The 141,443-nt window shown below is 35.5% G+C and overlaps 7 protein-coding genes and 1 long non-coding RNA gene across 11 annotated transcripts; 4 read left to right on the forward strand and 4 right to left on the reverse strand.

Annotated features, from left to right (window-relative positions):
• The first annotated feature begins 1,546 nt into the window (after positions 1-1,546).
• Positions 1,547-29,763, forward strand: LOC117325455 (midnolin-A-like). The gene is given in 8 exon segments (XM_033881670.1): positions 1,547-1,920; positions 22,898-22,985; positions 23,218-23,274; positions 23,522-23,779; positions 24,025-24,145; positions 24,147-24,206; positions 24,578-24,739; positions 25,120-29,763. Coding segments are annotated over 8 exon segments (1,266 nt in total). The 5' UTR covers positions 1,547-1,711; the 3' UTR covers positions 25,431-29,763.
• Positions 29,246-37,327, reverse strand: LOC117325454 (target of EGR1 protein 1-like). Of its 2 annotated transcripts, none has more exons than XM_033881668.1 (7): positions 37,176-37,327; positions 34,843-34,978; positions 34,057-34,097; positions 33,350-33,674; positions 32,514-32,776; positions 32,082-32,268; positions 29,246-31,422 (listed from the first exon to the last, which is right to left on the reverse strand). In XM_033881668.1, exons 2-7 carry the CDS (start codon positions 34,954-34,956, stop codon positions 30,868-30,870), a joined length of 1,485 nt encoding a protein of 494 aa, XP_033737559.1. In that variant the 5' UTR covers positions 34,957-34,978; positions 37,176-37,327; the 3' UTR covers positions 29,246-30,867. The 2 variants fall into 2 exon arrangements, with proteins under 2 accessions (XP_033737559.1, XP_033737560.1); XM_033881669.1 differs by lacking the exon at positions 37,176-37,327 and adding an exon at positions 36,697-36,715.
• Positions 37,328-37,906: 579 nt separating this feature from the next.
• On the reverse strand, positions 37,907-49,783 carry LOC117325457 (lipoamide acyltransferase component of branched-chain alpha-keto acid dehydrogenase complex, mitochondrial-like). The gene is made up of 10 exons (XM_033881672.1): positions 49,621-49,783; positions 46,624-46,750; positions 46,121-46,196; positions 45,563-45,744; positions 44,853-44,983; positions 43,859-44,248; positions 43,439-43,516; positions 42,534-42,725; positions 41,508-41,579; positions 37,907-40,911 (listed from the first exon to the last, which is right to left on the reverse strand). The coding sequence occupies exons 1-10, from the start codon at positions 49,681-49,683 to the stop codon at positions 40,744-40,746; spliced, it is 1,479 nt and encodes a 492-aa protein (XP_033737563.1). The 5' UTR covers positions 49,684-49,783; the 3' UTR covers positions 37,907-40,743.
• Positions 49,784-49,817: 34 nt separating this feature from the next.
• LOC117325456 (serine/threonine-protein kinase Nek8-like) lies at positions 49,818-65,933 on the forward strand. Its single transcript, XM_033881671.1, has 17 exons — positions 49,818-49,974; positions 51,313-51,518; positions 52,358-52,413; positions 52,879-53,055; positions 54,288-54,337; positions 54,712-54,793; positions 54,981-55,189; positions 55,585-55,649; positions 55,914-56,086; positions 56,704-56,845; positions 57,326-57,402; positions 57,765-57,882; positions 58,473-58,623; positions 59,037-59,194; positions 62,480-62,635; positions 62,903-63,058; positions 63,226-65,933. Exons 1-17 carry the CDS (start codon positions 49,928-49,930, stop codon positions 63,261-63,263), a joined length of 2,061 nt encoding a protein of 686 aa, XP_033737562.1. The 5' UTR covers positions 49,818-49,927; the 3' UTR covers positions 63,264-65,933.
• Positions 65,934-66,653: 720 nt separating this feature from the next.
• LOC117325458 (mediator of RNA polymerase II transcription subunit 23-like) lies at positions 66,654-111,042 on the reverse strand. Its single transcript, XM_033881673.1, has 34 exons — positions 110,879-111,042; positions 106,923-107,042; positions 104,026-104,150; positions 101,608-101,719; positions 101,091-101,189; positions 100,231-100,335; positions 99,733-99,802; positions 99,324-99,436; positions 98,954-99,049; positions 97,006-97,206; positions 96,505-96,591; positions 95,249-95,451; positions 94,938-95,011; positions 94,075-94,243; positions 92,147-92,289; positions 91,682-91,856; positions 91,063-91,232; positions 90,529-90,726; positions 90,303-90,369; positions 90,017-90,070; positions 88,047-88,158; positions 87,408-87,479; positions 86,704-86,814; positions 85,782-85,841; positions 85,315-85,422; positions 83,936-84,035; positions 83,376-83,474; positions 82,523-82,654; positions 81,923-82,088; positions 81,465-81,537; positions 80,645-80,841; positions 78,405-78,525; positions 68,896-68,981; positions 66,654-68,569 (listed from the first exon to the last, which is right to left on the reverse strand). The coding sequence occupies exons 1-34, from the start codon at positions 110,930-110,932 to the stop codon at positions 68,410-68,412; spliced, it is 4,032 nt and encodes a 1,343-aa protein (XP_033737564.1). The 5' UTR covers positions 110,933-111,042; the 3' UTR covers positions 66,654-68,409.
• A 198-nt stretch (positions 111,043-111,240) lies between these two features.
• On the forward strand, positions 111,241-117,761 carry LOC117325460 (myosin regulatory light chain 2, smooth muscle minor isoform). 3 transcript variants are annotated; one of them, XM_033881674.1, is made up of 5 exons: positions 111,241-111,370; positions 113,127-113,328; positions 114,206-114,367; positions 116,084-116,151; positions 116,688-117,761. In XM_033881674.1, the coding sequence occupies exons 2-5, from the start codon at positions 113,145-113,147 to the stop codon at positions 116,781-116,783; spliced, it is 510 nt and encodes a 169-aa protein (XP_033737565.1). In that variant the 5' UTR covers positions 111,241-111,370; positions 113,127-113,144; the 3' UTR covers positions 116,784-117,761. The 3 variants fall into 3 exon arrangements, with proteins under 3 accessions (XP_033737565.1, XP_033737566.1, XP_033737567.1); XM_033881675.1 differs by having other exon boundaries at positions 111,287-111,370; positions 113,130-113,328; XM_033881676.1 differs by lacking the exon at positions 111,241-111,370 and adding an exon at positions 111,612-111,678.
• A 5,734-nt stretch (positions 117,762-123,495) lies between these two features.
• LOC117325461 lies at positions 123,496-128,364 on the reverse strand. The gene is made up of 2 exons (XM_033881677.1): positions 128,079-128,364; positions 123,496-124,351 (listed from the first exon to the last, which is right to left on the reverse strand). Exon 2 carries the CDS (start codon positions 124,237-124,239, stop codon positions 123,643-123,645), a length of 597 nt encoding a protein of 198 aa, XP_033737568.1. The 5' UTR covers positions 124,240-124,351; positions 128,079-128,364; the 3' UTR covers positions 123,496-123,642.
• Positions 128,365-129,359: 995 nt separating this feature from the next.
• LOC117325462 lies at positions 129,360-130,153 on the forward strand. The gene is made up of 2 exons (XR_004532263.1): positions 129,360-129,442; positions 130,051-130,153. It is a non-coding gene; the product is annotated as an uncharacterized LOC117325462 (long non-coding RNA).
• Positions 130,154-141,443: the final 11,290 nt, after the last annotated feature.

The raw sequence follows: 141,443 nt of genomic DNA on the forward strand, positions 1-141,443 counted from the left end.
ATAGTAGAATAGGGAGTCCAAATATTTTCCACATAAATGGGGAAAAGATCATATTTATAAAATTTTGTGGTCTTCATATCAGTCAGTATCTTTATCGATTATTGGGACTGGCGTCTTGATGAACTCGGAGGTAAATCCAGTTCGCCTATCTATAGCGGGGGAGGTAACTCCGCTACACTTCTGTATCTGGTTCACTAAAGCTAGTAAATACACAACACTTTGAATGTATATAGTCCTGTCATTATCGGAACAAGCCTGTTTATCCAAATTTATAAGTTGACAACAGTACGTCCCCTTGCGCCCAACAAGTGATTATCATAAGTTTATATATAACTTGTTTCGCAATTTAGTATATTGTAATATATTTATTTATAAAGAAGGCTAACTGGAGATAATTCATCCTGTGACACAGATCATAGAATTTTATTAGAATCTAAATGTGATAATATAAACGGAACACTTTTCAGTCTCTAGAAGGCGACCTTCATGTAGTGTTGATTTCGGCACTTTCTAAACTTCTTTACATATTTATATTTTTACATATTATAAATATGAAATGAAACCTCAACATATTAAGTTATCGATATTGAATAGATACAGGATTTCATAGTTTTAATAAACAATTTTGACCCATTGATTTGAATGTCAAAATTTTAAAATACATGAGGTTAGTGTATGATAACTATTTTAAACGTCAGGTTTGTATAAAGTATGTCGTAACAGGTGTTTTATTGAACAAAGATTGTGTTGCACCTTTGCATTTCAGTATGACTGAGAATGACATGTTCGGAAAATATATTTAAAATCAACACGCAAAACAAACAAAACGATAACAAACGGAGCCTAATAGCAACACAACCAACATAAAAACAGAATTTAAAAAAGATCGCTTCATCTCTCAGAATTTAATTGGTATCCCGTATCTCATTTCATTTTCTGACGTCATTCTTCAGCATCACTATTTCATCTCTCCAAGCGGTTGTTGATAGCAACATTGTTTTTTATTTTGTACACAATGAACAAGTTCTGCATAACGACGACCTTGATCTGAATTATTAAAGGTCATATTAGCAATCGATTGTACCAAAAAAATATAAGATAAACAAGCTTCTTAATGCCTGCATCAACCCCGTGACTACTGCACATGTTAAGACTGCTAACAGGCGATATTGATTCTACGCTAAACTTGCTTCCCTTCATATCCATTGAGGAAAACAAACACACACGTGATCTCAGCCCATTGACGTAACTGAGGTTTTTACGGTTAATAGTAACGGACGAGTCCAAATGTAGAGGGGATTTGGTACGTCACTGCTGCGTTATCGACGTTTTGTTCCAAGCAGAAAGGACGTGTTCGCGTGTCTCCCGACATTATTTAACAGTAAGATGGTCAGTGTACAGTTTAGTCATTGTTCCATGGCAGAGAGAGTGTATATCGTTATATTTGTGCAAATTGTATATCAATGACGTTTAGTTGATCCCCACGCGTGACCTCTGCAGTGGATCAGCCCACATCGAAATTGATTGGTTGGCTACATATAATAGCTCTAAGGCAAAGGGATGATATGTAATGACGCTCTTCCGTCTATTCAGGACAGCCACGAATACACTTCGAAAACATCATAAAACTGCATGAACGTCGCGTTCTCTGTACACAGTTATTTTTTACATTCTTAGAACAAGTTGAAAGCATTAACAAAGAAAAATTAACATGGAAAACAAGGAAGCGATGGATTTTAATTTTGCGAAAACTAGCAGAAGTTCATCAGCGAATCGCACTCGTTTGCTTATATGTCCGACTACGGGAGGAAGTTTTGAGCTGAACTTACCTGCTCATGAAACAGTGATTGGACTCAAAAATGCAATTTCCAGAAAGTTGAAAATTCCACAAGCCAAGATCAATTTACTTTATAAAGACAGGTGAGTGACGATCTCTAATTGTCCAGTTTTCTTTGTTTCATTTATGCTTTCATTCACGCTCGTAGCATGCACGCGCTTTCGTTCCATACAGTGATTAGTTCCATTGACGTAGATGCATAACTTAGCTCGGGCAGGTCATGTTCGTAGATCAAAGGGATGTGTTATGCATGCAAGATGGTGTATCCATACAGTTATTGTCTTTATATGAACAGGTTGAATTTTGGAAATATATATATGTATCGTGCATAATTGTTTCGTTTCATTAACCCTCATTATTTTTAAATTATTATATGATTATGATAACCAAAGAAACCGCAAAAGTTCAACAAAGTACACAGCACTACTAAAATTTCGCGAATTGAGTGTCTATATATATTATGATAGGATATATGAAGTATACATCGTCACAAAATCACTGTTGAGCGAGACTTTGTTTTTATTCAATAATATTTATATCACGTGTTTATCACTATTATTCTTCAAGTTCATAACCGTTGTTAAGAAAATTTTCTCGATTTTTTTTTGTGTTGCAAACTTATGGAGAATAGTTTGAAGACGTATATTAATTAATTAGAAAGTGCGTATAACGAATACGTGACGATTTCTAACATGCATTGTGTAATGTTTTTAAAGTAGGTCACTAGAACACTCTCATTTTATACTGTCAGTCACATGTGGTTTAGTTGAATACACAGGCGTTTATATTTCAAATACCCATAGTTCGACCACCTACCTACTGTTTATCATATAACTACAGGTGTAGGGGCCGCCTACGCAATTCAAATATAGATATTGCATGTACATGGTTACTGACTGCAAGACGGGTCACCACCGTGTCACATTACTAGGTACACACAAGTATTCTAGCACCTGAAGGCTGACCTACATACAGGGTAATTACTCCTACTCGCCTTCCAATGGTATGTACTGCGTGGGACTTATGTTGGCAGATTTTAAGAGATACTATTAAATGTGTATATGATACACTGTATTTCACAATAGGTTCTTTTGTGTGTTGACCTGGTGTGGTGTAAATAAGTACCTCAGGTTTAAGGTGTATGACCTGAGCGATAACTGACTGCAGGCTTTAACAATAGACTTGATGAATCTTGTGGTTCCCCACAGTAACAGGTATTATAACACATGGATATTCTGGGCCATTTGTGTTACGGGAGAATTTCAGGCTTTAAGAGAAAGTGGATGGGATTTTAATATTTAATATAGCTCATTCTAAAGGCTTTCAACTAGATTTTCTCTAAATCACTTCACAGTACACAAGTGACCCACCAGTAATATTCAGGATAGTCATTTTTGCTAGCCCCATTATTGGTGATGTTAGGTAGAAAATCTTACCTTAGGGAGTCAAAAAACTCATGAAAGGTCCAACAACTCATGAAAGGTCATGAAAGGTTCAAGAACTCATGAAAGGTTATGAAAGGTCCAAAAACTCATGAAAGGTCCAAAAACTCATGAAAGGTCTATACAACTTCTGAATGTAGTCAATAAAACCACTTCTATAATAATTTTACGTATTATGAAATTTATGTTACCTGAATATAATAATTTCACCTATTACATAATGTATTGTTTGTTACCTGTATAGATTTGATTTTAAAATTGTACATGCACATTGTATTGCTAGGCATAATAATTGCTTTGTATCAAAGCACAGACATATAGATTTTTTTAATATATATGTCTGTGATTAAAACAAGTGCTAAAATTATTATGGTCATGGTTTGTAAAATGTATTAATGATGTAACAAACTGTTTCTATTTAATTTGAAGCCTGGGGATAGTATCATTACATCTTAACCTGTCTGAAGTGGATAAATGGAAATCATTAAAGCTGATACAGATTTTAATATACTGAGCTACTGTTAATATTCTCTGAAACAAATTCCCTTTTTTGTATTAAAGATTTCCAGTTAGATATTAAAATAAATATATTGTCCATTTTTTATATGAAATTCTGTTTAATCTGACCCGTAGAAAATAGTCTCCATACATTAAACTCAACATTTCTTAATTCTAAACCAAAAACAATGCTGTGAAATTTTATGTTTTGAAAAAATATGCCTGTAAATCAGATAGTAATAATATTCTTCATTCAAAAAGTATTATATACTGTATATTTGAAAATCACTTAATTCAATAATTCTGAGTGGAGACTTCTTCATGAATTAGAATTTTCTATGTATAAAGCACAGTAACGACTTTAATACTATTTCTTTAACAATGGTAGGCTAAGGGAGCAGCTGTAACAATGTCAATCAGATAAAGGTCAAAAATATCTAAAATTTTCATCACACAATTATTTTTATTTGCGAACTTCAGATAAAGGTTATTTTCTATTTTGTTTTAGAAAATGTTTTTAATTGAAACTGACACCTCGAGAATTAATGAATTAAATATGTTGCTAGCACAAAAAAAAAAGGAACATAAATAAGAAAACTAACAGTATATGGATGATTCATTAAAAAAACTAACAAATGGTTTAAAATCATTTCATAACACTTTAACTTTAAATATACATACATGTAGATTACAGTTACTTCCTGGTCAACCTGTGTTATACTATATAGCCCTACATATGTAAACTGGATTTTCCACTCTGCCCCATATCATTATTGTAACTACTAAAACATTCAGGAATGTGAACATTAACCATAAAAAACTCATGTACCTGGTCCAATTTAAATATAAATGTTTGTGTTGATTTTAATCACATTCTTTCATTTTTTTTCAAGTGATTTGACACTTGAATTTTGTTAAGCTGATTATGAAATCAAGTAAACATATTAAATTCCAAAATAGTATCTGATGCAATGGGACTCTCTCAATCTGTAGATGTAAATTGTATACATCATTATCTGTTTTCTTTCATATTCAATAAGATTATTCTGTTTCTTCATATTTATATATTCATTCTAATCAAAACTTCATTTTTTCTACTTTTGACTGGGGTTACTAGATAAAGTGATGCAATTGAGATAGATCTAGATCTGACAGGATGCTCTGAAAGGATATAATCTGACCCATTAGCAAGAACAGTTAAAGAGATGAGACGTCACAATGAAAATGTGAGGCGAGATGGGGACCAGGGGAGATAAATCTAGGAGGTAAAGGTTGATGATCTGGAAAGATGGAAGGAACGGTTGATAAGGGTAGGACAATGAAAATTGAGGGGATATGGGGACCAGGGGAGATAAATCTAGGAGGTAAAGGTTGATGATCTGGAAAGATGGAAGGAACGGTTGATAAGGGTAGGACAATGAAAATTGAGGGGATATGGGGACCAGGGGAGATAAATCTAGAAGGTAAAGGTTGGTGAGATGGGGACCAGGGGAGATAAATCTAGAAGGTAAAGGTTGGTGAGATGGGGACCAGGGGAGATAAATCTAGGAGGTAAAGGTTGGTGAGATGGGGACCAGGGGAGATAAATCTAGAAGGTAAAGGTTGGTGAGATGGGGACCAGGGGAGATAAATCTAGATGGTAAAGGTTGGTGAGATGGGGACCAGGGGAGATAAATCTAGAAGGTAAAGGTTGGTGAGATGGGGACCAGGGGACATAAATCTAGAAGGTAAAGGTTGGTGAGATGGGGACCAGGGGAGATAAATCTAGGAGGTAAAGGTTGGTGAGATGGGGACCAGGGGACATAAATCTAGAAGGTAAAGGTTGGTGAGATGGGGACCAGGGGAGATAAATCTAGGAGGTAAAGGTTGGTGAGATGGGGACCAGGGGAGATAAATCTAGAAGGTAAAGGTTGGTGATCTGGAAAGATGGCAGGAACAGTTGATAAGGGTAGGACAATGAAAATTTAGAGGAGATGGGGACCAGGGGAGATAAATCTAGGAGGTAAAGGTTGGTGATCTGGAAAGATGGAAGGAACGGTTGATAAGGGTAGGACAATGAAAATGTGAGGGGAGATGGGGACCAGGGGAGATAAATCTAGGAGGTAAAGGGTGATGATCTGGAAAGATGGAAGGAACGGTTGATAAGGGTAGGACAATGAAAATGTGAGGGGATATGGGGACCAGGGGAGATAAATCTAGAAGGTAAAGGTTGGTGAGATGGGGACCAGGGGAGATAAATCTAGGAGGTAAAGGGTGATGATCTGGAAGGATGGACTCCGACTATAAGAGGGAACAGTCGAGATAGGACAATGAAAATGTGAGGGCTTTTAATTGGATGGATGTAGGAATCCAAGGAATGGGCTATGACCCCAAATGTGGAAGACCTTTACAAATATAGAGGAAGGAAATAGAAAATTAAGTATGTATGATATAGGGGAAGACAAGAGTGGGAGGTATACCAACGCTTGATATCAAAGTATTGATTCATGAAATTTGAAAGCTAATTAAACAAAAATGACATCACTTGTCTTGGTTTCATGCAGGTACAAGTTTATATCAGTGACAAAGACAATGAAGAAACTTACACATCATCTAGGTTTGTCATTTGTGTAAAATCTTCCTGGTGTGGGACGTAGTGGGCATATATGTTCCTTACTTACACTTCACCTGACACAGACAGGATGTTCCTTACCTACACTTCACCTGACACAGAAAGGTCATTATACATCACATGACATAGAATGGTGCCTACACATCACATGACATATGAAGGTCCCTACACATCACATGACATAGAATGGTGCCTACACATCACATGACTTAGGATGGTGCCTACATATCACATGAGATAGGATAGTGCCTACACATCACATGAGATAGGAAAGTGCCTACACATCACATGACATAGGATGGTGCCTACACATCACATGAATTAGGATGGTGCCTACACATCACATGACATAGGATAGTGCCTACACATCACATGAGATAGGAAAGTGCCTACACATCACATGACATAGGATGGTGCCTACACATCACATGACATAGGACAGTGCCTGCACATCACATGACATAGAAAGGTTCCTACACATCACATGACAGGATAGTGCCTACACATCACATGAGATAGGATAGAGCCTGCACATCACATGACATAGGATAGAGCCTGCACATCACATGAAGTAGGATGGTGCCTACACATCACATGACATATGAAGGTCCCTACACATCACATGACATAGAATGGTTCCTACACATCACATGACATAGGATGGTGCATACACATCACATGACATAGGAAGGTCCCTACACATCACATGACATAGAATGGTGCCTACACATCACATGACTTAGGATGGTGCCTACACATCACATGACATAGGATAGTGCCTACACATCACATGACTTAGGATGGTGCCTACACGTCACATGACATAGGATGACCCCTATTCATCACATGACATAGGAGTTGTCGATTTTCAAATATTGGTATTTTTTAAAGGTAGTTGAACATAATATGGCATGTTTATTAAAATTGACACAAGATGAATAAAAATGTTGCATCCTATCGACTCAGTATAAGGTGAGTGCCAAAACGGGTGACCGACATGGTACATGTAGTTAAATGACTTGTCACCTGTTTACAGTTTACTAACAACAGGCTAACGTCTTGGTCAGGGGACAAAACTCCTAACCTTCCTCACAGGGGCAAATGCTGAACTGAAACCAAAGGTGATGCTGCGTAATAGGAAGATGTGATACCAAATTCAGATGCCTTTCAAAACACTTGGAGGGGGCAGCAGGTACAATTCTGATGCCCTAAATGAGTGTTTTTTTTATTTGAGGACTGGACTCCATATCATAGAGGAGTGGAGAGGGTAAAGGACAGATTACTTCCCAAGAGAGTGTCTAGTATGTCAGATTGGACAATTTCTGTTGAAGAAGTAGCCATTATTTTGTTGTGAAGAGTTATATAAGCCTGTGTATGAGCTCTGACGTCATCACGATTAATTGGACTCCTTCCCTGATAAGTATAGTGATATAGACTCTCTTGGGGACAAATTGTTTTGTTGTTTATGTACTTTCTTTGCACTCAATAACACTGAAAACATATGCAAATATGCATTCGCTGTGTTAAAATTAAAGCTATCTTTAAATATTCATGCTTGCAAACTCTTTGAAAGAATGTTCAATCCAGAAATAGTTTTACTGGTTTATCAATAAATGCAGTAATCTTTTTCAAAAGTGGCAAAATAATAATTGCAAATTATCTTTATCCGAACATATCTGACCCAATTTTTCTTTTGATAAAACTATTTTCTGCTCCAGGTTCAGCCACATAATTACATTAAATTGATATCTGCAGGCTAAATACCTGGTAAGCATTATGGACTCATTATGTGGATGATTATTGTCGCTGTACAGTATCTGTTGGTGACAATACTGCTGTAAGAACCAGTTATTTGTCGGTGAAATATTACGCTGCTGAAAGAACTCCTGGATGACAATGTCGCTGTAAGAACCAGTATTTGTGGATGACACTGTTGTTGTAAGGACCAGTATTGGTGGGTGACAGTGTCGCTGTAAAAACCAGTATTGGTAAGTTATATAAATACATCGCTGTTACACCTGTATAACAGGTGATTAATCCAGATCAAACACCTGACACAAGGACACCATATTAGGAATGACAATTATGAATGAGTCATGCAGACACTCTCAAGATCACTCAATCATCATTCTGATTGTAGCCTATATTCTGCCAATCAATTTCTATACTTAACCAAATATGGGCAAATGCCATAACCCTGGCAGGTAAAAATAAAATTGCTTGTAAAGGTAAATAGGGATGGTCTAATATAGTCCATTGTTTATTTGTTTCAGGAGCATAGTAGTTCTTTGTGTCTACTATATAGCAGAGAAATATCTAGTGCTTTCATAGTATTGATCAAAGCAGCCTACCTTGGTTGCCTTTGTTGGGAGACCAGTGTTTGTATTGGCGACATAATTTCTAGTAACCACAATATTTACCTAATGACAGCGATGTGTATTCCCTGTAGAGTTGTCTACAGTTTTGTAATCAAGCCCAAAATAGACCTGAGAGGCTTTTAAATCAATGTTAACTTAACTGTAGTATACTATATACATGCATATAACCAGTATATATATATATATTTAGAGAGAGAGAGAATTACTGGGATTGTTGGCAATGGCTTATAAGAAAATAAAGCAGATGGTTCTGTTTGTGGTTTGAGAGAAAAAACAGAATTGAAACAATCTTGACTGACGTATCCATGGTTCTGTTTGTGGTTTGAGAGAAAAAACAGAATTGAAACAATCTTGACTGATGTATCCATGGAAACAAATAATGAACTATCTGTTACATGCAGAGGTAATGGTCTTTCAAACCTGTTGTTTAAGAATCTTTGATACAGACTCTTTGGTTCTGGGAATGATCAGATTGTCTAGAAATAATACCATATTTATCCTGTAATAAGCTCAAGGGGCCATAACATAGACTGGAACTTAACACAGGGTTTATTGCAAGACAGTGAAATAGTATTAGTTTTGCATTTTTTTTAACTGATTGGTGATTGGATACCTTGTAACTTGATATGGGCATATTGCCTTAAATAAATACGGTATAGGAAGCAGTTACTAATGTAAAATCCCATTTAGATTATGATGTGTATTTATAATATAACCATAAAAAACATCTGGCTAAATGTCCGTGTTATATGTAAATTAATTTTGTCTTGTTTAATACAATACAGTGTTCATACTGATGTTATCATTCAAATCTAGTCCAAAATATAGGTAGTGACATTGTGTAGGAACATTCCCTAGATTATGAACTTTTGTCTCCTATCTGTGTTTACCTACGCCTACCTGCGGTGAGTTTATGTGATGGTATGGGACCAGGAAGTTAGAATTGTTTGGTGACAGTACTTGTCTTTCCCAGTAATAACTGTAGTGGTTCTCGTATTAGGGATTGGGAAGAGTATATACGCATGACCTTTATATCTCAGCCTGTTGTTTCTATAATGAACAAAATACATGTCCTGACTTGAGCGATGTATCTATTTGATTTCATTTAAACCTAGCCCCCCCCCCCCCCCAAAAAGAAGAAAATTGTAATTCACAATGATCAATTCATCCACACAACCCATCCCATTCAAATCTCTACTATGTTTCTGTCCACTGTTCAAGCTGTTTAATCTATTATCTCTGCCCAGTCCAAGCTATTGAATCTATTATCTCTGCCCATAGTCCCAGCTATTGAATCTATTATCTCTGCCCATAGTCCCAGCTGTTGAATCTATTATCTCTGCCCATAGTCCCAGCTGTTGAACTATTATCTCTGCCCATAGTCCCAGCTGTTGAACTATTATCTCTGCCCATAGTCCCAGCTGTTGAATCTATTATCTCTGTCTACTGTCCTAGCTGTTGAATATATTGTAATAGGAGAAAGAGAAAATTTAGCAGCCAGACTGAGGTTCGAACCCAGGACCTCTGAACACTAGCCGAATGCTCTACCAATTGAGCTGCGTGGTCGCCGATGATCGACCCAGTTCAGTCCCGATACACTATTATCTCTGTCCACTCTGTCCCTGTCCACTCTGTCCCAGCTATTGAATCTCACCGTATAGCTGGTTATTTTCATCAAATATGGATTTTCTTTTTAAGAAAGCATTGAATTTTAACAAATTAAAATTTCACAGTTTGGCTGTAAGAGGATATCTATTTTTTGTGAATATTGTGCCCCACCCACTCTCAGGTGGCCATGCCAGCTGATTATTGGACGTGTAAAAATGGAGACAGTCTTATAATTGCAGTTTATTTTGTAGATAATATTTACCCATGTCTTATTTCAAGGATCAAATTTCACTGCCACGTCAACAGCCCATGAAATAGCAAATGCTACTCTGTTGAATCTATATATGTCTCTGCCCTTTGTCCCAACTGTTTACATCTACTATCTCTGCCCACAGTCCCAGCTGTTGAATCTATCATTTCTGCCTATTGTCCCAGTTGGTGAATCTATAACAGTTGCCCATGTCCCATATCTAATCTCTGCCTATTCTGAAAGGTCAGGTCAGAATTTACTACAGCTGCTAGCTGTCCGAAGTGTGGATATTGGCCTTCAGCTCAAATGTCCAGTGGACTGTTAATTCTATAATAAACCCATATTCCATGGTGAGTGGGAAGTGTGGTCAAACCTTGGCCATAATCACATTCCCATACTATTGATTAATCTTATGTATGCCCACTTCAGGACACAACTACCTTGAGGGAGATTTCTAATACTGCCAATATACCAATATGGCTACTGCCAATCACAATAGATCTTTCTGACAAGATATGCATATTAAATATCATCTCCACTGTCCCTTTTCAACAAAGCCCTGTAATGAACTGCCCACTCACTCAATTATGTGAAAATTTAGGGCTGAAATCATTTCTCCCTCGGTCAAACATACCAGCAAGCTTTAAGGGCCCAAGTTGGAAAGAATCAGAATCCTGACTATATCTATACCCATAAACTGGTTGGACTTAACTGCTTCCATTACTGGATAGTGGCTACAATCACATTACCTTTAACAAACCTTACTGGTTGGTGACCCATTATCAGCGATCATTTGTATTTTAATAAGCTTATTGGCACGTCGGATTATTCTTCCAGGACATAAATTGGATGTAACCTATATATGTTCATATGTATCACCTGATTTTGTCTACACGAGACGGAGGTCATTCTTCTATGAGATTATACATGGTATTTAAAGGTTGACAATGGCATGATTCAAGGATTTGATTCAGTTATGTAATTACTCCATCACATTTCATATGAGGCTTGTGTCCTTAAGCCTTCATATAACGAAAAAGGTAAATTGAATTAAGTTTTTTTTACTTATATGGTAATAAGCCCATGCCTGTTAATTAGCCCACCAATGTATATTACACTGGTAGTTCAGTAAAAATACTTAACAATCTGATGATAAAAGAAAGGATTAGGTGATAGGGAGTTCGCCATACGGGAGAAAACAAATACTGTATAAGATATGTAGATGATAGCAAATGGTTTCCTGTTGAACATATATTTCACGAGTATGACAGAATATTTTTGTTTCACAAGTACAAAGCATGAGTAAAAAATATCAGTATATTCTGTAAAACGAGTGAATTATATGTTATATCTACCAGGAAATAATTCCGTTTTCTATTGAATACATTTTTTAAAGACAAAAAAGGAGAGAAAAATCTGTATCGAAAAAGCACAAGAACCACAGATATATCCTTATGATACCATGCTTTACAACAAAACAGCACTATTTTGAATAGGCTGCTCAAAACAATTTCAGCATTTCCTACTCTTAGCTGTTAAGTTTTGCTTACAAAGAAGCATTTAATGAAAAACCGCAATGTGTATTGCTTTTATTCTACATTTGCTTTTTTTGGATTTAAACCAAAAATTTGAAAGCATTATTCTATAATTGGTAAAAAAAAAGTTATATAATTACAGTGATGATATATTTGTTGTTTGTTTGCTGGGTTTATTGCCCCCATGAACAGCCAGGGTGGTTTTGAGGCAGGTCTCTTTGTAGTAGTTGGTGACTACCTCAATGAACAATAATATGGGAGGCCCATTGTATGCCATTCAAAGCAATCCGGTTAAAGTGTCTTTGCCCAAGGACACAACCATGACACCACACACCAGCCCGTATCTCAGCTTCTCCAAAAACAAATCAACACGGGTAGGGAGCGTCGAGCTACAAAACTCGGTTCTTCAACTACAGGTAATGTGACCAGCGCTCGAACCACAAACCTCGGTTCTTCACCTATAGGTAATGTGACCAGCGCTCGAACCACACACCTCAGTTCTAAACCTACAGGTAATGTGACCAGCGCTCTGAGCTATCGCAGCCCCCTCAAAGATGATATAATAAGTGACGATATATATCCTGATTATAAAGCCTGCCAAGTTTCAAAAGAAATTGGTTGAAATGATGAGAGAGGAGATCTCCAGACAAACAAGAGTTTGTACTAGACTGTCAGGACCGATGGATGTCCTTCCGCAATACTAGGGTATAATTTTGATGGCCATATAAAAAAATCTCAACTATTGATAGCCGTTTAAAAAAACCCACAAAATTAAAAAAAAAAATGAATAAAAATATTTTGTTAATTAGGTTCTGTTGATAAATCCATTCCCTATTAATTATAGTTAAATGTAGAAAAGCTTGTAGGAATATATATTTATATATGTGAGGTATGCTCTGTACCAACTGTCACACCAGCAACTGCTACCACATACCTTTTATGACCTTCTGACATTATCCACAGATTAAGACAGAGTGGCTGAGATAAATGTCAAGCATTGGAACAGCAAATATGTAAGTGATGGTTAGTAACTGGTCTAACTACAGAACGTATTGCATGCTTCGTCCTTAATTCTGAAGTTAAATGTCAGTTCTTGATGATATTCGTAGCTGAGTGACTAATAAATAGTTCGAAATAAAACAAAAAATAGGTTACAGAGTGTAACAAATGACGCAAGGTTTTAACACCCGACTAAACATAAAACTCACTAGTTTCGGAATCCATGGAGATGGTTTCTAAATAAAACGAGGTGAAATTAAATGTCAACTTCAACTTTATGTAGGAATGTCCTGAACTCAGGGACAGACAGAGGTTTAATTGGTAACTTCGCTTCTTCTCAGGAGGAATTACTTCTATAAATACAGGATTGGATTGACTCGGCTTACATAGGGAATGGATGTCTCCCCCACACTTCTGACAGACCAACAGGTGCATATTTCATGTTCTGTATCTGGATTGATAGTAAAAGTATAGACGTGTACCTATCCAACCAGATCATATCATGTATACTGGTACTCTATAAAGGGTTAGCCAGTACAGCTGGAATCACATGTACTTGTTACTCAGGTTTCGAGGATTCACTGAAATCTCATATATCCCCTAAACTATAGACAACAAAATTGTAAGTTAACAAATACAGACTACCATAACTCAGTCAGTGTATAGGTACATGTATATTATAATTTTCTATTGTTAATTATTAAGCAGAAAATTTAATAACTTACCTGTCCACAAGACATCCTAGTTTTTCCCTTTGTGTTGAGAGGTTGCTAACTCTGTTGCAAAGTTATCTCCCCTTTTATAAAAACATACAGATCACCCATTTATATGTCACAAGATACAAGCATTCACATCATACATATTGGTGAAACATTTACATGTATATTTACCTTCCGTCAATATACTACATTACAGGTTTGTAGATTAGTATTAACAAATATTACCAGACTAACGGTTCATCAATATTCTTAAGGAAATTGCTTAACTAAAATTTTCCACAAGAAAGCTTTTATTGGATTAAGGGAGTAAATCTTAATCAGGAATTTGCTGTTGTAAAATGGGCCAATCAACTGCTCATAATGGCTCTATGTACTGTAACTTTTCAAGCACCTGCTAGGCTAATTGGATCTACATATATAAAGCTTTCTAGACTGACCTCTGACTCTAAAATATCAAAATTGCGAAAAAATGAGACCTACAGTTATGATTTACTGGATATATATCTGATCCTTGTGTTTAGAATTCAGCCGGAGATTTTGAAATTGAAATATATACATATGTGTAGGATATCTATACATGTGTAATGAAAATAATGTATGAAACTTTACATGAGAAATGAGATTTTTTTTGAAAATTGGTAGTTATCAGTCCAATAATGAGTGGGCAGAAATCAGATGTAAAGACCTCCTTAATTGCGATCATGAGAGTGAAAACAAATTAAGTGGTTTCCAGTGGGATCTTCAGGCTTAAGACGTTTGATGTATTATTGTTTTTTCTGATCTGAAACTTACCCACAAGATTGTGTTTTCTCAGAAATCTGACACCTGGCTGATTTTCTCTTCCTGAATGGGTTTATCTGTCTTTGGCATGTTTGGTGTGACCACAACACATGGCACGATAATCAGATACCCAGTTCAAACTTAAATGATAATGAAACCCCTGCCAGTAGGAATATTTATACCGATAAGACAACTCCAGGTGTTACAGGTGAATACAGTCGCATCTTTTATGAGTGGAAAGTTAACATTATACAAATGTCAACAATGGGGAAGAAATCAAAGAAAATAAACAACAAAAAGAACATATTTTGTTAATTGTAACGAGAAAAAATATTTTTCTATCTTCTGGTTCTTGTTGGAATCAAAACAGTTCAATAGTATTAGATATATATAAAAATATTTTAAACTTTCTGAATCAGAATAATCTATATTGCTTCATTATACATGTTTTACCATGTTACTGAATAGTTGAACTGAACAGCCCAATATTTTCTATGGGTACTGCTTCCATCAGGCTACAGAAATCATTAGGAAACTATTCTCGAAATTTGATTAAAAATATGTTTATTGTCTCTGTAATTTCAACACCCAGGCAAAATTTCATACACCCAGGCAAAATTTCATCTGGAAAACAATTTACTGTGGTGAAGATTTTATGACATTTTGTGAATTCATAGGTTGATAACTCCAATGCTGTACACACAAGGAATATATATAACTATTTATAGAGGAACTACATGGTTATGAAGTTCAGCAAATATTTCCGGTAAAGATAATAAAAACTCTATCCTGAAAATACAGAAGTATACTGTTGGCAGTTTGTGGTTTTGGTTGTACTTCATGACCTCTTTAACAGTAGCATAGCACATCACATCTCCGAAAATAAACTGTTTATTTGTGGTTTGTGGTTTGTGGTTTCCAGGCTAACCACAAATGTATACTTAAATCTCATATACTCCCCTTTACACAGCTGTACGTAGAAGTTAGGTATGACTGAAATGAAACCTTGTTTTCCAGAGTCTTGTGATGTGGATCATTAATTCTATACATGATTTATTGATAGATACAAAATTGGTGGCCAAAATGCTATTTAATTCAAGGAGCAAAGCTGCAGAAGGCTGTATAAAGTTTGATGAATCTGTTCTAGAATGGATGTTATATAATGGTAATGTTCACAACTAAAACACTATACCTGTTGTACGAAATCTGTTACGCACCACATATACCTGGTGTACAAAATCTACTACATGTACTTACAATGATTTTGATATGCATATATGGTGTCAATATATTGCAACAACAACAGAATACAAGGCTATCTTTTTGGGGAAGGGCAAGATGGTGAGGGAGGTGAAGGATGAGGGGGCTACCAGTTAAAAGGCGAGTGATCTCATTCTAGGAAACGTGGTTTGGCCTGACATTTGTTTAGATTTCTTCTCCCAATGGGGAGATTGACTGTTATTAAAGTATGATAACTGCTGAATTTTTTTTAATGAAACTGGAATTGTCTGTAAAGCCAAGATTCTAAATCTAGACAGCACGTTTATAAGGCAGTTGTTCAGGAGACGCCTTACTTACACCCACTGGTGAATGGAGGTCAAAGCAGAAATACAAACAACAGCAATACACAGGCCATTATAATATAGGATATTGATGTGTATACACGCCCACGCTCTACTGGAGGAGGTGAATAGGAGTTCAACAGCCCCAGATAAGGGACATGCACCAAGGATTCCCCAGTTACTCATGCAAGCTTTCATCCCCTCATCTGTGTGAGTTACAAATCAAAGTTGATCATTGTTGTAGTTCATTATTAAACATATTGTTTTTTGTAAATACTTGGAAATTTAACTTAAATATTTGTCAAATGTAGTGACCTTTTACTGATAATTACATGTAATAAAGTTACTTTTCATTTGAGCTGGTCTGTGTAGTGCCTAACACATTCAATACTAGGACATTACTTCTAACAGTTACTAGGAATGGTTACTAGGAATCATAAGAGGGCCAGTGTGTATTCACTGTTGTACGTTGCACTGACGTAAGAGGTATACCATTATGCTTGCCAGCCTACGTCAGCAAGTCAAAGTCATGAATGTAAACATTAGTGATAAGGTATTTGTACTAACGTAATGCTACCTCGTGTAGGAATAATTATGTTTTGTGACGACTTACCCTCAGTTTGGTTCAGAAGGATTTATCAAGGGCTAAACAGAGAAAGTCTGGATTTAGAAACAGTTATATATATATATTGCTATCACTAAAATAGAATTCCATTGTTGTTACTTTGAGGTACTGGAGTAACCTTAATTTACTTTCACTTGTTTTACATCTGTTTAGATATGATAACGTTTCTGGATATTTGGGTTTCTTCTGATAAAATGTTATAAAGCAAATTCTTATCTACAGGGAATGTATTAATTAATAATTGCATCATCAAAGACAGTGCTATCCTTCATATCTTATTTTTATTAGAATTCAGCTAAGTATTGTCGTCACTTACTTTTTTTAGTAACCCGTTAAATGTGATTATACATGGTGTCATTATATCATAAGCAAGCTCAGTCATTTTAGAGAGATTTACAGATTTGTGATCCTCTCACAGTGAAAGAAAGGTCAGTATAGGGATTATACATGCTCATGTTCAACATTCTTCCACACTTGTCTTCATTTACAATATAAATATCATACTTCACACTTGCTACGTTTCTGATTAGCTCCCGACACCTGGGGATTACCGAGCAGCATTATCAGCTATGCCATGTTTATCTTCAGATAGGAAAATTAAGTCGGTCAATTATAGAGAGGTATGGTCTTCAGTTTTGCTATTTTAAACAGTTGGCATCTCTCAAAATATGAATTGATAGAAATGCTATATTTCATGACATTTGGGTTAGAATTTAAAAAAAAATGTTTAAGCTAAGCTAAAATAATCACAGTTAAATCTTGAAGCATAGCACTTTCACCCTTGATTTTGAGGGGCTATAGCTACATGTAAATGCCTACATATTTGATTAATGGAGGTTGGCAACACAAAGATATCAAGTGAGGATTTCTGATCTTATGATCACTCCAGTTGTAGCAATGTTTGAGTACGGTTAATAGATTGTAGTAATGTAGATGTCCTGTGTGTGGCTTTCTCTGATCCATACACTATAAGACACCATCTGACCCTGTGGACTTGAAGGTGGATGCTTGCTGTAAGCCCTGCGGGAGGAAACCTCTCAAGTCAATTACATCTCAACAATGCAATAATGGTGGGCTATGACGTCAATGGTGGATAAAAACCATGTACAACAAAAAGTCGATCAATGCACATCACTGGTTGATTACGTAGCTACATTTGAATGTCCTCAGATTCCTCACTCTATGGATGGGTAGTGGCATAATTTCATCTTCTTAGCCTAATATCTTAATGGAAGTTAAGTTGTATGGCAGTAAACACGTTTGACATGGTTGCATGTGTCACACTTTCAGATTTGCCAGTACATCAACATTCATCAAGAGTACATACATACATACACAAGATTGTTTCCTGATTTTTGAAAATATTGTTTCCATTGAAATCAACCTATTTTTGTACACAATTGTTTAACTTTGTTCACTTACATAAAGAGTAGAATTTCCTTAGTATCTCATTGTAGAATTATTCACCATATCAATGACAAGTAAGAAATGAAGAAACTATCTGCAGTTAGAAGATCCTAGTATTGGGGCCGCGGTGGCCGAGTGGTTAAGGTGTCCCGACACTTTATCACTAGCCCTCCACCTCTGGGTTGCGAGTTCGAAACTTACGTGGGGCAGTTGCCAGGTACTGACCGTAGGCCGGTGGTTTTTCTCCGGGCACTTCGGCTTTCCTCCACCTCCAAAACCTGGCACGTCCTTAAATGACCCTGGCTGTTAATAGGACGTTAAACAAAATAAACCAAACCTAATCCTAGTATTGAGTATCAGTCTATTGGTTGCATTTTCCTTTCTAAGTTTCATTAAGCACGGAATATTCTATCTCAACAACCTAAGGTCTGAATTATCTTCTGTGAGAAAAAGACATGTAAGAATCAATTCATTTATAGGTTAGTGTATCTTTCAGTGTTAAAAACAAAAGCATGCAAACAAAAACCAAACGTCAAGAAAGAATCAAGTCTTTCTCTGGCATAATTTCCAAAATAAGGAGCAGTCTCAGTGTTGTTGTTATCGGGACAAATATATATATATCAGAGCTAGATTCTTGGCATTTCTATTCTATCAAAGATTATTTGACATTTAATGCCTATCCCGATACTGCTTACCTGCTACTTAATGGCTGGTTTCCACTACCATAGGTCAAATCAAAATGACATTTCAAACGATATTGACATTTACTGGTATAAGCGTTTGGTTACTGCAGCTTTGAAAAGGTCATTAGGTCAACAGGTGAGCAAGTCCTTAATGTTACGACATTAGTGACCAAGCAGCTGTTTTTCAAAGCTAATGATATAGTCTATTTTAAGTAACACTAGTCTCAAAGTGACTATATCACTAACGTAAAAACTAATATTTTAAAACAGAAAATCTTGTGTATAGTCCAAAACATCCCTTGTATTTTAAAGTACATTTACAATTAAGACATCCTTTATATTTGAAATACATTTGCAAATTATCCCTCAAATTACATTTACAAGACATCCCATATATATAGAATTCCTATTATATATACTCTTATCAATCATACTGAGTTATTATCCTTGCTGATTATACAGCCAGTCTTACGACACACCTTTGTTTCTATATATACAACTCATTCAGTTTAATTGGACCACTCTTATGAACCCAAACATGCCCCAAGGACCAGTGATGCTGATTTGTTTATCCTGAACTGGATCACCAGGTCTTTCACATCTGAATACTTGTGGTTTATGTAAGGGTTTTCATAACACAACCAATGAATGTTTAATAATATGTGATGTTTCGATGACTAGTACGGTATGTACACTGTCACCTTTATCAGACAAATGACCAGGGTAGCATGTGTACTTAAAGGTGTAATGGTGTACAAGTTGTCGACATCATGTCACATATAAACATTCATTAGTTGTGTTTACAAAAATCCTTGCAAACTATACTTTCCAACCCGAAGAAAATGTTTAGAAATATCTCAGACAGATATATCTGATGTCTCTCAACTGATAATGAAGTTGTGTTATGTCCGTGTCTCAACTGATAATGAAGTTGTGTTATGTCCGTGTCCGTTATACTTTGGACTGACTATGGTTCAGTGCAGAGTGTTTTAGTGCTAGTACTTTGGCCTGGTAACGGTTCAATGCTGTTGTTTATGTGGGTAAGAGATCAGTACTGATGTTAGTGGGTACAGGAGTCGCACCCTAGTTGTCACCTGACATGGTTTGGGTTAAGATAGTATGATGACATACTAGTGTGTCTGACTCAGTACCACCCCCACCTGGTGATGAGACTGGCTATTGTTCTCCAGGCCTCGTTACAGAGGCTGATTCACACTGCAGTAACAGATGTATCTGTCAAGGATTTATATCCACACATTCTAAACAGACTCCATCTAAATCATGAAAATATACCAAAACTGTATTATTTATTACAGCTGAAGCAAAAATACTTAATATATATATTTTTAATTCAAATATAGTCAAACAAAATATAAATAATTTAATGAACATTGAAAATATGTCACATAACACGCTTTGAAATCACGTTATTAGAAACAGATGCTAAATAATGCAAATCTTACTTCATAAACTTTAAAATGAACTTTAAAGAAAGACATTAACTGCTGCTAAGAGATAGAATATTTCCTGACATTTTGGCAAAGTTGTTGCTGTTTGACATTTCCAAAGACATTTAAGAAACAGGTGAGTCAATTCTAAGACTACAGTATATTGCCCTTTGATGAATTTGGAAGCATGCCACCACCATCATCATATACACAACATGATATGTCTTCTATAACGTCTTCTCTGTTGTGACGAGTGTCAAGGCTGAATATTTACCAGTAGCTATAAAATGTTCATATTTTAAAGGTTGAAGCTCTACCAGATAGAAAAAAATCTTTTCATGTCTGTATCCTATTACTTGGTTATTTTCAGCAAGTTAAACTAGCAATGTGCATATACAATTCAGATAATTACTTCTTAAAGGTCATGCTTTTTCTGGTTGGAAACTCCAGTGAAAATTCTGTGTATTATTAATATGTCTGAATCTAATGAGTTTTAATTCAGATTCCTCTTATCAACTGTGGTCATTTTACCAAAGCTGACGAAAAAACCAGAGATAACCGAATTTTGCTTCAGTTGTTTACATTGCTAACACAATGAAGGAAAGGCTATTTGTGGGTAATCCAGCTGTGTCGCGAGTTTGTATTGGACAACCCAGTTGTGTCGTGAGTTTGTATTAGACGACCCAGTTGTGTCGCGAGTTTGTATTGGACAACCCAGTTGTGTCGTGAGTTTGTATTGGACGACCCAGTTGTGTCGTGAGTTTGTATTGGACGACCCAGTTATGTCGTGAGTTTGTATTGGACGCCTCATGCAGTTATGTCGTGAGTTTGTATTGGACAACCCAGTTGTGTCGTGAGTTTAGTATTAGATGACCCAGTTGTGTCGTGAGTTTGTATTGGACGCCCCAGCTGTATCATGAGTTTGTATTGGATGACCCAGCTGGTGGACGATGGAAATGTTAATGTCTTGTGTGTAGGGGTCAGCCAGTAGGGGTATCAACTGCGATGTGGGAAACTTATACTATCTTGAATCATTTTCGGCCCAAGTATTACACCCAATCCTTGCTGTAGCTGACGATGCTACATTGAAATCAGTCCATAGTAAACATAGATAACACACATTATTTCTATCACTAAATGTTACCGATGAGATCTTTACATGTCAGTCTAGAGCAGTTGCTTCAGTGGGCATATGCTAGAGTAACAGAGTGCGTCATTCTACGTCAGAGTGATGTCAACAGGAGGTAGACTCAAGTACTACAAAACCCACATCACCAATATTGATCTAACCACAGACAAATGCTGAAGATCCTAAACACCTCATACAATTGTTATCAATAAACCACTAGGTCTTAATTTGGACGACCCAGCTGTGTCGTTGTTTATATTTCTTAGTTAAATTAAGTTTTTCATAAAATTTCATTTGATCGTTTGTGTGATAAGCAATTTAATATCATGGAATGAGGATTTGCTATTTTGGAGGGACGATCATTTCCACCCTCCACCCAATATTTGTAAGACAATATAAAGCAGTATAAAGCTATAAGAAATTTCAGGGAGAGGGGGGTACTTATTCAATATTGCTGCTTACCCAGGTATGTAGTAACAGTATTAACTGGGGGAGGGGGAGGGGGAGGGGGAGGGGGTAGCAAATGCAAATCTGTATACTGATGTGTTATAATCGCAAATATAAAGGGTGAACCAAGATTTTATGCCCTAGCTGGGCTTTATTGCAAACCTCAGAAAACTGTTGTGTTTTTCTTAGATAAATTGACTTTTGTTACTCTAACCCAGATGTCCATGATTGATTACTCATCCTGGAATGCAGGTGTTCTTATAGTCATAAACAAAAACATGAAGTTTACGATACAGATTGATTGGTTTTTTCTATACCGGACGCTTTCCTGTAATAAAATATCACCTAAGGCGAATACTATATTGGAGTTATTATCCCATTACAATACTGAACTGGATATACAATACAACAACAGTATTATATTTTATATGAATGTTTTGCCGGAGTCCATGTATTTTGGACTAGGTAAATAACTTGCTAGAATATGTATTTCTGCCTTGGTAAATGTTTTCTAGAGTACATGTACATGTATTTCAGCCTAGGTAAATATTTTGCCGGAGTATATGTATTTCAGACTAGGTTAATGTTTAACTGGAGTACATGTATTTCGGACTGGGTAAATGTTTTGCCGGAGTACATGTATTTCAGCCTAGGTAAATGTTTTGCCGGAGTACGTGTATTTTGGCAGAAGTAAATGTTTAACTGGAGTACCTACAAGTGTACATGTATTTTGGACTAGGTAAATTGTTATAAATGACAGACAGGCAAACATCATATTGCCCACCTGTCTCCATGGTTATGATTATGTCATCATCATGTGATAGAAATCATTATTAGTCAATATATCTCACTTCTTGCTGTATGAAATATGGCATTGGGAATTATAGCCATAATTCATTTTTTTTTCTTTGATGATGATGTAACATTTCTGTTTTGTAGGCTGTTAAAGTTTGGGACTTTGAAGGACAACAGTATAACAGACTGTAGCCAAGTAACACTGCTACCTACCCTGGAAAGTGGATTCTCTGTAAGTCCATCTATACCTGTTTTAATATGAACATTTTCTAATGTTGTCTAAGATTAAACAATTTACATGCTAACTTTTTAAGAACCTTAAATACACATTTGTATAAGTGAGATGCGTCAACCACTGAAAAAGGTTTTAATTAGTAATGGCAAGACAAAAATTATTGTTGACACATTTTTTGTTTATGGTGAGTGTAAGGGAGATAATCTATGTTTTTTTTTTTCCATTTTAGTACCCACGTGAGGATTCAAGTGTTGTTCAGGCACTGGAAAGTTTATCAGATTCTCAGGTAAGTTTTAATTTTAAAGATAAAGGTGTTCATCATATAATTACTTATTTATTAACTTAATGTATTTCTATCATAAAATAAAAGCCTAGATGAAAAAAATCCAACTTTGTACAAAATCTAAACTTAAATTTTTTTTCACATTTACTGATGTATATATCATTTTTTTTTTTTTTTTTGTTTGTTATTTCTGTCACATGTTTCTCCAAACATAATCATAGTGAAAAATGTTTTTCTAATTATGCTACAGGTGAATGATTTCCTGTCTGGTCGCGCCCCGCTGGTGCTTGCGATGCGGGTTGGAGACCACATGATGTTTATACAGCTGCAGTTATCAACCTCCCAATGCAGTGGCCGTCGGGCTCGCCCCACCCCAGTGGTGGTACCATCCCCTGGACAGGTCTCCGACCACCAGGAGATTCCCTCCCCAACTGTTCCTCACAGTAGTCACACCCTGTCTCGGAACATGAGCCAGTTTTCAAACTTCCCAGCTTCTGCTCCACAACAGGTGTGTATCTCATTTAGTTACCCACTTATAAACTATTCTTTCAAAACCTCTATCAGAAACCTAAATGGTATATCATAAAAAAATGATTTGAAAAAAAAAAAAAAAAATTCTTTTAAAATCTTTGTTAGTAAAATAAGTTTTCTTGTATTAAAGAAGGATAACTGTCAAGTTGATAATTGTACCTATGCTGTAGTAAAGCAATATAATCATGATCGAATATTCATGTGAATCACTTATACCTTCAGCATACCACCAAACCTGGAGCTTCTGAAGTTCTGTCCTCGAGAACCAGCCCTGTAGGACCGTTCTTCTCTTCACCCCCTCAACCTAGCTCCACATCCCCTCTCTCTCCAGCCCCAGCCCCTGGGAGCCATCATTGAGAGCATGCACCATCTCGGTGGTGGAGTCTATTCTGGGAAATTCTCTGGTAAGTAGGCTACAATATATGTTTCATATGGAATTACGACTGATCTAGTTAAGTTTTCTCCTGAGTAAAGTAGCTTAAAATCAAAATCTGGCCGGTAGTATAGTGGGGAACTTTAAACACAAGATTTTTTTGTGAACCACTTTTAACTTGCATTGTATTTTAAAATTGATGAATCTGCAAAAATAAAGAAAGGGGTTTATTTGTGGACAGGGGCTTATTTGTGGGATGGGCTTACTTGCAGATAGATATGGTAATCGAATAATTTCCATTACTATGAAATGATTAATGATTGTTTGTGTTCACCCCTGACATTCAAATGTGAATTAATAATTTCCATGCTAAAATTTTCAATGTGTAATATGTTTTTATAGGTACTCTGGACCCGACCCTGCAGGATCAGGGAGGACGTCCAAGAAGAGACATTAGTACCATCATCCACATCCTCAACGATCTGCTTGGAGCCACCCCACAGTATCGTCAGGGATTGATGGCCCAGAACCCCCAAACATCCCGTCTCCATACCCATAGTAAAGGTAAGTCACATGATCTGCTTTACACTGATCAGTAATGTTGAATTGTTTAACAAGACCCCTGTATGAAGCATTGTCTCTAATTGTATTTTTGCTTTCTTTAATTCAATTTCTTTTAATATGAAAAAATTTCTTTTGACAATTTTCACCTGAAATATCTTAATTCAAAGGTACAGTGTACTATAAAAAACATGAAAGAGTGATTTATTTGGCTTTATGTGCAATACTGTAGGGACATATTGCATGTATTCTGTAATTGATGAACAAATAACATGATACAAATTCAGAGATGACTTGATTAGGTTGTGTATGGTTTATTGTCCTAACAACAGCCATAAGCATCTAAGATCATCTTTGATCATATTGAATGTTGTACTTTTTAGGAAGCCATAGACAAGATCTACGCAACAGCGAGAAGCCAGATGACTCAAAGCTGAGAGAGAAAGTTCAACAATTAAAAAGAATGATGGAGGAGCGCAAATTCCGTCGCAGAGAGCGACGGGATGTACGAGCACCATACCATTGGCATAATCGCAATTTCAGCTGTGGTCAAAGTCATGTATGTATCCATGATAATAACAAAATTCAAGATCCAGGTCATAATGACCAAGAGGTCACAGAGGATGGAGTCTCTGTTAACTCTGGTTACCAAGGTAATGGCAGCAGTATTGAGCAAGACACACTAGCTGTATGAAGAGGATCATAGAATTTGGCCTAAGGTCGGTTTTCCCCATAAAACTGACATACTTATTTGTCAGTTTGGTTGAGTGCCATGTTCAGTTGGTGCTTGGTAACTTTTTTACACCAATTTGTGCCATAGAAGTCTAGCTGAAGCTGTTTTATCACAGAAGAAACGGATACTCGTGACCACAATGGAGGTTGTTCACAGTGTGGAGCTTTCCCAAGAGTCGAAGCTTCACCTCAGCATTGCGCACATCCCTAGCTTGCCCCGCACCAATGGGGCATAGGGTTCTCCAGGACACGAAGCTCAGCGGGCTTGGTGGGTTTTGTTGATTGTTGGCTCCAGCCTTGTACAGGCGACATGGAGTAGACTTATTTGTATGGGTTCGGGATATGTTAGGAGTCGCTACTGTGACCCACTACCTACATCAATGACAGATTGGATACTGCAGCATTGTGCCAGTATAGGAATACAACATTGACATCTGCAGCTCTCAGTGCAGCAACATTCATGGACTGTAAGCTATAATTGTAAGGCAGAATCTCACAAATCTTGAAACAGAGCATTTTCTAAATAATTTCTGAAACAATTACCGGTATTCAGCATAAAAATTTACTTTTACCACCTGTGCTTAATTCATGCATGCAATAGTACATTCTATTTATTGAACAAAAATAAAGCCTCTCCTGATTGAGATCAAATTTATATTCATTTTAATAAATAATGCTGTTCTGTAACAAATTATTTGTTTCATAAATTTGTTAAATGTTTGGGATATACAAGTTTTTTACATATGATCTACGACAGTAGAGCAAGTTTATACTGACATTTTCTAAAAAAGAATTTATATTTGATAATGTGATTTTGTTCAGATATTGTGAAGATTTGATTGATGGGGTTTCATGATAGATCTGTATCTTAATGAATGGTGCGAGGATCGCATCATCCTCGCATCATCCTCGCATCTTGTAGTTATGCTAGTCATGAACTAGAGTTTGTAAAGTTACCAGTAACAAGAAGTTTTTGTACCTTTAAAAAATATCTGCCTCGGCACATTGCAGTACAATGTGTGTGAGCAACATAACGGGACAGTACTGGTATGTGGTACACTAACGTACCAGTCAACATACACAGGAAAACTGGTGGATGGATCTGTAAATACATATTCTTGTAACAAATTAACTTATACTCTACGATATGGAGTTGTATTAAATACATACACTAATTGAAGTTGTATATAGTGTATACCTATAACATTTTTCATTACTCTTTTTAACTCCAAATGCTTAAACCCTTCCATACATGTTGATAATTGTTTTTACCCAATATGCAAAGTCTGAGAGCAAGATTTGAACGTTTTGCCCAGTTATCTCCCCTTCCCGTTGATTGTTTAAGTGTTGGAACACTTGCACAAACACAAAATATGAACCTGTTTGTATTTTTATTGATCATGTACATTTTGCCATTTTTATCACCTTTATACTATCATAATGGTCTGTGCACAAGATGTATCCTGTATACAGAGTTTCCTATTATGGGTAGATTTTATTTTTTTCTCCTTAAAAAATCAATCAACTGTATATTCATAATATCTTCGGCAATAATATTGTTTTATAGATGTGATAATGGACTCTTACGGGGTCTAAATACCTGTGGTAAATGTTTACATCCATGACTTTCTCTACTTTTTTGTGTACCATCTGAATATTGTTTTCCTTGCCTTTAGTCCATGCATGTGTATTGCCCTAGTTAATGTCCAAACAAAAACAGAGAAAAAATATGTAAATGGCATGCAGATAGTTTTATGTAAGTAATGTGTAAACTTATTTTTTATGGATAAATATGGCAACAATCGAAATAATCAGGTTTTACAATTAAATATATTATTAAATTCCCTGTTTGTATGTTAATATGTCCTGTTTTATGACCTATGGTCTATATACCTGGTATGTGGTCCAGATTTTGAATGACAAGAATATATTTATATCGGTTTATTTTACAGACAAGTCTACTTAAAATTAGTTTGATGTATTTTATGCCAGGAATATTGGATCAGATTTTCATGTTAAGATAAGAAAGTTGAGAAATCAATTTAACATGATGTCTGAATTTGTGAAATTTTTCATACCAGTATGCACATTTTAGCAAATAGTTTTGTCTGAGTGAAAGACATTTGCACAAAATTGTTTTGATCATATGAATTGTTATGCTTCATTGTTATGTTTCATTCCTGTTAATCTGTCAACAAATGATTTATTACAAAACAGAATATAAAGAACTTTAAATGAAAATTAAAAAAAAAAAAAAAAAAAAAAAATTAAAATTGTAAAAAAAAAGTCATTTTTATGTTTGAAATGTTGAAGATCGCATTACCTCCAGGCATAACAAGGTAAAAACAGAGTTATCCTTACCTTGTAGAGCAGGGTAATATTGACTTATCAATTAAACAACATTACAAGGTAAAAACAGAGTTATCCTTACCTTGTAGAGCAGGGTTATATTGACTTATCAATTAAATAACAATCACCTGTTGGTTGTTGCCAGATTTGTTATTTTTTTTTTTTATACAAGGCCAGTAACTGTGTGTGTCTACCTGTCTGTGAACCATAAACTTGAATATATTTAGTGTTGTCGATACCTTTTTATGTAAATATTTAAGACATGTTTGACTTGGAATTTATTCAGATGAGTCATCCTCTGAAATGTCAGAAAAAATATGCGCACATTAACATGTATTAAGCTACCTTGCCATTATCATATCAAAGTGTTGGAAATGTTTCCCTATGTGTCAATATCATATTTACGTATACCCTTATGATAGTGCTATCTCCTTTTATCACATGTGAGCTGTAGTATTGTAACTTAATGGTGGCTCAATTAATGTAGATACATTGTATTTTTTATGAAGTATATCTCCATCAAGGTAAATGGACTTGCTACTGATTTTGTTAGCAACATTATCATATCTTTAACTAAATAATTATTGATCTTCGTTCAAATAAACCAGGACACAGAAGACTTAAAAATTTTTGTCAATAAAATTATCACTAATCTCTTCAAGTATTAAATGTACTATCATTATATTATATAATATTTCTTTTCAAAGACCCTGATGAAAATGTAAAGTACATTTGCATTAAGAAGTCATTAATAATGTAGTACAGTAATACAGTTTTGCTTCTTCACAATTATGTTTCTTAAAGTTATCTCAAAATCCATAACTGTGTCTTTCTCTTCTGTCACTTAAAATGAAATCATAGTTATGAAATGAAATCTTTTTTGAAAAAGTCTAGATCAAAAAATGTCATTTAAAATTAATAAAATATCTTATCCTCCAACAACAAATATGAAATAGTTTATTTGTATGGGGACAATAATGTTACACATCGTAGTACTCCTTCAATGGTTTACACAGGACCTTGACATTTCCTAATCTGTGCCAATAAATTTGTAAATTAAGATTGTGTCTCATAACCAGTGTTATCAAAGTTTGGGAGAGTCTGTGCAGTTTTATATAAACATGACACATGGTACACATGTGTTATATATACCAGCAGCACAAACAATTAGGAGATTATGTTTGTTATACAAACTGTATTTAAATAATTGTAGTTAAGTTTTGGTGATGTAGATAGCAGGAGTATTTATTTCTTATATTTTTATTTTTTCAACGAGAGAATTAATTACTCACACAGAATATATTTGTTTTCATATCAACAAAATAAATGATATATAAACTTTTTTTGTGTAAAATCTATAATATTTTGCTGGATTTTTGACTTTTATATCTATTTGTGCTGTAAATCACCCATTTCCCCCATTTTTTGTTGTTGTAGTTACAATGGCGACAATCCATTTTTTATCAGAAGTTCATCTCATGTTTTTACATTTTGTCATGATAATTTCGCCTTTTCCTTGATATTTCATATATACTTATTCAGACATCTTTTTTTTTCTTGTCTGAATATGAAAAAAAGCATTTTATTTCTTTGGCTGTTTTAAAGTAAACCTCATATTTAAGACCAATATACTTGAGATGTATTTGGCAGTCACAAGTATTTCAGTTGGCAATTAACTAATGTGGAACAGACCATAAAAAAGGAGCAAAGAAGTACCCCCTCCCCCTCCCTCATCCCTGATCACATACACCTTGCCACTTAAGAGTGAGTAGCTTGCAAACAGGTTGCAGTCTTTCATAGATTTTCTTGTAACATTTACTGTACATGTATGCTTTCCCCCCCCAAAGTACGCCCTACATGGGTTTACATTTTCAATTTTAATCATTGATAAAAACATAATGTACCTATTTCTTTTTAAAATGTTAAAGAAATAGATAAAAAAAAAACAAAAAAAACATAGCGAATGCAAAATTTTACAAAACTGCCATCATACAAAAAAACATAGCGAATGCAAAATTTTACAAAACTGCCATCATACATTGCCTGGGAAATATTGTAGAAGTATGCACATGTACAATGTCATAGCAACATTTTTCCAGGTAAGGTAATATCAAAGCTATGTGTTCCCAAGACCGAGTCATTGAAAAAGAAAATGTAATTGCCCAAAAGATTTTTCAGTAATATTCAGTGCATACACAGGTTGAATCCACAAATTGGATGATAGCTTCCATTATTTTTCCAGTTTACATACTAAATTTTTTCTACGTGTTGGTGTTAATCTCTTCGTATGTTGCCCTTATTACTAAAATCTCAAATGTGTTTCAAAGTTTCTCTCTATTAAGAATAAATTGCTGTATCTTAGAAATTTCGTCCATGACTACAGATATATATAGAAAATGCTAATATCTTGTTTTAGTTTGTTTTATTGTTTTAGATTGTTCACATTTGACAAACAGACATCAGTTAATAAAAATGTTCAAAACATTAATAGATTTTGTCTTGTTAAATCTTGAATATTCAACATAGTTAAAGTTACACATAATGAGCAGACCCCTACACTAAGGCTTCAACACAACATAGTAAAAGTTACACATAGTGAGTCCCCTACACTAAGGTTTCAACACGTGCAAGATTTGGCTACCCTATGTGTGCGAATACTTAGTCAAAGGGATATAACTCTACACAGAATAGGATATTATCAGCAAGAAGAGGTCGAAGTACTTAGCATGTGCAACTATACCATATTACTTAGTTTGCCAGCATCTGCTATTATTATTTTGCTTTAAAATTTAAACTAAGAACTATTTCCATAAAATATCAATCCTAAGGATTTTTAAAAACTAAGCAACACTTACAAATGCCAAAGACAAACTGACATACCTTTGACCCAACAGACAGATGGATGATTTCCAATCCATCAGTTCCACCCATCTCTGTTCTACCATCAACCTGCGTTATAGAGCTACAGATCTAAAACTAATGAGTTACTCAAAATACAAATCACTACTATCAGATTCAATAACAATGGCATTTAAGATTACTTCAAAAATTCAAGATGAAATATGACGAATTTTTGATAACTTTTCTCTATGGTCTTTGGATGTTTTAGCAAAGCCACTTTTGACAACAGATAAAGCTATGTCTTTTCCTGTTAAATACACAAGGTTTCTGATTTGCTCTAAACCCACATTTTCAATATTCAAACTGCCTCTGTAAGTACCGTACTCTGACACATAGCTTGCCATGATGTAGCCAGTCATGAATGCATCAAATCCTGCCCTGTGTTTACCGGACACTACTGGCCCTTTAGTGGTTCCCACAACGCCAGAAAGAATTGCTGCACCAGTGTTCGAGGTTTTTGAAGTGTCATTTTCACACGTTTCAGATGCATCCTTGGCAACAAGTGACATTTCAGCTATATTGGATTCCATTTCTTGCTCTTCTGGCTCCATAAAACCTCCATTCTCTCCATCTGTTTTCTGGTTATCTCTGCGACGCTTTCGTTTACGACTTTTCTTGGACTGAGCAAGGAAGTCAATATCTAGAATGAGGTCGACATCATGTGATTTGACACAAGCGTTACCACGACTACACCATCCATGGCCCTAAAAATACAGTAAATCAAATTAAAGTTTTGTTTAGCAATGATGATGTGGACACAATTGACAATGGATACAAGAGTGACATGAGATACAATGACAGACCTACCGTAAATATATTGCCAACAATATTGCCGAGTCATCTCATCAATATCGCATTCAAAGTGTGTCAATTTATCAGTCACTTCACTACATATAAAAGCAAAGTGAACAGATGCTCAGATAAATATACCCCTCTCATTAATATCGCATTCAAAGTGTGTCAATTTATCAGTCACTTCACTACATATAAAAGCAAAGTGAACAGATGCTCAAATAAATATACCCCTCTCATCTTCATGAGATGGTCTTGTATGCCAGCTTTTTATTTTTAAGTGTGACCTTTGACATTTCACCCTGACCTGGAACTACCAAAATCTAATCAAGCGTAGATTTTCATGCTGTGATGTTATGGTGTTCAGGAGATGTCCTATACAAAAACTTATCACGGATGGACGAACACTTGTACACACTGAAGCAAAGGCACACAAAAATGATTTTATACTGGCATCCCCCCCCCCCCTCTTACTAAGTAAGGGTTACAAATACAAATAGAAATAAGCACCTTGGAATATTTGTTCTTTAAGTTACAATATGCAATCTACAAGTTAACAAGCACTACTTACAGCATAGCTCTCACAAACAGATGACTTTAGTCGTTCTTGAGTGTCCTTATCGATAGTGGAGGGGATGGCTGCCCCTGGACGTACACAGTTACAGCGAGTGATATGGGAAAACCCTGCAGGATATGTCGGAAAATCTGTCCATGCATGTTTTTTACCCGACAATGAAAACTCCTTATTGGTTCTCAAACTGTAAACATAAGGTTCTCAAACTGTAATCAATCATTCTTAAAATCAATGTACATCAGTTAAAATAATCAGGTTAAGTTGTTTTCTTTTAAAACTAAGAATATGTAAGTTGAAGGTAAGGTCATGTTTTTAAGCCAAAACGACACCATGTTATCTTTGGAAAAGTAAAATTGCACCATGCTTATTTCTTATATTGGCTAAAAGAAAACATATTTGAATCTACACTAAGAACAACAGAATTCATACCATTTCCTGAAGACATATTCCAGGTAGGAGGCAGGCATCTTGTGTTGGTAGTCTGTTATGTATTTCGTATCAAAGATACCCGCGGGAAACATTTCTGTGAGATCGGCCAGGAAAGAGGCCATGTTCGGTGGCGTGCTGGCATACAGATTTTCATACAGAAACACCAAGTCCATCAGAGCATTGTGAAAGACGATAGGACATGAAGCACCAAGGACCTCCATAAAAAGCTGACGTAAAGACATTTTGTCTGTCTTACTTTCATCCTAAAGTCATAATACAGGTACATTATGTAAAAACAATAACTTTTGAAGTTGTATCTACAGTACTAACAACAATCTTCTATAAAAGGTTTCTTAATCCATAATCTCCCTGATAAACACAAGGTTGATCTTTTGTTAATTTCTGTTTCATTCTATATCATTATACGTTTGTTTTGTGTGGCTGTGTTAGAGCCCTTATTCCTTCTCTACCCCCAATCAACCTCGAGTTGAGAGAATGTATCAAGTACTCATTCGATTAACATATTGGGTCACTAGTCTGATCTATTGACAGATAAGGTATTTATATACAGCCACTTACAAAGTTAAAATGTAAGTCGGACTCAACATTTCTGATCATTCCCTATTACATAAAGTACATCTTGTATGTAGATGCCAAATGTTAGACGAGATTCTGAGTCATGTTAAACAAGAAACATACATTATCATTCTCACTGTTTAAGGTTTGGTTGTGAAGGTGATATAATAGCAATGTAAAATTAACCTTAACATTCCCACAAAGGTAAGGTATCAACTGTTAGCTGTAGGTACATGATTTTTTTTAAAGCAGAAACTTACCTTATCATTCCCCCTACAGTAAGGCACCCCTTTGGCATATTGTCGGTTGAAGTCAAACCCATGCTCTATGAGAAACTTCAATGACGCAGGCTCCACGGTGTATTCTTCCTCACATAGTGTTGTGATGTTGTATGTCTGTACCAAAAATTTCCATTGACACCCTCCAGATCCTTCCATTCCTTGTGGGACCTCCTGACTAGAATCTGTGGACTGGTCTTTTAATGAGTTTGTCACATTGGTGAGTTTGAAGCACGAGATACCAATGGAGAGTATGGAACGTGACTTTGCACTGTTGGCTATGCCTTTATAGCGGTCCTCTATAGATCTAAAACATACATCATTATTATAATACAAGCATCCTGAGAGTATTGCTAAAGCAATACATGTCCCCTCCACCTCCCCCCCCCCAACCGGCCCCCACTAAAAATCTGAAAATAGTAAGTGACCTAAAGCTACTCATACTTAAGTTACACACAAACTTTCATCAACTTACATTGAAGCATGGCTGAGAAAGGAACAGAAAACTGAGTGGATGGACGAATGTTGAGGAAAACATATATTCCCCGATTTCAACGGAAGGGGACTGCAAACAGCCTTTATAGTTAAATAGGTATATATCATTCCGTTATAAATGTTCTGATGCCTATATATCTAAATACATGTATAGATGCTAAGGGACATAATAACAAGTACATTAGATGACTTACTTGGCAACTAGGGATTTCCGGTTTCCTAACCCACTGAGTTCCTGAAAGCAAGAGAAATTATATAGTCTACCATCAGTTAGTTAAATAAATCATGGCTTAACAGGAGAGTTAAGAAGAAAACTGTACTTGTTATTTAAAAGTGAATGAAGACATGAAGGATAAATATTTTTAGTAATAATAAAATAAGGTATTTCATTCTCACAGCTGTGGCTAATACGGTTGTGGTACACGAGTGGAAACACGAGTGGAGACATGGGGTGAGCAATTCTGACTTGTAGTGGGTATTTGGAGAGCGGGCTTGAGTGAGTTTCAGACTATCAGTATTGGTACTGAAATAGACTTAATTGAGAGGAATATTTTGAACAAAAGGGAAACTGTAGTAGGGACATGGAGAATAAACTTTAATTTTGTTAAAGCTTTGGACTGAAAACCAGAGAGCTGAATCGTGGAGATGGTACTTTGAAATGTAGAGAAGTAGTAATCTCTTGGAGTGACAATGTTTACTTTTAGACCATGCCTAGAAGTTGAGATTTGATATAATGTACCTGGAATAAGATTTGAAGTTCTTATTAGGCCAGAGGCCTTATGATATACAGTATGTATATAGGGACATAGTTAAGATTTGACTACTGAGCTGCATCTAGATCTTGAGATGAGATTGAATTGAAATTGATATTTTGAGATGTCTTGGAGTGGTGAAAATGGGGTAAAGATTTCAGATGACAACTTCATGGAAAAGAGAACTTGATGAGAGAATGGAGTTAAACAGAATTAGGAAATCCTTACTGTGTCCATGGCAATGAATGTTGAAGTTTTTATTGACAGCAACAATGACGGCCATATTTCTTTAAAATTTTCTTTGTGAACATCCACCACCGGAACAGTCTCAAACATGGCCATCTTCAAAATCTGCAGATTTATTCTATAACAGAAAATATATAAGGTTCATGTACAACATTATTTATTAGACACATTCAGCAGGATATGTACCTTATATCTCGGTCATTTTAGTTGTATAATAATTATTCACAAACATGCATATCCCTTACCGGCCCCCACTGAAAATAGTAACAGTAACCTTGACTTTGATCCAAAATCCCTGAATCTTGTAACTTGTCAAAGATATTATGGTCCTTTATCATTGTGTGAAGTTTGAGAAAAATCCCTAAAGAAATGAAGCTGCTTAAGTGCTTAAAACCTTTGGTGTCACATACATAGATATGTACGAGTGTACATACATACAAGACAGACAGAGAGGAAACCTATAGTCCCCACTGGGATACACTGGTAAGGGACCAATTAATAAAACATCAGACAAATATTCTGTGGGGAGAGCAAGTTTGAACTAAATGTTGTCAAACCCTTGCTAGTCGGTCTATACGTTTATAAAGATCAGCTAGAACTACCGGTAAGTAAGGGTGCACCAAATGAGAGACCAGGGAGAAATAAGTGTCCAGGGAGGTATTTTGCATGCCCAACCAGGCGTTTTTTAATGAAGACTTTTTGATACTTTTTCTGTAACATACATATGATACCATTATCTAACACCATGCAGAATTTCAGTTTGATCAGATGATTTGCAATGCAGTATCCACTGGAGTGTACAGGATGGTTTTATTCTTGCCCAGGAATTTGATAATAGGGATTTTTGCTATCAGTATCATATTATTTTTTGCAACATGTAGGTGACAACATTATCTTATGCCATGAAAAAATCACTTTGATCAGATGGTTGCATATTAACGAATTTGTTAATTAAGTCTTATGAAGTTAACTATGTAATACAGACACGGCCAACAATGGAAGCGAAGTATTTCGTAATGAAATTATAGTTCTGACGAAGCATCCAGTTCAAAGGAAGTATAAAACGGTACTATATACTAAGATTATTTAATTAACACCTGTATGTCCATTTCCTAGTACTATATGTGTACATGTGAAACCTGAAATGAAATACAAAGAAAAACTTCTTTATCATCAATTACAGAGCGCTGGATATAGGAACGTAGCTAAGTGTTATTTTGAGTGTCCTGTGGAGCCCGTGCTAGCTTCAATCAGCATGGACACTCATTAGGTATCTAGGCTGCTATCTACCACCTGAGTGTCCAGGGCTTGTAAGGCTTATCTCGCTGGCCAATCATGATCACTAGATAGCATGAAATCAGAGACTATATATATATATTGATATTTGGTACTCCAGTGAAATTGACAACTATATAAAAAAAATATATATTATATGTATTTAATATATTGTTAATTAAACTCCTACATATCTAATATTCGTCAGAGTATTCTGCAGTATGAGTGTTTGAAACCTAAATTAAAATACTGATAAAAACCACAGGTACTTGGGGTAAGAAATTACATTTGTATATATATACTATATAGCCTCGTATCACTATATACTCTATTTATTTTATATAGTAATACGAGGCTATATAGTATATATATACAAATGTAATTTCTTACCCCAAGTACCTGTGATAAAAACTTATTTTTTCATCAGTTACCAATATCAGAGACTTGTATATCCTTGTGATATACAAGTCTCTGCCAATATATAGTAATGCTAAAAAGCGTGAAATGACGATAATTAATTTAAGTAATGGGAGACTTAATACTATTTTTTCTATATATTACATTCATTTTGGATGCTCTGGTCGCTCATTTCCCCTGGTTATTCATTAGGAACACCGGTGAATGTACATGTACATGTATGATGTTAATCCGAAGGGTTCTGGTGTTAATATCGCCTTTCAAGCTGCCTCTACGTAGTAAGATCGTCAGAAAATTCGGACTAGTATGATGTAAGCTGAAGTGCACCTCCTATTTTGGATACTGTCCGTCAGCACATGGCTATTTTTATATACTAAGACAGTCACATGTACCTGTACTGTCAGTGAATATCAAAACGCGGTTTTTATGATAATTCTAAAACAACAACTTTGAAACCAACATGTTCATTAGTTTTTCCCCCGAAATGCGTAAATAGAATGTTTTTTCTCTCAACTGAGGTGATGTCAATGTTGACGTTCCATGTGCGTTCCGTGTCGACCGCAGCAGACCAAGGCACGTGTGCGGGGTTTCATGCGAGATGCCAATTTTATAGAAACACTTACCTCAGTCACTCCGATTGCACAGTCAAATGGGGCGTGTTCTGCTGTATTTAAACGTTAACTTATGACATGATCCATGTATTAGCCATGGAAGCAAGGTAATGCGCGCTTTTCTAAAGCTACATCTCGTGTTTACCTTCCTTCAAGTTAAAAACTCCCATAAGGGAGATAACTAGTTAGCTTTGTCGTAGTAAAATTAGACTGTTAAATCCGGATATTTTGTTTCACTCCGCTGCAAAGTCAACTGTACACTTTATTTATTTCATATTTTAAATTCATTTTTTGTTTAAGGTTATATAATATAGTTAGTCATTATTGCAGAACCCAGAGTAAATAAAAAGGAATCTGAAATATACTTGACAAATGTGATAAAACTATGTATTCTGCAATCAATGTTTAGTTCTCTAAATTCCAATGGAATCCTTTATCACATAGTTATGTGGCTTATGTTTGTAACAGAGCGCATGATTAATTAAATTTAAATCACTGCCTCCGCTATGGATCGAACCCGTGACCTCTGGCTTACTAGTACTAGTCTTACGCTCAACCGATCGAGCTAAAGAGAAGATCTCTCTAGCCGAGCGGTATATTGCGGCTAGTATTTACCAGGGTTACATGTTTGTTTTCCAATAATAAGTCTGCAATTTGGAAGTGTAGTTTTCATTTAATATTAGAATATGAAAAACAAGATATTTCATATCCCCAAAACTTAATCAAACAGAAGAAATATACACTTTGTCATTTTAAGTATTTTTAATTAAATTTTTTTTCACAAATACCTGTGTATGATTTGTATCCGATACCAAATATCTGTGTATGATTTGTATCCGATACCAGACACTATAGAAAGTGATATTAGAGATTCAATACAAACACATAATACATAATCTCACTCAATCAGTCGGATTAAAACACCACCCAATTACTACATACTGCAGCACTATTACATAGTGAAGTGATATTTTCTGTTGCTTGGAAATGTTATCTGACATTTTCGATCACCCAAAATCAAAGGATCCGTTCCTATCCTTCATTTATTAATTCTATGTTCTATCTTCGGACAAACCAAGGTCACGGAAGAATAAATACATGTATGTTGTACATACAATTTGCTAAAATTATCATCCGTTTCACCATTTCTTTGAAAAAAAACCCCTCCTTTTTGCTTCAGGTTTTGTTAAACAAAAATTTGAATTATAGTAAATATTAAAAATTTTCACAGCACCATGACAATACAATGTATTCCCATTAAGCCTGTCAGATTAGCTATGTATAACATCCACCAGAATGTTTCAGCTTTATCTTAAAACACATTTCAGATTTCAACATTCAATTGAAATTTCTAATAAGTGTACATGCACACACTCTCACATGCCTACATACATAAGATACATTTCTCAAAATCACCTCTTTCACAAAGACAATAATAACAGTTGTAGCACTCACTGAGGATATCATCACATCATCTCACAACTTAACAATTAAATGTCCACAGTATTAATGCCAGGACAAAAAATAGTATGCAATGTGAGATTTCTAGACAGTTTCTTTATATACAAGCTACATAAATATTACCTTATTTTCATGAAATTCACAAAAATGTGGTGTGTGCATCACAGCAAACGACAAGAAATTAAGATGTCTACATTCTGTACCAAACACAAATAACAGTGTAATCTAAAATCTAGATTATAAAGTATTATATCTTAAGCAAACTAAAAAATCACAATGATTTCAGTATTTTTTTTACCCCCCCCCCCAAAAAAAAAATCCACCTCCAAATAATTGTATGAAAGTCCCTGTTTATATCAAACACATGTGTAAATATTGATGCATTGCAATTGAAAAACGATATCAAATTTGCAAAATCACCATTTCTCAAAATTCACCAAAATATCTTATTTTTACCCCAAAAAATACTCTTTCTGAATAGTGAAAGAAAAATACATTTGATATATGATAGAATTCAGTTTGGCTATGAAGCAATTTTTTAATCGATAGGAGAAAGGAATGATAAAGATTTTATATCAATTTCTAAAAATCTAAGGTCCCAAAAATATAGCAAAAAATCAAAATTCTTGTAATCTGTACAGCGAGTTGATATGTCCATACTACAATGCTACTATCCAAGTTTTGCGGAAATAACATTGAAACTTTTTTGAGAAACTGAGCTAAACACAAAACTTCAAAAGTTCAGATTCCCAGCATCTCTAATTTCCAGAGTCGCTGGTCCATAAATTTTGGATAATATTCGAAAAATTAATGATATGTTGAGATGTTCACTATGTGATCTAACTATATACCAAGTTGGTCTTATACTTTCTGAGAAACTGATCTAAATGCAAAACTTAAACATGAAATGTTGACGCCGCAGCAGTCACCACCAGGAAAAGTAACACAATCGCCTCGCTTCACAACTTCGTCACAGCCGAAACAAAAACTATTGGAAACTGATATTACAGTTTGATAAAACAAGTTATTATGACATATAAAGGACATATAGCTATATGTTTTATCAGCGATAAGCCCATGCCTTTTTATATCGTTATTTGATTACACATTAAAAATAGTTTTCATATTTATTCTAATATCTATATAGACTGTCCCCCGAGATTTAGATATCAGTTATATACATGTATACATGTATATAGATACATTTTGTGTATGGTCTTTAAGGACCGAGAAGCAACTTGTTACTAGTACAAAGTAGCAGTTGTTGGTTGGCAAAGTGGATATCACACTGACTTGACTCTTAATAGGTTTATTCCCTGATAGAAAGTGATAGTGTATGGGTTGTCTTTGTCTCCTCTGGGTTCCTCTCACAGAAACACCCCTTGGCCAACAAGACTGATTAATAAAGGGTAAAATATAATAAAATAGATACATTAAGTTAATCTTAACTTATTCTGTGTTGCATGTCATTATCATACAGGTAATTAAACAGGGACATAAAAGTGTGGGAGAGAATTACTCTCTAAGACAACCTCTATACACATAACATCTTAATACATTTTTTGTAGGTTGAAAGTACCATTCTGTAAAATCAGAAATGGCATTCTGCATCATTCTACATAAATTATAAAGTGTTTATCAATACAGCTGCATGACTTAGTTTGATACTAACTGAACAATGATTGTACCTTTATACAATATAATATAATGGTATGTTTTGTATCATGTTCAGAACAATGAAGATACTTTCAAGGTGACTTAAACAACAATGTCATTATGTTTTATACACTACTACAAGGTAACCACAGTATTAATCCTGAAATAAGCCCAGGGGGTTGTCGCATAGCCTCTGTCTAAAAGTCGTGACGATGGGCTTTTTACAGGACAATGAGATGAAATTTGTTGGCCGATTCCATTGAACAGCAATATATGCATGACAAAGCTTATTTTTAGGCATGGGCTTATTGCCAGATAAAAACAGTATGATGATGTTAAACTATTTCAGTTTTCCATTCATCATCTTGAAACAATAAGCTCAAACAGGATTGATGCTTTACTGATTAAATGATGGAATGATCAAATTTCCTTATACATGTATAAATAAACTAGAATATCCACTTTATTTTAAGTGTATTGTCATAGTTGCTGGGTTTTCTAGGTAGGCCTTCCACACGTTAGAAAATCGGGCCATAGTTGCGCCCTCTATCACACGATGATCTGCTGACCAGCTGACATTCATAATATGTGTTTTCCTCACATTACCCTCCTCGTCGTATCTCGGCAGCACCTGTACAGAGACAACTTGGGATTATCAACATGCTACTTTCATTGTAGACATTTTCTTTAATACCACATAGCTGTCTTAATACTGAACAGTCGCAAATTAATGTGGTACCACAGAGATAAACAGGTATGGGTTTACTTTTTGAAGGCGACACAAAAACTGATATGTACAATGTTGTCCTCTACTTTGTGTTGAATTTATTGTCTTCCATGTATGATTGAAGTTCATACAGTGTAATGTGGTATTTCATGATGAGAAAAGAGCTTTATTTGTGTAATGTTATTATACAGCTTATATCCACAGATTAACCCAATACATTGTATTAGACATTATAGATAAGCTATAAACTTCTGTTTTAAATGCTCTCTTTGAAACATTTATAGTAAGAAGCTTATTCCATGTAAGTTAACATTGTTACCAGGTACAATGTATATACTTTTGTTTTTGATATTGTTTTTAATCATGTTTAATAAGAACTTGGTATTTCCAGATCAATTTTGAAGTACATATTATCCTCTTCTGTACACACCTTCATCACATATGAATACATAAGAAATCTTCGACAGAAATATATCTACCATACATTGACATATTCTCACCTGAAATTTCCCAAGTGCTCCTATAGCTACCTGTGGTGGAAGTACAACTGGCTTAGCATAAGTGCCACCGATCTGACAAAAAACAAAGGTAAAACTGTAGAAAATTGACAACCCAGCATAAATCTTAATCAAAGTGTGCTGTGCATAAGGGACTGATATAAAGGAGTAAAAGAAGTAGTACATAAATATAGAAAGTCAGGAAATAGGAAGACTACTGTTTTATTTTTCAAGTAATTTTGCATTTCTGGATGGTTACTGTTGATAAACATGTTATTTTCGGGAATGATATCAACTTTGAAAGGGCTGTGGTTTCAATTGGCATACTAGCTATGATTAACTTTAATGTAACACTCCAGATAGGTGAGATAAATAGAGGTTACACAACGAGTGGTTGTTGGATATGGAATTTATTTCACACGAGTAAGTTATTTTTTAAAAGTTACAAAAGACACGAGCTTTAGCGAGTGTTTTTTGCAACTTTTAAAAAATAACTTACTCGTGTGAAATAAATTCCATATCCAACAATTTCGAGTCGTGTGACCTGTTTCTACCACAATAATATCGGCTTGAATGAAAGGGACCAAGTATAATTCCGCGTATGCAAATAAAATGTACCGGTGACGTCCGGGACCCAGTGATGTGACGTCATTAGATTATTGATGAAGTCAATAACAATTGCAGCTTGGGTCAAAGTTCACCGTGTTAGCCAATAAAAATGCGTACAGAGATTATACCACGTGTGGTATAAACAGATTGTTAATTAACAGCTGTAATGATTAACTGATGGTCTGAGAGTTGAATAACACAGGGTATTGTGGTAGAAATAGGGTTAACTTATTGGACTTCCATCACCACTGAAGTTAAATCTTGAAGTAAAGTACCCTGGTAAGTTACACATAACAGTCCACATTTCATTGAGACATTTATTGATTTCATTGTTACTTATAATTTTATCTACACTATACAAAAATACTTCCTTATGCACATGTCAAACTCTAACCTAAACCAAATATTATGATAACTTACTGCTCCAATATTCGACAAAGAAAATGTGCCTCCTGACATATCGGCTGTTGACAGCTTTCCTTCCAGTCCCAATGCATGTAGCCTGTTGAGCTCTGCAGCGATCTCATATACACTCAAAGACTGTACATTCTTTACATTTGGAACGATTAGCCCTTCAATGGTATCCATAGCTATGCCAATGTTATGAGCAGCCTAAAATTACAAAATATGATACAATTTTACTGCAGATGAATTAAATGTAGTACATTGTAATCTGACATGGCTATGAATTTTTGTAAGGAACAGTAGAAGATATCCTTTCCTAAATCAATCCCTAAATCAGTGTAGTTTTTCGTACCATAAAATGCACTGGATTTATATCTCCCTCATAACAAAAACAAAACACCCCCCCCCCCCCAAAAAAAAAAATTGGGATAACATATATGAAACTTGTTTGCAAAACAGTGGAATTGCATTATATTCATCTTCATAACAAATTTACATTTGGGCATTGTGACATCACAATGATTAAGATGTTGTGAACGTAATCAGCATTTCTAAAAATAGAAAAATCAGGTCAACATCTCAAAATATTAACCTCCAAGTGACTGTGTTTAAGCCAATGAAATAAGTTTAGAGCTCGTTATTTTGTATTTTTGTTTTGCACGTGTATAACCACAAAAATTAAAGTTGTCATCGTTATTACCCAGCTTGTTATATTGCAGGATGATAAAATAACATTGGTTAGCATGGTCACTTCACTGCAATAGACATGGAGGGGCTTTTTACCAGATATGGACTGCATTCATGCTAAATTTATAAAATGTAAAAAAATTATGCGATTAAATTCAAGATGATTATTATAAAGACAGTATTTTTATGAGAAGTTCCAGTGAAGAATTTGTTATCTAGTCAGTGTAACATACCAGATATGTAATATTTTCACAACCACTGTCCACAGAGGCATTCAATATGGGAAATTGATGTAATGCCATTGAGGTCGCCTAAAATCCAAAATGAAATAATTAGTAATTTAGATTTACAGTTTTTTCCAACCAGTCAAGTACATATGATTATTAATAGTGGTGACAACTTAAATCTTGAATCAATTAAATAATTGTGTGAAAATCTAATCTAAAAAGTTAAGCCTTAGCTCCAATTTCTCTTTATCAAAATAATTCAGGAACCAATCATATACCAATATACCAAACAATATAGAAATATTCCAATGAATGATTTCAGTTGATTTTGTAGGTATTGCTAAATGATAAGTTTCACAAAAAAACATTTAGCCCAATAGTACAAATACTGGCAATCAAAATAAACACCTACAGAAATGTACAGACCTTAATGATGAATGGCATGTATGAGAATTTCATTCCTGATGCTGCAGTCACTGCTTTTGCACTTTCCCTCAACAGAACAAGTCTAGTCACATCAATCTCATCACAATATCCAAACAATGGGACACTGTTAGCCTCTGTCATAGACTTCACCATGGCTTTTCTAACTCCCTTTATAGGTTCTGTCTTGTCCTTTCCGATCGGGATAGCAACTGCTGGTACAACAGGACGTGGGGAAGTCACTGGTGTAGGGACAGCAACAGGCGTAGCGACAGGGGTGGGGATAGGGGTAGGGGCTGCCACAGGTGGCGCTCCTCCTTGTATGTGCCTCATAATGTCCTCTTTCAACACACGGCCATCTTTACCTGTACTAGTGACATCAGACAACTTGATCTGAAAATATTTTTTACAGTTTGGTTATAAAATACATGATAAAATAAAGTTTCACTTAATACAGTTGTATAATTGTATGCCCCACGATCAAACTTACTCTGGATTGTTTCACATACAAGAACATGTAAATTTGACATAAGATTTAAGTAAAATATAAGATACACAAATTCGGGGAAAGGGTGAGGGAGATTGTCCAAAAAAAGTGGCCACTTTACACAGGCTTCATGACACACTGGACACACAAAGTGCTACACAACAATAAGAATTTGAACTTTGACCTCAATATGACCTGAAACCTAAGTATTTGGCACACTGCCTTGCTTGTTGTCACCTTACGTACATTCATGATATTTCACTGACTTACCTCCAGAAGTATCAAGTCATGGTCAAGACAATTAATTTGACCTTTAACTTCAATGTTACCATGACTTTAGGCATACCAACTAGAAAACATGGTATGGGACACATTACCTTGTCATCCTAGCTACATTGATGGAGTTTTATTGACCAACCATTATCCATCCTGGAGTACAACTAGGTAAGAGGTAATCATAGGTAACAAAGTCACATGTCAATTACACTCTATACATATAGTCACACTTACTGAATTCTCCATGGCAATCTTCCTGACAGCAGGAGTAGCAAGGACTTTCTGTTTGAAGACCTGAGGTTGGGGTTGCTCATCTTCTGATGAAGAGGAGGAAGAGGAACTGGAATCATCAGACTCATCCAAGTCTATAGAAACAAATGGAATTAAATTAATTGAATTTCATTTGGTCCATATTGTATGACATCAGGCTATGAGGAACCAGAAATTGGAATCAACTATGCAAATTAGGTCTAACTAGGAAGCAGGTGGTTGGATTATTTTCTATGAAAGATATCCTGTGGTCTTTTTTTTTAATGCACAAGTATCAGCTTGTCTTTATTTAAATGTGATTTTCTGACAGAAAATTCAACTGGTGGTGCAGAATTATATACCAGGTACACTTGCAGATAAAATTGTAATTAAAGTGATTTACATTTGTTCTGGTGAACTCACCTGTTCCTTTATTAAACATTAAATGATTCAAGGCATATTGAAATGTCTAAAACCACATTACTCCTTCCTTCTCAAGAGTTTTAAAGATTTAAGAATTTTTTGTTAAGTCTTAAGATCTTTTATCAATCATTATTTACTTATTTCAGATTTCAGACAATCAGAATGGGATACAACTGGGAAGATGATTTTTAATATAATGAAAAATGAGTTTAAAATCAATATACATGTAGGGAAATCCTCAAAACATTTGTGCACACTAACATCCTTTATACCTGTATCCTTGTCTGTTTCAATGTCAACAAGTGGATCCCCAACCTGGGCAACATCATCTAGCTCATAGTAGAGTTTGCGGATGATTCCGTCATAACGGCTAGTAATGGTTACAGAAGCCTTGTCACTCTGTACCTGACAGATACTGTCAAACTGCTTCACATGGTCTCCTACACTCACGTACCTGATCCACAAAACAAATTGCATTTTAGTTAGTTACTGGTTTACTGCCTACATGACTCAGTCAAATGCTAAGTTTCTTCTCACGGACTGTAGTCATTGTTCTGTCCAAGTGAAGATTAAATTCAGAAGTCTAAATGTTGTAATGTATATGCATAGTGTATCAAAACCTGATGATGTCAGGGAAAAACTCTTATGTTTTTATGCATATTTGTTCAAAGCAGCAAATCTGTTATTGAGAAAATATTGAATTCCAAAGTTTTTTTGTAAGAAATGCTCATCACAAAATATACCTGATTAGGCTGATGTCAGTGGTAAAGCTAAAGTACTGCAGCAAGTGATAACTAATCAGAAAATATGAAATCTTTATTAATTCTCACCATTCTTTGACATTAACTTCTTTGATACCTTCTCCAATATCGGCAAGTTTAAAAGGAATAGTTTGCCCACAGCAAACTGCAAATAGTAAACAAAACTTTATACATATTACAAAATTTTGAATAGAAATATAACAGAAGACAGGTTTATTCCTGTAAAAGACTTTGTCCACTATATCAATTAAGTGCTAAAAATCCTAAAAGAAAGAGGATACACAACTATAAATACTAATTCAAAATCATCAGGTGAAAGATATGGCCTAAGAATTAACTTAATGTAGATGAAAATTCAGAAGAATAAGACCAGGTGTGGAAAGGTAAAGGTAGACTAATTATCTTCTGCTTCATCAAGTCTAGAACTAAAGGTCACTAGCTATAGTCTGAGCCCCACTATCGGCCGTTTATTTTTCACTCCTCTTTATTATTATAGATTTGGTAAAAACCCTTGTAATGTATGTTGAGATCTTGTCAAGTAAATATTTTGCAATATGAGAGTAAATCCACACCTGTGCTGGTTTGAAATTTTCTAAGCTGGTAAACAGTGTTGTCCTTCCAAATTCTTTGGGGGCGTTTCTGTGTTGCTCTGGAGTTTTGCTGATATTTGGAATGTATTCCTCTTACAGATGCTGGTGACTAGAATACAGAAATGATTATATTTACCTATTTGTCATCATTTCATGAGTTTTATTCTTAGCTGAGCTATTTTTTGCTGTTTGTTATCTAATTGTTTTATTTACTAATATTGGATTCCTTTTAATATTTTACCATATCCTATAAGCTAGCTTATAAAGTGATATAACAGTAATAAGATGAATGTTTTGTTATTTCAAGATAATGTTTGGTCGGAGATGTCAACAAGCATTTGATGAAAAATGTTTTGCTTAAAAGTATTTCTATGCTTGGATTTGAATTTGTAGAATGCCAGACAAACCACCAGAGTTTGTAACAAAATGTATTGATCAAAAACAGAGTCAAGATAATTATAAGCATAAACCACTGGGGTTTGTAATAACAAGATGCCCAACTTTGAAGTTGATCTACATCATTTATGCAGATGCTAATTTGATAATCACTTGATTCAAATGTAAAATTTATTCATTTAAATTAATTTTGTAGCCCTTCATTCCAGCACACTACTTGCCCAATATGAGGTATCTGGGCCTCTTGGTTATCGTGAAGAAGTTGATTAAAGATTTTAGCATATTTGATACCTGTGACCAGAGACATATATACAGAGAGATAAGTAACATCGCTATTTCCCCGTACACGTAGTGGCTCCCTTTATTCGTGACCACTCAAGCATATCCCTTATCGAGAGCGCCCTGTCCCCTACCAAACACACGCGAGCACAGGTAAATCGGGCTTTGCGCATGTGTGTATCGATGTACTGGAACTTATTCGACATGTTCTGGTTAATCCGCCATTACGTCAGGCCAAAACATAGTCATTTTAAATACACACAGAAAGCACATCGTTTTATTTTGGCCACTACAAAAGTTACAAAATTTACCACATTAACCAAAAACTATCAAACTTATGGGATATAGTCTTATTGATCATGCACATTGTTGTCATTTATCCGTATTTTCGAAAATCCATTGGGTCCTATTCGACATGTCCAAGTTTGTAATTAGCCGCCATTACGTCAGACCAAAACATCGTCAATTTTAAACGCACACAAAAAGCACGTCGTTTTATTTTGGCCACTACAAAAGTTACCACATTAACCAAAAACTATCATACTTATGGGATATAGTCTTATTGATCATGCACATTGTTGTCATTTATCCGTATTTTCGAAAATCCATTGGGTCCTATTCGACATGTCCAAGTTTTGTAATTAAGCAGCCATTACTTCATACCAAAACATCGTCAATTTTAAACGCATACAAATTGCACATCGTTTTATCTAGGCCACTACAAAAGTTACCACATTAACCAAAAACAATCATACTTATGGAATGTGGTCTTGATTATCATGCACATTGTTGTCATTTATCCGTATTCTCGAAAACCCCATAGGGACTTTTCGAAAATTGGAGATTCCCGACGATCTTTCCTGCGTTGTGCTTGACTTTCATACTCAAAATACAAACACTTGGACAGCAAATTGTGATATATTTCATATTGATGACACTTCTGCACTTTGATATTAATAAAATTAACGCACATAATTGGATCTTGGTGATGATTTCAAATAGAAATTATCGATAATTATGTGTCTGGTTTTCAAGTTTTCTCCAATATGGCGTCTAGTGAGGACTGAACCGAGCGACCGCAAAGGATTGTGGGAAGGTCAGGGGCCACTATGTAAACACAAGGGCAAATAGAGAGCTGCCAATCTCTCTGTATATATGTCTCTGCTGTGACCTTGTTGAATTGAATGTAGCAGGGCAAGGTCATTCTTTCAAATTAATTCTCCATCATACTACTTGTCCAATATGAGGTATCTGGACCATATGGTTATTGAAAAAGCTTGAGAAAGATTTTTATTGTGATCTAGAAGTTGTCATCATTTTTTTAACTCTACTGTGCAAGTTTAGCGATACCAAACTTAATAACAATAATGTCACATGTAAAGGGTTCCACATTTAGGGTACCTTAGGGGCTGAAAATTATTTTCTTTGCCCGACTGAGCCATAAAATGGTGAAACCGGTCGAAAAATGATAAACGTTATCCACATAATGATACATAACTTGTGAAGCTGCTTAACGTTGATGTTGAGTACATTTCTACTCATCATGTTGTAAGTCCGTAACAGTAATGCTGTATTACAATTTACATGTATATTTTTTGTTTCTCCAGCGAACAGAATAAAGTCCAGCGAAGTGATTATATTTGAATTCAAAATTTTTCCTATAAGTGTACAATTCAATTTCAAATTCCCTAACTGTGGTTGCTTGTACAACCTCCTCAGGAAGACTATTCCAGACGTCACCAGACCAAAAGAGTATTTACGGATGTCACACTTGCAGTACTTCTTCTTTAACTTTCCCAAATGACCTTATATAGTTTGCAATGAAATGTCTATTCAAAGATCCATGTGGTAATTACTGCTATATTGTGGAAGTTGTTCAATATCTTGTAAACAATTATCATCAAGTCGCCTCTTAGTCTTCGATAAGCAAGCATTGGAATGCCAAGTTTTTAAAGACAGTCAATGTACAGTATGTTAAATTCTTCAATCCAATAATAAACTTATTAGTTGAACTATTTTATTCTTTTATTATGGATTACATACATTTGCTGCACTTATTATCAATCTTATTATTGATCTTGACTCTGTTTTTTTCAATGTTTTTTATTTCAAAGACCTGAAGTAAAGCCATTGTGAACTTGTTTAATTTTCAGCATAAAAACATCTAGGAACTTTCAGACTAGGCCCTGGGGCACAGGACCAGGTGATGAGGCTGCAAATATCACCTAATATTGAATAGAATGCATAACTCAGCAAAGACTCAGACAAAGCTATTTAAACCACGTATTTAACAAAAATACCTACAATTAATCGTGCCCGACACAAAAGATCCCTTGAAAGGCGTCTGGCAGCCTGAAGACTTGCCATCTCTCAGCTAGGAGGAAAAGTTTTGCAGTTTGCAAGGTGCCCGTGGAGTTATTATATTGAGGGTGAACAAGACGTTTGATTCGTACGGTGAAATCAAAATAAGCGTTTTAAAGATCTCGATTCGAGACCGGATGTCAACAACGTTAACATCATGAAAATGAAAAATGTTTTGACAACTGCAAGAACATGGATTGATGGTTTTACACGGATAGCTGTTTCGAAGTTACTGTATCCTTGATTAGCCATGGAGAAATATGAAAAGATCCGCGTCGTCGGAAGAGGAGCGTATGGGTAAGGAATGGAATACATGTGTGATATAGGCCAATTTGAATATATACATGTATCACAGGTACTTCGGGTAAGAAATTATATATTGTATATATATATTATATATATAATATATATACTATATAGTAATACGAGGCTATATAATATATATATACAATATATAATTGTTTACCCCAAGTACCTCTGATATATATAAGTAGGCCCAGTGATTTTTTTTGGCCAGATCTACAGCCGACTTTAGGCTGTTTCCCCTTGCCAAAAAAAGTTGTATTTTCCCAATTTTGAAACATCATTTTGTTATCTGTATTGTATTTCATTCCTAGAATATGTGAATATTATGGTAGTTGATCATCATACACGTGAACAGTAGACTGACAAATTTATTTCCGCGATAGGCAAGTTGGCCTCAATTAGTCTTATAAACAGTATAAGGGAGGTAGCTCGAATCCTGATCACTGTTGCGCTTTCCAATGTCATGCAGGCAATCAAGCGTTTCAGACAGTCCGACAAACACCAAGATGAAAACAAGAAAACTTCCTTTATTTGTAGTCTAAGTAATAAGGATGCTTGCTACTGACTCTTCATATCATGAGGCAGACTAGAAAAGCCAATAAATGAAGTGTTTTGACTTATTTAAGTATTTTGTCATTATTTGCTATTTTCCCCAATTCACCAAACACCGCAATTATTTTCCCAATTGAAAAGGCATAGGCTGTTGCAAAAATTACCTGAAAAAAACGCTGAGGCCTATATCATAACATGTCATGCACTGTATATATATAGCTAATATATCTAGCAGTACTGTTCTAGGCCTAGTTTACCCACTACAGCTAGTGTGAACTTTTGGTAAGAGTTCATATACTACTTCAAACGATTACAGTTTGCAATTACTTTAAATGTCAAATAATATGTAAATTGAAAGTATACATCAGTCCATATGCGATTTGGAATATCTCCATTAAAAACTACCTGTCTAAAACGACACAGTAACGCTTTAACAAATAAAGAAAACCTTGCATTCATATCAGAATTTGAACCCATGGACTTCGAATTCTAGGACGTCACATATTTTCTAACCAGTTGAAGTACCAGGCCTCAATATGTTTTAGTAAAGTTAGCCTGTGGAGAATTTCAGAGAATTTTTTTAACACTGGTGCACACTATGTTGAGTGCAACAAGCTAGAAATAGCCATCACTAAACAGGACCTCTATACATGCATACAAGCCTTACATGTATTTGAACATGTGTAATCTCCACAGGAAACTCTAAGGAACTGAAAAGTGTTTAACTTCAGACAAGATAGATTTTCAGCCATTAATGTAATGTATCTTCATCTGCAGAATTGTCCACCTTTGTCGACGGTTGGCTGACAAGAAGCTGGTAATCATTAAGCAGATTCCTGTGGAACAGATGACCAAAGAAGAACGGCAAGCTGCCCTCAATGAAGTCAAGGTTCTCTCCATGTTGTCTCATCCAAACATCATACAATACTTTGAGAATTTCCTGGAGGATAAGGCTCTCATGATTGCCATGGAGTATGCTCAAGGTCTGAATTTAGAAATTTTATTTCAGAACACAAAATCTACTGAATCTAAATAAGATATACCTGTTCAGGTAATTTTAGTGTTGCCACCAGATTTTGTCAGGTCAATCTCATGTAGTGTTCTTAGAGCTCATATATACAGTGCTCAAACGTAAAATGCTGGAATTGTGATATTTCATTACATTTGTTGAGAAATGAAAGTGATATGGATGCTGTATTTTATATGTTATATGATAACTTAAACAATACAGGTGTCAGTAAAGCCATATGTAAGTAAAATGAAGTGTTGGTAATGTCTTCAGTTAAGTAAGGTGTTTGAAAGGTCGGGTATTGGTAAAATCAAATGTTCGTAAAGTCAGAACTCACTTAATTCAGATATTGGTTAAGTCAGGCATCAGTTAATTATAAGTCAGTTGCCAAATAAGTCAGAAATTTGTAAAGTCAAACGTCAGTTAAGTCAGGTGTCAAGTTTTGTCAGCTGTTGGTAATTATAAAGTAATACATCAGTTAAGTCAGGTGTCAATTAAGTTGGGTGTCAATTAAGACAAGTGTTGGTAAAGTGTTACATCGGTTAAGTCAGGTGTTGGTTTAGTCAGGTGGCAATTAAATCAGGTGTTGGTAAATTCAGGTGTTGATGAAGTCAGTTTAAACGTCGGGCGTCAGTTAAGTCAGGTGTCAATTAAGACAGGTGTCACTCAAGTCAGGTGTTGATGAAAACATGTATGTAAAGTCTGATATTGCTTAAGTCAAGTTGTTGGTAAAGTCAGTAAAGTCTAGTGTTGTTAATATGTCTGTTTTGAAGGTTTTATTGTATTAAGTTTTTACCTGTATGCTGTTTACAGGTGGCACACTGAGTGAAGTGCTACAACAGAGGAACAACAACTTATTAGAAGAAGAGGTCTGTATAGAAACAAAGAATAAACATGTTTACATTTTTTCCAGTTTGATTCGGATTTAATAAATATACTTTTCCCAAAAATTGAATGATACCGATAAAGTTTCATGTGCAGTACATGTACATGTAGATCATTGTTAGTGGAAATCTGATTTCTGGGGGAAAGTAAAAGTAAGGCATTGCTTTTCTGTTGGCATCCATATTAAAAAGAAAAGTGTTTATCAAGATAATAATGTAGGATGATCTATCTACACTTTTAAGACAATATTGATTTCTAACACATTCCACAACTGGGTTAGTTCAACATTTACTGAAGAGGTTTCCAAAGAGGAATTTGAACAGTACCCGAACATGTAAATATTCAAGTCTTTTAAATTTTTAATTATTGTTAACAAACTACTACGATTTTCCTATATACATTATTTGTTATTACAGAAATGAAAAATAAACAATGGTATTTTTTGACAGGACATACTGAAGTATTTCGCCCAGATGTTACTTTCTCTACAACATGTTCACTCAAAGCAGATCCTACACCGAGACCTGAAGACCCAGAACATCCTACTGGACAGGAGAAAGGAGGTGGTCAAGATTGGTGACTTTGGTATATCTAAAGTACTCAGCAGCAAAAGTAAAGCATATACAGTAAGTAAGGGTTTGTAATGTAGATATAGTCAGTATTAGATAATCTAGTCATGGAATTTATATAGACAAACACAGAAGTATAGGTTTGTAACATAGGCATAGACAAGAGTTAGGCAAACACAGAAGTATGGGTTTGTAACATAGGCATAGACAAGAGTTAGGCAAACACAGCAAGTATAGGTTGTATCATAGGCAGACAAGAGTTAGGCAAACACAGAAGTATAGGTTTGTAACATAGGCATAGACAAGAGTTAGGCAAACAAAGAAGTATAGGTTTGTATCATAGGCAGACAAGAGTTAGGCAAACACAGCAAGTATATGTTTGTAAAATAGACATAGACAAGAGTTAGGCAAACACAGAAGTATAGGTTTGTAACATAGACATAGACAAGTGTTAGGCAAACACAGCAAGTATAGGTTGTATCATAGGCAGACAAGATGTTAGGCAAACACAGCAAGTATAGGTTTGTATCATAGGCAGACAAGATTTAGGCAAACACAGAAGTATAGGGTTGTAACATAGGCACAGACAAGAGTTAGGCAAACACAGCAAGTATAGGTTTGTAATATAGACATAGACAAGATTTAGGCAAACACAGAAGTATAGGTTTATAACATAGGCATAGACAAGATTTAGGCAAACACAGAAGTATAGGTTTGTAACATAGACATAGACAAGATTTAGGCAAACACAGAAGTATAGGTTTATAACATAGGCATAGACAAGATTTAGGCAAACACAGAAGTATAGGTTTGTAACATAGACATAGACAAGATTTAGGCAAACACAGCAAGTATAGGTTTGTAACATAGGCAGACAAGAGTTAGGCAAACACAGCAAGTATAGGTTGTAACATAGGCAGACAAGAGTTAGGCAAACACAGAAGTATAGGTTTGTAACATAGGCAGACAAGAGTTAGGCAAACAAAGAAGTATAGGTTTGTAACATAGGCATTGACAAGAGTTAGGCAAAGAGGGTAAGGCATACATTTTAAATATAGGTTAGTATGCAGTTAGTATATCTGATGATAGAATTTACATATATCAAGAATAAAGCGAAGGACTGACAAGGTTACAGTATAATAACGAATTGATATTTATTAAGAATAAAGTGTCTTGGACTGACAAGGTTACAGTATAGATCTTACTGAACTATACATGGTCAGCATCTTAGAATTAGAATTTGATAATTTATATACATTATGTATTGATTGTCTGGTGTTTTTGTCCAGGTGGTGGGAACACCATGCTACATTTCTCCGGAGCTTTGTGAAGGAAAACCGTATCCTTTTTACTTCTCTATACCACTATAATTCAGGAAATTTTACTGGGTAATTTCATCTTTAATTTTGTAAGATTGTCCTCAGATTTAAGGATTGATGTAAGGATGTATACTAGATAAAATTTTGTTAAAAATGTACACATTTATCATCGAAATGATTTAAATTGGTAAACACTACTGTAGAACAATATCATGACTGAACAGGATATTAATTAGCTCTGGTTAACGCGTAAAATATTTGACACAAATTCTCATCCCTCAGTAGTAAGGACCCTTATTCAGGTTTTCTATTATGATATATTGAGGGTTTTAAGATTCTGTGTCACACAACTGTAAGTTCACTACATTCCTGTGTGACCTTAATTAAAAATCAGCTACAACCAGAAGAGTGATATTTGGGCCTTGGGGTGTGTGCTTTATGAACTTGCCAGTCTCAAAAAGGCCTTTGAAGCAGCTGTAAGTCGTTTAATTGAAGTATTTCAGTGTTATTTTCATGAAATTTAATTGAATATAAAAAATATCCATAAATCAATCAATTTATAATTTTTAAAGCCTTTTTAATTTAAAACAGATTTTTTAGCAAAACTTATTTCCAGAAAGAACTGTTACCAGTTAAACATGATTTTACTTTTATAAAATTTAGAATCTCCCAGCTTTGATCCTGAAGATCATGCGTGGGACATTTGCACCAATATCGGAGACATACAGCGAGGAGTTACGATCCCTGATCTTAAGTATGCTTCATCTGGACCCAAACAAACGACCTCATATAAATCAGATTATGGCTCAACCTATCGTTTCCAATGCTTTGCTGAACCTTCATACAGAAATGGGAAAGCTTCCGTGTACAAGGTGATCACATAGTAGCATTTTCCAGTAAAACACTTATGTATAAAGGATTTCTATATGTACCTCTTATCCTCTATATAACATCCCAACAGACCCAGGGTGATGATATTAAAATGCTAGGATAACGAATACCAAGTTTGACCTACTTTCAAAACAATTTTCTATTACAAAGTCTTGATAAATTAGCATATTTGGGTAAACGGCTACCAAGTTTCTGAAAATGGATACTAATTTTTGATTCAATGACTTAAATCAATTTTAAATATCACATAAATGAATTAAAAGTAGACTTAAGTCTTTAAATCTATAGTTCATAAGCTGTAGAACAGGTGATATATATTCTACAGGCCCCTTTGCTCTCTTGTTATCATAGTTACAATTGTTTGTTGTTTTTTCAGAGTTCATAGACCAATGCCAACTCCCGCCATTAATCGTCCTCACCGAGGAAATAAAAGCTCCAGAGGTATAGGAAGATGGAAATAATAAAACCAAGCAGTAGTAATATTCTTATATGTCTTTGAATTCAGTCTTTTAATAAATTGTGACAAATTTGTTATTTTCCATCAGATACATCACACTGAGTTTAATCAAAGCTGCATAGATATACATGTACATTGTAGTCAGTGATTAGTTAAATTATGTAATAAACATATAGTGCAGTTTTCTTTTAAGAAATCTATCTATATAAATTAACTCTAAAATACTTATACAAATGATTTTATCCCAGATACACTGTCATCCAAGCCGCCAGCTATGAGTTCAGTCTACTGCTGGGGTAATGGGATGACATCTCCACTCAAGTTACCCCTCCCTACCAGTGATACACAAGTCACCCAGGTCTCCACTGGTCGCTCACAACGTGCCGCTGTGACCAAGAATGGACGTCTGTTTGTGTGGGAGGTATGATGACAAATACAGTACTGTAAACAAACAATTCTCAAAATATTAAAGATTTGAGTTCTGTAATTTCTGTGTAAGAGTTATATTTATTAAATAAATTTACTTACTTGTAGTTATGAGCGTTGTAATATGGAGTTCAAATAGTGTCTTCCTTAATTAATAACTTACCTGGTATATGTTATATCATATGTATTTGCACAGTATTGGAATAATTGATACCATTGCTGTTGAAGCAATAATGAAGGAAATTGTTACATGAAATATTACATATGAATTGAAATTATTGATATTCATTATATAGTACTATAATCAATGTGCTTTATGTGTTCATTTAAGTTGCTAACTTAAAAGGTAGTTATACCTGGAAAAAAAAATTAGTGACTTTTAATAGCGGAACTTGTTAATAGAATAAAATACCACATTGTGGGACGATGTCGTGATTTAATGGATTGGTACATGATAGTCTGGAAAACGTGATTATAGGATGTGATGCACACATTGTACATTCCAATATATAAGTACTTTATACAGGTGAAGTGCTCTTATTTTAGACATGTACCCAGAGTGGCTAGACTGTTATAGGTGTAACTGTAATCTCTGATAAATTTGTTTATCAGGCTTCCGTTGGAACAGACAATTTAATGCCAGGAGCAGCTGAAGGCCAGTCCCTTGGGTTTATCCCCCGGTATCTAGAGGGTCAGTCAGCTGTCAACCTGCAGCATGTGTCTTGTGGGGACCTGTTTACAGCTTGTCTCACAGGTAACATATTTCTCATAACCTTGGTATGTGAATCAAATTTCTTGTTACAAGTTCTTTGAGCCTTTTGGCTCATCAGTATGTGTCCCACACCTAATCTCTGATCACAAATAACTCCTGTTTGTTGGCATTAAGAGCTTGTGTCATTCAACAGGTAACTTAGTTGTATAAACAATATCTCATTCTTTTACCACAGACAGTTTGTAAGAATGCTGTAAAAACCCATTTAATTTGTGCAGTTTTTTTGTACTGAAAACAAAATTAAAATTATACAAGTAGAGATGTTTTCAAATCTTTTTCATAGAAAAAAGATCATCAATTCTGAATGTCCGCCATCTTGGAAAAGAGGTAACTTAGCTGTATAGACAATAAATATCTCATTCTTGAACCACAAACAGTTTGTAAGAATATCGGTTAACAAAATGATAAATAAATACTAATCTCATTTTGAACTAGCTAACAAGCAGTCTTGTGTTGTTCTAGATCGTGGCATTTTGATGACATTTGGAAGTGGTGCTAATGGATGTCTGGGACATGGTAACTACAACGATGTTGTACAGGTGAGATGGAAAATGTACTGACTTTGAAAACCTAATTATAACATGTACAAGTAGCAAATATTTTGTGGATGATGCAAATGTGGAAAGTGGTTAACTAGATTTTGTCAAAAGCACAATGTTCATCATACTATTCTTACATTAGACTTAAGAGAAAAGACTGAGTGTAGATGATGAGTGTCAAAACGGAAAACCTCTCTGCTGCTGACAAATTTCTTCATTGCCAAGATATTAATATCTAAAATAAGATTATATCCTGGTAATTTGTCACAATGTGCTCTAATCCAGTTTTCCAGATGATCATCTTTAAGACCAATGGTTTAATACTTTACAGGTCCTTTAATTTTTGTTGTTAATGATAACAGGCTAAGATTGTGGAGTCATTGCTTGGCTATGAGGTGGTGCAGGTGTCTTGTGGTGCCACCCACGTCCTGGCAGTAACCAATGAACATGAGGTGTTTGCCTGGGGGAGGGGCGATAATGGTTAGTATCAATAATATTATAAAGAGTGAATTTAATTGATTTGTATAGAAATAAGGCCAAGTTGTTAAAATTATTACACAGTGTGCTTCAAATAAAATTTTACAATTATGATTTTTGTCTGAAGGCCTCAGTTTTTTCTAATATATCATGGAAAAACAACTAATATTACGTAGATTATATTTCGGGGCCCCACTAGTACAAATCATTCTTCAAAAAAATTAAACGTGTTTCACGCTATCAGTACATTGTTAATTTCAAAATATGATGATTTATGTCAAATTTCCTTGTTAATGTCATGTTTTACTTTAAATTTATTGTTCTCAATCGAATCCTTATTTATATTTAGATTTATATCATAATACCTGGTTAATATCACATGAAGCTTTGTATCACAATTCTTGGTTAATATCACATGAAGCTTTATATCACAATTCTTGGTTAATATCACATGAAGCTTTATATCACAAATCCTGGTTAATATCTTGGCCTACTTAATATCAAAATTTTATTTTCCTCTGGCATTAATTAGCACATGTTACTCTTTTAACACTTCTGTGAATCATTGATTGTATTGACCTCAACACACACAGGTCGCCTTGGTCTTGGTAGCCAGGACTCGTTCTCTACTCCCCAGATGGTCCAGGTACCTCAACCACACCATCCGTCCTCTGTCCATTGTGGTATGGACTGCTCAATGATCCTCACACTGGACAATAGACTTTTGTGTTCTGGAAGCAATAGGTAAACACCTGATTTAATTTTAAAAGTCAAATTGAATATACGTAGTTTAAGAAAATCATAATTTGGGTCCCCTGCTAGCACAGTATTGTCTTTTAGATATCAGCATAACTACAATCAGTAACAAGTTAATTTCACAGGTAATGTTTGATTCCAATAACTCTGCTTTTTTATCATCTGAGGGAATTTTCACTGAGAAAGTCTAGGGTGAAGTCACTTTTAAGCAAATGAATTCCCTTTACATTTAAAACTAATACAATTTTAGCTGTGTATAAACTTACAATGTATAAAAGCAATGCAACTTCAATTCATTTTTGTTTCCCAGTGTTGAATTTGAGTATAATTTGTATGTCATATCTTCAAAATCAGTTTTGCTTTGAAGATTTGAGCGTTACCCCTTTGTTTGTTTCTCACAGATACAACAAGCTAGGTCTTGATGAGATTGGACCCGATGGTACATGTACTAAAGTTGTAGAGGATGTGTACAACTTCATGAGCATTGCCTCACATCCTATGGATGAGATGGCAGTGAAAATGGTTGCACTGGGGACATCTCATACAGGTGTAGTAACAGGTAAGTATCAGCTGATACTGTATGTATCTTGTCATATCTATACACACTGACAGGCCTTCAACAATGCTACCACAGTGATCTGGTGTTTGATATGCCTGGTGGTTCTGTTGTCATCAATCTGGTTTTCATTTTAAGAATGTTAACCTTGGTTTGACCTTGGTTTACATGGTGAGTGATCTGGTGGTTCTGTTGTCATCATTCCAGTTTTAATTTTAAGAATGTAACATTACCTTGATTTGACCTTGGTTTGACCTTGGTTTACATGGTGAGTGTCTAAGAAGGAGAAGATGCTCACCCTTCCAGAACCCCTGGTCTTATTCTCCTTGTAATGTTTCAAAGATCTCTGTGTAAATTTGTGTTCATATTTTTCCCTATTCTGTATTTATAGATCACTTGGTAGAGAGCACTGTCAGTTATTATAAAATAAGCCGTAATACCTTTATTGGTAGGATGTCCAACTATTACAGCCATAGGTATAAAGATCCACAGTGTATGGTTAAAGCCCTATCTGGAGAGGTTCATGTTTCTGAGGAATCTGAGATCATGAGTAGTCCTTGCTCTTGTGTTATGTCCTTGTGTAAGAAGTGGGGCTGGTCACTATAGTAACTGGCAAGTGGTCTCTTTAGACAGGTTTTCTTTTAAGATTTAAGGCAGGTGTCACTCATACAGTGGTCTTTTTAGGCAGGTCACTGTCCATACAGACAGGTATCACAACAGACTGGTCTTTTTAGGCAGGTTACTGTCCATACAGACAGGTATCACAACAGACTGGTCTTTTTAGGCAGGTCACTGTCCATACAGACAGGTATATCAACAGACTGGTCTTTTTAGGCAGGTCACTGTCCATACAGACAGGTATATCAACAGACTGGTCTTTTTAGGCAGGTCACTGTCCATACAGACAGGTATATCAACAGACTGGTCTTTTTAGGCAGGTTACTGTCCATACAGACAGGTATCACAACAGACTGGTCTTTTTAGGCAGGTCACCATCCTTACAGACAGGTATATCAACATACTGGTCTTTTTAGACAGGTCACCATATCCTTACAGACAGGTATCACTAATTACAGACTGATTGTTTTTAGCTCAGGTCACTGTCATATTTACTTGTATCACAGCAATAACAGATAGATGGTCTCTTTAGACAGGTCACTTACAGACGGTTTTCTTTTTAGGCAGGTCACTGTTCTTACAGACAGGTAGCAAGTGTAATTACAGATTGGTCTTTTTAGACAGGTTACTGTCCTTACAGACAGGTATCACTGTATAGATAGGTGGTCTCTCTAGGAAGCAGGGGTAGAATTTAACTTTTTTAGTAACTCGCACGTTGTTGCGAGTGGATAAAATTTTAACTCGCAAAATTACAAACTTACTCGCAATTTTGAAATTATGTGTTAACATTAAATATAACAGATGTTTTATGATGAATAATCTTTATTTTTCAGAACCACAAACAAAAGAACAGTTGCTTCAAATAAAGTTTTTATTTGAGCCAAAATACAATTAATTTTTGTTTTGTTTTTTGTTTTATTTAACTCACTGTTCATATAAGCCAGGGTATACTCCCTTCAAATATCATCAACTTCAAGATCAATGAATATTGAAGGATTTTGATCCTATATATTACTTACATGTTATAATTTATTTTCAAGAGAACAAAAAATCAAAAAAAATCAGTCATTTCATTTGATTTAATCACGTATGATTTCTCATAAAATCTTTGACTAATAATGAAATAAGTATTAATTCTATCTAATTAAAATGCTATTCCCTGTCCATCATGATTTTACAACATATTCATGATTTGGAAAAAAAACCCGAATTTTTTTTGTTTAAAAATTTCATTTTGTTTTTGTCATATCTGAAGTTGACTTGTTAAATTAGAAAATGGACAATACAGTAAGTGCTGATAGAATTTTAATTAAGAACAAAATATTTACTGATGATGACTTGTCGGGACTATATTCTTTGCAAGTTTTGCAATAAATTTCAATAACGTGCACATGATCATCGTCAAGTTTTTTTTCCAGGTCAATATGCAGTTCCCATTTCTCGACAGTTTGTTTTGTTGGTTTTGGGATGATGTCACTTTTTTCTTAGAAGTTGGGCTACTTTCTCTACATGTGTCCTTGCTCTCATTATTTTCGCCGATCTTTTCATTTGATGTTCCGGCAGCGGCTGACTTAAAAAAAATTGATTATGTCAGCCATGCTAGCGAGACATCACGTTTTGTTTCTCGGAAACTCTCGTTTCTTTTCCATTACAATATATTCATGTATATCGTAGTCTTTGAGACGCTTGAAACTAGCGAGTGCTGTGTACAAGCGTCACCAATAATGCATTGTCTGTGTGTCGGTTTTTGTTTAAAGTTTTCGTCGATGTTTTACTATGTGTGTCTGTTTTACCAGGATTTATATGCACTCGCAGAAAAATGCGAGTACCACAATTTTCTACTCGCAAAATGAAAAATCAGCTCTCATTTAGCGAGTGTGCGAGCGTTAAATTCGAACGCTGCAGGAAGGTCACTTTCCTTACAGACAGGTACCAGTGTAATTAGAGACTGGTTGTTTTAGGCAGGTTACTGTCATTTCAGACAAGTATCACAAGTTACAGATGGGTGGTCCTTTCGACAGGTATCACTTTATATTTGAGTTAGCATTGATTGGATGATAATAAACATCTAACTACAAGTATTGGATGATAATAAACATCTAACTACAAGTATAGGATGATAATAAACATCTAACTACAAGTATAGGATGATAATAAACATCTAACTACAAGTATAGGATGATAATAAACATCTAACTACAAGTATTGGATGATAATAAACATCTAACTACAAGTATAGGATGATAATAAACATCTAACTACAAGTATAGGATGATAATAAACATCTAACTACAAGTATAGGATGATAATAAACATCTAACTACAAGTATTGGATGATAATAAACATCTAACTACAAGTATAGGATGATAATAAACATCTAACTACAAGTATAGGATGATGATAAACATCTAACTACAAGTATAGGATGATGATAAACATCTAACTACAAGTATTGGATGATAATAAACATCTAAATTGACCTTGTTGTATTTACCATCATGTTTAAAGACATGTTTCTTTTCCTGGTTGATATTGCTCGTTTGGATTAATTACCTATAGTAAATGTAATAAATTGTTTTATTATTTTAAAAATATATGCAGTATTGGTCACAGTCAGACGTTATAACATTCTGTGTATACGTTGATATCCTCTTCTTGTATTATATCAGTGGAGGGACAATGCTATGTGTTTGGATCAAATCAGTTTGGACAGTTGGGAAATTCGGAAGGTACAAATCGACAGATACAGCTAGTGGGAACTCTCCTCAACCAGAAGGTGACAAAGGTAGCATGTGGGGATACATTTACAGTGGCAGCTATTGAAGGTGAGCATTTATGGTCAGATTTTGAGTGAAGGTACAATCTCTATAATAAGGTGTTTTCTCAAGGCAGGTTAGTTATATTTATTTTCACTTTTGTCTTTTTGTTTGAAATCTCAGGAATTTATTTGTAACATGGCACCCTGCTTGTGAGAGTACATATACATGGACAACTTACGATATAAAAGAATACACATGGATAACTTTGTTGCATACCCCTGATTAGTTCTTGATCAATTTACAGGAGAGACATTACAATGTTTATTTATACAGGGGGAGAGGTTTTCTCCTGGGGAAATAGTGCTCGAGGCCGATTGGGGCGACCAGATGCAGATTCAACACCTAAGAAAGTGAATTTATCCTCCGATGAGCTCTTCTCCGTCACCTCTATATCCTGTAACCACGGAAACACGTTGTTGGCAACCAGACGTAAGTCAAATATTCTGTCTCCAAATTTTACCATATATAGAGTATATATATCTGTCAGTTCCCTATTCATTATAAAAGCTTCAGTTTGCAAAATACATGTATGGTGAATTTAAATCAAATCTTCAGGAAGTGACAGAGGAATTAATTATTTACTTTCTTAATTCCAGCTGTCCAAAGGACTGACAGTCCGTCCATGGAACAGTGACACCTGTGTAAATTGACCATTCCAACCAGAAATGATGACACTTGTGTGTATCAATGTCACTCTCTGGAATAATAACACCTGTGTATATCAACTGTCCCTCCATGGAATAGTAACACCTGTGTATACCAACCGTCCCTCCATGGAATAGTAACACCTGTGTATACCAACCATTCCTCCATGGAATAGTAACACCTGTGAATAACAACCGTCCCTCCATGGAAAAGTAACACTTGCGTATATCAACCGTCCCACCATGGAATAGTAACACCTGTGTATATCAACTGTCCCTCCATGGAATAGTAACACCTGTGTATACCAACCGTCCCTCCATGGAATAGTAACACCTGTGTATACCAACCGTCCCTCCATGGAATAGTAACACCTGTGTATATCAACTGTCCCTCCATGGAATAGTAACACCTGTGTATACCAACCGTCCCTCCATGGAATAGTAACACCTGTGTATATCAACCGTCCCTCCATGGAATAGTAACACCTGTGTATATCAACCGTCCCTCCATGGAATAGTAACACCTGTGTATATCAACCGTCCCTCCATGGATTAGTAACACCTGTGTTTACCAACCGTCCCTCCATGGAATATATAGTAACACCTGTGTATACCAACCGTTCCTCCATGGAATAGTAACACCTGTGTATATCAACCATCTGTCCATGGAATAGTAACACCTGTGAATATCAACCGTCCCTCCATGGATTAGTAACATCTGTGTATATCAACTGTCCCTCCATGGATTAGTAACACCTGTGTTTCAACCGTCCCTCCATGGATTAGTAACACCTGTGTATCAACCTTCCCTCCATGGAATAGTAACACCTGTGTATATTAAGAATGCCTTATCAGTCAACAGACAAACATCTTCCTTCCAGATGTTGGGACTTACCTGATAAACTGTTTCCCTGAGGCCGCATGCAGAGAGAAACAGTTCATCGGGTTAGTTACATCACAGAGAGGGGAGAGTTTTGACTTTTGATTGATAAGGCATGAAACAACAGTTTCTGTTTTGTTAACTGAATAATCACCAGGATCCCGGTTTTCAATTAGATCTAACAAACTTTTGTCAGAGATTTCTTTACTCACTAGCTAGGCTCTCTTGGGATACTGTTTAAAAATCACAATCAAAAAGACACTTCATCATAATCATTTGAATGCTTGGGCGGATGCGGATGTTCCTCGCCTGTCAACAGCGAAAAATATTGACTGGTCAATATTTTTTTTAGAAAGGACAGGTTTGTTAAGATATTCTAGCAATTTTGCTTGGAAATAGTCAAAAATACATTTACATAGAGAGTCAGGTAACAGTAACATCTGTGTATATTGACAGTCCCGGCAACATCTGTGTATATTGACAGTCCCGGCCCTCCATAGATATTTGTATACATGGACCATACCTACAGAACATTTTCATCTGTACACAAAACAAGGTTGCAAACATTGCATAAGTGGTTTTTTTATTAGAGAGCTTGTTAGGATGTGTGGTGTTTTGTAATGAAAATATATGCAAGAAGAAAACGTTTGTGTGTGTAAGAGTTTATTATAAGAATGTGTTTTATTTTGTTGTATGTACTGCCATTCAAAACAGATAACTATATAATGCCATGTTGGTTCTTTTAAATGTGGTAGTTGGCTAGTTACAAGTTTTGGTAACATAAAATCTATTTGGTTTGTCACCAACTTTATATCAATATTTTTAAAAGTCTTCTTTTATTTTTGCATTTGAAGTGTTGATGTCCATCATCAGTTGGGGGGGTGGGGATAGTTTTGTGTTGTGTCCGTCTGTTCGTCCATACCACATTATCTTGTCCTTGCTCCATTTTCTACTTGTCACTGGAACTTCATACATGTACTTGGGTCACGGGTTCACATAAGTGAGTGGGTATGTCATGTACCAAAGTTAGGTCACTCTTACCTACATTTTGACCTTTGATCTACATCACAAAGAAAAAGTTTGTCTTGGCCTGATCTGCTGCTCTAAGCTTCTTGCCACTTGAACTTCTGTCTTGGTGAATACGTTCATCTTACTTGGGGTTCATGCATCACTTGCATTGAACTTCTGATAGTGCTTTCCAAGATTGTTAATATTCCTGAATTCATTCACACTGATATATATCGATACCACCAACCACAATTTGAATGTGGTGGGTCTGTCTTACAATCAATGTGTAGAATTAGTTCCAACATAAATTCATTATAAGTACATTTTTTGCATATAATTTCACATCCGTATGAGGACTGTGATTTGCTGAATTGTCTTGTTCATCATATAGTTGTCGTGTTGACACATCTCATTATTGCTTAACTTGTGAAATACCATCATTGTGGTATCATAGATAAAAGTTGTCACATAACTGTCTCTTAAGAATAATGTACCATTCAAATGTTTTATAGGAAAAATAAATTGGATGGTTTATACCTATTTATTTGTATGTGGTGATAGCTCTTTATTATATAAAATGATGAAATTTGACATGAGCATGTTTTGTCTTTAGACCACAGTATTAATGGGTCTACTTCATTATATATTTGTGAACATGCCCGATTACCATGTACGTTTTACTATGAATTTATGATATACATTTTACTTTACATCACAGACTATCTACGCAGATCCGTCCATTTTATCACCATGATAAATATCATGCACTGAATCTACATGTCTTTGTTGTTTATTTGTTAACATATTGTGAGGGAACGTACATATATATAGGTAACTAATTTTACAAAGGAATTCAGAAATTTGTACTGGAGGCTATGGACCTCAGGTTTACCTGTAGAATAGTACAATATTTATCAGACATGAGCCCATGCTTGGTAACAAGCCAAACATATCTATTGCAGGTAGTAATGCTAGTAAACACTATTTCATTGGCCTGCAATAAGCTTGCCCCTATATATATAGCTGCCAGAAGTCGAGGTATAGGAGTTGTCCCCATGAACTTATTGCAGGATAAACATGGAATCACATTTGAGGTCCTCAACATTAGCTGGGAATGACAGCACTCACTCTACCCCTTTCTTGTGAAGGTCTTTGACCAAATAAACTAATTCACTTAAACAAAGAGGGCATAAACTTAACCAGGGAGGTTCATTTTACTCGGTATGCAATGGTCAAAAATTGTCTAAAACCAGATGTTGTTCTCTCAATATTATGATTTCATCTTGCAGCTAATAATACAGTATATTGCCATACAAACTACCAAAATATCTGCCATCCTATTAACAGAGAGGCTGATGGTCAGCCAATTTATCAGGACTTGTCCAGATCTCTGGCCATGTTAACCTGTAACATTGTTGGGAGTATTTATCCAGCCTTTTTCTACACAGAGAATTGTAAATTCTTAGCTTGTAGAATGACAATTACCATCATAGAGTTGACTTCACATATTTTTATTATACAAAAAACATACTGAACTTCAAGCCCAGTTATTTTACACAAATAGCACAGATACATGTACAACAACCAAGTATGTACATGTACAAATGTATATGATTATGACAGTAAGGCGAGCATGTCCCAGCATGTATGTCATGTACACAACTAATCCATTGTAAATTGTACACAATAAAAAACACCTGTTTGTGATTTTAATTGAACATAACAATATATGATTGTATTGTAGTATTAACAGACATAGTAAGAGTAAAGTTTACATTGTGTGCATTTGATGCACTTCCAATAAACCTTTCAGAATACATGGTACAGTATTGTAATTCAGTATTAAAAAAAAATCAGTTTTAAATTAAATTACTCTCATTCCAAATCTTTTTATTACAAAGATGAAAATTGTTATTCTGACTATCATGATTGACAATGATTGTTTACTGGTGATTCTGATGACAGCTCAACTTACAAAGACATCACTAGCAAGCTTTTAACAATTAATGATTGTATTGTAGTATTAACAGACATTGTTTACTGGTGATTCTGAGGAAAGCTCAACTTACAAAGACATCACTAGCAAGCTTTTAACAATTAGGAGATTCTTGATAATTTACAAAATACATACTCTGCTTGTTCTATGAATTCATAAAATATTTTCCTCTAAGAAATCTGAAGAAAAATATTCCAAAATGGTGTAAAAAACTGAAGCTGCTGCCAATATAAAGCATGTGATCAAGCGTAAAGCAACTGCAAATACATCTCAAAGAATTTATAAACAAATTCCAGAATAGTAAATAAATTTTATCAAGAAGCAAGCATTGCCTGTGATATAAGAACAATGGCAAATGTTATAAAAATGTTAGGGACATCCTCCAAAGAGGTCGTGTAGACATGCTATGCGTTGTGAAATACCAGCAACGACTTGAAACTTTAGCAACATCTTGCTTTTTAATAAATATATCTACTGTTTTGCTGAATGTGTATGAATTATAATACATATAGTTCTTAACAGGAAAAAAAAATCATTTTCTCTTTAAAAAATGACACAAATAAAATGGATGAACATTTTCAGCTTCACTTTATATAGTAATGCTATTTGGCCGAGATGGATACGGACTGATTTAGGTCAATATCATAATCTACAAATTAACAATGTATCCTCAATAAAACAAGTAGTATTTCAATGTATGACTAATGGAATTAAACAATGAATGCAATGTTCATTTCATGTCTTCCAAAATATCCTAACTCTACTTACACCATTATAATGGTGCCTTGATGAAGTAAATAATGGTCTAACATCACGAAAATGTTAACCGGTAGGTCAGGTCCATATCACAAAATAGTGACCAAACATGTGATGGCTCTTGTCCAATTGAAAAATAGCAAATGCACAACATTCATATAATCATGTAAACACTATCGTGTGCTGTGTTGTACACAAGTGTTCTACTCTCACCACATAGTCACCAACAAAAATGTAAAATTATCTTCGACAATGTGCATTCTAAAACATCAGTCACGCAATTCATAACCTGACTTTTACAGAGGATTCAATTTATCATTCTCGGACAGAATTCCACTGTAACAAAGTGCATGACCTCTGTTTTGGGGACAAATCAGCACTACAAAAGATACAAACTACTGTTGCTAAAATGGCTGAGCAACTTTTTACATGGCACAATGTCATCCTGCTAGGCTTGCATTGCTCATATTTTGAAGTTGAAAATCGTCAAATGTTTCTATGCAGACATGGGCTGGGCAAGAGGGGTCATTGCCTCTTCTATGTTTATGTGAGATATGAACCGGAGGCGGACCTGTAGTGGCTGACGAAGGTTCCTGATCAGTTTTTCCACTTCGTTCTTCACCCCATCACCAACAAACATGTACTTGATGTGATAGCTGATTTGGGAGTTAAGTAAATCTCTAATATTGTTACAATAAATAACATAGGATGTGTTATAAATAACATAAGACCATTTCAATGGGAATTAAAGATCACATAATTTGCTTCTACCCTATTTTCCCCTATTGTGCCCCCCTCCCCTTCCTCTCCCCCTCAAAGTGTAATGGACACCTACATTTAGGAACTGATGTTTTTATATGATTTTTATATGATAACCCTTCACTGATTGAGAAAATGAAATATTTGTTATTTAGATCTGTAACTTATTAAAAGTGATGGAATATACTTGGTATTCATACTGAATAAACAGTAAAAAGGATACAGGAAATCTGTGATGGCGTCAATGTAGTGGAGATGTTCACAATTCTTGTCCACGCCCACCAGTATCTCGTACAGCTCCACCACCAACTGTGACAAAACAAAAATACACATAATCTGTCTATATATTCTCACAGTATTCTGACATCCTATCCAATATGAGTATTCTGACATCCTATCTAATATGAGTATTTTGACATCCTATCCAATAGGAGTATTCTGACATCCTATTTGATATGAGTATTCTGACATCCTATCTAGTATGAGTATTTTGACATCCTATCCAATAGGAGTATTCTGACATCCTATTTAATATGAGTATTCTGACATCCTATCCAATATGAGTATTTTGACATCCTATCCAATATGAGTATTTTGACATCCTATCCAATATGAGTATTTTGACATCCTATCTAATATGAGTATTTTGACATCCTATCCAATATGAGTATTCTGACATCCTATCCAATATGAGTATTCTGACATCCTATCCAATATGAGTATTCTGACATCCTATATAATATGAGTATTCTGACATCCTATCCAATATGAGTATTCTGACATCCTATCTAATATCAGTATTTTGACATCCTATCTAATATGAGTATTCTGACATCCTATCTAATACGAGTATTCTGACATCCTATTTAATATGAGTATTCTGACATCCTATTTAATATGAGTATTCTGACATCCTATCTAGTATGAGTATTTTGACATCCTATCCAATATGAGTATTCTGACATCCTATCTAATATGAGTATTCTGACATCCTATCTAATATGAGTATTCTGACATCCTATCCAATCTGAGTATTCTGACATCCTATGTAATATGAGTATTCTGACGTCCTATATAATATGAGTATTTTGACATACTATCCAATATGAGTATTCTGACATCCTATCCAATATGAGTATTCTGACGTCCTATATAATATGAGTATTCTGACATCCTATCTAATATGAGTATTCTGACATCCTATCTAATATGAGTATTCTGACATCCTATCCAACATGAGTATTCTGACATCCTATCTAATATGAGTATTCTGACATCCTATCTAATATGAGTATTCTGACATCCTATCCAATATGAGTATTCTGACATCCTATCTAATATGAGTATTCTGACATCCTATCTAATATGAGTATTTTGACATCCTACCTAATCTGAGTATTCTGACATCCTATCTAATATGAGTATTCTGACATCCTATCTAATATGAGTATTTTGACATCCTATCTAATATGAGTATTCTGACATCCTATCTAATATGAGTATTCTGACATCCTATTTAATATGACTATATATTCTGACATCCTATCCAATACGAGTATTCTGGCATCCTATCTAATATGACTATTCTGACATCCTATCCAATATGAGTATTCTGGCATCCTATCTAATATGAGTATTTTGACATCCTATCTAATATGAGTATTCTGACATCCTATCTAATATGAGTATTCTGACATCCTATCCAATATGAGTATTCTGACATCCTATTTAATATGACTATTCTGACATCCTATCTAATCTGAGTATTCTGACATCCTATTTAATATGAGTATTCTGACATCCTATCCAATATGAGTATTCTGACATCGTATCTAATATGAGTATTCTGACATCGTATCTAATATGACTATTTTGATATCCTATCTAATCTGACAAACGTGTTCCACAAAGTGTCCCCGGCATATACAACAAACATTGCTGACAAGTTGCAGTTTGAAAACATATTATATACTTAATCAGGCAATCACCTTTGTGTTGCTAGTGTCATTATTTGTACTCTGTTAGTGGCGGTGTTGTATACCAGATCCTTTTAGAAAGTACATCAATATCCAGGTTTTCGGCCAATGGAGTATACCATGTCAGGAAAATAAATACTTAGTATCACCACTTGCTGCAATTACCTTTAAATTTTCAAAAGTGGTCAAGCGTGACCTTTAACCCTTTAACCTAACCAGTGATTATAACTACCAAACATAACCTGCAGTAGAACTTAGTGTTCTATGGTGTGAATATCAACTATATCTGCTGAATGGTTCCTGAGACGTCTTTACACAAACTTTTTATTTCAGTGGTCAAGTGCGACTTTTGACCCTTTCCCTTTGACTGATGACCATCAAAATCTATTCAGGTGAAGAATGTGATGTTATGACACAGGTAGCAGTACATTATGAATATATAAATAATATTTATTGAGGGGTTCATGGTATAATTGATACAAGTAAAAACTATTATATAAAAGTACCTAACCACCCAATCCATCTTACTAAATGGGTGGGTGAGGATAATGAGAAATAGCATTACTTCCTCTATGATACAACAAATGAAGATTCTATAAATTTTCAAATAGTAGATTTTATAAACTTTTGAATTGTAAATTGTAGATTAAATAACTGTTTAATCCCCTTTACTCGGGACAAATCACGAGCCATAGGGGCAAAAACATGTACAGTTTTATACACTGGAATATGATGTTACTGAGGTAAGAATGTCTTTAGTTTACCTGAGGTATGATATATCACATTAGTTGTGTCGTGGATTGTCAGTGAAGCATGTCAGTACACAAAGGTAAGCTATATACCCAGGGTGTTATTAATACACCTACACGGATAGGCCAAGGTGACGGACACATTTCTTTATAATCACAATGAATATTTTCTCAAAATTCATCCCAAAAATTAAACTAACATACAAATGTAATTTGTTGTTGATATTGAGTTTAATCTGAAATGTATACTGTATTATACTGTCTTGCACTGTAAAATGAAAATGGTTTAAAAACAACCTTCGTAAACTAACTAGGCATTTCTAACATGTATATTTAAATGTTTCTCTGGGTTTTCCAGTATTGACATACTGGTCTATTTATATCATTTGTATAACAATGAAATCTTCATTCAAAATGGCTACCAAACAAGGAGAGAGGAACACAAGACATGGTTTGAATGGTCCTACAGAAAACAATCTAGTCTGTCCACTCCATGAAGGAAAGCAGAAGATTATGGTATGTGTACCTTGTAACACTGCTGTGTGTGACCTTTGTATAGAACTCAGCCATAATGGCCACCATCCACTTCACACAGCTAAAACAGCAGCCAAGACTGTTCTTGAGAAACTTATCAATGATGCCAAAACACTGCCTAAAAGTTTTACCACACTGACACAATATCTCAAGGATTTGTCTGATATACGAGAAGCAGAAGAAAAACAAGCTGTCTTGACAAAACAAGAACTTCTGGACAGACGAGATAAAATCAAAGAGATTCTGGAGGAGGTGACGGAAACAGCTCTGACCAAACTGGACCAGCACAACAAAAATCTCTTCAGGGAATTAGATGAAGCCAAAGAAAAGGCAAGGCAACAATGTCAAAAATTTATAGATTTGAAAGATGAAATTGAAAGGCTCAAGGCTTCAGCAACTCAGCTGGAGTTCGTGGAACGTGGATGGAAAATTAAATGTCTGGATATAAAACCCATGGAAATCCCCAAAGTATCAAGGCTTAAATTTGTGTTGGATATTCCTGGAGAGGCAAATAGCATTGAGAAGTTGTTTGGGGAACTGGCACAGCAGGACTTGAACACTCTGACCAAAATAAATCCGGACAGCACACTTTCTACACTTGAGATAGGGGACTATGATCTAAATCTTTCATCCAGTATTGATACACTTCATCTATTTGGGGAAGGACCTCAAGATGTCATTTCAACCCAGACACAACCCACTTATTCAACTGATGTATCCACACAGCTCAAGTTGCCACAGAACGCTGAAAGCCTCAATGTGGTGAAGCAGGCACAATAAATGTTTAACTTCCTGTTAAGGGTATGTGTGCTACATCCTTAGGTATGTGCTGATGGGAGGACTCCTCTACAAATGGTGACAAGGTCAAGGTTATAGATCAAGATTCTGCACCATAAACTAGATTTGTCCTGTCAAGATATTTATCAAACAGGTCCTCAATGTTATGGTCACAGCCTTCAAACTTCAATGGTGAAAGAGTGCTTTGACTGTATTTCCATTTGCTCTGCATTGTCACTAAATATACCTTACCAAACATAGTAGAAGGATACCAGACCAAAATTCTCACATGACTCTGCTGGTGTAGTGATACGAAAAAAAGAGTTTAAAACAGCATCACCAAATGATATTGTTTTTTCTGACATCACTTTTATTATTACCTGGTAATAAATTGTAATTTTGACATCATGAAAATGTGTGCTACCTAATTACAACAAGAAGCCCATGAGCCTTAATGGATTAATGTATTTTTTAACAGTTCCTGTAAATATTTGTATAGTTTCGCCCTCCTCATAATTCTAACCAATTTTGAACCATTCCCATGAAACTTGATTTTCCTAGTTTCTTAAAGTTTAGCACCTCTCCAGAGAGAAACATGTTAGGGGCCATGAAATTTATAATTTTGATAAATAACCTTATTACAATAATAAGATCTTTTCATCCATGAAGATAATTTGATTCTACTAAATCTGGGTCTTGAACAGAAGACTTTTGAAATTCTAATCAATTTGACCCAAAACAGGGGATTAACATCCTGGCGGTCGCTTTTAAATGCTTTTCCTATGTTTCTCTTTGTTTTCTCTTCACTTCCATTTTTTGACCAGTCATTTGATTACTGTGACGTTGAACTTTGATGGTCAAGGTCAACTATTTGCATAACTATTGAACCCAAATAAACTATTTTGAAAGAATTTTGAATTTTGTCATCCTTTGACCCCTGTGCCTTTGAATGAAGGTTAAGGTCATCAATTAATAGTCAAACAAACATCCTGTTGATGTGCCAAATATCAAGCCTTGATGTGTATAGATAAAGGAGAAGAAACCTTTTATGTGCAATTTTGGGTGTTTTTCAAAATTTTGGCGTGAAAAACTTTGCTCTTTTTTTTTCAAAGTACCATATCTCATGTCATTTTTTCATCTTATATTCATAAAACTTGCACATTCTGTTTCAATGAATCATATTCTTTCATAAACAATGAAAAAATTACTCAATCCATGAAGAGTATTTCATTCTGCCATATATCAGTCTTAAGAAGATTTTTGAAATCAGTCAATTTGACCCATTTTTGCCCTGCCCCTCAGGCCCTGAGTATATAATTTACACTTTTGGTAGACTTTCAGGTAAGGATAGTTTCTGCAAAATTTCATCAAATTTGGGAGTTTTTGAGAAGAAGTTAAAAATGTGTTAACCAATGGCAGACAACGACCTACATACGACTCTGGAATGCAATAAAACTGTTACAGGTGGAATAGAGAACCCTAAATTTAAAACTGTCACAGGTGGAATAGAGAACCCTAAATTTAAAACTGTCACAGGTGGAATAGAGAACCCTAAATTTAAAACTGTCACAGGTGGAAAAGAGAACCCTAAATTTAAAACTGTTACAGGTGGAATAGAGAACCCTAAATTTAAAACTGTTACAGGTGGAATAGAGAACCCTAAATTTAAAACTGTTACAGGTGGAATAGAGAACCCTAAATTTAAAACTGTTACAGATGGAATAGAGAACCCTAAATTTAAAACTGTTACTGGTGGAATAGAGAACCCTAAATTTAAAACTGTTACAGGTGGAATAGAGAACCCTAAATTTAAAATGGAAATATCAGTATTAAACTGCCTTCTAGGGAAATTTATAGTCCTTTTTGTTTTCTGGATCAAACTCAAAATAAAGTGAACACTGATAGGTCACCAAGGGCCCATCATGTGGCAAGGGAGCAAAATTTACATTATACACATATCCATATATGCTGGGCTAACAAAAATTGAAATACCTAAATAAAACTCTTTTGTTATTAAGACTTGATTTCTTTCATTTTAATTCTAAATACATCTCCCACTAAAAACCAAGGTCAAATTCAGAGATCCACTTTGTCCTTGTCCTTTTCAACCAAATGTCCTTTATTTCTGACCCAATGACCTGGGCCCATATTCATAAAAAATCTTAAGTTAAATACTTAAGTTTGACTTAAGTTATACTTAACTATAAATATTTTACTTAGTTAAATAAAACTTAAGTTAGAACTTAAGTACTATTCATAAACGACTTAAGTATTTACTTAGTGCATACTTAGCTAAGTATGAATATTTAAGTATTTCATGTAGTTGCTATGTTGTTGTTAAGTAGCTGCGTGATGTCTTTCGTAAAACGTGAAATTTGGCACCGGCGTTCTTGGCATTCCAAGACGATCAGAATCCGGAAATGGCAACAGCGAAAAAGACGAGATGACCAAACTTGACAAAGGACGAATGTCTGGCGATGGTGAGGCTAGTACATGTTTACAAGTGAAAGAAAACATGTCATACGTGGACGATTTAAGGACGGAATGTCGGCATCGGCAAATAGGCAAGCGTGGGTTCAGGTTGCCGGCAGATTGAACAGTTCAGATGCATTAATCAGGAGAGAGCCGGAAGAATGCACGAAAATTAGACTAACCTCGTCGTTCAGGCCAAAAATGCATAGCGTGTTCATCGTAGAGTCAAGGAGAACAAGTACGTTTTAGTTGATTTCCACTAAACCAAACATCAGTTGAAATGTACATATCAAACCTCCAGTTACATTGTACGATCTGTAAAATCCCACCCCCAAACACGCTAGAACTTTCACAGCAATCAACTGTTATTTAAAACTTTCGTTTCGTTATCAAAGCAGGGGAGTACTAAATACATGATAGGGCCGGAATGCACATGAACGGGTTCAAGTTAAAGTACAAGTAACCTCAATGCTTTTTTAATATACAGGTAAGAACTCTATATATATACATTTTTTTAATTAATGAATAAAAGATACAATAACACTTTGAGTCAGTATTTCTGGTTTGTCAAAGTCAGCAAGAGAAACAAAAATGAAGTTTTATCTAAATAGAATTTGATTGGTATGTGGGTATGTTCATTATAAACTACCATTCATCCGTGTCGTTGTAGTATTGACTTCGTTATGGGCCTTAACGACAGTGAGATTGACTCCTCCATCTTCGATTCAAACCTTTACATCTTGTTTTAAATGATTGAATACAACAAAATCTGAAGTTAATGATTTATTTCTTAAAAACAAGTTGATTTCTGTCGATTTCGTGAAGTCATCTTTCTTCTGAGTTGTTAAGTATTTACTTAAGTATTTTTAAAGGAAGTTAAACATCCTCATGACGTTACTTAACTTTAAGTAAAAACTTAAGTAATACTTAAGCTTAAGTAGTTTTATGAATACAACTTAAGATAAAACCTTGAATTAAGTAAATACTTAAGTTTATTTTAGTACTTAAGTACAAATGTCCTACTTAAGTATTTACTTAAGTGAAATACTTAACTTAAGTTTTTTTATGAATATGGGCCCTGATCTTTCAACCTTTGATTCCTTGTTTAATTCCAACCAACTTTACTTCAAAATGTCTTAACGAAATACTCATAAATAAAAATATACAAATTAAACTAGAACTTGACCTTTGACAGAGTGACCTTGTTATTTGGCTAGTCTTACGAGTACTCCTTGATTAAATTCCAACCAACTTTGATTCATAATCCCATAACTAAATGATATCAGTGATAACATAAACAAGTGGCCCAGAGGGCCTGTTTCACTCACCTGATTTATTTAAGCAAACGTCAAAAAAATGCTTATGTTCTATTTGCTAATGCCTTTATTTGTTGATGTATGATTATGTTGTGGGGTTCTCAACTGCTTCAAAGGTATCACCCAGAAATGAAGTCAAGATTCAACATAATTATATATAAAGTACTATAAGTCCCTTGGGGTGGGTAAGAACCCTGGGCCTATTTTCACATCAGGATTGTGTTCATCTCTTGATGCCCAGCAAGGCTATGTATGATTATGGGATGGGCATCCGAATGGTTTCAAAGATAAAGCAAAAGAAATTAGTCTTCAAGGGTGGAGAAAGACCCCAAACCCCAGGGATTTGGGGTGCAGGTTGGGGGTGTCAGCCTCATTATTTGTATAAATTTGAATCCCAACCTCCCGGGGATGTTACCACTGAAATATCAATGTCGTACATTTCTTAGTCCCAGAGAAGAAGTCATTGATATCAATATTACGAAGTGGACCCCTTTTGGCCAGCCCCTTAGGCCCCAAAAGGGGTCAGCCCCACCGTTTGTACAATTTTGAATCCTCATCCCATAACGATGCTACTAGATAAATATGAGCGATATCCATTGCTTTATTCGTTCCAGAGAAGACGTTGTTGATATCAATTAAGCCAAATTGACCTCTTTTGGCCCTGCCCCCCAGGCCCCCAGGAAGTCAGCCCGACCAATTCCTAAATTTTGAATCCCTACCCCATAAGGATGCTACCAGTCAAACATGAGTTATATCCATTGCTTAGTTCAATAGAAAAAGTTGTTTATATCAATTTAGCCAAATTGACTCCTTTTGGCCATGCCCCTCAGGCCCCAGAGGGTCAGCCCCAACCCCCCCACCCCATTTGTACAATTTTGAATCCCAACCCCATAGTGATGCTACCAGGCAAATAGGAGCAATATCCATTGTTTGGTTTCAGAGAAGAAGTTGTTTATATTAATAGAGCCAAATTGTCCCCTTTTGGCCCCGCCCCTCAAACCCACAGGGGGGTGGGTTGGGGTAGGGGGGTCAGTCGCACCACTTGTACAATTTTGAGTCCCCATTGTATGGCATAAGCTCACCTTGGTACTTCAGACCTGGTGAGCTAACAATTGGAGAAGCAATAAAGATTTTATATTGTGTATTCAAAATCTAAGGTTTTAACCCAAAATACAGCATAAAGTTAAAATTCACATAGTCTGCAGGGTGTGTGGAGATGTCCATACTATGCTACAACTATATTCCAATTTTAGTTGGAGTAACATTGATACTTTTTCAGAAATTGAGCTAAACACAAAACTTTGAAGTCGAGATTCCCAGCATCCTTACTGTCTATGTGATATAACTATATACCAAGTTAATACACAGGTACACGACTGTATGCCAATAGGGATAGTCATACTAAATGATATGCTACCTTATTTTGAGACGTGTATCTTTTTAATTTAAAATAGCTCTATACTTTTATATTTCATTATTTGCACAGTGTTAATAATGATGACATGCCAGGTAATATAAAGAACTGTACTAGAGATGGTCTGATAATAGAGAATTAGTCTGTTTCCATGTACTTAGTATCTAAACTCTGTTAAAATGTTCAAGGTGGCATGGAATTATGACACAATTCAATAAATGAAATTAATGAATATACCAGCACAAGGTAATAGATAGGTAATGTGTGTGTGTGTACAGGGTTTAGTGTAGAAACTCTGAAATCCTGTACAAGTCATCTATTTAGTTTGCTACAGGGCGGCTTTACCTATGGATCTGCCTGAACAGTTTTTCAAGAGCCAGACTCAGTCCAGTTCTGTGCTTATTGTCCATCATTCAGGTTCTAAGCAACCAAAGTTCAAACACTCTGCTACCTAATGAAAAGTAATTAAAAATACACATTAAATGTTTACTGACCTCCATCAGACATCGTGTGCGTTCGGAGTGGAGACGCTGGAGGAAAGGCCCCACCAAGTGACACAGGTACAGGAACTGCTGCTCATTCACTATCACAGGCTTCAACGTCTCACGCAGAAATCTGTAAAATGTCAAAGTCAGAATATAACCGTAAAGCAGGCCATGGAAAAACCATATCATGTTTGTACTAGCTTTGTTTGAAAGTAACTAAGTCCTAAGATTAGCATAGTTTTGAGAAGAAGCTACCATGTATAGTAATTGTTGTGAAAATGTTTTGGATCACCGACCAAATAGATAGTCTAAAGATTGCTACATCAGCTAACCAAGGAGGAAGAGATCTGGCAGTAAGTAGAGTTTACCTACCTGCTATATTGTTTTAAAGGAAAGTTAATTAACCAGTTTAATATTGTATTTTAACAGAAATTTGATGAAGTCATTGACTTTTAAAGGAGAGATGACCTGGATATTTGACCTAGTTACTGTGTTTGACAGTAGAATTTACCTAATTACCATGTCTAACAAGATATTTAACCTAGTTACTGTGTTTGACAGTAGAATTTACCTAATTACCATGTCTAACAGGATATTTAACCTAGTTACTGTGTTTGACAGTAGAATTTACCTAATTACCATGTCTAACAGGATATTTGACCTAGTTATTGTGTATGACAGTAGAATTTACCTAATTACCATGTCTAACAGGATATTTGACCTAGTTATTGTGTTTGACAGTAGAATTAAACTTACTATGGTAGTTGGGAAAGTTGACCTATAACTTACTGTGGTAGTTGGGAGAGTTGACCTATAACTTACTGTGGTAGTTGGGAGAGTTGACCTATGACTTACTGTGGTAGTTGGGAGAGTTGACCTATAACTTACTGTGGTAGTTAGGAGAGTTGACCTATAACTTACTGTGGTAGTCAGGAGAGTTGACCTATAACTTACTGTGGTAGTTGGGAGAGTTGACCTATAACTTACTGTGGTAATTGGGAGAGTTGACCTATAACTTACTGTGGTAGTTGGGAGAGTTGACCTATAACTTACTGTGGTAGTTGGGAGAGTTGACCTATAACTTACTGTGGTAGTTGGGAGAGTTGACCTATAACTTACTGTGACAGAGGTAGTTGGGAGAGTTGACCTATAACTTACTGTGGTAGTTGGGAGAGTTGACCTATAACTTACTGTGGTAGTTGGGAGAGTTGACCTATAACTTACTGTGGTAGTTGGGAGAGTTGACCTATAACTTACTGTGGTAGTTGGGAGAGTTGACCTATAACTTACTGTGGTAGTTGGGAGAGTTGACCTATAACTTACTGTAGTAGTTGGGAGAGTTGACCTATAACTTACTGTGGTAGTTGGGAGAGTTGACCTATAACTTACTGTGGTAGTTGGGAGAGTTGACCTATAACTTACTGTGGTAGTTGGGAGAGTTGACCTATAACTTACTGTGGTAGTTGGGAGAGTTGACCTATAACTTACTGTGGTAGTTGGGAGAGTTGACCGTAAACTTACTGTGGTAGTTGGGAGAGTTGACCTATAACTTACTGTGGTAGTTGGGAGAGTTGACCTACAACTTACTGTGGTATATGGGAGAGTTGACCTATGACTTACTGTGGTAGTTGGGACAGTTGACCTATAACTTACTGTGGTATATGGGACAGTTGACCTATGACTTACTGTGGTAATTGGGAGAGCTGACCTATAACTTACTGTGGTAGTTGGGAGAGTTGACCTATAACTTACTGTGGTAGTTGGGAGAGTTGACCTATGACTTACTATGGTAATTTGGAGAGTTGACCTATAACTTACTGTGGTAGTTGGGAGAGTTGACCTACAACTTACTGTGGTATATGGGAGAGTTGATCTATGACTTACTGTGGTAGTTGGGACAGTTGACCTATAACTTACTGTGGTATATGGGACAGTTGACCTATGACTTACTATGGTAGTTGGGAGAGTTGACCTATAACTTACTGTGGTAATTGGGAGAGTTGACCTATAACTTACTGTGGTAGTTGGGAGAGTTGACCTATGACTTACTATGGTAGTTGGGAGAGTTGACCGTATAACTTACTGTGGTAGTTGGGAGAGTTGACCTATGACTTACTGTAGGTAGTTGGGAGAGTTGACCTATGACTTACTGTGGTAGTTGGGAGAGTTGACCTATAACTTACTGTGGTAGTTGGGAGAGTTGACCTATAACTTACTGTGGTAGTTGGGAGAGTTGACCTATGACTTACTGTGGTAGTTGGGAGAGTTGACCTATGCCAGCATGGTGCCAAATAGCATGTGTAAGTGCCAGCACATAGCTACAATGCTGTTCAGCGAACACTGACTGGCTGCCACTGAAGTTGAAAAGCTGGAAAGGCTGAACACTGGGCTGGATACTGCGTACCACCTCCTCTACTTTACCATTGAGTGAGGACCAATAGGTGTCCTGAGGAGAGACAAGTATTTAATGAAGACATAAAACTCCTCTTTTAGCTTGTAATTAATATCAGCCTGAGTGTAAAATACTAAATCCTTAGTTGTCTCCCTTAATCAAATATCACAAAGAACAGTACACAAATTTCCTGGATTATAATAAAATTGCCAAAAAAAAAAAAATAGAATAAAATTGTAGAAAATAAAAACGTTGAAAGTAAAACCAATTCAGCAAATCAAAATCTGTTTCACAATTTCTGTTACAGTAAAATTTACAATTTTTTGTTTTAAAGCTTTAACTTTAAATGTTCTAATTTAAAACAGTAAATTATTTTTTTTATACTTTACATATTTCTACAGATATATAATTAAATGACCATTTATCAGTGTATTTCCATAGCACAATCATAAATCAAATGCATCCCATACTGTGACTATCCATGCTATATAAGAGGTTTCATGGTCAGACTAGTTAGAAACATTTTTACCATTGAATCTATAGAAAGTATACCTATTAGAGTGATATTAAATACATGATTCTTTCATGTTTTCAGCTTTAAATGTTAATTTCATCATAGAAAATCATCAAGAAGTCTGTTGCGTAAAAAGAATATTGACATCACTACATTTGCTCACCGGGAGTGCCGTCAGCACCAGCCCAACTGCGTTCATCCATGATACAACTTGTGACCTCATCAGTTGTGTGCAGCTACAACAATAATTACATTTAATTTATCATAAAACTGAAAAAAATACATCTAGTATCTATGTACTCTACATTTCATCATTACATGTTATAATGAACACAAACAAAAACAAGCTCAGATTTTTTCGGTAAAAAATGTACATTTTATTAGCATGTATTTGATTTAAATTAGTAAAATGGAAATGTGAAGATCAGACTTCCAAGAGGAACTAAGTTTACCATTTATTTTCTTTTTGAGTCATGACTGGAAATCTGTATAAGGACAGGAGCAAGGGAGTACTATGGTAGTACTATAATCATAAAACAGACAACACAATCCACAAGGCACAATGCCTTAAAAAGTTGACAGGAGTACTGAGGCCACCTGTTGACTAGGTTCAATACTTACTTTTTGAGGACCACATCCAATAGGGCTCGACCTACTATGTTGCCGTGCACAGGAAGTGACATCAGTTCTACACAAGTGACGTAAAGAGCATGTGCAGCAGGACTGGGGAACTCATTAAAACGCCAGTCACAGTTTGGAAATGGGGATGGAGTCTTGTTGTTGATGGCTGCTTAAGTTAAGGCAGACAAATCTGTTAAATCAACATAATAGTGATTTTTTTTTGCCACCAGAAACATGATTGTGATTCTGAAACTGATTTTTTCTATGTTAAGTGCCGAGAAAAAAATTTGAAAATGTACTTTTCCAGATGGTTCCAAATAGGCATATACATACAGTATTAAGTAAAGCTGGAAATAAACCGGCATGATCTCAATCTGAAATTTCTATTACAATAATTTGATGAAATTTACAGCAGCATTAAAATTTATGCACACTGTCATTACATCTTTGCATCTAAATGTTTTAAAGCAAGTTGTAAATAATGTTTAGACTGACATTCTCTTGTCTAAAATACTTCAGCTTCACTTTTGTTGATATCAGTTTCTCCATATATATTTGAAGGAATGATCTGTTACACTATACACTATACATAAAGGATACTGTCAACAAGTCGGCCAATGAGACGGACATAGTAGTCGAGGTCTGGATTCCATTCGAGATTGTCCTCCTGGATGAAGCGCTGATAGTCCTCTGACAGAAACCAATTGCTAGGACGAATATCCTTGTGGGCATCTGGCAAAGGTGATGGGAAGGTAATGAATAAAATTGTTGATATAAAAACTTAAGAAACATATCAAAATAGGGTCTTGCTTTAACAAGAGGCCTATGGGCCTTAACGGTCATCAGAGTTCTAAAATGCATACTGATGGTTGATTTTTTTTAATGAAGAATTTAACACAATTACCAAGTGTGACCTTAAAGGTAGGTCAAGGTCATTCAAGTCTGTTATCAAAGCATGCCACTGTCCCAATATCATGACCCTTGGTCTCATGGCTATTAAGATGAAGTCATCTAAAGATTATACTACAGTTTACCCCTGTGACCTTGAAAGTTATTGAACAAATTTGGTCGCCATACACCCAAGCATGCTATAGGCCCAATATCATGACCCTGGGCCTCTTGGTTATTAAGAATTAAGTCATTTGAAGATTTTAACACATTTTACCCTTGTGACCTCTAAAAGAATGTCAAGGTCGTTGATTTGAACATTTGTAACCCTACATCCCAGCATGCTACTTGCCCAATATCATGACCTTGGGCCTCATGGTTATTGAGAAGTATAATATGTTAATTAACGATGCCTGACAAAAAACAATCGTAATAGGTCACTTGACTGTCTCAGGTGACCTTATAAGAACTGATTAGATTTTAATTTCTGAAGCTGAAACTATGTCTCCTTTACATAAAGGAGTGTCCAGAATCTGTGGTGAGGATTGACTAAAAGGATACTTACTCATGATGGACTGGACTAGTTTGCGTTTGAGGGGAGGCCTGTTGATGAGATTCCTCTGATAGTAGTGTAGGGTGTTGTACAAGTAAGTTATGGGGTGGTCTGTAAAACAATTAAGTGGTAGAGCCATTTAATATAACCACACTTATAAGGTATAGTTTACAGTAGTTGTAGAGAGTTACATATCATTACATGTATACCTAGAGCTGACAGGATTAAAGTAATTTCTGTCAATCACAATCCAATCTCCTTCAAAAATGATAGCCCTACTGGGTTAGCGAATCCCCTTGATCCATGCTATGAATATTTTTGTACAAAATTTTGTCAAAATGTCCTTCAGCAGTTCTGGACCTGTAGCCTTTAGAAGTAAAAAAAGTTTTCTTTTTTTTTGAAAATAGTGAACTAAATAGTCATATTAACACTTAATAAGCTAAATGCCAAATACTGAACAGCTTATCAATTATCAAATTACCCAACATGAAGCATATGTTACAAAATTTAGAAGAAAACTCATGGCAATTGTTGCATGGTATCTTTTGGTTTTCAAAGTACTACAAACCTACCATGAAACTTGTACAGGATTCCCAAGTTCTCCAGGATTTTTTCCAGCAGGTTCTGGAGAGTGGGTTGTTCTATGATTCTGTGTATGAGGATATCCAACACCTAAAATAATAGAGTGTAAACATGTGTTACGACCAGTTTACTAGGTCTATGGTTCGTTGATATTGTTCTATGATTCTGTGTATGAGGATATCCAACACCTAAAATAATACAGTGTAAACATGTGTTACGACCAGTTTACTAGGTCTATGGTTCGTAGATATTGTTCTATGATTCTGTGTATGAGGATATCCAACACCTAAAATAATACAGGGTAAACATGTGTTACGACCAGTTTACTAGGTCTATGGTTCGTTGATATTGTTCTATGATTCTGTGTATGAGGATATCCAACACCTAAAATAATACAGTGTAAACATGTGTTACGACCAGTTTACTAGGTCTATGGTTCGTTGATATTGTTCTATGATTCTGTGTATGAGGATATCCAACACCTAAAATAATACAGTGTAAACATGTGTTACGACCAGTTTACTAGGTCTATGGTTCGTAGATATTGTTCTATGATTCTGTGTATGAGGATATCCAACACCTAAAATAATACAGGGTAAACATGTGTTACGACCAGTTTACTAGGTCTATGGTTCGTTGATATTGTTCTATGATTCTGTGTATGAGGATATCCAACACCTAAAATAATAGAGTGTAAACATGTGTTACGACCAGTTTACTAGGTCTATGGTTCGTTGATATTGTTCTATGATTCTGTGTATGAGGATATCCAACACCTAAAATAATACAGGGTAAACATGTGTTACGACCAGTTTACTAGGTCTATGGTTCGTTGATATTGTTCTATGATTCTGTGTATGAGGATATCCAACACCTAAAATAATACAGTGTAAACATGTGTTACGACCAGTTTACTAGGTCTATGGTTCGTTGATATTTATTAGAATGTGGTTAAATGTTAAAGTTGATAATCAAATGATAAGATTGAACATTTTTACAACAGTAAGGAGTGCTTCAATATTCACAATCAATTAATGGAGCTGTTGCTACAGTAATTGAATACACTCAACATTCATTGGTGTTCAGTCAAATCAGATTAAATGAAACTGGTAAGTATTTTCAGCCTATACCTTACAATACATCTCAACTTCTGACTTCTGTATACCAGTGATTTTTTTAAGAGTTATTTTCCTTGTAAATGATGATAAGAAGAATTTAGGTTTGGATATCCTAGATAGTATTTTGATTAAATGAAAACTTTTTTCAATTTTTCTTTTAAACAGATTTACATGGCACTTTTCAGGTAAATATCATACTTAGTTGACATATATCCTTGAAACAGTTTTTCTGTTAGTTTATAAATACTTACTGGTATGAAACGGAGACAGACATTTCCAAAATAGACAGGGAGGTACTGATGCTGGATAGGGCTGTTTAGGTCCTGTATCCCTTCATAATAAAACTTCTCTGGATGTTTCTACAAAGTGACAGCAAATGATGAAGATCAGATCATTAAAATGATATTACACATTTATAGCATCAACACAAATACAGGTGATTGTTCTGGTAACAACCAATCAGATATATCAACGATTGCTGTAAAAAGACTTTACCTGCATTTTCAAAGAATAGATTAAAGAACATATTTGAAATACTTGATTTAATACAAGAGAAAAAAATAAAAGTGCCACCGAGACATTTAAACGATCCTACAGTCACCAAAATATAAACACTATGCATACAGAAACTGACAAAGCTTGACTTCATACACACTCTAAAATATCTACTCTGTTTCATAGTACCTAACTGGTACTTATCTTAACATACAAAACTTACCCTATGGAAAGCCATGTGTCTGTCATGCCAGTCACTTTGTAGCCAGTGTTCGGGGGAATTCTGAAATTCACCAGAAATAAATATAAAGGTACCAAGAACATTACAATCGCATCGTTATCTTGGTTGGTTATATCATCAATATTTCAAATCAGTAAGTCTGATCAAATGCTGTTTTCAGGAAAGTTTACATAAGGTCAAAGTTCAACAATGACCTTAAATGGTTATATTGATGAAATCATCCCCTCTAAAAGTGAAGGGGTAGAAAATTATGGCTTTAGTAATAGAAACATTAAATGCTGAATATTGAATATCAAAACTGCACTATGTAGCTCATAAGTGATGCTTAGTATAGGGACATCACACAGCCCTCCAGGTCTCGTCAGTGATGATAGGGACCAAAGGTGAGGAAATACAGAACGGAAATCATGAAAATTGATTAAATGTTAGAATATTGAAGGGGAGGGGTCCAGTAGTTAAATCCGTGTCCTATTTTTGGTTATTGAATAATTCAAAAAGATAATCAGATGCACATGTTTATTTTGAACCAGCTCCACAATTCATATTAAGAAAATTACATCTTAGTTAAAAATAGATGATAAGCAGTTTACAGTCTGTGTATAAAACTTTCAAATAAATTCTTAATTTTACCATGTCAAGTGAAAAATCCTCCGACTCATTTTATAAATCTCATATTATGAAATCATAACAATCTTTACAGGTCATTAAGCAATATACAAAGTTTACTTTTAAAAATGTTGCTCGATCAATTCATTCTTTACACGACCCTACATTAAATGTGTTTGTGATAAACAAAGATAAACCATGATAATTATATACAATAAATGAACATGAATATATTGAATAAATATTTTGAGTTTTAAGTTTCCTTATTAGAATGAAGAACCATTGAGAGAGTACATACCTCTCTGACAAAGTCATGGATTCTTGTCTTGAATTCAGCAGGTTTCAGCAGTAACATGTGTATGATCAGGTAGCATAAACGAGCCTCATTTTCATCAAAGTTGCGCAAAGCCTGCAAAAATAGGAAAAGGTTCATTCACTAACAAAGAATAAAGCAGCTTTTGATTATATCATTATTCACTGGGCAACGTATTTTCACATATTTTTCATGAAAATTTTCACATTGAGCAAAACATCTTGATATAAATTTACAGATGACTACTAAACAGTACTGGTAGGAATAGATTGTCTATCTATGGTCATGAATCAACAAATCTTTTATTTTACTTGAAATATCTAGATCCTAACAATATCAATGCTGATTAAGGAGTTGTATCTGGGAGACATTTCACACAAGACAAGGAGATTTATTAGGACACTTACCACACACAAGACGAGGCGGTCTATGGTGACAATGTTGTTTATTAGGACACTTACCACACACAAGACGAGGCGGTCTATGGTGACAATGTTGTTTATTAGGACACTTACCACACACAAGACAAGGCCGTCTATGGTGACAATGTTGTTTATTAGGACACTTACCACACACAATACGAGGCGGTCTATGGTGACAATGTTGTGTATTAGGACACTAACCACACACAAGACAAGGGGGTCTATGAGGCGGTCTATGGTGACAATGTTGTTTATTAGGACACTTACCACACACAAGACGAGGCGGTCTATGGTGACAATGTTGTATCTCCACACCATGTCACTGAGGGTCTCTATGAACTGAAAAGACAAATGTAAACAACTATACCAGTGGAACTATAAGTTACCCAATCTTATTTGATTGTGACCTTAGATACTTTTAGTCTCATATTGTATGACCTTGACATGCTATCTTCACCATGTTTAAATGTATCTTACAAACAGTCCTGTCCAATCTGTTAGACTGTCAATGTCCTAAACCTTGTTTGACCTTGACAAGGTTAGACTAACCTAGTATTGAGTTTGTTATACTGATTCTTGGGGGTATTTCAGCTGTGGTACATCTTCAATTTGGGTGTTTTACATCATTTGTAATTTGTAAGTCCCCAAAGATTTTGTTTATCACTACTAATAAGTTAACTTGATTCAGTTACATGGCCTGGCCAACAGGAACAGCTATTCACTTTAGCTACCATAACAGTCACGCTAGCTTAATTTTGGTTTTAGTGTATATCTTATAAATTTTATGTTGGCCAGGTCATCTACTAGAGAGTCAAGCACCACAGCTGTTATAGCCACTTAGCCCAATGTATAAGAATAATAAATAGTCATATAATTTCAGTCTGAGTCTTTGTTCATAAAACTGACCTTGTTTACATTTTGTCCACTGACTCCACTAAGGTTCAGTTCATACACCATGAAATCTGCAAATGTGCGGAGGTGGGACGACAAGGCTCGTGGTCCTAAGCGATCAAGCACTCTGTAGGTAGAAGATTTGTTTTAGAAATTACACAACAGTACATATTGATTAAATATCTGGGTTTTTTTTATATCATATAGTTAAAGATTTCATTCTATTTCGAAAAAGCACATTTAGAACATTATGCTTTTTGAAACTTGATGAAAAAGTTGCCAATATTACTAAGCTGGAATGATAGTTGCTGAAAATTATAGAATGACCAACCATGATCAGCTTCATAGTAATCACCAACGGTGTAACAACAAATAAAATCTTATTTGACAACAATTTCAAAATAAATTTATTTTAATGAATTATCTTGTTGGTCATATGGAGTGTGATATCCCCTACACTAACTGACATGACAGTAATTGATAATACAATACTGCACATATTCCACTGAATATTATTATTGATTGGAAAGTAAAATTGCCCATTAACAAGAGATCCCAGAGGGATCTTGGCGCCCACCATTGAATGATCTTTATAGGTTCCATGTCAGATTGATCTTTTCCCTACTTTTCCCTTCCTCTAAGTCTTACTTATCTGTGAAAATTCAGAAACAGCCCTCTAGTACTTTTCAAACAAGGGGAACCTATATACAGAATTTAAGATTTAGCTATAATGGCTGTCTGTCAGCCATGTTGTTTTCGTATTGGTCCCAATATGCAAAACTAGGCACTGAGGGGAACCTACATATGAAATTTGAAAAAGATCCCTTCAATACTTTCACAGAAATAGCGATAACAAACTTCAATTGTCAAAATCCGAAATGGCTGCCTGTCGGCCATGTTGTTTTCTGATTAGTCTCAAAATGCAATATGCATAACTAGGCACCGACGGGAACATGCATAAGAAATTTTAGAAAGATCCCTTCATTATTTTCTGAGAAATAGCGATAACAAACTTCAATTGTCAAAATCCAAGACGGCTGCCTGTTAGCCATGTTGTTTTCTGATTGGTCTCAAAATGCAATATGCATAACTAGGCAATGAGGGGAACCTGCATATGAAATTTCAGAAAGATCCCTTCATGACTTTCTGAGAAATAGCAATAACAAATTTTAATTGTCAAAATCCAAGATGGCTGCCTGTCAGCAATGTTGTTTTCCTATTGGTCTCAAAATGCAATATGCATAACCAGGCACAAAGAGGAACCTGCATATGAAATTTAAGAAAGATCCCTTCAGCACTTTCACAGAAATAGCGATAACAAACTTCAATTGTCAAAATCCAAGATGGCTGCCTGTCGGCCATTTTGTTTTCCGATTGGTCCCAAAATGCAATATGCATAACGAGGCACCAAGGGGAACCTCCATATGAAATTTGAGAAAGATCCCTTCAATACTTTCTCAGAAATAGCGATAACAAACTCCAATTGTCAAAATCCAAGATGGCTGCCTGTCGGCCATGTTATTTTCTGATCGGTCCCAAAATGCAATATGCATATCTAGGCACCAATAGGAACCTACATATGAAATTTGAGAAAGATCCCTTCAATACTTTCTCAGAAATAGAGATAACAAACTTCAATTGTCAAAATCCAAGATGGCTGCCTGTCGGCCATGTTGTTTTCCGAGCGGTCCCAAAATGCAATATGCACAACTAGGCACCAAGGGGAACCTACATATGAAATTTGAGAAAGATCCCATCAGCACTTTCTCAGAAATAGCGATAACAAGAATTGTTTACGGACGGAGGGACGGACGGAGGGACAGAGGGACGGACGGAGGGACGGAGGGACGGAGGGACGGACGGACGACGGACCACGGACGCAGGGCGATTTGAATAGCCCACCATCTGATGATGGTGGGCTAAAAACAGCAACAATACAGAGAATACCTTGATGGTATAGGGGGTATATACATGTGTGTACTCACTTGTATGCTATTGGAGGTACTCGATTCTCGTCCAGCATATTTTTCCAAATAATACTGTAAAAATCAATTAAATTTATTATCGTGTATTAAGCTACAAATAAACATCTACAATCAACTTTAAACATGGAAAGGACGACATTTTATATCTGTCAGTTAAACATGGAAAGGACGACATTTTATATCTGTCAGTGTTGTACAGTTTACTGACAGTAACAAAATTTCTACCACCTAAAACTAATTGATTTGTACACTTCACCTAAATTGAAAACTATATTTTCATACATACCATAAGAAGAGAGGTGGTGTCCCCTGCATAGAAAAGTGGGCGATAATATCACTTTCATTGGCCATACCTGAAATAAAAGAGATTTTGAAAAACAAATAAGTTTCAGATACAACAATAGATATTTCATATAACATTAAGTGAAGTGAGGTAAAGTAACGTCTCAATTTATTTGGTTAGTAAACTCTGTTCCATTATATATTCTATGCTAGATAAGAAGATGACATACTTTTCCATTTTTTGTACTCTGTATCAACCCTGTGTTTGAGCTGGGCCTTGTCCTCTCGTGCTATTGGGTTTTGTTGGTAGAACTCAGCAAGGCTTGGTGGAAAACAGGCCAGTGTGTTAGGAGTCCAACTGTGTGGTGTGCTCTGCATGATCTGGGTGAGGATCTCTCGGAACCAGTTTGATGAAAATGTTTCCACGCCTACAACAATATCAACATTTTTCTCTAACAGCAGTTATAAATCTCTGAGCATCTAATTAATAAGTTAACTTTTTAATCCCAAGTCCATGAGGGAATGAATTCAACACTATGACAATTGTACATAATGGATGATACTGTGTTTATCTACAAATAAACCCCTTGTACTAATCTACCCCCCCCCCCCCCCCCCCTATCAGTTCAAATAACACTGCTTATGTCTGTCAGTCAGTTAATATTATTTTTCACTCTATTAAAACAAATTTTTTTATATCCTCCTCCTCCTCACAGTGCAACGATTGTTTTACAACAACCTGAATTGATCTCTGCCTGTCCTACCTGTGATGTGCATTGACCTGGCTAGGGTGAGGACCAGGGCGCGGTTCAGCTCCTCTGAGTCCCCCGACAGGAAGCCTGGTCGGTTTGGTTCATTGAGTAACCGTGACAACTGAGGTTGGACTTCAGCACTTCCCAGACCTGTGATTAACCTCAGGGCTGTACTCTCCACACTGTAAACACAAGTCATATGCATGAAAGAAAAAATGACTGGGAGAAAGGACTCTGTCGTGGTCCGTATTGTGTGGGTAACGTTTTGGTCCACTAAATAACCTAACCTGTTTCGTCACTAATGTAACTCTTCAGAGGTTACCCGACACCACTCGGGACCAATGCCCAAGGGTAATAGTTGCATCACCACCATTTTTTCACGAGCCATAAACAACTTGGGTTAGGCGTCTTACAGTACAGGACTGTCCATGACCTAAGTTTCCCGAGAAACACAAACCAACATGTGTAGGGTTAGAACCAATCATCTCAGACTTCCCCTAGGTCAATTAGTCTAATACTCTACCAACTGTGCTATCATGGTCTTAAAGTCAGAAAACGTATTTATAATGAATTATATGTGACATCAGAAGAATTTAGTAACAGTTTCAAATTTTAATAAAATTGTACTCACCATAACTGTAACTGGTTTTGATTTGTCTGTTGAAATGAGTATAATGTATGAAGATGACCCAGGAGTTGAACTCTGTAATGAGGTTGTGTGTGATGAAGTCTGTAGCTGAACATCTCCAACAGTGTGTGGAGGATTCCCCAGGCATGGCTGGTGAACACTGTCGGTAGTAGCTGGCCTGAGGGTACAAAACATATCTAATTATTTATATAATACAGTGGGGATTTTCCTGTCCTGCAGGTTATTTATAGAGAATAGGGGACTCCCAAGGAAGGACTACCAACAGTTGACTTGGGGACTAATGGGACATGGCTAAATAAATGCCTCAAGTTTCCACCAATCACTCAAAACATATGATAATATACATGTAGGTAGTGAAATGTCTTGAAAAGGGATTCAGAAGAACATTTAATTTCATGGTCTGCAGAAGACAACATGTGATCATTGCTTGATGAGTAATATGCTTACTGATGAATCCTTTGATGCCAAGAGATTCAATCTCCATATATACCAGTAGTCTACTGTAGGTCTCCACCAGAGCTGGTGCTGGGGCGATTGGTGACTTGGTCTTTGCCTGGCGAATAACTCGGTGGACAATACTGTGGATGAGGCTAGAACAGACAATAACAATGTAAAAACATACTTAAAAGAAACCACACTCAATGTCAATTTTATTACTGAATTCACCAAATCTTGGAGAATGTCTTATTAGTAAATGAAAAAAAACCACAAAAAAACAATAGAGCACGATCAACAACACTATTAATTTGTTTACTTTTAAATTATAATGTGGAAATTTACAAAAGACCATATACACATGTGTACAAATCAGGTGTCTTAAAAAATCCTCTTAAACCTAATTATTCATTAAATCTATATCAAATTGAATGTTGCTTATTGACCATAGTTATCTGCTTAAACAAATATCTGGAAATGACATACACATAGTAAAAACAACTTAAAGTAAACCCCCGGTTAGTTCGAACAAAATTAAATAAATATTGACGAACTTATTCGAATTATTCGAAATTATGCTTCAGAAAATAAGCGTGAGTTCGAACTATTCGAGTCAATATCGGCGAAAATCTCAGCAGAGTAAAATCATTAGACACAAACACATCCATCGTAAATCTGATACGTAATAACGGCGGCCTGAACAATGGCACATTTACAAGTAAGTAAAATGATAGTATTTCATTTAATTCAATATTAATTGATCGTTAACGTTCTTCATTTCGCGATAACTGATGATGGTTATTGCGCGAAGCCGCTCGGGCAATGCGTAGCTACAGTACTGTCAGTAGTCCCCAAAACATTACAGTACACGTTTCATTTGTGACACAAAAGTTAAACATTTGTACAGTATAATCCTTGCATGGTTATATTTTTTTATCTGAATGAGAAACTATCGCTATATTATTGTAATAAATGGTCTCTTAAATACGTCAAAAGCAGTCTACATAACCTGTTGCGTTTACGAAAGCACTACAGTAACTGTAAAAATAGGCGTTATATGTTGGTAAAATTAGGCCAGAACATCAACATGTCTGCTTTTAAATATATGCCCAGTCGTATTATCTACCAAACGTAGTTGATACCTGCATAATTATCCATCACTAATTGGGACACCTGTGGATTGTTTTGACTAGATATGAATGCTTTTCACGTCACTTAGCACGATCGGGCAGCCGATCCTTTCAACTTTGCCGCAAGCGACACCTCGCGTGGCCTGCTTACCTAGCGTGAGGTCCCATGTTTTCATGTAATACCTTGATTGGCAATACTTAAGAGATGTCCAGTCACAATTAAATAATCATAATGCTAAGTTAACACTAGTTATATGTGAAAATACACGGACGATTTCTTAGTTTGCCATACACAGCGCGAATACAAATATCGCATGTTACTTATACATTGTCGGGGCCTAAATTTGCAATCAGCTGTCTCGTGCGTGGTGTGTTTTGCAATGTAACAAAAACTGAATTAACGCTAAAATATGTGGCATATATTAAATCACAGATGCATTCTAATGATCACGCATACAATCTAATAAACTAAATGTGTTTGTTGATCAAATTTAAATCTTGGCAAATTTTTTCACCCGGTCATCGGGCCCGGGTCGTCGCGAGCTTCTTACTTTACGTTCTTCATTTGACAAGTTCGAACTATCCGAAATGGTATCTGATATAAACAGCCAGAGTTCGAACTATTACTAGCTAAAAAATTACCGTTTTTCTAGAAAAAAATGTGTGTTCGAACTATCCGCATGTTCGAATTAATCAGAGGTTTACGGTACCTTTATTTCTGACCTAATTTTTTTATGTTAGGTTACAGGGAATTTGTAAAACTAGTTTCCTATAACCTGGATTCATCAATAGCATGTACATTTTGTATACCTCATTTTGGCATGTACTGTTAAGGAGTCCAGAAGACTCATTGGTAACGGCTGTGTGGGTGACGATGCCACAATGTTGCCAGGCAATAATGTTGTGTGTTTACTGTCGCCATAGATACTCTCCACCAGTTTCCCCATAGGTAGATTAAAATATTCATTGTTTGTGCTGTCTGTAATATATAAAGTCAATGGAATATTAAAATGAATCAGTGAACTAAAAACATATATATGTTCTCTTATGTTACAAATGACCAACATACACGATAAAGGCTCAAATTATTATTATAATAAAGGTTTTACCAAAAGTTTGATGCAGAATGGATTATTTTTCAAAGAATCTATGAAACAGACCATGTCTTTCTCTACTGAATTTTATTATTTAATTCTTGAATATAAACATTAACAGTATAAGTATTGCCCTCTACTGAAGAATCAATGACATTAGGCCATTATTATAGTACTGTACCTAGGCCAGAAGTCAAAAAGTATTGGTAATCAATACCATACTGGCAGTGCTGAGATTTGTTAATTAATTCCATGCTGATGATGTCTTCATTACTCACACAGGAATTTTGAATTCTTGTCATATGAAAGATAATTGATACATCCAGCAGAATTTTAGTGTTAGTCCTGATTAAGTATAAAAATCGTGATCAAGCTTACTCACTTTAACTGCTGTCACACCAACATATTTCAAAGTACTTTAAATCTATTTAAATCCTCCCTATAAACAAATTTCTTGATCTGTCTTCAGCGATATATATCATTTCACAACATATATTGGGCTGGACAAATAATAGGATGGTAAGTATACTGTACAAAAATGTACCACAAAGAAGTTCCAGTATGATAAGATATACTTACAAGCGTTACACAACAAGGCTATCTTGTAGTCATTCAGTGACATGTTTTTGTTGTTAACACATTGCTTTAAGTATCTGAAACAGAAGAAATTCATCCAAAGATACAAATTGCTAACACATTCATCAATTTTAGATTACAATCTACATTAAATATTTTGATGAATCTTTCAAAAAATACATATATAGTATATTCAACATGAGTTTTTGTTTTTGATTGTTTTTGTGATGGAAGAATAAAAACATATAAAATAGATACACATAAAAATTGCTTTGATATAATCAAAACAGTTGTCCAACAGGTCATTGACTTACTCAAGGTGATCCTGAAGGGCATTGGGCATGGGTCGGGGAAGCTGGACCTTGTCAGTCTGTGCCTTTTTGTTGAGGTGTATCCAGATACAGGTACTGGACAAAGCATGTGTAGATGAGGCCTTGTTTGTGTCCGGCATAGGGATGATAGAGGTGTCCGAATACAACAGGTCATACAGCTTCATCACAGGCAGGAAGTCAGTCAACTAGGGGAGATAAATTACAGTACAGGTTATCATATGCTTCATCACTGACAGGAAGTCAACTAACTGGGGAGATAAATTACAGTACAAGTTATCATAAGCTTCATCACTGACAGGAAGTCAACTAACTAGGGGAGATAAATTACAGTACACTATCATATTATAGAGCTTCATTCCTAGGAGGAAGTCAACTAAGGGAGATAATTACCAATTTAATACATAGTATATAATACAGCTCAGCACAGGCATGGATTACATAACCCAAGTCAGTCAACAAGGGGAGATAAGTTCAATAAAGGACAAAAAGTCTGTCATGGTAACTGTTACTAAAATTTTGATTATGTACTAACAGAACATATCAATATCTTAGAAAATTATTATGTTTGAAACAGCTTGCTATCACAAAGTTGTCTTATAAATGAAAATACAATTTCCTCTCATAATTGTAGTTCCTACACAGCTAACATTTTAAGACATATTTTCTGAAATCCATATAAGGATTTTACTCATGTTTAATTAAAAAAAAATTATAACATGAAAAAAACAACAAAAAAACAAGTACTTAAATCAGGATTTAACACTTTCTAGTTCAGAGAATTACTATACAAATGCACTATATAAAAAGAAAATGGTGGCTGACAACCATGTGTTTACCAGTTGCGTCCTGTCAGATTTGCATACAGCTATTCATGTGTCTGTTAAACATGATTTTTAACATCTTGCAGACAAAAATATGTGTCCCCCGTCTGTATGCGGAAGGTGTCTGCTTTATACATACTTTCTATATAGTGATTTCCATTGGGGATTCCTGGCACTGTCCATTATGGACAGGTGTCTGCTATATAAGGGTGTCCGCTATTACAGGTTTGACTGTACTTGTTTGACTTGCAACATCTTTTTCATCGTGATGTCACTATTTTTTGCAGCACTGAGTGTATTTACAGTCAAAATGTTGTGATTGTACAGTGAATGGGTAGTATGCATTTTTCTGTGTACCCAACGTAAATATAGTTTAAACAATTTTACAACAAAAACTACTACACAATACACACTTACAGGGTTTTTCTGTATACTCCCGGATATAAACTGTAGCAAGACCCACATAAGATGATCACGACCTTTGTTCAGATTACGCCCTTTCAGCTGTAAACAAAAATTGAATCAGATGAGTTTCCAGGGATAAAATTAACATTATCAAATAATCTGAATGATATATTTGTCCGACTATGTGGCTTTTTCTCAGGGTAATCTGATTTCCTCCCACAGTAAAACCCTTAAGCCTTTCCATTCTGTCATCAACAGGAATAAGTAAAAGTTATTATTTCTGCAATTGTTTTAAAAGATATAAATATAAAAGTAAGCGTTAAAAGATGAAGTTAAATTGGCCCTCTTGTTTGGCTACAACAGTATCAAAAGTTTCACAGTACAATGTATTTTGGGCAGATAGAACTTGCCAAAATCTGTCCACAGGTTGGTATTCTATTTATGAATTCTGTTCTCATTAATTGAACAAGAAATGATGATGCATGCATTAAATATGATGAAGAATTTTCTCACCTTGTCATACAGAGACATGACCATATGTGGGAAACTCGCAAACTGGAATAGCACAAAGTAAATCACTTGGCTGGATAGGTGTTGCCATAGTAACTGACTGAGGCACTCATCATTGGCTACATCATCATTCTCAGATCTCTCCATTGCCATGACAACCAGGTCAACAAGTTGTTCCTCCAGCACTTCACATCTTTGTTTGACCTGTCCAAATATGATGTTAGAATGAGAAATTGACCTGTATATGTAGTTAACTATATAGTTAGTTTATTTTATTTTATCTAGCAGTAGATCTCTGTCTTGTGATGCAATACCAATTAGCCCTTTCCAAGTATAATGGAGCTGGGTGGAGTGTCATGTTACTGTGTTCTGGTATGACATTTCAGTGTGATGACACTATAATGCTACTGGGTAGGGTGTCATGTTACTGTGTCCTGGTATAGCATTTCAGTGTGATGACACTATATAATGTTACTGGGTAGGGTGTCATATTACTGTGTCCTGGTATAACATTTCAGTGTGATGACACTATATAATGTAACTGGGTAGGGTGTCATGTTACTGTGTCCAGGTATAACATTTCAGTGTGATGACACTATATAATGTTAATGGGTAGGGTGTCATATTACGGTGTCCTGGTATAACATTTCAGTGTGATGCCACTATATATGTTACTGGGTAGGGTGTCATGTTACTGTGTCCTGGTATGACATTTCAGTGTGATGACACTATAATGTTACTGGGTAGGGTGTCATGTTACTGTGTCCTGGTATGACATTTCAGTGTGATGACACTATAATGCTACTGGGTAGGGTGTCATGTTACTGTGTCCTGGTATAGCATTTCAGTGTGATGACACTATATAATGTTACTGGGTAGGGTGTCATGTTACTGTGTCCTGGTATGACATTTCAGTGTGATGACACTATATAATGTAACTGGGTAGGGTGTCATGTTACTGTGTCCAGGTATAACATTTCAGTGTGATGACACTATATAATGTAACTGGGTAGGGTGTCATGTTACTGTGTCCTGGTATAACATTTCAGTGTGATGACACTATAATGTAACTGAGACGGGTGTCATGTTACTGTGTCCTGGTATGACATTTCAGTGTGATGACACTATATAATGTAACTGGGTAGGGTGTCATGTTACTTTGTCCTGGTATGACATTTCAGTGTGATGACACTTTATAATGTAACTGGGGAGGGTGTCATGTTACTTTGTCCTGGTATAACATTTCAGTGTGATGCCACTATATATGTTACTGGGTAGGGTGTCATGTTACTGTGTCCTGGTATGACATTTCAGTGTGATGACACTATAATGTTACTGGGTAGGGTGTCATGTTACTGTGTCCTGGTATGACATTTCAGTGTGATGACACTATAATGCTACTGGGTAGGGTGTCATGTTACTGTGTCCTGGTATAGCATTTCAGTGTGATGACACTATATAATGTTACTGGGTAGGGTGTCATGTTACTGTGTCCTGGTATGACATTTCAGTGTGATGACACTATATAATGTAACTGGGTAGGGTGTCATGTTACTGTGTCCAGGTATAACATTTCAGTGTGATGACACTATATAATGTAACTGGGTAGGGTGTCATGTTACTGTGTCCTGGTATAACATTTCAGTGTGATGACACTATAATGTAACTGAGACGGGTGTCATGTTACTGTGTCCTGGTATGACATTTCAGTGTGATGACACTATATAATGTAACTGGGTAGGGTGTCATGTTACTTTGTCCTGGTATGACATTTCAGTGTGATGACACTTTATAATGTAACTGGGGAGGGTGTCATGTTACTTTGTCCTGGTATAACATTTCAGTGTAATGACACTATAAAGCACCATTGAGTGTGCCTGAATTCTATGGACTCAATGTTCATATCACCTTAAGAGCTGTGAGGATTTCAAACCCCAATCAAAAAACAGACCTGTTTGTTAAGACCAAGCATGCTGCCAACCATGTCTCGGGAGTAGGGTTGTTCTAACACATATCTGAGCAGTCCTGTCTGGGCCTCTGACAATGCCTGTAAACAAACCAAGTATCAGTTACATAGAGAAAGTATTAGGATATGAAATCACATCTTCTTAATCTAATTTAGAGTTGATTCCATACTGCTTGTCAAAAGGAAGGGGCCCGTCGTTGAAGGGAATCTCATTTTCCAGGGGCCCGTCGTTGAAGGGAATCTCATTTTCCAATGTAATTTAAAAGTTTATTCCATACTTCCTTATTTGAAGGGGAATCTTATTTTTCAATCTAATTTGGAGTATGTTCCATACTGATTATCAACTGTTACAAACCTTGTCATAAGGAAGAGGTCCATTGAGGGGGAATCTGAGACTGGTTGAGTTTAGTCTCCAGACATTTCCTGTAGACAAGGAGTGGCCAACTATGGGTAACAGATGAGCTCGTCCTGAATAAAAAACAGAATCAAACTAGGATTTTGGAAAAAAAATGCTTTCATTCTGTAATTGAAATGGGGCAAATTTTTGCATTAATAACTCTGCTATAATATTTTCTGGAGTCAATATGGTCATGAGCTATTGTTTTCACAACAACATTAAAATGAGACAAAAAAATAAAACTTTCTATATGCTTGATTTACATACATATCATCCTCTCAACATCCTTTCCTGAGCCAGTCAGCTGGGTGATTAATTTTAATCTCATTACAAGAAATGATTACTTTTTTACAGCCCAAATCTTTACCTGATACTGTGACCATCTGTGCTGCTGGCCTGAAACTGTTCACAAAGTCAGACAAGAGTTTTCCAAGCTTCTACAACAGATATTTGAAATGGTTTAAAACATTATATAGCATCTACAATAATTTTCAAAAACATGCCCAGAATGTCTATTTAACTTTACAAGACTTAGTATGCTTGAGTTGACAATCACAATGTACCAGCTACAGAAGTTTTACCAACAAGGACTTGAGTTTGAGAATAAAGTAACTTGTAACTTTAACCAATATGGGTTCATACTTGCAGTTTGAGAGTGCAGTGATGATTTGTGACCTTAATCTGTGTGACTACACTATGGGAGTTTATTATTTAGTTTGTGAATTAAATCAGTGTTTTCAGACTTTGCTTTCAGAGTGTGGTGATTTGCAATCTTATTGAGTGTGTTCAGTTTTGATTTGAGATCATCTTGATTTCGGACCTTATTCACAGTTTGGTTTGAGAATGTGCTGATTTGCGACCTTACCCAGTGTGGCCAGACTTTGTCCTCGGGACACACCTTAGTGATCTCATTCACAGCCAGATATGCAGGCAGTAGACACGCATTTCTGTCCAGTATATAGTTAACAACCTGTAATTATCAATACAGTGATGTGGTCAACAAAGCTGCAGATCAACAGATCAAAATAACATGTCACATAGTGACACAATTTCTGTGTATGCAATTTACAAAATTATTTGGAAATTCATCAATTTGAACATTATGGTAAATATTAAAAAAAAGTATCCAAAATATAGATATATTAAAAGGATTTTGTTCATGGATGCTCTAGTTTGGGCAACTAATATTCTCGAAACGAAAGTACTTGGCTGCATTTCAACACTTAAATCAAAATTGAGTGAGTAATAAACGTTTATGTTATGTTGTTTAAACTACAGAAAACTAATCCCTGTGGCAACTACATCTGCCTTGTATACAGCATATGTCCAATTACAGTATGGGAACTCTCGTAATTCAATCAACGGCATTTTACAATGGAGGTTTGATCACATTTGATGACACTTCATTTAATGTGTACCGAGTGGAGTATGAAATTGTTTGACAAGTTTTATAAAGTCCATTTTACATAGCCACGCTTGTAAGATTCTATTTATCACATAAGTTGTATTATGAGAATAGAAGTAGAAGCTTTCAAAATTTATTTCAATATAAGACAGACTTTCAACTCTGACAGTACAATTGTTTTTGCAGAGAAAATTGTTAGACATCTGATTCATTGCAATGTCATGAAGTATTTGTGACGGCACTCTCAGTGAAAGTTATGTATGTTGTAGATTTTAAATAGCCAATTTTTACCAGATATATGCGTCATGCTGTATACTTACATTGACAACAACATCTATTTGGGGCGTGAGAGATATGTTGCCAACCTCCGGTATCATCTGGATTTTTTCCATTATGGATCTTAGCAGGTCTCTGCAGCCCTAGGGAATCAACACCATTCTGTCAGTAACATAGTACACCAACCTCATACCTTGTATGCAGACATTAAGACCCAGCAAAATTTTCCTGTTATTTCTGTTCTATTTGTAACCCTATATTTTCTTTATAGATTAGTTGGTAAATTATCTAATAAATACAACCTCAGGTGAAAATCAGGTGTGTGTGGTCCAATTCCAACCTGGGGTGGTTTGTATTTGTACGGTTGCTGAGATCAAATACTATAACCTCCTACTATTATAGTTGTGTCAATAAGCAAGACTAATTGACCTAATTGTTCCGAAATATCATGAAATCCAGATTTTGTATTTATGAACATTGGAACTATTATATAAAGCATGAAGTGAGCACCTTCACAAGTATGTGAGGGAACTTGAGAAAACATTTTAAAAAATCCTTTACTTTATACTCTACACCTCCGATGATTTTCTTCAGGAGTTGAAAAGTCTTGGTCCACATGTGAGGAACCTCATAGTGAAGCCTATCCTGGTTCAGTATCGCCTCACAAACAGGTCTGCAATCATACCAATGTATGTACATAGTTGAAGCATTTGTCATAAGAAATAATCAACTTGTAAGCAATTTTATTTGCTGTTGATTTTGAGTGTGAATTTTCTTTTTTATTTACATTAACTATGAGAATATACTGAAACAAACAAGAGGCCCAGAGGGCCTGTATCGCTCACCTGGTTTCATGAGATATGAAACAAGAATGATGCTTAAGTATATATTGGCACTGGTATTGCTATGTCAATATATATCATAAGCATTTTATATGGGTACATGTACATTGGTTTTATTTTAATACTAAAAATGCTAAAAAGTGCATTAATTCATGAAATGAAATTGACATTTGGCGCGACCCCATAGGGATGCTACCACACAAATGTGAGTGATATCCATTGCTTAGTTTCAGAGAAGATCTTGTTTAGACCAATTGACCCCTTTTGACCCTGCCCTCTGTCCCCTGGGGGTCAGCTCCTTCCTTTATACAATTTTCAATCCCTACCCCAATAGGATGCTACCAGTCAAACCATTACTAAGTTTCAGAGAATAAGTTGTTTAAATCAATTTAGACAAATTGACCCCTTTTGGCCCCACCCCTCAGCCCCCTGGCGGCCCGGGTCAACCCCAACATTTGTACAATTTTGAATCCCCACCGCATAACCATGCTACCATACAAATGTGAGCAATATCTATTGCTTAGTTTCAGAGAAGAAGTTGATTTAACAAATTGACTAATTTTGGCCCCACCCCTCAGGCCCCTTGGGGGTCAGCCCCATCATTCATACAATTTTGAATCCCCACCCCATAGGGAGGCTACCAGGCAAAATGAGTGATATCCATTGCTTAGTTTCAGAGCAGAAGTCGTTTATATCAATTCTGCAAAACTGACCCCTTTTGGTCCCGCCCCTCAGCCCCCAGGGGGTCGGCCCCGTCATTTGTACAATTTCAAATTCCTACCCCAAGGTGATGCTACCAGTAAAATATGAGAGATATCCATTGTTTGGTCTGGAAAAGAAGTCAATTATATGAATATAGCCCAATTGACCACATTTGGCCCCGCCCCTGAAGGGTCAGTCCCATCATTTGTACAATTTTGAATCCCCACCTCATAGTGATGCTACTAGACAAATATGAGCGACAGGCATTGCTCGGTTTCAGAGAAGAAGTCGTTTAAATCAATATAGCCAAATTGACCACATTCGGCCCTCACCCCTCAGGCCCCTGGGGGGTCAGCCCCATCATTTGTACAATTTTGAATCCCCACCCCATAATGATGCTACCAGGCAAATATGAGCGATAGCCAATGCTTGGTTTCAGAGAAGAAGTTGTTTATATCAATATAGCCAGATTGACTACATTTTGCCCCGCCCCTAAGGCCCCTGGGGGGGTCAGCCCCATCATTTGTACAATTTTGAATCCCCACACCATAGTGATGCTACCAGGCAAATATGAGTGATAGCCATTGCTTGGTTTCAGAGAAGAAGTTGTTTATATCAATATAGCCAGATTGACTACATTTTGCCCCGCCCCTAAGGCCCCTGGGGGGGTCAGCCCCATCATTTGTACAATTTTGAATCCCCACACCATAGTGATGCTACCAGGCAAATATGAGTGATAGCCATTGCTTGGTTTCAGAGAAGAAGTCGTTTATATCAATAGTGCAAAAATGACCCCTTTTGGCCCCGCCCCAGAGGCCCCCAGTGGGTCAGCCCCATCATTTGTACAATTTTGAGTCCCCTACCCATAGGGATGCTTCTGACCAAATTTGTTCAAATTCCGATCAGCGGTTATGAAGAAGAAGTCAAATAAGTCAATTGTTGACGGACGGACGGACGGACGGACGGACGACGGACGCCACGGTATGGCATAAGCTCACCTTGGTCCTTCGGACCAGGTGAGCTAAAAAGGACTTGTGAACGAAACTGTAATTTTAACTCAATTTCTACAAAACGAAGTCAATATAGGAAAAATACATAGATCTACATGGATGAATGAGAGCTGGTGTTCTATACAGGAAAACACCTTTTCCTTTGTCACTAGAACAGGTAAACACCTTTTCCTTCATCACTAGAACAGGTAAACACCTTTTCCTTCGTCACTAGAACAGGTAAACACCTTTTCCTTCATCAACAACACCTGTCATGTGAACCTAAATCAAATGCAGGTAATGTCACATTCTCAAAATGACATTCAGGGTAGTTATAGAGCATCAAACACTTTAAATTTGACACCAAATAATTTCACTAATAATTGAACAGTACTATTACCCATTTAAGTATCCTATACCTTTCATTTATGGTACTAGTCTCTTACCTTGCAGGTATAATACTGTTTTCAACCATGGATTCCAACAAGCTGGACATGAGATTGACACGGCTAACATTGTTTTGGTCATACATAATTCCAACATAGGTCCGTAAGGCTAAATCCAGGGAATCCTAAAACAATACATGTCAAACAGACAATGTAACAAATGATTCCTAATAATGTAGACTTAACATATGTCAAACAGACAATGTAACAAATGATTCCTAATAATGTATAATACACATATGTCAAACAGACAATGTAACAAATGATTCCTAATAATGTAGACTTAACATATGTCAAACAGACAATGTAACAAATGATTCCTAATAATGTATAATACACATATGTCAAACAGACAATGTAACAAATGTTTCCTAATAATGTAGAATACACATATGTCAAACAGACAATGTAACAAATGATTCCTAATAATGTATAATACACATATGTCAAACAGACAATGTAACAAATGTTTCCTAATAATGTAGAATACACATATGTCAAACAGACAATGTAACAAATGATTCCTTATAATGTATAATACACACGTGTCAAACAGACAATGTAACAAATGATTCCTTATAATGTATAATACACATACGTCAAACAGACAATGTAACAAATGATTCCTTATAATGTATAATACACACAAGTCAAACAGACAATGTAACAAATGATTCCTTATAATGTATAATACACACATGTCAAACAGACAATGTAACAAATGATTCCTAATAATGTAGACTTAACATATGTCAAACAGACAATGTAACAAATGATCCCTAATAATGTATAATACACACATGTCAAACAGACAATGTAACAAATGATTCATAATAATGTATAATACACATATGTCAAACAGACAATGTAACAAATGATCCCTAATAATGTATAATACACATATGTCAAACAGACAATGTAACAAATGATCCCTAATAATGTATAATACACATATGTCAAACAGACAATGTAACAAATGATTCCTAATAATGTATAATACACATATGTCAAACAGACAATGTAACAAAGGATTCCTAATAATGTATAATACACATACGTCAAACAGACAATGTAACAAATGATTCCTTATAATGTATAATACACACATGTCAAACAGACAATGTAACAAATGATTCCTAATAATGTATAATACACATACGTCAAACAGACAATGTAACAAAGGATTCCTAATAATGTAGAATATACACATGCCAAACCCATTAATCATGAAGTCTTACACTTAAACATGCGACATGCTGTTGAATTTAATATTTTAATATAAACACTACAAGCAGAGCAGACAGTTTTTGTACATTTTTGCCACATGATAAACATTTATCTGGAGTTTGTGTGCTTATTAAACCCCTACTAGTTTGACCAGGAAAGGGGGGGGGGGGGGGGGCTATAGGTTTTTTCCACATTTGTTTTGTATGTACAGCGTAAAACCAATGATTGTAAATTAGCACTCTAGCAGCTTCATTCCTTGTGGGATCTTAACAAAGCTTTACACAAATACAAAAGACAATAATATCTTGGACAAGTTAATAGTTTCAGGATTGTAGGGTCAAGGCCACTGTTACCATTTTTTAAAAAAAAATCCTTGTTTTTATTAACTCTCCCTGTTGATCTGAGAGATTTTTTTATAGATTCATTGGTTTATGAAACTATATGCAGGATGTCAATAATAAACCCAGAATGTCTGACATAAATAAAAGAGGATGATACTGATGCAGAGGATGTGATTACAGCATGCATGATTTAGTTAGTTTATCAGTCTCCTTAAGACCCTACCAGTGAAAGTGGGAGGACTATGGGTTTCCTCTCTGTCCATCTTGTACATATGTACATAATGCCAAAGTCTGTCAGTACTCTAGTAGCTTCATTCCTTGAAGGATTTTGTTCAAACTTCACACAATGACAAAATACCATATATAAATCTTGAACAAGTTCAAGTTTCAGGGATTTTGGGTCAAGGTCACTTTTACTCTTTTTATTGGGGCCAGTAGCGGACATGTACTGCTTAAGCAATACCAATTATGCTTGTTTTAACTAGTTTTTTTTCACAAATGTTGTAAAGAACTACTGAAAATATTCAAAGACATCAAATAATGCAAAAGTGAATTTGTCTTTAACACGATAAAAATAAAAAGTTATGTTGTGTAAGTAAAATGCTCAAAAGACTACACTTGTAATAAATAACCAAACAGCGCAATCCGGATGTTATTAAAAAGTGAATATAATGTAATGCTTGTGATCAAATATTTTTATAATTTTCATATGATAAATTATTCATTTTTTGATGGAATCTGACAATGCATGTTTACAGCAAGTAATCATGAATTCCAGTATTTTTCAAGCACTCGTGAGCAAATTTCAGCACTTTTCCAGCACGGGCCCTAAATTGAAGCACTTTTCCAGCACTGACCCGAATTCAAACACTTTCATCATCTGTACGAACCATGTATTCCGAGGCTTTGATAAAAAAATGATCAAATTCACTCACCTCACCAAGTTTTTTCTTAAAAACAGAGGAACATAATGAGGTCCAATGTATTGAATTACATAGTGTATTATCGTACTTGCCAACTCGGTGGAGTATTTTTTGGACAGACTTACCTATCAATAATATTTCTTTATTATGCATGATTACTTAGTCCAACAGAAGAAAGCAGCTTGCAGTATAAGGTTTTAAGGCATGAAGTTTGTCAAAAGAACATCTGTATCAACTATGCGTACATTTTGGGGCCTGGGTTTTGGTAGAGGTGTATTATAATGATGCTATGGACCATGGGTCTGATATGGTTCTTGTTGTAACTCTCTTCTATTGAACTCTGCCTGTGCTACCCTGGATTTTCTCTGTGAACAATATACATCTTGTGCACACAAGTCCTTTATACCTGAGGTGTAGAGAGCAGAAGGTTCTTCAGCTTTCCTGTACAGAAATCTTTCTTCCATGTTTCTGATTCTTTGGTATGCAAGATGACAGAACAGAATGCCTCTTCAATAGCCTCCCCTTTCTAAATAAAAAAAGAAAACAACATCTACAATAGAATTAAACAAGAGATCCCAGAGGGATCTTGGCGCCCACCATTGAATGATCTTTATAGGTTCCATGTCAGATTGATCTTTTCTCTACTTTTCCCTTCCTCTAAGTCTTACTAATCTGTGTAAATTCAGAAACAGCCCTCTAGTACTTTTCAAACAAGGGGAACCTATATATAAAATTTAAGATTTTGCGATAATGGCTGTCTGTTGTTTTCGGATTGGTCCCAAAATGCAACACCAGGGACCAAGGGGAACCTACATATGAAATTTGAGAAAGATCCCTTCAGCACCTTCTGTAAAATAGCGATAACAAACTTCAATTGGACCTAAATACGAAAATTTGAGAAAGATCCCTTCAGTACTTTCTCAGAAATAGCGATAACAAACTTCAATTGTCAAAATCTAAGATGGCTGCCTGTCGGCCATGTTGTTTTCTGATAGGTCTCAAAATGTAATATGCATAACTAGGCACCAAGGGGAACCTATATATGAAATTTGAGAAAGATCCCTTCAGTACTTTCTCAGAAATAGCGATAACAAACTTCAATTGTCAAAATCCAAGATGGCTGCCTGCCGGCCATGTTGTTTTCCGATAGGTCTCAAAATGCAATATGCATAACTAGGCACCAAGGGAAACCTACATATGAAATTTGAGAAAGATCCCTTCAGTACTTTCTCAGAAATAGCGATAACAAACTTCAATTGTCAAAATCCAAGATGGCTGCCTGTCGGCCATGTTTGTTTTCCAATCGGTCTCAATATGCAATATGCATAACTAGGCACCAAGGGAAATCTACATATGAAATTTGAGAAAGATCCCTTCAGTACTTTCTCAGAAATAGCGATATTAAACTTCAATTGTCAAAATCCAAGATGGCTGCCTGTCGGCCATGTTGTTTTCCGATTGGTCTCAAAATGCAATATGCATAACTAGGCACCAAGGGAAACATACATATGAAATTTGAGAAAGATCCCTTCATAACTTTCTCAAAAATAGCGAAAACAAACTTCAATTGTCAAAATCCAAGATGGCTGCCTGTCGGCCATGTTGTTTTCCGATTGGTCTCAAAATGCAATATGCATAACTAGGCACCAAGGGGAATCTACATATGAAATTTGAGAAAGATCCCTTCAGTACTTTCTCAGAAATAGCGATAACAAACTTCAATTGTCAAAATCCAAGATGGCTGCCTGTCGGCCATGTTGTTTTCCGATTGGTCTCAAAATGCAATTTGCATAACTAGGCACCATGGGGAACCTATATATGAAATTTGAGAAAGATCCCTTCAGTACTTTCTCAGAAATAGCGATAACAAATTTCAATTATCAAAATCCAAGATGGCTGCCTGTTGGCCATGTTGTTTTCCGATTGGTCTCAAAATGTAATATGCATAGCTAGGCACCAGGGGGAGCCTACATATGAAATTTGAGAAAGATCCCTTCAGTACTTTCTCAGAAATAGCGATAACAAACTTCAATTATCAAAATCCAAGATGGCTGCCTATCGGCCATGTTGTTTTCCGATTGGTCTCAAAATGCAATATGCATAACTAGGCACCAAGGGGAGCCTACATATGAAATTTGAGAAAGATCCCTTCAGTACTTTCTCAGAAATAGCGATAACAAACTTCAATTGTCAAAATCCAAGATGGCTGCCTGTCGGCCATGTTGTTTTCCGATTTGTCTCAAAATGCAATATGCATAACTAGGCACCAAGGGGAGCCTACATATGAAATTTGAGAAAGATCTCTTCAGCACTTTCTCAGAAATAGCGATAACAAACTTCAATTGTCAAAATCCAAGATGGCTGCCTGTCGGCCATGTTGTTTTCCGATTGGTCTCAAAATGCAATATGCATAACTAGGCACCAAGGGGAACCCACATATGAAATTTGAGAAAGATCCCTTCAGTACTTTCTGAGGATTAGCGATAACAAGAATTGTTTACGGACGGACGGAGGGACGGACGGACGGACGGACGGACGGACGGACGACGGACCACGGACGCAGGGCGATTTGAATAGCCCACCATCTGATGATGGTGGGCTAAAAATCTAATGATATTTCAGGTAATGATTGAATTAAATTACCATTGTACTGGAAAATTCACTACCAATGCTTACTCTTGTATTTTGAATTTTGATCATTTATCTCCTTTAAACTCATGACTGAAGTTGATCAACTACATTTTACAATCATGTATATTAGATAGATGTGGTATGTTCATTGCTCTGAATGTTTGTCTATCATTGATCAATGTTGGTAAAATTTGCACCATGGACCTTCTGAATTTTTAGACACCATTTGGTGTCTCTTAGATTTTGGTGCAGACAAATTAGATATGGCATGGCAGAATACCTACCTTACATATTCAGATAAATGGATGATCTATTTATCCAGAAACACTCATTAATCCCATATTGATAGCTTATTCTGTCTGTTTTGCCCCTCACATTACCTTGCTCAAATTTTCATAATGTTGACCCGCCATTTTGTATAAGTGAAAGTACAACTAACCACCTATATCAGAACGCATTAGAATAAAAAGATCAAATATCATTTATTGTCATTTGTGTTTTACTTTTTAAAAAGTATAGATCAAGATAATATTTCCCCAAAACCTGTTATATTTAATACCAGAATACATTCTTTTACATATTATAGCTGGTGGCTATATAGACTAATCACTATATAGAAATAGATATTGTATTTTCCTAAATATTTTTTTCGGGTTGGTAATGTAAATATGATAGAGTCTATAATGCAATCAATACAATATTTAAGAGTCAGTGTGATGTTTCAATGACTAAATTGGCACCTTCATCAGACTAATGACCAATGTGAGCATACAAGCAATGACATATGAAATGTCCGAGATGTATATGGTAATAGACTCGATCGATTGTTAGGATGCTTTGTCTATCATTGAGCACTTGGAAAAGGAGACTATAGCCACTATAAACACTATAAATGGATGTCTTTGGGGGTAAATAAGTATCGCATTTATACATACATAGTAAATGTAAGGTAAGCAATAGACATTATGTCACTTTTATTCTACCTGCGCTATAATCAAACATGATGTCAGGGCCAGAGGAAACTCTGGCTATTTATAGCTATACCCAGGGATATACATACAGGGATAGGAATATATTAATCTGTCTCCATCTTTTAGTAACGATGTAGCGAGATGGCATCAAGTTAGCTACATTACCTTATTGTGAATTACTTTTCTTCGATTTTTGAAATAGTAAAAAGCTGAATACATTCTGCATGTAATGATTAGTTTTTTGAAACATTTCTTTTGTTATAAAAATATTAAAATTTTGCATCAATTATAGTTTTTTTTAAGCAAGTTTTCTCCAAAAGTACTCATCCGATTTTTGTCAAAGGTAAATACATTTGCAATGCTTGATCAAGTAATTAAAAGCATACAATTTTGAAAAAGTCAACTTATTTTACATCAAATAGCAGACCTCTGATAAAATTTATATGCAATTGTACTTTTGTCTGCTGATGTTTATTAGCAGTGATATAGTGGTAATCACGGCTCCGTGCACAAATACAGTCTTCAAATTAGTGGAGTCTTTAATCCCTCTATGTATGTCCATGTTGTAACAAACTGAGGAAAAAACAACACTTTTTTTTATCAAAATACATGTGCGCAAGACAACGCATGGAACTTGCAGGGGATGTTTAGTATGACTATAAATACTGTAGCTATTATAGCGATAAAGTAACATGTAAACCATGTTATGATTTATTATGATCCCACTTGCGATATTACATGGATCATGTCAATATATTACCAATATTTCCCCAACGACATCATACACACTGTCTTCAACCGTTTTTTGTGACATATTTGTTACGTTTGTCTCCTTCAGTTACAGGCTACTTATTGAAAGGAGGATGACATGTACACTCTAAACAGGAAAAACCGCCGGACGCAGCCATTTTCAAAACGCCAAAGATTCCGGTTATTAGTATCAAAGTAAGGCTTACTATTCTGAACTTGGAACAGTTGATAACGCCCACCGAAACATTATTCAGGTTATGTGGTGATATGCTCGGTAAATATTCATACACTCAGGTATTGGTAAATAAAACTTTGATATCGACAGTGATATTTTAAATCCAAAGATTGTATTGTTTTGATACTCGTTTTATTGGCCAGGAATATATTTCATATTAACAGTTTATTTTTGAAAATATATATGAAGCGCATGCGCAAAATTTATATCTTTTGATTTCCTGTCACACAAGTGCCTGGCATTCTTCAAATTTCTTTTTCGTGAAAGGTAAGTTACTGCTAATTTCGAGATTGCTCAATAGTTAGAGAAAGAGATACTTTATTGAGTATTTGTCGAATACTGTTATTAGTTATGGAGGTTAAATATATTGAAAGTTGGTTTCTCTGTACCTTCCAAAGCAATAAAATTTAGACGTTGTTCTATTTCCGGGAAGGACATCTTTGGGGTGGGTCACGGTCCTTGTAGCACTCGGTGTGATTCATACACAAGGCATAACATTACCATATTAGGTAAGGTTCACAACTGATGAATGTCTCTTTACTTTTGATGTGGATAATTTCATAAAGGTAATAAAGGTAAGTTAGAATGGCACCCGAATGTTTGTTATTGCACAGTTTCACTAATTTTTACTAAATTTCCTTTTCATTGAAAAAAATGTGACAAGAGCTTCAAATTACATCATAATTATGGTTAATACGAATTGATATGAAATTTATATGACAAACCTAATTTCAGCTGTTACTCAAGTGTAAGAGTGGCTTGGGGTTAGGTTTACCCCCGTCCCCCCTCCCTCCCCTCCATTAAAAACCAGACGTCTGAACAACACCAACCCGGAAAAATGGAGTGTGAATAACATGTCACATATCTATTGTTTGATGTGAAACGTTTTCAACATCAAATGTTAATTATTCATTCCAATCAATTTGGCCATGCCTGATTGTATGAGGATTCCAACAGGAAATCTGCAGTCAAATCTTTGTATTTTAGTTGTTCATCGTGATAATTGCACCAATAAACATTTTAAACTCCATATAGCCATAGGCTTAATAGCCCATTAGCTACTCTATTCCAACAATGTTAGAGGTCTACAATGTGGTACTTTTAAATTTGAGAGACACATAACTTAAACTTCCTTTACTTTCCTTGTGCTAACTCTTTTAGAATTGTATAAAAGGGTATTACATTCCGAGTCATAATTTGTAAGTGAATTCTGGCAAATAAACACAAACTCAAGATATATGAAGTTCAGGTAGTTTTATTAAGACAATACTATGTAAAATATACAGACATGGGGACAAATTATCCAACTCTGTCACACTCCAACACACATACTATATGACAACATGACAGTAGTGTTTAGTAAGCTAGTGGCTACATGGCCCTACTCCTATGAAAATACTAACAGCTACACGGCCATACTCTTATATAATAGACGACGGAATAAAAACCTACAACTAGTTCATAGTCTAAATATACTGACGACTACACATGGCTGACATGAAACCTACATGTATGACTGTGACTGGTACCCTACATAATCTACCTACACCTATTCCTATCAGGCAAAGAAAGCCAAACCAGTCTTGTCAAGACTTTTATTCTGACTACACGAGTCAGGGAGAGCTGACCCAGGCAGTCCTGTCGGGACTTTCCATCTGACTGAAGAACTACACAGGTGTACTGGCTTAAATAGACAACTGCGGCAATCCACATGTGCAATATTCACGCCAAATTACCTGTACTCGAAACACTTCGGCTGTTAAATGACTAAGGAGGTCCGAATAGTATGAACAGCTGGTATATCGAACAATAAAGTGGTAACTTGTAAACAGACACACACAGTCACCATATAATCTACTCGATAAAGTTAATAAATTTCCTCAACTTTTACAAAATACAAGTAACTTTTTACCTGAAACCTGAAATCAAAATATGTATGTTTATAATGTATTCTAGCTTTCAAATTCAATTTTCAGTGGAAAATTGGACAATTTTTAAACAATTTTAATTATTTTTGTTTTAGTAGGATCAAAGCATCACAATGTCGAGCAGAAAAACTAAAGGAAAGACAACCAAGAAAAGGGCACAGCGTGCTACCTCAAATGTGTTTGCTATGTTTGACCAAGCCCAGATCCAGGAATTTAAGGAAGCTTTTAACATGATTGACCAAAACAGAGATGGATTCATTGACAAAGAAGATTTGCATGATATGTTGGCTTCCTTAGGTACAAAAAATGTAGATAATATGCACATCTAGATTACAGAACTTTTTTTTGTACACCAACATTTATATGCAGGTGACGGGGATCACTTAATTGCAAGTTGGCAAAAACTGTTGTTTTCATTGTCTGCTTAATAGGTTTTGTGATATCTTTACTTTAGCTCCTTCCTGACAATTAAACTCCAAATTTGATGGTGCCTCCTTATTGGAAGTGCTTGTTTGGTATAACCTTTCTTGATCTGAATTAAGATATCATTGTCATTCGTATAATATGCTAGTATAATAGTTAGTTTTCAATCAGAAACAGTTGTTCTATTAACTAATTAATCTGTAATGTTTACAGTTCCTATAATGTTTCTGTTGTTAAGGTTGGCCACATCGTTGGAATTCTTGTTGCTTGTTGTGTTTAAAAATCCCCCCAAGGTTGGAAAAATGATGGCTTTATTAAGTATGCATTTCGGTTTTCGGTCTATACATCGATAGACCAATATATAATGAAGTGCAATCCTTAAATAGTGAATTGAAAAATCTTATTCTGACTAGACATGTGGTCACCAGTTAAGGTTAAATGGTCAAAGGTTACCACTTTGACCACTTTCAAAAGAAAAAAATGTGTATAATGGTAAGATACCTCATAAATCCCTCTGCAGATTTAGTTCAAATTCTCTTAACACCATTTTAATTTGAAGTTGAAGTGTTCTATACCTGATTTTGGTAGTCATTTCTCAATGATGACCATTTTGATATTCTGTACAAGATATCTCATGAGTCTGATTTTGATGAGTCTGCAGGTGAGATTTAGTTTATACTTGTACCATATAATGGAGAACAAGCTTATACACTTCATTAGATTTCCAGGGTGACATAATCTATTTTGACAGGTAAAAATCCTACTGATGAGTCTCTGGACGAGATGATGAACTGTGCACCAGGACCAATCAACTTTACCATGTTTCTTACCATGTTTGGTGAAAAATTAAATGGCACTGATCCAGAGGATGTCATAAAGAATGCATTTGCATGTTTTGATGAAGATGCCACAGGTAATTCATTTAATAAATATATTTAAAAAATAATCTTGGCTGTGGTCAAGTGCATAGAAAAATTATCTTTAGAACTGTCTCCTGTATTATAGGAAATGCAAAGCTTCTGGTGAAATAGCAATTACATTTCAAGGAATAATTCACATTTGCAGTATAATCTTTCTCTTAAGTTCTTAAACCATTAACCAGTTATAAAAAAAACTTATACCGCATAATTCCCCAGACATACCACTATCGATAATATGACAAAGAGTGTCACTCGAGTGTAGGGGATTATGACCATAGAAAAAGGTGTGAAGACTCGCAGCTGGAGACGTGGTCATGGTCAGTGTTTTGCGACCTTACGCCTTTACCTGTTCTGATTGTTTCACCATGTAACAATTCATTTGCATGCTTCTCCGGATTTCCAGAATACTTTTATACATTATAGCCATAGACTGGCTGAATCAATTTGTATGTAATTTTCATTAATTGGCCAAAACCTTGTGTCCTGTGATTACTTTCACAGACATCAATTATCATAAATATACCTAGTCAGGGATCAGTGTGTGGGATGATTATAAACTTTGATAAAATATTTCTGGTGTTTTCAAAATAAACACTCGCTCATAGAGTAACCATCACTATTGACTACTGAGATTGTCGTTCCTGTCTCCATCACATCTGCATGTATACCAATCGCATTTCCAAACTTGATTTATATTGAACTTTGAATAGAACAATCACATGTACGCAACTGTTTCTTGAGTTATAATTATATAAATAATTACAGGCTTACTTCAAATTGTAAATAGAATAGGGTGGCCTAATGAAAAGAGAGCTGGAATTTACTCCCTCATTCTCCAATCACATTATGTCTATAAATAGCACAAGCATCAAGACAGCAAAATAATAACACGATTTACAAAATACAGTGCAGTGCAAGTTACAAATAACAACACAGTTTTTGCTGCTCCCAAGATATCAAAATTGTTACAGTGTTTTGTTTTCTCTGTGGGCCTGATGTCAATATTATATTTCCTTGGTAAACATTTGTGGGTATTCATCTAGCAAGAATTTTATCAAATAACTTGGAGTGTATTTGTACCATACATTAACAACACAATACATCTTGGACAGGGGTGTAGATGAATCATATTTGATGTGTAAGCACAAGCAACTAGATGATGCGAAAGTAGTCATTCTAGGGGGGGGGGGGAATTGATATTCAAACTTCAAATGGTGCCATTGGGTCGTATTTCGACCATGCAAATAGCAGACATACCAGAATAATCTGGATAAGTCAACATTTATGCATATACATCAATTTGAAACCTGCTGGTCAGTAAGTTAGATAATGCAAAAGGTGTCGGGACACAAGTGTGGCCACTGTGGCGGTGATTGGGAACTATACCAAGTGACATGTACTGTAGTTTGAGCCTTCAGTTTGTCTGAAGTAATTTTGGCAGTCTCCAGTGCAAAACTTTGGTCTGAACCATAGATTGTTAAACAACTAAATCTTTTGAGTATTTTTCACTTACCTATGAATGTTTTATTCTTTAAACTGAATTGATTACCATACATAATGTATAATTTGACAGACAGTTATGCTTTGGCTACAGCCCTTTTCTTCTTACATATATATCAATGATATGATGCCTTGACAAATACTTTTTTTGTGCTTTTTCTGAGGAACTGTATCATGTTCTAACTTTAATCAATTGATCCAATCTACAGGATACATCAATGAGGACAGACTTAGAGAACTTTTAACGACAATGGGAGACCGTTTTACTGATGATGAGGTAAATATGAACCAAGAATAAAAAGTTTAAGTCTTGATTTTGCTGATTTTTATTTCGGATCATAATACTGGTCTGTAAAAATTTTCACCATCAGTCCATATGATATGTAACCACACTCTTGGGGATCTAGTCCATGACACATATTATGAAAATAATTGGGATCTCTACCTACAACCTAATATTTAGTCAATTTTTGGGCATGATTGAGACCCTCAAACTTGTCCATTGGTCTCTGTTCTTGGGGGATTTAGAGTGTCTAATTAAGAAGATTAGAAATGCTGCTGGAGATTTATGAGTAATATCTGCTTTTAAAGAGAATAGTTTGCCATGATTGCTTTTAAAATTCATGTGAGCTATAAAGGGGTACAGACAATGTGTGTCTCTGCATTTATTGGATGATCTCGATCACGCCATACTATAGAAAGCATCAGTGTCAAATGTGTGTTCTGTGTTATGTTTACAGACGTTTTATTGTTTTATCATTAATGTTTCCCTAAATAAAAACTGTGTATAATAATATACTCTATCAATGACAGGTTGATGAGATGCTGAGGGAAGCACCAATAAAGAAAGGAATGTTCAACTATGTAGAATTCACAAGGATATTGAAACATGGAAAGAAGGACGAATGAAAATCCCATCCTCATCACTTTGGACATTTCTTCACTCTCTTACATGTTACGATGTAGGCGTTGCTGAGACATTCCATATATGAACTGTTAGCCTTTATATATCGCATTGTAATCTCATATTTGCTGTCTTTCAACAATGTTAAATTGGAACAAAAGCTATGCATGGCATTTATATATTTATAAGTCAATGGGACTAGTCTCATCTTCGGTTTGTCTGTTAGAAGCAAACTTCATTTATATCAAATTTCATTTTTTTCAGAGTGACCTTTATTAAAGGTGAACATTTATAAATGTATTTAATTTGTTGAAAAAAAATCATGTTTTTATTCTGCAGATATTTTTTTTTTTTTCTTAAAGTTTACTTAAAATATTGCTTTCAATTCTTAACAATTACTGAAATATATCTTGAATATCACATCCACATTTAACTGATGAAAGTTGATACAAATGGATACTTGAGTAAACAGGCGTTATGTGTGTTACCTGTGCTGTTTTAAGACTGAAACAGCACTTAATATACATTTGTAATGAAATGAAAAATTACATTTTTGGAGTAAAATAAAATTTGTTTTGTTCGATGCAGAATTACATCGGGTTTGAGGAGCCTGTAGTGTGTTATGTTCAGAAAAAGTACAGTATTTTACGTTATATTTGTAGCATATAAGTTAATTGTAGGGTGTTATAGCCAGCTAGTAGAAGATATATCCAATATGATGCAACTGTCTAATCCTTGTACAATATTAGATGTATCAAGATGTATTCCTTTCTGGATATTTTATCATGAAGTGTTTCATTGACCTAGACTCTTATGAATTGCTTCATGTTTTTTTGTTTTGTTTTTTTTGCTCAACATGATAATTAAAGTCAAGTGAAGTACATATTATTTTGATTTCCAGAAAAGTAAAAAAAAGAAATTATTTACCTGGAGTAATCTCCCTTTAAAATGTGATCAGCATTAATAAACCAAATTGCAGTTGGTACTTACTTTGAATTATTTGGGTAAGTAGTATACATTTTTAAATGTAGTCAACTGTTCAAAGGTTATTAATAAGTATTTCTACCACAATACCCTGTGTTATTCAACTCTTAGACCATCAGTTAATCATTACAGCTGTTGATTAACAATCTGTTTATACCACACGTGGTATAAACTATGTACGCATTTCGATTGGCTAACACGGTGAACTTTGACCCAAGCTGCAATTGTTATTGACGTCATCAATAATCTAATGACGTCACATCACCGGGTCCCGGACGTCACCGGTACACTTTATTTCCATACGTGAAATTATACTTGGCCACGTTTCCCTTTGATTCAAGCCGATATTATTGTGGTAGAAACAGGTCACACGACTCGAAATTGTTGGATATGGAATTTATTTCACACTCGTAAGTTATTTTTTAAAAGTTGCAAAAAACACTCGCTAAAGCTCGTGTCTTTTGTAACTTTTAAAAAATAACTTACTCGTGTGAAATAAATTCCATATCCAACAACCACTCGTTGTGTAACCTCTATTTATTTAAGGGAAAAATAGCTGTATTGAAAATCACTTTTTCACAATCACTTACGTAGGATATAGAAACAATGCTTATCTTGTCACTCATTTCATACCTATATATGAGTTGTTTACTGGAAATGAAATGATTAACAAGCAGGTTACAATTTATTATTAAATTTTGAATCAATGTTGGAATTTGGTGCCCGAAGGGTCTGTTAGTTTATATCTTCAGTGCTTGTTGTTTGGGGTGGTCTATGTAACATGTTATTTTTCAATAGAACTTTAAAAAAGTGCTTTCTTACAAATCCAGTTTACAAGTTAAATTGATATTGATGAGTGAGTCAGAAACATTCCATTTTAACAAAGCTAGACCCAAAATGTTCCATGTATTATGAATGGTCAATAGAATGTTCTAACCATATCCTCAATAATGCAGAGTACAGATTCATCAAGTTGTATTACAGTGTAATTAACGTGACAGGCAAGTACTGATATGTCAGTAAGATTCTCACAAGGTCTTTCAATTTTTAACAAGTTGCTTTTATCATTACATAACCTACTCCCAATTGGACCTAATATCACTGGATATACTTGTAATATCACAAATGGGTACCATCATCATCACACATGGTCCAATTTACATTGCTCTAATTTTGTCATCTGTATGCTTGTCACAGAAAAAACAAGTAGACATCAAAAAAAATTATAATGAATTAAGATGTTGTATAACAATAAAATTATATTCATGCTGCTCATTAGACAGTTAAGGCTTCAAGTTTAATGTGTCAAAAGTTCCTCTGAACTGCAGTGAACAACTGTACACCCCAATTTTATCAGACCAACAACATTTTTTTCTGTTTATTTCAACTTTGGACTGTCAAGTTTGCTGTTAATTTACAAATTTTAGCAGTGATATAATTTAAGTACATCTTTGGCTAGAAGTATTGTGCTTACTCATGCTTGCGCCAATTTCAGGTTCTGTGAATTGATTTCTGTCAGGAAATATAGATTGGATATCATCCATTCAACAGATGTGCTAACATTTGAATACACCAAAATTTGCATGTTTATGGTACATTGAATATGAAATCTTTTTTCACATGAAAATGTAAAGAAATTATTTCTAACTTTCGCATAAGTTGTTAGATTTAATTTAGATATTGTTAAAACTTCAGTTGCTTAAACTAATAGCTTGATTTCAATTCTGTTTTATGATTAACTGACGAAACAAAATAGATTCTCACTTTTGTCTGATAGAGATTTTGAATTGTTTTTTTTTTTATTTCACACATATACCATCATGTTTGTGTAGTTCAATAACATTCCACATATAATAAATGCTGGTTGCTTGGACTAACCTTAATATGTTTACATTAATAATCAATCCCAAAAAGTTTGCTATTTCCTTTGATTTAGTCTATATATACCCTGTATATATATATGTCTGTGATTGGTAAATATTAACCAGTTATTCCAGGATAAAACATGGGGACCATGTCGTGATACATTATAACATGTACTGAATTATGCTGTACTTTTATTCCATTTAGATGATATTTTGTAAAATTTGATGAAAGATGTCATTGTTATATTTTCACTGTTTTGATATTTTACATGGAGTCGCCTTTTCTGTATGAGAAATTTTCTGGTGTGGTTTGTTTATCATCAGTGTGATAAACTTATCAGAACTAACAATGTAATGTACGCAGGTTCATTCCATAAAAAGAAAAATGTTGTTTTTTTGCTATTGTTAATAATATTAATGCCATGATTTGAAATTTTTGTACAAAAGAAATATTTTCTTGTGAAAGTCGTAAGGACTGAGACCAAAATTCCATCAATATACATGGCGGTTATATGTACAAACAATAAAATTTTATATAGACACTTATCTTGTTTAGTGTTTTTATCTCAGCTGGCCAAAAATGCATGCTGTGTGATGTCCATCGTCAATAATCCATCTGTCTGTCGTTTAGCATCCATCCTGTGTCATCTTTTCCATAAAACAACTTTTTCTCAATAACCAAAAGTCTCATAATCAAGATATGTGGCTGGTATGCTCTTTGGATAAAGCTCGGCAAAGTTTGCTAAAAGAAATTACCTTGACCCATTTTCAACTTCACAAGGGTCAAATCTGTTTAATGAAATATTCTAGAATTAAGATATTCGGCTGGTAGGTATCTCTGGTGAAGTCCAACAAAGTTTGTAAAAATAATGACCTTGACCCATATTTAAGATCTCTGGGATTAAATGTTGAAATTCTGATTAAAAGCCCTACTGTTGTAATATTTAGCTAATTGGCTCCGACGGTCATGGGCGGTAACCCACGGTCCTGACGCTCACGGAGAACGTGGGACAATTCGTACACTTTTCGTTGTTTCCCCGAGAAACTTTTCTTTGGGAATTTCGACCAATCAGAAGACCGCTTTCTTGAGGGGTTTCTGTCGGGCACTACAGTGACGGCGGATTCCGCCGATTACCTTTGGATAGTGAAATAATGGTTTCAAATACTGTACATAATTTATATAGACTTTCAAAAATCAGTCATGGACGCTATTATGAAAAAAAGCAAGATGTGCATTTCAGTATTAATTTTGCCCATTAAAACTGGATGTGATAAAAGTTTAGCTTATAGCGAAGTCCATGTGGAGACATGCAGCGTCTGCAAATAATGAAAGAACAGTGTAACTACTCATTAGTAGGCCTAGCATATACTGCATGTGTTGAAGGCGACCCAATGACGGGGATTCCCACCATAAGTAGGAAAAGATACCCTCCAAATCACCCTGTAATAATGTATCTTTCCATCAGCACCTCGGAGTCTTTTTCTCTTCCAACTGTAGTTGGACAGACCATGTCAACTACATTATCATTAAAACATCACCTTCATGCGAACATTAAAATTTCAATTTGATAGAAACACTTCACAAACAATCTATTTTTCATTTATAAGACCTGTACATGAGTATGGAGATATTGTGTGGGGAAATATACCGTATGAACTAGGGAAAAACTTCAAATAATATTGAAGCCCTCTGAATTGTAACAGGTGCAACTAAATTAGTAAGCATTGAAAAACTTTTTTATAGAATCAGGCTGGGCGTGTATCTGAAGGTCATCGGTATGATACCAGGAACTCGGACCATACTTTTGTTACACCAATATTGTGCAAAACCTCTTTTTATAAACAGTCTTTCCTACCTTCTGTTATAGATCAGCGGAATAGTCTTACACAAAATGTTCACTCAAATCCGTCTACTGCTGCTTTAAAATCTTATCTTGATAAGCAATACACTCAGAAAATACCCATTTATTATAGTTGTGGTACCCGTAAGTGTCGAATATATCATGCACGACTACGAATAGAGAGCGGTTCTTTAAATGGCTGTTTATTTGCAAACAATATTTCCCTATCTCCGTTATGTATATGCGGTGAAGTCGAAGACAGCAAGCATTTTTTATTAGATTGTAGAAGATAGGATCAAATAAGATGACGCTACCTACATTGTTTACGTTATGATGTCAATCTAAAATTGCTACTTTTTGGAGACGAATCGTTTTCTTTATCTGCTAATAAAATCATATTTCTGGCTGTACAGATATACTTATATACTTATAACTGGCAGGTTTTCTTCAACAGATCAATATGACATAGAAGCATGTAGAATATCATTATATTTCACCTCAAAACTTGACGTTAAGTTTAAACTAGTGTTGTTGCCATTAACCATTGGTAAACACGTTTGCGAGTGAGTGTTTGTGGATGAATGGTGTTATCATGTACTGAGGTTATAAGTTGCTGTTTAGAATTGGTGATAGGCTTACATGAGTGTCTGTGACACTTGTTCCTATTTCCCAGTGTAATCTTGTTCCATGTATCATTATGTTTGAAATTGAATAAAAGAAAGCTTAAACTAGTCGTCCCACGAGCGCGAGATCGTGGATGACCGACGATGGCTCCTGGTATGAAGTCAAGTGATTTTTTTTTATTCTTCTGTATTACCAAAAGACCTCGAATTATGACCATTAACCTATTGCTTTCTGGTGTGAAGTCCAGCATAGTTTGTGGAAAGAAATAACCTGAACTTATACTCAATATTGCAGGACCAACTTCGCTAAAATTTCTTTTGATTAACTTATAAAAAAAACCTTGAATAATTAAGACTTCTCCAGTTTGACGGTGTCATTTAGCCAAAAAATGGTGAGGATTTTAAGAAAACTAGAAGACAGAGCGTTTTTTTTCTTTTCGGGCCTTATCCAAACTGAACATGACAACCAAAGCGGCACTTTTATAATATTATTGCTTTCCTGATCAACACTAGTAGGATTCGGCTTACGCTTGCCTTGAATGACCCTTCTTCTTGGAGATGTTTTTAATTGGTCTAAAGATTCCAGGCTTAAATCTTGAGGGGCCTGTAGATGTGAATATCAAACTTCGTCAAAGCTCTCCTGAAGTCAACAAAACCATTAGCGTTATTACAATCAATCAAATCGTTTGGACAAGGGTTAACGATTCCTTAGCAAAAAAAGATCCATTTCATATCCATCAATGCGAGACCGCTGCAAATTGTTAAATGGAATATGATTGGTAAATTCCAGCTTTAATATCATAATATCAAGATAACGTATTTTCAGCGTAACAGAATATTTTTGGCGAAAATAATGTAGTGTACGGGCACATAATTCGTTTCGTAAGATATTTCAATTTAAATAATGCTACAAATTAATGAATATTTATATTCTAGTGGTTTGGGCCACTCTATCGGTATGCTTCGTATACCCCAGTCATATTAAGGCGGATAGATAATCAGACATATAGCATTGCCCCTTCTAAACTTACGGACTGTACTCTCTTATGAGAGCAATATGCAGATCATAGAGCTGCTACCAAGGTCGGAAAAACTGCAGTTGCTACAAATACAGAGTGTGAACCTTTTGGGGCTTTCGCGCCTTAATTGGAGGGTCAGCAACTTGGCCAAATTTTGGGTTAACAAATGAACGTTTTTGGTGGTATCAAAATATCTGTTTTTAATGAGATTTATTAAACGCGGTATGTTGCTGAACTCGTATTATCTGTTCACACCAATAACATTTTCATTTAACCCCCTCCCACCACGAAAACGTGCACTCGCACCTGCAAAAAATGTTCGTCACTTTTCAACACTTCCTTACAAAATTATACATATTCTTAAGTTATAATAACAAGAGAGATAATTGATTATAATGTTTAATACTACATGATACAAAGTAACGGCGAAAACCCATTGGATATAAAAGCTGCGTACCCTGTTGTATAAAAATATATCATTCTAATATACTTAGCTATCTTAATATAACAATAACAATTATCAGTCAATTCATTACATTGTTAGTTCTCGTACTAGGTGGGGTGGGGGTCGAGGAACCTCGGCTCGACGTAAACCAATTTGTGAATCGTCGTGTGATTTACCAAGAGCCTTTGGCGGACCAAGGTTTATAAACCGGTCGTTTGGATTTTCAATGTAGATGTCTTCTCCGTCCCTGTGCATGACACTAAACAACAAAGTGGTCCGTCCCTGCTTTGTCGGGGCGGGGTTCAGACTGTTATTTACAAGTTTCTGTTTGATTGGTTGCCGAGGAGATTCCTGCTTCGAATTCCATTGATTGTAGCTGTACGTCATTTTTGAATTCGTTTCAGATTTGCTCTTCAGTTGTGATAGTCTTGTTTCGAATTTCTTTCTGTAAAGTTTGAACTCCAGCACCAGAAGTTTTTCACCCAATTCGTATGACCGTATCTGTCGGTCGCATTCTCTCGAGAGATCTTTATGTTGCCGATAAAGATGTCCACGTCGTGCTTGATTTCTCATCGATTCATATTTGACGTTAGTCGTAATATCAAAGCCCAGTGCCGGGCTAGCACTTTCGCGACCATCTTTGATTCTTCGACTTGTGCTGCGTTGTTTTGATTTCTGCATCATGTCAATTCTGATCCACAGAACCGTCTGCCATTTCTAGATCCGGACAGCCATTGCTAGTTGTTGTCGGGCGTTGGCAGATTTCGGAATTGCAGAAATGTTCACCTGGCCTCCGCTGTGAAAGATAAAGGTTTTCTTTAACGATTTCAAGGTAAACGCGTATAAAATATACCGTATCCCTAGCAAAAAAGTATCTTAATTTGTCAGATTTTTTAACTTGAGTCGCTATCTCATTTACTATATTGAATAGTAGAAGTAACCCATTACGTGACTGTAATGATATTTCAGTTCTGCCAATACTTTTCTGGCAAAAAAAACAACAAAACAACACCGGTTTAACTCTCATTTTCGTAAAATTGCCCAAAACCTATAATTAATGTGCCGTGTTTTATTTTGTTGCAGTCGGGATAGTCACCGAGTGTACGATGTTCCTGCCACACTTTCCACCATCCATGAACCTGAGGTTCATAAGCTGTTGAGAAAATGAAAAGATGTCCCTACTTGACAGCTCGTTGCCACCTACCACAGCTTTTATATGCAATATGACGGTAACAACGAAGACTGTGGTAGAAGGAAGCTCGCCCCTCAGATATCTAGAAAAAATTGGTCACAATGACACGCATGGAGTTCAAACCATTTATGAGCATGGTGTACCAGACTCTTCTGGCCATTGCTCGTCTACGAAGTACCCCTCGCATCTGTAGAGGCAATGGAGAGGATGACCAGCAGAAATTTGCGGCGCTGGTTGAGTGTATCTCATATTTTTCATTTGTATAAGTTTCTACAGCTCGGGAACCACTGAAGTTAGTGACAGAGGAGTTTAAGGTAGCCAGGGCTAGCACTGAGGGTGTCACGGGAGGACAGCTAACGGGGAGGAAATAAACAAGCGGAAGCGAAAGAAGACCAGTAAATGATATATGGGTGATGGAGAACAAGGTGGCGAGCCTTACGTATCAGCCATAGGAGACAAGAGGAAATTAAGGAGGGCAGAAAGGCAGAATTTGCTTCCCGCTGGATATTGAAGAAAAAGGAGGAGAGTCTCAATCTTGGCTGCCTCGTTATTAGTACTAGTGTAGTCTTATTTTAGAACTTTATACTATGTAGTGCACATGTGATCTTAGATTGCTATCTTTATAGATTTGTATACATATATTACTATATAAAGTCTTTATAATAGACACGTAATCTCAATACAATCGGCCACGCTATCTTTACAAAAAGTGATAATAGTATTTCGAACAGGTTTTTATGAAAGAAATGTGATTTGATGGGGAGATGACTGTGTGAAGAACATTAACATAGAGAACGATATTATATGCTAACCCAACGTAGTCTATTTTCTCAATTTGTAAACTTTATATATTTTACCTGAACCATTGCTAAACAGGCTATACCAGCTTATATTTGTCAAGTTTGTTGGCCCGGATAGAAGCGCACGAGGGCTTTTAATGTGGGAGTAGACCGGGGTACCCGAAGAAAATACATATGGTCGGACAGGTGACCCACCTTTCCACACCTAGATTAAAGCTAATGTGTTACCACTGTGTCATCCACCCACCCATTTACCGTGTAATTAAACTGAATCTTTTACTTAGTAATCATTTCTATAGCTAATACACTTCAGGAAAAAATACTTATGTATCAGTTTTGAATATTTACGTTATTATTGGTTGTAGCCTCATAAAATGAACAATGAAAGTAGTGTTGATAAAAGTTGCACAATGAGGCACAAAATGTGAATTACTTCCTACATCAAAGGGCGTTTATTGATCTCTCATTACCAATAGGCGTTTGCATTATGTTGGCTCCGTGATAACAGGGAGTCGAGACGTTTTAACTCCATAATATGAGAATCTATTCAAACAAGCAATATGCTGAATTGAGTGTAGGACTTTTCAATATCCAGATTTATTTATCAAGGTATCATGGGTTAAGATTATTAACAAACAAACACAACCAGGGTTTGTTGTCCCCTCTACGATACGGTAAGTTGTTTACTGGTGAAGTGGTTTGTACGTCAAGTTAACAGGTATGTCATAAAGCAAACACACCACTCCAGGAGGAAGACACTCACCTCTCCACCTGTCATAGATTCTTTAGGGTGCGTTCGATGACGCCATCTCTCTCAAGTAGTGAGTTGGTTAATATATAGTTCATTAGCAGAAAAGGGTATTAAAATGGATTTTATACTTGAAATAGATTTGATTTTGTCGAAAAGCTCTTCTGAAAACAAGAACTTTAATTACAACCAATTAACGACTTACATATACATATGTCATTTTCTCTTTGGGAAAATTTGAAACTAGTCAAACTAAACAACGGGAAACAAGAAGAGTATATCTTCTTATATATGAAAACAACGAAAACATTTTTTTTTTTCATTTTGTCTGTGCTATCAAAACATTTAAGTGAATATCTAGACGCATGCATATATATACACTATATCGAATGAGAAGTGAACATTGCCGTCAAGATTTTATATTATGTAAAAGTTATTGTTCATCAAGGGATATTATTTCTCTCTATTTCTGAAGAAAATAATTCGCTTGAAAAATGATACATTGAGAAAAACTTTCAGTGAAAAAACTTCTTAACAAAAAAACAAAACAAAATAAACATATTGATAAGAGAACAAAATACGCCAGTCGGTGGTCAATGGTGGTGAAAAGCAGAAGTACATGGATCATATTACTACTACTATACCACAACGGCCATAAGAAGAACTTGTGCACCATGGCACCATATGATTTATAGCCTTTCATACATGATGTTGTTAACAGTTATTTCATCAAAACCTTTCATAACTTTAACCGACAGCCTTAAACAAGCAACGTTATCAATTGTATTTATAAGAACCTGAATATTTTTATCGTGTAGGGTATTCACAGCCGTAAACCCATTATAAAGTATTAGCTGTTCCTATGTACAGAAACTAACGCCTGGATCAAATTTTAATTATAGTTTAAATGACAAATGTATTAAATACGACCTAAACAAATATTGAACGTTGGTTAATAGAATGCCAACTACCTCGTTTAACTCATTAATTTCCTGACACACAAAATAAAATGCTTCTACCCTACGTTATAACCCGGTCAGCAAAGCGACAATTAAAGCAATTCATCTTGACTGATTCGCTGGTATAATTAACACCAATGAGGGAAGCACTCGCTGCCACCGCGGAGAGTATCGGATATCTAGAGAGTCAGTGGACATAGTTTAATAATAATTTGAAATATAAGTGGTAGTCATAGAGAACGTTTAAACAATTTTATAGGGATTGCCTTCCGTGCCATAGTACGCTACAACTCGTTATGACAAGACATAATTTGGTATTACTATTTTAGCGTTATTTTTTTAAAATGAAAGTATGTGAATTACCGATGATGGAAAAACATATACAAAATTTATATCCGTCAAGATTACTCTAATACCGAATTTGTTTCATTTTGGCAAATTACCAGTATTATATATTACTTTTATCCGTTTGCAAAGTTTTTATTCCCCGGCAATAAGCAAGGTAAAACGATCGCAAATTCAAATTTATTCATATACATTTTAGAGTGTGTTACTGATCCTTGCGGAAATCAATTCACGTTTTCTTGGAAAAGTAATACTAAAAGTACATGCTCGTTTTGTTTACATTGAAAAATAATGTATACAGTACATTACTTAAAAGAGCATCGTTTAAACAATCCTATACAGTTTGTCTTAATAATCAAGTTATATACAATAATTAAGATGCCAGAAAACAAATACGATTGATGGCTTGTTACAGTTTATAAAGTGGCTTTTATATACTCCGTAAAAGTAGACAAGAAGTCATCTGAATATCTTCTTACCTTGTCAGTGTTGCATGGCTGTCCCTGATGCAGGTTCTAGTGTTTCAAGATTGCAGCCTATACAGATTCCATTTATTCGGGAAGAAATCAATTTCAATGTGTTAATTTCAGCCCCAGTCTCCGTTCCTTTCCGCTTCTGTGTGTGTAGAATCGACCCGAGCTGTAGTTAGTCCATTAGCACTGCATATCACCAACAGAAATCAGTTTATAGAACAACCCGTGGTCCTCATACCCTCTCAGCTGTAACTGACAAAATCATTGAAATTGTTGACGACCACACAGTACCGAGATGTCTCTACAAGAGATTGATTTAAAGTGTATATTCACATTCAGTGTAAATATTGACATAAGTATTCATAACGTGTGTATACTCCAAACACCCCTAAGTTCTCCATTATTTAACTATACACAAACACCCGTTAATGTATATGCCTGGCTGTTTGCACATTCACAATGGTATAAGAATATAACCTGCAATGAAAGCGACGAATACAAATCAGTCTTTAATTGGGTGTTATTTCCATTATATAGTTTAATTACAGCTGTACCAATGGTTTGTTATAAAGTAACGAGACTTTAAGGTTTTACCAATACGCAGAAATATATATCTTATTAGCGTACTCAAGGTATGTTTTCATCACAGTGGTCTGCTTCTGGTTAGTATTAATAAATAAAGTGATAGCCCTACTCTTAGTATATAAATTAGTGGCTGAATTTTTCTTCTATTAATTCTAACCAGAAGCAGACGCCTGTTGTTTCTATTGACAGGATGTCATACGGACCTCTATAGAACTGATACTTTGATTGCACTAACGCTCAGTTAGGGAATATTTCAAAGAAAATTTCAATTTTAAGAATTTATCAAACTTCTGTTGAAATCACCCGTAATTAATCTAACGTATACTACTCTCTTACTACCATATGGATATAAAGATTTTACCAACGACATACAAGTGGATATCACCTTTAATTATGAATTAGGTATGATACAGTATATGCCAACAAAGAACAGAGCCATACAGATGTTTCCTTCTATGACTCGTGATGCTTGATCTTGAACAAGTTGTGGAAATGCAGAAAAAATGAAGAAGATAAGTAAGAAAAATCAAGAATCTAAACCACTGTACATATACTGAAGGAGATACTATCGCCACGACGCTTCCACCACCACTACTACCACCGCCACCGCCACCGCCACCGCCACCGCCTCCACCATCACCACCACCAACATCATCACCACCAACACCACTGCCACCGCCTCCGCCACCACCATCGCCTCCGCCACCACCATCACCGTATGGGAGCGACACCGGATATTGGTACTAGCTGAAGCGGAGAGAGTGTGACAGCAGGCCTAACCGGAGGTAAGATTTCGGAAAATTACTATATTTATATAGATCCAACAGAACTCAGGTTTGACAAGTTAATTCATGAGGATTTCCGTGGTCAGCTCAAGCAAAAATTATAACGACTTGGTGCCACGTATTTTATATTGATCGTAAAACATGCCATCTAGTACCGGCGAAACATTAGGTCTGTCAACTTCACAATCAGTTTAAACCTTCATTTCTAGCTTGATCCATGCTTATGGTGTTGTTTCTTTTCCATAATTATCTCCACTAACGTTGAGTATACATTATTCTTGATGTTAATTCAAAATAGCGTCAAAATCGTTATTTTAAGTTTTTCGAAACTGTACGGCGGCTTGAAGATGTGTTGAAATTATGTGTACGGCAAATTGGTGCTTCGGTGTACGGCACATTGAATGACATTGAAAGAAGGTTGTGTTAAATAATGTTGAATCTGATCAGACAATAGATCAGTAGCGATTAAATTATCACTTGAATTATTTTTTCTAACATTAAGGACACCTACCCAATGCTATGCCTAAAATAAAGTAACTTTATTTGGACATGTGCGCACATTATAATATACCTAATATAGAGGTAATTGTACTTTTTTGTATTTTCAGAACATGGATTTATCCTCTATTTCTTTTGATGTTTCTGCTGACGTGGAGGTGGAGGTTAAAACACAAAATGAAGCCATAATGAATAAATTCGTTCGATTTACAATACAGCACTGATCTTGGTTTATATAATGCGTCAGTCCAGTTCTATACCTAGACGTTTATGGGGCAATATTTTACTTTCGTCACATTTGTGGTGCTGACGTACAGGTGCCACACCCCTCGCTGCCGAGTCTGGAGCGGAAATGGTCACCAGTTTCCTTTTGGCTTTCCTCTTCCACCTCATGACGTTGTCAAACATATGATCCCTGTAAAAGAATTACATACATAATTAGGGCTTTCCTGCGACAGCGGAAAGACATCTTAGTTTTGTAATGTTTGTTCTTATTCTTCTTATTCTTTTTCTTTTTCTTCCACGGATTTTGTAACGAGCAAATCTCAAAAACTATAACACTTACAGACTTCAAACTTACACCAATGGTAGATAACAATGTAAAGATTTGCATGAAACTTGTTCAAGGTCATAGGTTCAAAGGTCAAGGTCACAGAGGTCAAAATGTAAAATTCTAGAACTATAGGTTTTGATGGTCATTGGACGAAAGGTCAAGGTCACAGACTCTAAAATCCAAAATTTTATAAAATGATATAACTAAGGACAGAATAATGATACGAGTATGAAACTTACGTGAGTAAATCTCCTTCGCATTATGCATAAGTGTTGAAAGTTTCAAGGTCATAGGTATAAAGTTGAAGGTCACAGAGACTAAAATATGAAATTTTAATAATTTTCCGTGCGCTTTTTACCTAGGTTTACATATTGCATATTACTGGGTTACACTTACGAAAGACGCCTTTAATATGGTAATGCTAAGCAAACAATCGTCTTAATTTAATCCCTTGTCGGTTGTTAGACTAAGTTTCAACTATAGCATACTCAGGTGATACATTTAAATAAGTATGGAAAGATGGAATGTACCTGGAATATGTAATCATCGTTTAAATAGTAAGCTGTTTTTGTAGTCGCCCATTATTTGGAAGAATGAAACACTAAATACTTATTACCTACAGAAATACTGACCTTACCAAAATATGGTCTGTGGAAACGGGACAAATATAGGATCCGATATGATCTTCGTCCATATCCATCAGGAGCTCATTAACCGGATAGACTTTAGCCTTCGAAAGGTTCATATGAAATGGTCTGTTTGGCATTAACCTTGTGTGGTTCATCTGACAGGCAGCTTCTATAGCGTTTGGAATGTCCTCAGTCTTAATCACTCCTGACCCTTTTGGATCCAGATCTTGGAATTCGCCAAAAAAAATTCTCTGCTTCTAAACTTCCAAGCGATCTTACATTATATTTTCCAGATTTAACATACGGGTAAAGTTGAATCCTTCTGTCTATGTTGGTTAGGTAGCCCTGAAACATAACATTCGGTACTCCTCTAATGTGAGATCCATATGCAGGGAATTTTCCGAAATTTACACCCTCAAGAAGCCATTCACGGATTTTAGTCTTCTTTGACACCTTTCTAAAGCAGATATGCCTGGCGTGTCATCTGCTTCGTGGAACTCCCTAACAAGTCGACAAAATGCAGCTTCCTTTGTATAATTAAGTTCAACCATAGCCTCTTCCACGTCGAGAGAAAATGTTTCCATTGCAATAGAATCGCTCTGTTTGTCGACCAGATCTTCAACATGTGAAATTTTCAAGTTTGTTTTGTTTCCTCTTGCAACATCCATCCAGGCATTTCGGCTGATGTCTCTCTGAGGAAATCCATCCTTGCATACTTTTACTCTGCAGTTGGTGAGTAGATGATGTGGGTCCAAAAACGAAAAGACAAACGAGAAGTTGGATTCATTGTACTCTGGCTTAGAGAACCATATGATATTACCGATCCCGGTTACCATTGTAGGGGTTCTAAACGGACTCGTTTCTCGTCACTGCCTCAACGTTCATCTTAATACAATCTATATATATTATATATGTCTACAACGTAATGTTTGAATTGTTTTAAAAATATGGAATACAAAATGTTAAATACCAAGACGCCGTGCACCTGAGATATATAGAATCATCAAGCAGCCGTACACAATGCTGTCAAGCCGCCGTTCAGTTTCGAAAAACTTAAAATAACGATTTTGACGCTATTTTGAATTAACATCAAGAATAATGTATACTCAACGTTAGTGGAGATAATTATGGAAAAGAAACAACACCATAAGCATGGATCAAGCTAGAAATGAAGGTTTAAACTGATTGTGAAGTTGACAGACCTAATGTTTCGCCGGTACTAGATGGCATGTTTTACGATCAATATAAAATACGTGGCACCAAGTCGTTATAATTTTTGCTTGAGCTGACCACGGAAATCCTCATGAATTAACTTGTCAAACCTGAGTTCTGTTGGATCTATATAAATATAGTAATTTTCCGAAATCTTACCTCCGGTTAGGCCTGCTGTCACACTCTCTCCGCTTCAGCTAGTACCAATATCCGGTGTCGCTCCCATACGGTGACCATAGCCTCCGCCACCACCACTGCCGCCAGCACCATCACCTACACTAATATTATCTTATGTGTCCTTTTCTGTTATCGCATATACTAGTAGTTTGGAAGTAAAGTAATCAAGATGGTTTCGTTTTATATTGTTTAACGTCCCATCAACAACTCTGATCATTTAAGGGCGGCCTCCCATGTGTGCAAGTTACATTGCATGTGTGAGGTGAGTGTGTGTGCGTTTTGGGAAGCTATGGCATATTCATGTTCTTCTGGTGATAATATAAATTTCGTAGTTATAAAGATTTTGACAAAGATGCTTTCAATCAGTACCTAAAAAGGGTGCCGATGCAGATGACATATACTGGGCTGATGAATATATGATAAAACAGGTAATAGATGATTATCTTCCTGTAAAAGAAAAGAAACCCAGGTTAAACAAGCCCCCGTTTTTAATGGGTTTTTACGCAAAGCTGTCTACAAAAAGCGTATGTTATTCAACAGATACAACCGTTGTAAGTCCACTGACAACTGGGAAGCGTATAGACGCCAAAGAAATATGGTTGTCAGCTTAAAGCTACAATCCATCAGCAATTATTTTCTGGAGCGATGTGGTGGTGGACCTACCTTCAGTGATTTTTGACCAACAGTTAAACCCTTTTTATCAAATAAATGCAAAAGTGACCAGAAAATTATTTTAGAGGAAAAGGGGACAGTAATTTCTGGCTAATAGGATGTCTGTGATATTTTTGATAACTTTTTTTTTTTTTTTACAAATGTAGCAAACAGTATAGGGAAAGAACTGGAAGGTGAAACAGATTTTTCAAACCATCCCAGTGTTGTAAGTATCTCTAAAGGTGTCCATGAGAACACACAGCAAATTAATTTTAAACCTGTAAGTTCAAAAGATGTGAATCTTCTTGTTAAAAATTTAGACTAAGAACTATACAGGGGTTGACGGCATATCTGCCGAAATGCTGAAACCTAGTACAGTGTACAGATGCCCTCGGTGCACCACTAGCAGACCTTTTTAACCATTGTATGTCAAACTCTCATTTTCCTAGTACTCTTAAACAGGCTCAGGTCACTCCCATTTAAAAAAAAATGGCCCATTGAATAAAGAAAATTATAGACCTGTAAGTATCTTACCAACCATGTCACACTTTTTTGAAAGGATTATTCATAATCAACTTAGCAACTATTTTGAGCCCATTTTAGCGGCTTTTAGGAAAGGCTTCGGGTGCTGGTCTACTCTGCTGAGACTCCTTTAGGATTGGCGTCGGGCCTTGGACAACAGACAGCATATCTGAGCTATTCTGATGGATTTGTCCAAGGCTTTCGACTGCATACCACAGAATCTGCTTCTGGGAAAGATGCAAGCCTGTGAGCTAGTTGGGGTAGCAGTGAACTTCATCCGCAGATATCTCAGTGGGAGATATCAGCGGACAATGCTGGGTTCCGAGGTCAGCGACTGGGGGCTGCTAACGAAGGGGTACCCCAGGGATCCATAAAGTTGGTCCACTGATTTTTATTTTTTTATTAATGATACTTTTAGTTGCTTAACAGAGTGTACTTTATACAATTATGCTGCTGACAATACTTCATCTAAGATCAGCAGTTGTCTTACACACCTCTTATAGACTGGTTTTCTATTAATGGCATGCAGGCCAACCCAACCAAATTTCAAGCCATATGTATAGATAAGAAAACCAGAGATTTTTTACCGTCGAAGGAAAGAAAATAGCTATAGAGTGTGTGAAACGTTTAGGAGTAGCCAAAGATTTTATGCTGAAATTTAATAAACACATCTCTATACCGGTAGTAATTCTTCCTAACAACTTGCTGTTTTAAAAAGATTAGGCAACTATCTCACAAAAAAGGTAAAATGACCATTTTCAAGGCTTTTATTTTGTAAAATTTTAATTATTGTCCTCTTGCTTGGCATTTCTGTAACCTTACAAATACCAGATAGATGGAAAAAGTCCAAGAAAGGACAATTCGTTTTATTGAAAACGATTTCACATCACCAGTCTCAGATATTTTACTCAAAAATAAACTTTTTTTTGCTAATTTTTTTTTACATGTTACTCGCCTCAAGACCATGGTATCAGATGTTTTTAAAATTTTAAATGGTTGTGCACCTGACTTTTTAAAGGATCTTGTAGAGACTAAACTACATTCTTATAATTGCAAAATTGGAAAGACCCTCAAGATACCTAAAGTCAACACCACTGGATATGGTAAAAAAAGTCATTCCGTTTTGAGGCCGCCCGGGTGTGGAACAGTCTGCCAAACGACTTGAGAAAGGCTGAAAACTACCAGAGTTTCCGCAGACTGTTGATGGTAAACTGTGTACGTGTGTCATATGCATAGTCCTTCTGCCATGTCCAGTCCTGTGTGCTTGCTTTTGGTGTCCTGATACTGTGGCCAACCTGTGCATGTATTTCATTTTTGCTTCTTTTTACTTTATTTATGTACTTAGCAGCAGCATATTTTTTCCTAACCAAACTTTTTACAGTATGATTATAACCATAAAAATTAAATTTCAACCGACTTCATTGTCTCTTGTTTTAATTCACACTATATTAGTTTACTTAGTATATTATGTCAATTTTTACCCTCTGCCATATTAACATTGTATGTACATTAGACTATCACAGTGCTTTAACCTGATCCGTTAGTAATACTTGTGTGATATGCAGGTGTTCAATATTATTCTATATTATGTAACTTATGAAATTCATATTAGAATCTTTTATAACACTATACTTATTCTGTGATAATTAACTACAATGTACTTAATATGCTGTTTTGTTTGTTGTATCTTTTATGCATGCTTGTAACTCGTTTGTTCCTTTGCTTTTATATGCCTTCAGTGATTTGTGTATTGCTATATTCTTAATTTAGCTGTTGGTAATTCAGTATCGTTTCTTCTGTGATTCCCGCATGCGACATGTATATCTTAACTAGATAATATTGTATTTCTTAGTACCTTGTTTATACTTGTTCTTTTATCTTATGTTTGCCACAAGAATAGCGCTACAGCGCTAGTGTTTACTGTTTTAAATATGGGACGGTAAATAAAAAAAATTGCATCTTGTATCTTGGAACGGATTCTGACTTATTAGTGCTTCCTTACAGAAACATACTGCCGAAGACAACCAGTAGGATACCCCAACCGGTCAATTTATGCTGACAACCGTTTAACCAGTCGTCCTACTTCCAAATTGCCGAGTGTTAAGCAGTAGTAAGACTGACTAACAGCCCCAAGATTTAGTAAAGAATTCCAAAGCTGAATTATCAAACTAGATTATCTCACCCTTGCTTGAAGATCAGACATATCTTAGGTCCAAAATCAATTCATAACTTTGATATCTAAGAGACAGAAGCCAATCTAAGCAGGGGAAGCAACTACTATGCATTTTAGAGGCTATGTTCTGTAGGCCACAGAACCCAAAGCTTTCCTACAGTGACGAACGCTCAAATAACGGCAAAAAGTGAAGCAGGCTAGGGACACATTAAGAAGAATGTTGTGTATAAAAAGCGAAAAGGATGATATCCCAAATACTAAAGTCCCCTCACGATCATCAAATAGGGATAGAAGCTAGGTACAATTCGTACACCCTACTTGCAGGGGAAAGTAATCAAGAAAACGTTGAAATACGAGAACAACAATACAAAGACTTCGGTGTGAAGATAACGTTTGTAAGCCGATTGAACGGATTATGCGAAATCTCAAAGTGTCCCTCTTTAAAACTCTTAAGTTTCAAGAGGGTGACCTACCTTTAAAGATTTCCACTTACATCTATTCATCATAATGAATAATAAACCTCTACCGGGTCATCAGAATGAAACGTCAATGTGTACACATTTAATTCTAATTAAAATTATGTACCAAGTTTGAATATAAATTTAATACTAAGTATAGCACACATCTTAGAACCACTTGACATCACCGATCTAACTATAATTAAAACTACACACCCAAGACTACTGAAAGGCAGCGGTCCGATAATACAAACAACGCATTCTACTTTACTTTGTCGTCAAAACGATATGCCAAGGTTATATATCTTCTGTTACTGATAAAACGCTACTTCTTGTACTTCAAGGCGTGCACATATTATGCTTTTAAGTAAGACTTTCTACAGATTTATCTAACAGATATGTTGTTTGTTTCCAATTATATCATATCACTCCCTACACATATTATAGTGTCCGAATGGTATTACTTATTAGAGCAATTACTACATTTACCACCTATACAAATACTATTCATTCCCTATACTTAGTATATTGTCCGAATTTTGGCCGTGGTGGCCGAGTGTTAAGGTGTCCCGACACTGTATCACTAGCCCTCCACGTCTGGGTTGCCAGTTCGAAACCCACGTGGGGCAGTTGCCTGGTACTGACCGAAGGACGCTGGTTTTTCTCCGGCTTTCCTCCACCTCCAAAACCAGGGACGTCCTTAATGAGCCTAGCTGTTAATAGGGCGTTAAACAAAATAAACAAAAATAAACAAGTGTCCGAATGGTATTACATGTACTTATATTAGAATAACTGCTATCTTTACCACATATACGAGGGCTGATTGATAAGTTATGAGCCTCGTATTGAAGGAGGTACTCTTTCAAGTCCTACTATTCTTCGACTATATAGGGCCGTGTACCCAAGGGCTGGTTTCATTTGGTTAGTTTATATCGACGAGGTAGCACTCTAAAGTAAACAAGACAAGCGGCTTTTGCAAAATGGACAAAATAGGTGAAAGAGCAGTGATCCAATATTTGCATAAAAAAGTTTCCCGCCTAAGGATATACATAATGATATGGTAGCAACACTAGGGAAAGATGCCCCTTCATATGCCAGAGTGAAAAATTGAGGGTGGCGGAATTTAAGCGCGGCCGACAGAGCCTTGAGAATGTCCCAGTTCCTGGAAGGCCTTGTCAATGTTGCGACCCCAGAAATGGTCAATAAAATTCGTGATATTGTTATGACTGACAGACGAGTCACAGAAAGATATATAGATGTACAGTAGAGTTGGCTTTTCACAGAAAGAGCAGATATCATTCTGACTGAGAATCTTGCAATGAGGAAGCTTTCGGCCCGATGGGTACCAAGACTTCTGACAGTTGATCAGAAGCACACCAGCCGCACATTACCGCATGCTAATCTGAACCTTTTTGAGGGAGATCATGCCAACTTTCTTCAGAGATTTGACACTTTGGATGAAACATGGGTCCATATTTTTACCCCAGAGGCCAAACAACAGTCGTAGCAATGGAAGCACCCTGGCTCTCCCCTGCCAAAGAAGGTAAAGACTGTTTCATCAGCCCGGAAGGTTATGGCATCGGTTTTCTGGAATGCAGATGGTATTCGGCTGATTCTGCTCCAAAAGGGACAAACAATCAATGCCACATACTATGCTTCACTTCTGAGGCAGTTACGGGAAAACATTAAACTAAAGTGCCGCGCAAAGCTCACTAAAGGTATGTTATTCCACCAGCACAATGTTCCTGTTCACAAGTCTGGCATTGCCATGGCTGACATTCACGATTGTGGCTTCAAATTGATTGAGCATCCGCCTTATTCACCTGATCTTGCTCGATCAGACTTTCATCTATTACCAAAACTGAAAACTGCTTTTTCAGGCTCCCACTTTCAGTCCGATGATGACGTCGTACATGCAGTGGATGACTTTCTGAACAGCCAAGAAAAGGAGTTCTTTAAAAGTGGCTTTGATGAAAACACCGCTGGCAAAAGTGTATAGATACTAAAGGGGATTATGTTGAAAAAAATGATTCAGTATGTCCGGCAAAATTCAAATCCTTCAATATGAGGCTCACAACATATCAATCCGCCCTCGTACAAGTACTATTCTCTCCCAACATATATTATATTGTACGAATGATATTACTTACATTACAGCTACCTTTTCCGCTTATACTAATATTACTTTGTGTGCCTTATTATACATTATTTTCTGAAACCGGATATAGTTTTGAAGGAAAGTATCACGAAAAGCGAAATATCTAATAATCAAAATAATGGATTACTTAACTTGAAGGGCACTTGATGGATATAGTGTAACAGGGAAGACTGCATTGGCCACTGTATCTAGAATCCTGCAGACATGTTAAATGAAAACTTTACACAGAAGCAAAGAAAATCATAACTGGTCTGAAGAGTGGAAAATGTTTTGAAAAATCAAAAGTTAGACGCAATAAAAATAAATTAATTCTGATGTACAAAATAAATAGCCACTTAACTCCTGACTGTTTGTATAACATCATTAAACCCTTCATTATTGCACAAGATAACACTCGTCTACGTAATAACAGATTTTTAAATGTCCCCCAATCTAGTACTTGTGATCGTAGTTCTTTTCCTGATGTCGTGCGTCTTTGGAATAACATTGATCCTTCCATCACTTCTTCAACTCCTCTCAGTACTTTCAAGAAAAGACTTTAAAAATATAAATATCTTCAAGAATTATCTCTGAATTTTTCATTACCTGTAATCTCAGAAAATTAAATATATTATTATGTCAATTACTTAACAATGACAGTGTTTTTAATAGTGATCCATGAATATAATGATAATCTTATCCTAGATCAAGTGTTTTCAAGTGGTGCACCCTTTGGAACTGCTAATCATTATTTCTTTTTATGTCCCCTACATACTGCTTTTAGACACTAGTTAAATGATATTTGTATAATTACTTTAACCTGATAACTCTGATATGCCATTTGATGACAATGGATTTATTTTAACCAAAGTCCATAACTACATTTTATCTACCAATACATTTAATTAAAACCTGATATATATTAAGTTTCAAAGTACCTTCATTATTGCCCCTGCTTTTTTATGGTGTGAATGTCGGTGAGTAGTATTTTAATGAATGTGTGGTTATTAAGTTATGAGAATGATATCAGTCTAATTGATGTAGTTTATAAATGGTGTGTGTAAATGTATGTAACTTATATCAGTATGCATTGTTTGTCGTGTTGTAATTTTCATCAAATATGATATACATGAATGTATTTATCGGCTTTATAGGAAAAGACTTATATAGGCTTGCCTGTTTTCTAATCCTTTTGTATTATTTGTACAATAAAAATTGTTGAAATACTAAATAACTTTACACACATCATGTCCGAATTCCTTCATTTCTGATTAAGAGTTTTGCATGTAAAAGAAATGCACTCAATAATAATCCATTCGATCTCTTCCTAACACCAAATTCATGTCATTATTGTTCTAGTTTCATTTATATACATTCCATTACTTAGATACGGCCTTTTTATATTGTAGGTGCCGACATGTCGAGAAAATGATAAGGAACATGGTGAAACACTCTGAACATGTAAAATAGTTAACTTCCAATACGTTTTACTAATTGATAAGGAATAAATAGATACAGTGAGTATGGTTATGTAAGCACCATAACGCTATTTAATTTCTTGAAATTGTTATTGAATTCCACAATAAGATTTTCCTTCTCTTGACACTTTGTGAAACTAATGAGTGAATGACCATGCAATATACTGTAACAATGTTTGCTTTGACTTTCGGTGTCGGCTTACTGAAGGTTTAAGTAACTGATTTTTGGTTCGTGTTTATTTTCCGGGACAGTCTTAAATCGTCCGTTACACAAATAACTGAAATCGTTTAGTTGGAATCGACCAATTCCACAAATAATTGGAATCGTCCAATTACACAAATAATTGGAATCGTCCAATTACACGAACAAAAGGGAACTAAGTGTATATGATATTTACTCTAAGAAAATTACTTAACTAATCAAGAGATGACTTGGACCTTCGGTGTGAAGATAACATATGTAAACGGTTTGAACGGATTATAAAAATTTTAAATCTCAAAGTGTTCCTGAATTAAAAATAGGTTTCCAATTGATGTCTATTCATTATAATGAATTAAAAACCTCTACCGGGTCATCAGAATGAAACGTCAATGTGTACATATTATATTATAATTAAAATTATGTACCAAGTTTAAATATAAATTTAATACTAAGTATAGCACACATCTTAGAACCACTTGACATCACCGATCTTACTATAATTAAAACTACACACCCATGGCTACTTAAAGGCCGCGGTCCGATAATACAAACACATTTTACTTTACTCTGTCGTCAAAACGATATACCAAGGTGTATATATCTTCTGTTATTGATAAAACGCTACTTCTTGTACTTCAAGGCGGCACATAGTATCCTTCAAAGTAAAAAGTAAGACTCAATACAGATGTTTTTTCGTTAACACGCATATTAATATGTTTAGCTGACACTGCCAACAATATTAATGATAACCAATATGTTTCGTATTGTTTCTACCATCACCATCACCTACGAGGGCTGATTGATAAGTTGTGAACCTCATTTTGAAGGATTTGAATTTTGCCGGACATATTGTATTATTTTTCAACATTATCCTCTTCAGTATCTATAGACTTTTGCCAGCGGTGTTTAAGGGCTTCAATGCCACTTTTATAAAACTCCCTTTCTTGACTGTTCACAAAGTCATCCACTGCATGTTAGTGTTAGGGTTAGGGTACATAAAATAGCTGTTTTCAGTTTTGGAAATAGATAAATGTCTTATGGAGCGAGATCAGGTGAATAAGGCGGATGCTCAATCGATTTAAAGTCATGGTCGTGAATGGCAGCCATGGCAATGACAGACCCTTTCACCCTAACAGATTTTGTCCATTTTACAAAAGCCGCTTGTCTTGTTTAGAGTGCTATCTCGTCTATATAAACTAACCAAATGAGACCAGTCCTTGGGTACACATCCCTATATAGTCAGAGAATAGTATGACTTTAAAAGAACATCATTGAGTACCTCCTTCAATACGAGGCTCACAACTTATCAAT

This window comes from Pecten maximus, chromosome 4 (assembly GCF_902652985.1).
Source record: "Pecten maximus chromosome 4, xPecMax1.1, whole genome shotgun sequence".
Classification (NCBI taxonomy): domain Eukaryota; kingdom Metazoa; phylum Mollusca; class Bivalvia; order Pectinida; family Pectinidae; genus Pecten; species Pecten maximus.

Coding starts and splice junctions, on each gene's coding strand:
- LOC117325454 (XM_033881668.1), bottom strand. CDS start 34,956: ATGGCCATGTTTGAGACTGTTCCGGTGGTGGATGTTCACAAAGAAAAT. Junction 34,098..34,842: donor CATTCATTGCCATGGACACA/GTAAGGATTTCC, acceptor TCTTGCTTTCAG/GAACTCAGTGGGTTAGGAAA. Junction 31,423..32,081: donor CTGTTTGTGAGAGCTATGCT/GTAAGTAGTGCT, acceptor CTGTATTTTTAG/GGCCATGGATGGTGTAGTCG.
- LOC117325457 (XM_033881672.1), bottom strand. CDS start 49,683: ATGGCAAGTCTTCAGGCTGCCAGACGCCTTTCAAGGGATCTTTTGTGT. Junction 46,751..49,620: donor TGTGTCGGGCACGATTAATT/GTAGGTATTTTT, acceptor TCTGTATTCTAG/TCACCAGCATCTGTAAGAGG. Junction 40,912..41,507: donor GAGCACTTGGGAAATTTCAG/GTGAGAATATGT, acceptor GTCTCTGTACAG/GTGCTGCCGAGATACGACGA.
- LOC117325456 (XM_033881671.1), top strand. CDS start 49,928: ATGGAGAAATATGAAAAGATCCGCGTCGTCGGAAGAGGAGCGTATGG. Junction 57,403..57,764: donor ACTACAACGATGTTGTACAG/GTGAGATGGAAA, acceptor TAATGATAACAG/GCTAAGATTGTGGAGTCATT. Junction 57,883..58,472: donor CTGGGGGAGGGGCGATAATG/GTTAGTATCAAT, acceptor CAACACACACAG/GTCGCCTTGGTCTTGGTAGC.
- LOC117325458 (XM_033881673.1), bottom strand. CDS start 110,932: ATGTCACAAAAAACGGTTGAAGACAGTGTGTATGATGTCGTTGGGGAA. Junction 96,592..97,005: donor TCATGTCTCTGTATGACAAG/GTGAGAAAATTC, acceptor TTTTGTTTACAG/CTGAAAGGGCGTAATCTGAA. Junction 81,538..81,922: donor TTGGATGTGGTCCTCAAAAA/GTAAGTATTGAA, acceptor TTATTGTTGTAG/CTGCACACAACTGATGAGGT.
- LOC117325460 (XM_033881674.1), top strand. CDS start 113,145: ATGTCGAGCAGAAAAACTAAAGGAAAGACAACCAAGAAAAGGGCACAG. Junction 113,329..114,205: donor TGATATGTTGGCTTCCTTAG/GTACAAAAAATG, acceptor CTATTTTGACAG/GTAAAAATCCTACTGATGAG. Junction 116,152..116,687: donor ACCGTTTTACTGATGATGAG/GTAAATATGAAC, acceptor TATCAATGACAG/GTTGATGAGATGCTGAGGGA.
- LOC117325461 (XM_033881677.1), bottom strand. CDS start 124,239: ATGATGCAGAAATCAAAACAACGCAGCACAAGTCGAAGAATCAAAGAT.